At 36.6% G+C, this 121,896-nt stretch overlaps 8 protein-coding genes across 15 annotated transcripts; 5 read left to right on the top strand and 3 right to left on the bottom strand.

Moving 5' to 3' along the window:
- The first annotated feature begins 6,899 nt into the window (after positions 1–6,899).
- pkp3a (plakophilin 3a) lies at positions 6,900–22,172 on the top strand. Of its 2 annotated transcripts, XM_027173343.2 has the most exons (14): positions 6,900–7,068; positions 9,224–9,446; positions 12,212–12,309; positions 12,692–13,488; positions 14,712–14,835; positions 14,922–15,126; positions 16,319–16,493; positions 16,678–16,795; positions 16,887–17,051; positions 17,273–17,455; positions 18,521–18,674; positions 18,794–18,989; positions 19,120–19,207; positions 20,851–22,172. In XM_027173343.2, exons 1-14 carry the CDS (start codon positions 7,066–7,068, stop codon positions 20,890–20,892), a joined length of 2,571 nt encoding a protein of 856 aa, XP_027029144.1. In that variant the 5' UTR covers positions 6,900–7,065; the 3' UTR covers positions 20,893–22,172. The 2 variants fall into 2 exon arrangements, with proteins under 2 accessions (XP_027029144.1, XP_027029143.1); XM_027173342.2 differs by lacking the exon at positions 6,900–7,068 and having other exon boundaries at positions 8,948–9,446.
- A 3,180-nt stretch (positions 22,173–25,352) lies between these two features.
- Positions 25,353–32,609, bottom strand: sigirr (single immunoglobulin and toll-interleukin 1 receptor (TIR) domain). The gene is made up of 9 exons (XM_027172945.2): positions 32,371–32,609; positions 28,980–29,190; positions 28,298–28,425; positions 27,906–28,046; positions 27,642–27,785; positions 27,215–27,317; positions 26,833–26,983; positions 26,239–26,416; positions 25,353–26,026 (listed from the first exon to the last, which is right to left on the bottom strand). The coding sequence occupies exons 1-9, from the start codon at positions 32,429–32,431 to the stop codon at positions 25,860–25,862; spliced, it is 1,284 nt and encodes a 427-aa protein (XP_027028746.2). The 5' UTR covers positions 32,432–32,609; the 3' UTR covers positions 25,353–25,859.
- A 2,132-nt stretch (positions 32,610–34,741) lies between these two features.
- On the bottom strand, positions 34,742–46,799 carry LOC113660222 (anoctamin-9). 2 transcript variants are annotated; one of them, XR_003444765.2, is made up of 24 exons: positions 46,535–46,799; positions 45,292–45,369; positions 44,183–44,308; positions 43,961–44,100; positions 43,822–43,871; positions 43,123–43,190; positions 42,673–42,752; positions 41,775–41,909; positions 39,891–39,984; positions 39,627–39,687; positions 39,459–39,541; positions 39,228–39,332; positions 38,898–39,065; positions 38,729–38,765; positions 38,541–38,652; positions 38,366–38,423; positions 38,090–38,187; positions 37,417–37,604; positions 37,156–37,308; positions 36,878–37,025; positions 36,652–36,771; positions 36,399–36,492; positions 36,109–36,268; positions 34,742–35,288 (listed from the first exon to the last, which is right to left on the bottom strand). XR_003444765.2 is itself a non-coding variant. In XM_027173544.2 (24 exons), the coding sequence occupies exons 1-24, from the start codon at positions 46,562–46,564 to the stop codon at positions 35,210–35,212; spliced, it is 2,418 nt and encodes an 805-aa protein (XP_027029345.2). In that variant the 5' UTR covers positions 46,565–46,797; the 3' UTR covers positions 34,742–35,209. The 2 variants fall into 2 exon arrangements, 1 of the variants encoding a protein (XP_027029345.2); XM_027173544.2 differs by having other exon boundaries at positions 36,109–36,221; positions 46,535–46,797.
- Positions 46,800–54,609: 7,810 nt separating this feature from the next.
- Positions 54,610–82,169, top strand: ano5a (anoctamin 5a). 4 transcript variants are annotated; one of them, XM_047819538.1, is made up of 22 exons: positions 54,610–54,859; positions 64,525–64,586; positions 65,584–65,715; positions 67,593–67,634; positions 71,911–72,018; positions 73,146–73,214; positions 74,275–74,559; positions 74,698–74,817; positions 74,974–75,089; positions 75,184–75,318; positions 75,417–75,522; positions 75,636–75,696; positions 75,893–76,044; positions 76,453–76,533; positions 77,799–78,027; positions 78,123–78,301; positions 78,430–78,527; positions 78,964–79,094; positions 79,248–79,453; positions 79,673–79,875; positions 79,990–80,095; positions 80,188–82,169. In XM_047819538.1, the coding sequence occupies exons 1-22, from the start codon at positions 54,784–54,786 to the stop codon at positions 80,416–80,418; spliced, it is 2,928 nt and encodes a 975-aa protein (XP_047675494.1). In that variant the 5' UTR covers positions 54,610–54,783; the 3' UTR covers positions 80,419–82,169. The 4 variants fall into 4 exon arrangements, with proteins under 4 accessions (XP_047675494.1, XP_047675493.1, XP_027029000.1 ...); XM_047819537.1 differs by lacking the exon at positions 76,453–76,533 and adding an exon at positions 77,314–77,388; XM_027173199.2 differs by lacking the exons at positions 65,584–65,715; positions 67,593–67,634; positions 76,453–76,533 and adding an exon at positions 77,314–77,388 and having other exon boundaries at positions 54,611–54,859.
- Positions 82,170–82,517: 348 nt separating this feature from the next.
- Positions 82,518–84,351, top strand: LOC113660019 (succinate receptor 1-like). Its single transcript, XM_047819776.1, has 2 exons — positions 82,518–82,550; positions 82,645–84,351. The coding sequence occupies exons 1-2, from the start codon at positions 82,518–82,520 to the stop codon at positions 83,737–83,739; spliced, it is 1,128 nt and encodes a 375-aa protein (XP_047675732.1). The 3' UTR covers positions 83,740–84,351.
- Positions 84,352–84,529: 178 nt separating this feature from the next.
- On the top strand, positions 84,530–91,442 carry slc17a6a (solute carrier family 17 member 6a). Its single transcript, XM_027173201.2, has 12 exons — positions 84,530–85,001; positions 86,125–86,380; positions 86,803–86,921; positions 87,905–88,019; positions 88,871–88,958; positions 89,055–89,141; positions 89,262–89,404; positions 89,548–89,697; positions 90,373–90,505; positions 90,624–90,734; positions 90,850–90,977; positions 91,079–91,442. Exons 1-12 carry the CDS (start codon positions 84,916–84,918, stop codon positions 91,430–91,432), a joined length of 1,770 nt encoding a protein of 589 aa, XP_027029002.1. The 5' UTR covers positions 84,530–84,915; the 3' UTR covers positions 91,433–91,442.
- Positions 91,443–100,805: 9,363 nt separating this feature from the next.
- fancf (FA complementation group F) lies at positions 100,806–102,196 on the bottom strand. Its single transcript, XM_027173203.2, has one exon. The coding sequence runs from the start codon at positions 102,126–102,128 to the stop codon at positions 101,112–101,114; it is 1,017 nt and encodes a 338-aa protein (XP_027029004.2). The 5' UTR covers positions 102,129–102,196; the 3' UTR covers positions 100,806–101,111.
- A 719-nt stretch (positions 102,197–102,915) lies between these two features.
- LOC113660020 (growth arrest-specific protein 2) lies at positions 102,916–120,887 on the top strand. 3 transcript variants are annotated; one of them, XM_027173205.2, is made up of 8 exons: positions 102,916–103,113; positions 107,110–107,271; positions 109,591–109,715; positions 112,631–112,772; positions 115,282–115,345; positions 115,432–115,594; positions 115,752–115,859; positions 119,912–120,887. In XM_027173205.2, exons 2-8 carry the CDS (start codon positions 107,124–107,126, stop codon positions 120,119–120,121), a joined length of 960 nt encoding a protein of 319 aa, XP_027029006.1. In that variant the 5' UTR covers positions 102,916–103,113; positions 107,110–107,123; the 3' UTR covers positions 120,122–120,887. The 3 variants fall into 3 exon arrangements, with proteins under 3 accessions (XP_027029006.1, XP_047675495.1, XP_047675496.1); XM_047819539.1 differs by lacking the exon at positions 102,916–103,113 and adding an exon at positions 105,489–105,511; XM_047819540.1 differs by lacking the exons at positions 102,916–103,113; positions 107,110–107,271; positions 109,591–109,715 and adding an exon at positions 111,814–112,362.
- The last annotated feature ends 1,009 nt before the right edge of the window (positions 120,888–121,896 follow it).

Below are 121,896 nucleotides of genomic sequence, written 5' to 3' on the forward strand. Positions count from 1 at the left end.
ATCGGCAAAGTCAGGAAAAACGATCCTGAAATATCTTCTGAAGGCAGCATCCAGGACAGAGCATCCACTTCGCACAGCTGAATCTTCTGCGTAGTTGTAAGTGAATAGGAGCGGGTTTAAAAAATACTGCTCATTAGACTGAGTGATGCGCTGAGGCATGGGCCATACTCCAAATACCCACTGTAGTTTAACAGAAAGAAACAGCACAAAGATACAATGCAAACGGTTCATCTTAGTCTAGGGCTCCAGCAGTATTCATGCCACAAATCCTAGTCGAGCAGAGCGACACTACCCAAGCCAACCTGTGCAAAATATCAAAAACGCTGAAGAAGTGAAAATGCAGTCATGTGACGCTGCTGTTTAATGGCAGTCAGCAGGAGGTATTTAGCTAAAAGACAAAAAGGGGCCACTTACAGTACAGTGCCACTATAACATAAAAGGTTTTGCAGTGACTTTTGATAATGGCAAAATGAGATTTTGTATTAAACTACACCACCAGCTGTCACTTGCAACCAAAATATAAATGGGTGAAATCCAGTAAATGGGACATTGTGTAATTTGGTGGTCTTTAACTATGCAGCATTTTTTTATTCATGTTGCTAATCCCGTGCAATGGAACTGCTGTATAGAAATAATATGGGTTTATTTCAATGCCATCAGGACAGTCAGAAATCTAATCCCAAAAATATATCTACGTTTTGTCTGTTTTTCCAGATGTTTGTAAAATTGTCATGACTAATTTAATCCACACATTTGTTCCATATTTGATAAGATATAAGAAAATAAACAAAGTTATTTTAAATCACCTACAAATGTTCATAATTTTAAACATTTTCTTGATATGCAAAACCTAGAACAGCGTAATATAGATTAATTGGTACAGTCTAAAAATACTATTGAAATGGAGTTTTAATAAAATATCTAAAGATGCATGCAGGGGAATAACGAACGGTACGGCATGTGTTATTCGAATATGATTTAATTATTTTTGTTCAGCGTCTTGAGGATTTTATAACTTTTGCAAGTTTTGGGGCTTTTGTTTAATTGGAAAATGGCTTAGACAAATGGAAATTCCAAAACTCTTCCGATATATCTGGATTTTCTATTTTGCAAACCAACCCAAGCAGATCTATGAGTATTTAAATACAAGTGTAATTTTCCTAGTTTTCTGTTGTACCAAGTTTTCTGTTGTAAAAGTGGTGTGAAAAACAACCCCCTTTTTTATTATTTTTTTTTGTTTGTTTGTTTTTTGTTTGGAAAGCCAAAAAGGAATACCATCATTACAAAAATGTCACATACCTAGCATTTAAATAATTAAGTAGACTGTTCCTTAGGTCATTAGATCATTAGGTCCAGGCACTTCTCTAATCCTACAGACAGATATTTTATTTTAGACATATTTCATAAATCACCACTGAGTCTCTGCAGAATAAAGTCTGTCAATTTACTCACTGCTGCTGGCTAAACATTCATACCACTAATTCCTGTGACTTAAGGAAATTGGAAAACAAACATTTTTAGGTGACGTGACATACGGCACGATAGTATGTACGGCGGATGTGATGGTACACAGTAGGTTAGAGTATTTTCAGTTGTGCTTCTCCCGAATAGGAGTGTCAGCAAGATATAGAAACATGATGTTTTTTCTGCCCACCACATGGTGGCATTGACCAAGAATTGTAATTGTTTAGTGCATAAATAAAGGGTCATAATGACTTTCATGAGTTTTCACTTTATGTTTAATTAAAGGTCACAGATACTACCATTGCCCAATGATGACAAAACTTACACAGTTTCATTCCACACACCCTCACTTCACCTCAACTCCTCTCATCTTTTCAAAAAAGCTCATCCTTCAAATGGCTTGCCTCTGCCAAAGGGAAAATGACATCAAATGATTCCTAAATGCTGTACTTTCTAACCCACTAGGCTTGCCATCTGGTCCTGTGAAGTCTTTGCCACTGTGTAGATTTTGGCTGACATGACTCATCATTTCATTATATGCACGATGCATTCTTTGCTATTGTAACCATGTCATAGGAAGGGAGTGTTTCATTTAAATTTCGGGGAGTGTCTCAGTTTTTGATGACATGCATATTACATGTGCGTTGGCTTTGAAGCCACAATGTCCATGAAGAAATTTTTTGTCATTAGGTGACAATACTTTAAGTGACTGTAACTACCAGTGAAATGTTTGCTCATGAAGTGAAGCAAATGAATTTACATCATATCCAGGAAAATTATGTTGATATCAGCTCACAAACATGAGTTTATATTCTCTTCTGATCTTAATATTGTGAAGTCAAGAAGATTTTAATGTCATTTCAATAATATACAGCTAGTACAGTACACAGTAAAATGAAACATTCCTCCATGACCATGGTGCTAAATAAAACACAGAACTACAGGCTACAACACCGAACAGAAGAACCTGAGTGTTGTGTCAGTTTTTTCTCATGATTATGAGTTTCACTTCTCCATTCTATAATCCAAATCTATGTCATTTTGCAAACTTAACAAATCTCTTCTGCATCTCAATTCATTCAATACAGTATTTCTTATACTTAATCTTATAATCTTCTTTTTGTTTTGTATTTGGTCATTGATTTCCAGGACATGATTAAAGCTTAAAGATTCTTAAAGATTCCTTTCTGTTTATTTTACTATTCTCTTTCAAGCATTTCTTTCTGTTCCTACACATGCAAACAGGAAATGACTCACAAATCTGTCCAGTCAACTGTACCTCCTAGCTAAAAAAGCTTTAAAAAAAAAAAGCTTATAAATACCAGAAACTTAATGTTTTAACCAAATTTTGTTTTAATTCATATTGGTTGTCTCTATAAAGAACTAGTTTGGTATAAATTCTGCATACGTTTCAGAGACAAATTGTGACTCATTATTTCTGTTGATTGCCAATGGAACTTTTTCTGGGAATACTGACAGTGAGACAAGAACACTCATTGCAGGTCATCATGGACACACAGTCACATTCATTCAAATCTCATTCAAAACTCAAATTTTATTGTAATCAGTCCACTTTGCTGTATTTTTTTGTTTGTTTGTTTGTTTACAGGAGAACCAGAAGGACCCATATGGACAGAGGGATAGTATGTATAAATTCACTTAGACAGTAACCAGATCAAACTCAGGATCAAACCAGGACCTGAATATTTTTATTAAAATTTTTATTCTAGTTAATTATACCTCCTATGTCAAATGCAACAGGTTATTAGTTCTTCCATCGGTAGGGCACATTTTACAAACTTAGAAATAAGCAAGGTATAAAAATATAGACAGATTTATTGTAGGGGGGGGCATTGGTTAACAGGAGTGTCTTCACTGTCATAGTAACAAGCTTGTGTTTACTACTTTCCACTTACTTTCTCTCTCACTCTCTCTCTCTTTCTCCCTCAAGCCGTGCATGTGGTTAGAAGTGGAGAGCACTGAGCAAGCTAAAAACATGTTGTGATTTCTGTTCTCTTTAAACAAGTTTTTCTTCCTTTTTTTCACTACAGTGCCGTGACACGGACTTAAGAAAAAACTTTAGACGTTTATAAGTTCACCATGGGTTAGCTGCTTTCTTAAGTAGCATGACAGAGAAATTGTTACACATACTGTATTTTCAAATATATCTACATGATGTCTGATTACAGTCAATGACAAAAATGAATAATTATTGTATTTAATTTTTTTATTTCATCTGCAGTATCCACCTAATCCTGGTTGAGTAACGGATGATCCAGATGAGAATACACCCTGGCTGACCCAGTTCAACCTAGGTAGAATTTCGAGAAAAAAAAATAAAAAAGAAGTTGGAAAATGTATATAGTTGTAAAACCTGAGTGTGAGAAGAATAATAAGAATAAAAATACAGTGATATTAAACACTTTGTAGAGGTTTGTTAGCATGTTAGAGAATTGCCAAATTTCATTAATAAAGATAACCTTTGTCTGTAAAGAAGGTGTCACACTCTTCCAGATATCTGTCACACATAATTATTTCTTGACTTGTCAGGGCCCAGACCAGTAAGCTGAAAAACTGGCTAAACTACCTCATTGCTTTGAGATATGCCTCACAAATGTTCCCACACTGAGAGAATGTCTCTCTATTGCAGAAACAAACATACTAGCTGTGTTACAAAATACAAATTAACATTAAACATAAATACATAAACAAAGTTGTTGCTAGGAAACAAATAGATGATCAATAGGGGATCAGAAATTGAGGATTGAGACATTAATTGTCACCACTGTCTCCTGATCTGAACCATGAATGTCTGAATATTAGCTCTATTACCCTAAAAGCAAATTAATGTAAATAAAGATAAATGTTTTGATGCATTTTATCTGATAAAAAGATGCCCAAAGCCCCAAAGCTGTTGCGTACACACCAACTCCTTTACAACATTTAAATACACAACCCTAGCTTGCGGGTACTAGGTGGAGGACTTTGTCACAGTTTATCACAACATGCTAGACATTAGGCAGGTTTAATTCATTTTATGTACTTGTTCTTAGTGTGGCAATCAGTTTCATTAAAAATGTTGTAATAAAATACTGTATTCAATTGTGTAAAGTATGAGGCAGTATCTGGTACAGATTGTACTATATTAAAGTATTAGAACACTGCTATAACTTTATTGTAATATTAAATTAAAACACACAGCATTATTAACTTTGCTGTAAAATAGTCAGTAATGTGTTTATCTGAAGCAGTCTGGCTAATCGCTTCCTTGGATTAAATTGGATAAACCCCAACATAAAACTTGCCAACACTAGGTAAAGTTGCGTATATAACATACAGCTAGCCTGATATTATAAATATCTTCTTCTTCTTTTCCTTCTTCTTTTTCTTTTGTGGTAATAATGACACTGACTCACTGAGTCTGTGTCTGTTCTCTATGTTAATTTTAGCAGTTTTTCTTACTATAGAACCTTACTCCTTAGCAGATTCTTGTTTTGTGTAATTTGATATCATGTTTGTAACACAGATTAGGTGCACTAAATAATAATCTGATTAATTTATATGAATTATTATACATGAAGTTTTTTATGTATTTTTGGTGATTCTATCATTCATGTGGAGAAAGAAAATGATTCATTGCTTTTGAAAGGGTTAGTCATTATGCTACAGAGACCATTCAAATCTGTAGTTATGCTATGACTAAGTCTCTGAGTCTGATGATCGTGATGTAGTTCACTGTTTTGCCTTTCTGTGATAATATATCTTTCAAAGATACTACTGAATCTGGTCCCAAAAGCCTCTAGCCAGGGATATTTGTTTTGCACTATAATAATAACTTAATTGATAAACTTTCAAATTTACACTCACTATTTATTCAGTAGATTAGTTATGCATAATTTTTTTAAACACCAAGATACTACCCTTTACACTGCACTCCATATTCCTGTATCTCCCTAAAATAAAATGTTTTGGACCACAATGGAGATGAAAAGGATCACAGTAAATATGGAATTGTGTATTGCATATTTTATACATTGTATATCAGAGAGGATTGGCACAAATATTGATGTCATATTGTACTAGGAGCCTAAGAATAAAACCCAAGAAATGGTAAGCAGCCTCATGCTGTTGCATTTCAGATAAAAGAAATGACAGCTAAATGTATTTTCTGAACAGCTATTTAATATAATATATTTATTTCTATAACTAGAGTGTATTCTTGTAGCATTAAGTCAATTTATCAATGAGCCAAGTCTTGATGTGTATTATAGAACAACGTTAAACTATGATTTATTCTAGAGAAAATAACCTCCTGTCCACTAAGCTGATCAGTGTATAAAAGTTATCCATCATAATTTATACCACTGTCACTGTGCATAACACAAACACTGTGTTTCTAAGTAACAAATTATTTATGTGCATTTTTGAGTAACTAAGGAATAGCGAATTTATAATTATTAATGTCTTTTTACCACGGATGTATCTTTATGCTCATATTAGTACAACATTTAACATTATAAATCATGCAATTCTTTGACAGACTTTAGAACGGGTATGTGTGTGTCCTAAGAGGTGTCAAGTTCAACACTGTCAATGATCATAACAAAATGTTTAAATAGAAGCAGGGACGTAAGTATCTAAAGTATCTAAGAAAGTAAACTTTATTACCATGCTGAGAAAATCTATTTATATGCAACCAGTCGATTCCCGGTTGTGTTAGAAGTATACAAGAGGGAACTTTCTCTTTGGATCAAGAGGATCCATAAATTCTGCCTAAACATAGTATCATCCTAATCAGATAAGGAATATGTCTATACATGATGCAGAGATTTTATGATAGTCTTATCTTTTCTCAGATATAGTCTTTTATATACAATATCTCTGAATACATTAGCCTCTAAGTATTTAAGTAATTTTTAAGCATCATATACTGTAATGCACCTGTACTCATGTGAATTAAGCAGTTCAATTAATTAGATTTACTGAGTGGTACATACTGTGTAGAACAAGGTGGCAGAACATTCTTAAGATATATTAACAGCTGTCCTCTTTTCCCTGAAGGGATAATAAGTGCTGAAACAGGTGTTTAGACCAAACCAAATTCAAGTGTCTTCTTTAGTTTAACAAAATTCTATAATTCAGAAAACTTTTAGCAGGACCATTTATGTTTCTTTTTATTTTTCGCTGTTCAAGTGACTTTTAGTGATGACTAGTTTTAACATCTGTCTGATTTGTAATGTTGAATGAGTCAAATGGCACCGTTGACAAGGAGGGGTGATCTGTGAAGCCGAGGTAAAGGTGGCTCATGTTCATTCTGCCACACCCAAAACTTGACACCTACAATACATCTACATTGAGTCATCCCCTTCACCTCGCTCGTCTGTCTGCCTGTCTCTCTCCTTTCCTTTTTTTTAAAATAATTACAGTGAATGCATGTTTTCACTAGGGAGTTGCCTGTGCCTATATGTTGTGCACTCCCAATATCATAGTCAGATCAAGTAAAGTTTAGAAGAAGACGGTTGTTCTCAGAGCAGAAACAGTGAGACCGAATCTGTGTTGCCTAATTGGATTTTATCTCTTGTCTGAAAATCTTGTGTCTTAATGGTGAGTAGAACTGATCATTGAACTGTATTGTACTTGCATTGCTGTTGTGCCATTACAAACCAGTGTGACAGAATGATTTATGGATGTGTTAAGCATTTTTATTCATTCTATTGCAAATCACTTATTGGCATATTGGATTCTTTGTTCCACTGAAGACTCTATACGAAAGAAATTAAATCGAAATTAATTCTCTACATTAATATGACTTCTTAGATTAATTCTCTAAATCTGCTAGTCGGTAAATATCAATATATTTGTTAATGTAAAAATAAATAAATGTTAATATATTTGTTAATGTTAAAAATATATTATATAATATATTTCCATAGAAACAAAAAAGAGTGCTCATGCCATTTGCTCAAAAATTAGATTTTTAGTTTCCATGTAAACTGAAAGTACAAAACATATACAGAAAACAACGCTTAGTTTTAAAGATAAGCCTGATGCAAAACAAAAACTGTTACTTGGGTTGCTAGGCACAGGAGAGACCATATATGGATACAGAAATGAAACAAGCCAACCATTATGCCATGCCTGTCAATACCCAACAAAACTATTCCCTCTCTGCCATCTTGTCGCTTTATCTTTGTATGCATGTAGATTGCCAAGATTGTCAAAAATATGTAAACACTTTTTAGATATGAGTCATTCAACATTTATTTGTTTTAAACATCCATAACCTGGGCTTAATAATCATATTATTTTTATTTTTTATTTTTATTTTTATTTTATATTAGGTTATTACGCCATAGCCGTAGATGGAAAGCTACGACTTTACGAACAATAGTGTTTTTATTGGTTTTACTAAACATATCTGGGATAAAAACATGAGATAAAAAAGGTACATGTATTACAGTTGTCCTCATGTCTGGGACAGATAATAAGATAAACATTTTATGCCATTTTTTTATATTCTTATGTTCTGTAGTCATTATAGATTCCTTTTTTTAAATCACTGTACATTGTGTTTTCATCTAAATACAAAATAACCTACAGTACACTGTTAATGTCAATATACAATAATTACTTGTATTTGTAAATGTAGTTTATTCTCGTTTTGTTTAGCGCATTGTCTCTACTTAACCATGACATTAAGCATCATATTCAGTCATATTCTTCAAAGAAATATAATGAATAAGGTTTTGTGTTTAGTTGCATTAATTGTGTAATAATTGTGCTAATAACAACTGATTACACACACACACACACACACACACACACACACACACACACACACACACACACACACACACATATATATATATATATATATATATATATATATATATATATATATATATATATATATATATATATATATATATATGATTTTCGTGTAAATGTTTGTGCACTTAATTTATCACAAAGTAAAATGTTACCACTAGTAACTAGTAGTATTATATTATGACCACCGTTTGTCCAGATTTTATAAAAAGCAAACATCATGGCAGGTTATATTGTCAAGATCTAAATAATTTTAATAGGCATAAAATCATTAGAGAATAAAGTATGCTTAATGTCATGGTTAAGTAGAGACAATGCGCTAAACAAAATGAGAATAAAATACATGTGATTATTGTATATTGACATTAACAGTGTAGGTTGTTTGTATTTAGATGAAAACACACGCACGCATGCGCACTCCAGATGCTTTATTGTCTATGCATTGATTACATTAACTGCACTATTCAAACCTTATTATTTAAAGAGTCCTGGATTTGCTGTTAATTTGTATTTAGCTCTCACTTTTACTAATTTCTTTAATTCATGAGTAGCACAGGCAGAACCAGGTCCTTGTTGTGTGTCTAACCTGGATCAGGTAACCTGAGTCAGCCCTAAACTCCGCCCATTTTTCTGTTCCACCTGCGAAAAGCACACGTCTCTGTATATCTGCTAGAACAAAGTTCACCCCAGCTGTTCTGTCGTCGGTTTCGTTAGGATTAGCATACAGTAGGCACGGAAGTTTCTCTAATGCTGATTTAACGCTTTAAGACTACTTTAGGACGTTGCGTTTTGTTAGTAGGTTGTTTTTTTGGGTGTTTTTGGGTTTGTTTGTTTTTTTTTGTCTTTACGCTTCGCACTCTGTACGGTTACTGAGTTAGACGGTTTCAACATGAGCGTGGTATCTGAGGGTGTTTTTCTCTCGGCTCTGCAGCCAAACAACTCTTCCGTGAGCACGTACGCCTTGCCGGCCGGCGATGAGCTCCCGCACGGCGGCGCGTACTCTGACGATGCTACGCGAGCCAAGCGCGTCCAGCAGCAGGTGGCCCAGAGACTATCCGAGAAAACCACCCTGTCCCGACGGAACAACTCCACCTCCGCGCAGTACGCCACCGTCACTGCCAACACCTCCACCTCCGCGTACTACCCCACCTCAGGTGTGTCACCGTCTACCTGCTCCCAGCCCCGAGACGCCCTTTCTTTATACACTTTTAATTCTTCTTCAGTATTCTATCTGTCTGTATCAGTAACCTAATTCTGGTCATTTTAACTCGCGACTACATTAACTCTTTCTTGCCTGGCTCTTAGGTCTGTGGGATGTTGTTTGGCTTGTCCTTAATATATAATATATAATATATAATACAGGATATTCTACTTTATTTATTGCATTCTGTCTCGTACACATCGTGAGCCAGTGTTCAGACTACACCAGTTTCTCAGTGGAAAATAATCCCATGTTTTTGACAGCAGAAGCGAGTTAACTCGGAAATATTCCCCGGTTTACTGTCTCGGCTAAAACCGGATGTTTGAGTGACACGTAAACCCTGCAGTGTGCAATTGTGCACATAACCGTCGTTTATTATAATAACCCATTAAATATAACAGCATTTGGTGGTTCGTGAATGTCTGGCTGGTTCATTAAATGTGCCTCACTCAGTTAATCACAGGTTTACATGCTCTTATGATTTTCTGCATAGTACATCATTTTTTTAATGAAAAAAGTTTGGCTCTTGTTTATGAATATGACTTGTTCATAGTTCTGTTTACTGATTACTAAAAAATAATAAGACTAACAAATGAACAAGTAAAAAGAGTTGGTGTAAGGCTTTGAGTTACCTCATGGAAACACCAGCAGGCTCAACAAGTAGGTCTGAATTTGCTTTAGTAGCTGTAATAATACACAAACATGTCCCCAGCTTCAAGTATGTGACACAAGTATGAAAAATAACACTGTACTCAGAACAAAGGATTTACATTGATCTGAAACAACGGTCTGAACGTGGAATATAGGGATAATTTGGATGGTTTTAATGTTAAAATCTATTTGTATGGCAATAACAAATGTTTTATTGAAACTGGGTTTGAAACTCATCAAAATTTCAGCAGTTTTTGTAGTTTGTCTTTTTTAATTAGCCACTAACATGAGTGTAACCGTCCTGCCTGTCTGCCAGCTGAACATGAACATGAACATGAACACACACACACACACCCACACACACCCACACCCACACTGCATTAACACTGAACAGGTTGAAACATGCACAGTCCATCTGCAGCCTTTTTATTGGTATGTCGTTATCTTAAGGGTGAAAATGATTGGGTAAAGTGAGTTTGACCTCTTATACCTTGAGATTGGGTTACATTACTTTGTCAGCTCTGAAAGGACCCAAATCATACAAAATAAAACCTGAAACTGCTAAGTACAATAAACTCTTTTTGCTTTTCTCCCTTTGCTTTTATCTGACTTCACAGGGATATCTTTTACTTAAATTTTTTATTTTGATAATGAATTCTGTGGTGAAAATTAAAATAAAAATCAGTAATGATTTGAGTGTAAAACATTCAGTCTTTGTAGGCATGGACAGTGGCTGCTGTGGGCTAGTACAAGCTTCAGGAGCTTAGGTTGATCCTCGACAAGTCAGAACAGCTTCACATTTCTGGGCTCTTCTCCAAAATCGAGAGACACAAACTTCGAATAGGGAAATGCTGTTGTCTAAAAGGTCTCATAAGTGAAATACCAAGAGTATGCTTCAGTTGAAAGAGAAATACAAACAGATTTCCATGAAAGCACTGGGGGTTTTGTCTATTTGTGTCTTAATACTTTCTATGCTCAATTCTATGTATTTTCAAGGATATGGAAATTAGGGTGTGGCAAGGTGTGGGATGTGTAAGTGAACGTGTGTGTGTGTGTGTGTGTGTGTGTGTGTGTGTGTGTGTGTGTGTGTGTGTGTGTGTGTGTGTGTGTGTGTGTGTGTGTGTGTGTGTGTGTGTGTGTGTGTGTGTGTGTGTGTGTGTGTTGATTCTATGTGTTTTGGGCAGGGACAGAAGGAGTTGCTTACAGCTATTAGACCGGTTTTTTGCCCCTTCTCCCCTTGCCTGCGGTTTGTCAGCAGCCTGATTTTAACAGCCCCACCTTTACCTCGCCCTTCAGAAAGCATTTATTCTCATACTCACACAAACTCACACACAGTGTATAATAATGTGGTTTGATTGTTGGATATTTGATTAATGTTAATGAATATAAATGGCCTGAATTGGAGGAAACATGCCAGTATGTTAACTGTAGGACTAATAACACTGTATCACTGAGTTCTTGTATATAGACTATTTAGTGATTGCAGCTCATGTACACTATAAATTCAATCTTATCCTACCAATCTGAGTGTTTTGATGTGACAGTAAAGAACAAATAAACAGTGAGTTTTAGGCATTGCGTGGTTCTAGTAGTATAGGTTTTTAACAAAATAATGTTAGTTTAGCTAATAGTAGTAGTTCATGCAAGGTAATGCTGTTTATTCCAACAATTTCAAATATCCACTGCGACATCCTCCTGATCCCGCTGATTGTCAAGATAAACACTGGTTTTGTGTAGCATGCATATATTTAAAGGAAGCAAAACGAAGCACTTCATCTCCTCTTGCGGTCCAAGACGTGATGTTTAGTCTGTGAAAATGTACAGTGGCTTCTGTATGAATGGTTGTGCTAAGCATGTTGTCCACCTTTCATTTTGTGGGATTTGAGAGCTGACAAAGGGAAGTAAATTAGTCACAAGGTATGAGCGTTTTAACCACAGCCAATCCAGAGCCGTACGTTCACAGGAATAGACATTGCAATTAATGGTTTTTGATGTATTGCCTGCCACAGGAAACTAGTTTCTTAAAGGTATCAAAAATAATAATATATAATCTCTCTATCTTTCTAGAGTACGGTGGTTCTTCGACAATGATGAAGTACCAGACCTACAATCCTAGTTTCAGCTCAAAGTCCTATATGCAGTCCTCTACCACCAGACCAGTAATGGTGAGAATTCCATGCTCTTGTTTTCTTCATTTGAGCTTGACCCATATTTTTTTTAAAATGTGTACTGTGCTTTTGCAAAGTGGAATAAGGGACACAATATGGTGAGTGTAGATCTGCTGGATTTTACAGGAGCAGAGCAGTATTAGTGTATAGCCTAAGTGTGGTATTTTACAGGTTCTCTCTAAGCAAACTTACACACTTGCATTCCATTACATCATTCATTTAATGTGCATCTAAAAAATGTTATTCTCTAATTGTTACTGTACATTTTCATGAATCTGCCATGCTTCAATCATAGTCTATTATTTTAAATATATTTTTTGCCCATGTTAGATTTTTACTGTATATGGCTGTAATAGTTCTCTTGTTGGATCTCCACCAGGCCCACCGTCCATCTCAGCATGTTAGCGGTGGATACTCATCTCGCTCAGCCATGGACTTTGGTACAAGATCTCAGATTAGTCGAGGGGGTGCTGGAGGACTAATGTGTAACCATGATGACATGAGTGTTATGGCAGGAATGGGTACCGTGGGGGGTGGCTACCAATGTGGCCAGTCTCAGCTGTATAAGATGAGTACAACAAAGCGTTCTATGAGCCGTGGGGGTGCCGATGCAGATGCCGCATCATTACACTCTTTACGCATGCAGTCAATGCCTCAGCAGCCGGTTACCAATTGGATGACGCGAAATGGCAGTGAGGGAAGTCTGGCATCAGACCAGGATGCCGCTTTCTCACGGCAGGAATCAGGTTATAACATGAGCAATGGCTACGCAGCCACGTATCCACACCCATTTGCTACCACGGTCAATGAGTACAATTCTGGAGCCAGGCAGACTTCAGGGACTCTTCCTATTATGACAACCCTGGCCGGCAACGGACGCTATGGAGGCAACATGGAAGAGGAGGCCTTTGTACGTCAATCAAACAAAGGTCCTTCACAGCGCACCATTAGCAGGATCACTCAGAACCGTCAGAATCGCAACTCTCTGTCAGCAGCGAGTTTTCAGGGAGGTAGCAACACAGGAGGCTTTGTGATGGGTGGAGGATCCCAGGGTACTCTGACAATGAAGGGAAGGATGTCTCGTGCTCCTTCCATGAGAAGTATGATCAGTGTGGGCAGAGGCAAGGATGTGTTTGATGGCATGGATATGACAGGCAGCTTGGGCAATCTAAGCGGGTGAGTCACACGCACACAAACGCACACACAAACAAAAGAGCAAATTCTGTTTAAGTTTGCCTGTGATTGAATAATTTAAACTATAAATATTTATATAAAAAATTTTAAGGTTCTCGTTTGTATTGTTTTCATAATCTATGCATCTACACAAGGGAGTTTACCAAGTAAAATATAGAAAGTTGTGAGATGTGATTCATGACATTCATGCTAGTCAGATTTTTAAACTGTGCTTCTATGAATGGCTGATGATGAAGGTCCTTCTTCTGAGTGTGTGCAAGCATTATCAAATCTTTACCGTAACTCGAATAGCCACCACATAGACATTCAACATGGTTGGGGACATTCCACTGTCTAACCGTTCCTGTAGGAAAGCAAGGAACCAGCAATTTAGGTACCAGGAAGTGCACTGGATTTTCACAAAAAGCAACAAACCAAAAGGCAAAGCCAACCATTTACTAGAACAGATCGATATCGGGAGGAAGCTGCCAAGGAATTCTACCAATGTTCCTAGGCACATGTCTTGACTGTGAATTCACTACATTATTGTACTCTCAGTAAAACAGATGGTGCATAAAAGGCCCAACATGTATGGAATGAGAGGAAAAGAATGGAGCAAATGCAATATGACAAAAGAATTTGTAATAAATACTACATCATACTGTCACTTTGTACCTTTGTTGAAGACCTTAGCAGGCAGATGTTTCCCACTGCCCATCACAGTCCAAGCTTGTTCTTTTATATAAACTGTAAAGTTTCTAACTGTAAAGAGTGTACCTTGTACACTCCTAGATTCCTCTTATGCTTATCCAATAAAAATATTAAAATGATAAAAATCTCATTAATGTAATATTTACTGAGAAAACACTAAAATAAATAAGACTCTTTTTTTAGTAAGTATGAACAAAATTGCAGCGAGGACATATGGCTCGTGAACCTGTCAAACAGGTTGTTAAGGTCGTACTCACTCAATCGTAAAATTCACTTTCACCCGCCTAGCAGCCTCTGCGTGTGTGTGTGTGTTTGATGTCACCCTGTGCAGCCTCTGCGTGTGTGTCTGTGTGTGTGTGTAAAGAATGAGAATGCAGGGAGGCACACCCAAACCAGTCCAACGATACACTACCAATACACCCTGACAAAAACTTAAATTTAATTTAAAATTGAAGCCTGGTTATTGCTTGTTAGAAAAATGTTAGAAAAATCCTCTTTATATGTTCCTCACACAGACTGAGTTCTCTGGATATGCCAACTGCTGTGAGATACATAAACTCAACTGATAAAGAAGAGCAAATACTTGGAGCTGCTTACATCCAGCATGAATGCTACAGCAGTACAGAGGCCAAGAAACTAGTAAGAGCTGGTGAATTTTACAAATATATTTATTTTTTTTACTAGTAATATAATGCGCTGAACAAACATTTTTCTATTTCTTTCAGGTGAACCAACTGAAAGGTATTCCCCCACTGGTGGAATTATTTAACAGTGAGGCACAGAGGGTGCAACAGTATGCCACTGGAGCAGCCAGGAACCTCATCTATGAGAACATGGAAAACAAAATGGCTCTTATTGAGGCTGGAGGAATCCCTAAGCTTATGCAAGCTCTGAAAGAACCAGATGATGAACTTCAAAAGAACATCACTGGTAAACACTTTGGTGTTAACCTGCATTTTAATTAATATTAATTATATCCTCTGTTGCTCACTAAAAATATAAATAGGCTGCAGGATTAACTATTTTGTATATTATAACATATCTTGAATATGTGGCTGGACTTGGGAAATGGGAAATTGAGAGAGCTTATCTCGGGATAAGTGAAAAAAATCAATCAGCTTCTGTGTGAACCAGTGTTTAGCTGTTTGCCATTGTGCATTGCTATCACAAAGTTAAATGTGGATGGTGTTGGTAAAGGCTGGACTTTAGTATAGGTGTGGTGAGGCAGACACAGTGATAACAGTTATACAACAAAAATCATACCTAACACAATAGGGTTTTGTATTGACCTGTAATCTTCAAAGGAGTGGCACTAGGTGTCACAGGTCACTTTAGATTATGCATGAATGAAGTGGTGAAATCTAATATAAAAAATAATATTTTTACTTATAAAAAGTTTTTGAAGTTAATAACAAATCACTTGGTGCAGTTCTTTGTATGTGTGTTTCTGGGGCGTTGCCTATACTCTCCCAGTGACAGCAGTGTTGTCTTGACTTGCTTGTGTGGATGTACGTAGGCCCATGAGTGAATCACATTCAAGGCCTTTTTTTACTGCGTACATAAAATTTAGGGTTCGCAGTCGTCCTTTTACAAGTTGTTCTGTTTATTCAGATTATTTGCTTGCATGCACTATGCACATGACAGCCTCATCTCCCTTTTCTCTAAAAAGTAATTATGGTCAAAGGTCTTAGGAAACAACTCAGTAAAGTAAGGACAAAAGACGGCTATTGTGAGTTGCAGGAGTTGGCCCAATTTTTAAAGTTAAACCTCTGCGTAATCCAAAATCCCTTGTGTATTTTATAAAGTTTGTCCAGAAACATTAGACAAGCTTTGATCTCTACTATTACAGATAATTATGTGCTATAAAGTAAATGTCTCAGACTTGTGAATACAAGGTTGCATGATACAGTATTGTTATGTGGTTTTAGTTGTTTGCACTCATTTTTCTTTTGGTGATAAATTACTATCCTTAACACTTTTTACTCTCTCTCTCTGTCTGTCTGTCTGTCTGTCTCTCTCTCTCTCTCTCTCTCTCTCTCTCTCTCTCTCTCTCTCTCTCTCATTGTATCCCTCCATTCATCATATCCATTGTATCTCTCTCTCTCATTGTATCCCTCTGTAGGTATTCTATGGAATCTCTCCTCCAAAGACAATCTGAAAGTGAGGTTGGCAAAGGAGACACTTCCAAAGCTGACTGAAGAGATACTGATTCCTCTCTCAGGAACTGGAAATAAAGAAATAATTTGGCATACAGATTCAGAGGCAGACATCTTCTTCAATGCAACTGGATGCCTCAGGTGTGTCCACACTCATGCATATGCAAAACATTCCATAACCCAGTAGTTGTGTAAAATTAAAATTAGTTACACATAATTGTGATCTGTACTAAGGCATTATTCTCACCCTGTCTGATCTGTGTTTATATTTTGCATAGTTTGCAAAAGTGCCTTCTCACTAAATATCCTGCCTATGTCACTACAGGAACCTGAGTTCAATAAATGCAGTGACTCGTCAGCAGATGAGGGATACTCCTAAACTAATTGATGCCCTGGTAGGCTACCTTCAGAAATCAGTGGATGACTCCAGAATAGAACAAAAGGTCAGATCAACAGAGTAGAAGACAAGCGCTAACTTATTATGTTCTTCTTTTTTATCTAAATGCATTCTACAAAATGTTTTATGTGTGGCAGGGAGTGGAGAATGTTGTATGTGTGATGAGGAACCTGTCCTATCAGCTATATGATGAGATTCCCCCCTCAGCCTTGATGCGCTTGGAGGGCACCAGTCGAAGTCAGACTTCCTCTAAAGGAGAGCCTATTGGCTGCTTCACTCCTCAGAGCAAGAAAGCAAAAGATGTAAAGGGCATTTATTAACATATATCAATTTATCTTCATTGTACACTTTACTGGATGTTGAAGACTTTATAAAATTCTTTTTTATTAGGTTTAATTATTACTTACCATTTCTGGGTTGAGTGTGCTACTGTGAGAATGCATTTCACTGTATTATAATCAATAACACTATGACCTGCAATTTGGTGTATTTCGTGTAACCTTTTTTTTTTCCTGACACTCAGAGACAGAATCAGGACCTGTCTACATTCACTGAGGTGGCCAAGATCCCTAATGGTAGGGAATGGCTGTGGCACCCAAAAGTGATAGGGCTGTATAATGCTGTCCTTTCACGTTGTGAATCAAACACAACCACACGAGAGGCTGCAGCTGGAGCCCTGCAGAATATTACTGCTGGAGACAGAAGGGTAAGACAAAAACCTGCGTATTGTCTTTTCAGGGATTAACTGCAAAAAATGGCATTTTAGCAACTGAAAATATTTTATATAGCCTTATTTCATATAGATATATCAGGTATTTCCTATTTCAAGATTACAACAAAATAAATGAGATAATTAAAATAATTTTTAGACACATGTACCAATTCCAAGCTTGAAAAACAGTCTTGTTCTATTAGAAAATCATTTTGCTCATTTTAAGCGATTACTTCTAAAATGAAGCTAAATGATCTGCTAATAGAACAATAATATTCTAATAATCTTTCTTAATTCCAGAAGTTAATTCTTAATATAAGTTTAATAAGCTTATTTTTGCATAATTGTAATCTAATAGTAAATGCTATATAACTCTGATTACATTTAAGATATTTTCACTTACAAAGCTTGAAAACAATTACATGGTAATGAAAATGTAATTCAACATAAAGACTGCTGTATGGAATTGTGACTCAGTTGCTCAACCTAGGCTCAAATAGAAAGATACCAAGAAAACGTGTAGCCACATAATATTTTGTCTGGGTACTGTCAGTGATCTAGTTAGCAGCCTTCAGAAAGCAATCTTCAATAGTGATTATTTCATAATAAGCGTTTTATGGAAAATAAAAAATTCGGCTTGTATTTTTTTCATTGTAGTTTATAGTTTTCCTGGTCAATGACTTTTGTAAATATTTAGCTAATATGCAAAGCTATGTAATGTAGGTTTGTATAATGTTCTTACTCTGTTTTTGTCATGTAACAGTATTGTAGTGCGTATGCTGTAGCTTAGTAACCACTCATGCTAAAACTAAGCTTAGACACAGCTATTTCCTCAAGCATTTTGATTAGGTTCTATACATCCTGTCAAATCAACAGCTAACAAGAATGTCAGGACCATTAAAAAAATCATTGTCAGTCATGCAGAACCACAACAACTATTACAAATACGATTGTTCTGGAATAATATCACATGATTAATAACATGAAATATTTACTAAAATATTAGTTTATTTAAAACTTTGTGTTTTGCATTAAGTATTCTTTTTTTTATGCATATAGTGGCCATCGATCCTGAGTCGTATTGCATTGGAACATGAGCGTATGTTGCCTACTATTATGGATAAATTGAAGGCAACCAACGATCTTGAACTGCGTTCTGTCACTGGCTTCCTCAGGAACCTGTCCCGGCATTGCAGGGACAAAAGTAGTCTGGGTATGTACAGGTCTCATTCTTATCTAATGAGAAGTCAAAAAATTCTGTTGTGGAAACACTGAAGTTTAATGATTTGCTTTCATAAAGAGCCTTTTTTTTTGCTATTTGTCCTCTATTAGCTCCTAAGGTGGTGTCAAGCTTAGTGGCAATATTGCCAGATGATGGCAATCAGAAGACCCCTTCACCTGAAGTGGTTTTAAATATCTGTGGCGCACTTAACAACCTTGTAAGCTCTGTTGAGGTGGCTGCACGAGACATAGCCTATTTTGAAGGACTGCCCAAGCTGGCCGGCATCAGGAATTCTCATGATAATAGGTAAGAGGCCCTCACTAGCTTGTAACAGAGCATCTACTACTGTGTAATATGGACAACATGCTTGAAAGATGATTATATTTGAGACATTCTAGAATCATTCAATTCATGTTCCTTTTTCTTTATATTTCAGCGAATTGAAACAGAAACAAGCCAAAGCAGCAGCTACGGTCCTTGGCAACATGTTCCAATATAAAAAACTACACAAAGATTACAAAAAGGTAATTTAAGCATGGATATATTAGATTTATTCATTTTTAACCTAAAATGTGACGTGTAATTTATTGTCAAATATTTCAAATAATTAAGGAATTGTCAATAAAGTAACTAAATAAATTCAATAAATCTTGCAACATGTTAGTGAATAAAATAAAAGACAATAATTGTGGACAAGTATTATCTGGATTTAAAAACAGATCAAACATTATAATGCAATAAGAAAACTGAGCTGAGCTACAACTAATTCTCCGAATGAACATGAATCATGCCTTGTTAAAGCTAAGTGCTTGGAAAGGGTTACATTGATTCCTGAATTAAATATACAGCCAGTGACGCTGGCATAATACAAGCACAATATGATCCAACCTAGGTATTCTAGTACAAATCCAGGTTCTTCTTTCTTAATAAGCTGAAGTTTACTTAAAGAGCCTGTAGGGCTTGCAGTCAGAAATGTCTGGTAGTATTACAATAATAGTAGACGACCAAACTATGATTTAACATGTGGAATGAGATCCTCCAAACTGGATATGTTGATACCATTGTAAAATGTTGGAAAGTTTTCAAAGAGCATCATGAAGCACTCATGGAACGCTTTGCAAACAGTGCTGAAGTTTCCAGACATACTGTATATTATACTGTATACAACATATTGAGTAATTTATAGTCCAGGAAATCATATATTTCTCAAGTGTTGGTATAATGAAAAACCACAAAATAATGCAGTAGCCTTTGATTTCTGTAGCAGAGAGCATAAATATAAAAATCGGTACATTTAATGAATAAATATACAAAACATTGAGTTCGGATTTATATTTGCAGTTGTTCTTCTCTGCTGCTTTTACAGAAATATGGTATGAAATATAATGTAACTGTTAACTGGGACATAAACGTTTCCCTGAGACATTAACATGTTTGAGGAAAGACTGTGTGTCATGGTTTACAATACAACATATTTTCGATGTGTTTCCACACCCTGCCCTGTAGTCATTTTCCAGTTTTAAAAAGACTGGTTTGAACACACACACACACACACACACACACACACACACACACACACACACACACACACACACACATGCACACACACACACCAAAAGCAAAAAGGGTGTGTGCAAATGTGGTTGTGCTTTATCAAGTACAGGTGGAGCCATAACCCAGACCTGTCAGGTGATTTCCTCAGGAGCGTGTCCCAACACACCACAGAATGCCTCCATTTCACAAATCTGCCTTTTGCAGTCTCACAAAAATCTCAAAAGAGGGATAACAATGCAGGGACTAAGCAAAAATGAATGAGTAATATTATATTAAAATTTTAGTAACAACTATAAATGACTAATAAATACCATACCGTACCACGGTTTGGTAGTTTATTGGTAATCAGTAATTATCCAGTATTTTTTTATTTGGGGAAAAAATTAGGGTGAATAATTAGCATTCCATATAAGACACTTTTTTTTTTTGCTTTGACCCTGTAGAGATATTGTTGAATACAGCTGTGTTGCACAGTAAAATATAAATGAATGTGCTTTTGTGTTTTTGGGGTGACCATTTGAACACTCTTTTTGACACATCAAATAATCATTGCACTGCATTTACATTTACTTATGAGACTTTCTTTTTTTTTTTTTTTTTTTGTTCTTTACAGAAAGGATTCAAGAAAGAGGATTTTACAGAGCTGAGCTTCTAAATAAAGACTGTGTGGATGTAAATGCATGAATGTAAATGAGGAATGGAATGAAAAAAGAACAGTAACCCATATTTCAGCTGTGACATTTGGCTACTGCAACACAACCTGTCGTAGAATACAGGAAGGCCACATCTGTAAACTGAACTTGATTGATGGAGCATGCACCTTAATTAAATTCCTGTAGACCTCAGTTTTTTTCTTATCTTCAGGGATTTTTGGCCACTGATTTTTTTCGGCCACTTTCAGCAGTGTGCAGGAAGAGTTTGGACTGTTGTGTTACTGTTTTCCCAATAACATGGGCATTGCCCTATCTTATCATATGGTAGTTCATGGGGTTAATTTCTTTTCATATTTTTAGATTGTAAACTACTGTGACAGGGTTTCCCCCCTTAAACATCTGGACTGATATCTGGGGGAACTGGTTGTGGGATTTAAACAAAAAGAATACTAAATATTTCTAGATTGCACCATATACTGTTATAACTGTTGTGCTTTTCAATTGCCCTAATGTTTTGTTAACTGGTCTGTGTTGTTATAGTGAACCTATAAGTAAAATGCTATGTCTCAATACTTGCACTGTTCATAATGGCTATATCCATACACAATTTACATTACTATCTAGTACCAGGATATTTGTAGAATACCTACGGTAGTGTCAAGTGAAGCCACCGCTTGCAATAAAGATACTTACACAGGCTAAACTTAACAGAATCTGACACATACTGTAATAACATGTATTTTCATGGTGTTGTATAACAACCTGTTCTAGTTAAAATCCACATGAATGTAAATTGTTGCACACTGTTTCTATACATACACATTTTTATTTTTGTATCTAAATTTCTTTACTTAACAGATTTATAGCAAGTTTGGACAATTTGACAAACTGGAAAATTCTTAGGTTCTTATATTGTGTCATATACTAAAGTTAATAAGGCCTCATGTTAAATAACTACAAAAAGGTATAGCAATTTTCAGCAAAAGTAACTTGTCTACAAGAAAATTTGCATTTTTGTTATAAAACCGCAATTTTGGGAATATATTGGATATGGTGTGAATATATAGATCAGTGTCTATGAAATAATTGCATTTTGTAATTTAGACACTATAAGTAATATTTTTTTATCCTGGGAGAATATATTAGTTAAATGACAAGGGTTTTTTTCAATTTGCCAAATTCTGTAGATGACTAATATACAATGCCTGTTTTATACAATTCTTTGCAAACGCATTCTTAGTTGTAATATTTTGCCTTAATGAAAATAAAAAAATATATATTATCTGATGGATTTTTCATTGTACTGAACGTTTGTTCTATTGATCCTTAATGATCTGTCTTTTTCTTTCACGTTTCCTACTCTCTTCCGGTCTTCCCCCACCTTCTTATCCATGTTGGGTAGATGTGATGAGCCTCGTGTCATGGATTTATTAACCTACCTGCGCTCTCCTCCAACATGAATATTCTGCCTTCTCTAAAGCTTAGGAGGAGCTAAATGCAAGCACCCTCCTGTCGATGCTGAAATTAAGCCCTTCTTGTGAAACAGAAGAACGCATGAGTTTTAATTTGTGGGGAGTATTGTATTCTGCTGACATGAAGCATTTACTGTAGCTTACAAGGTTATAGTATTTCTCTCTATCCCTTATTATTTATAGTTGCCCTGAGGCTCCTTGGTCAGTGACGTACTCATCAATTTGTTCAGCAGTAAAAGTGATGACAGTCAAAGTGTTGCATTGACGTCAGTCAAGGTTTCATCCTAGTCAGTCTCCAACCCTATCCTAACACACAAATATGCCACATCCAAATCACATGCACAAAAAAGGCAAAGACTTTAAGCCAAAAACTATTTGGATTGGTTTTACTTGTGGTTAATGAGAAATGATGTAGAACATTTCAGATTCCACAGAAAATGAAGAAGCCCATATGTTTGCTGGACTTTTGCTGTCTTGTACGTTAGCCTGGTGAAGACACAAAGACAGATGGCACAAAGACAGACACCTAGTGGGATAACAGTATCAATATAGTAGCAACATTTTTTTTTTGTATTGCAACATCTTACATACCAGTCACACTGCTTTATCCTACCCCACCTTTGTCTGACACACCTGTTTATGTATGACAAACTTTCCAGCAGTTGAGCTAGATTTCCTCACAGTCGTGTTGTATATCTCGCTTTCGACAGCCTTGTCTACTGTGCAAGAACTTCAGTAAAGCATGATAATTTATGTTTCATGCAAATTTGCACAAAAGTATCTTGATGGTTTATAACAATTGTTAAATATGACACAGTATAATTAATCGTTGCTATATAGTGCCTGTGCTATTGTTCCTATATCGGTTGACCCTTGTAACACTAATATAACATTTTTGCTAACACATTCAATAGTAATATTATGCAGTGACTCTTTGTCTATGAAAACCTTTTTTAAAGAAAACATCATGTTAATAATTTACCTGTTACCTTTTAAGTAACCCTTCTCATTCATCTCATCCATCTCCATCTCATCCATATATATAGGAAAATCCTGAGTATGATACAGGATTGATCAATGTCCGTTATAGAGCTGAGTAACCATTGCATGACTGTGATGTTTCTTTACTGTGGGATGTGGTAGCTCAGTGGTTCAGGTGTTCGACTACTGATTGGAAGGTCATTGGTTCGAGTCCCAGGTCCACCAAGTTGCCACTACAACGCCCCTGAGCAAGGCCCTTAACCCTCAATTGCTCAGGTGTATAAACTGAAATAAATAAAAATGTAAGTCACTCTGGCTAAGAGTGTCTGGTAAATGTAAATGTACTGCACTTCTTCCCTCTCTTTCACTTCTCCTTTTCACCTCATTTACAGAGAGGGGAAATAAGTATTCAGACACTTTTGGTTTTGTCACATATATTTCCAGTCCATTTATCCATTAAAAATTTAAACATATAATATCTTTTGTACTCTATACTTACAACTATGAACAAGGCTCTCCAAGCCTAGGAGGGTCCCACTGATGAACTCATGATACTCCATAAATTCTAAGCTGTCTTTACAGCTGATCCTTCTTTATCTAGCTGCCAATAATCAGTACTTTCACTGTCACTGTCATGTCACTTGAATCACATTCTATCTTGAATGTAAAGTAAAGGCGCAAGTATTACATTTCAGTAATATTGAAATAAAGAACTAGCTAGAACTGTACTTGCAGTTGAGATGTATAAATAAGGCACCAGTTTCAGTACAGGACAATATAGTTTTCAAAACTAGAATTATTAAACTAGATTTTTTTCAACTCCTGTAGTGAAATATTTTGCCAGTGTTTCTGTGTTGGCTGAATGATACACACCTGTCAGCCATATCACAAAGGCAGGTGTGACTATATTGTGCAAGCACCCTGAGGCAGTGGTTCAGCACATGTTTTCTTCCTGCAAACAGGGCAACTGTAACAACAGATGCTGCCCAGTAAAACTATAAAAAATGTTTAAAGAAAATTTTTAAAAAAGACTTGAAGTCAGCATATTAACATCCTCCACAAGGAAAAGAGGGCTGCAATATTATAGAATCCCTAAAGATGATCACGCATACCAGAGCACATGCTGCTGGGGTTGGGGAAACAAGCTCTTGAAATGGGCAGTTAACTATCAGATTAGACATATTGTTGACATGTACAGGTCACTTGGGCAATACAGACAATAAATCTTAATATATCTGACAAATTAAATGTATTTCCCTGGAAGCCACCCTACCATACTGGCATGTGGGTATTTCTATTTCGGCAGAAACTATGTCTCTGACCATTACACAAGCGGTCCCACAGTGTGATCTCATGACCATCACTAAAGCCAGACATATCAGTAAATTGTATCTCCAGCGAAACACAATATATGTGTTTGAAGCCAGTATTAAAATATGTCATGTTGTGGCTAAACCAAATATTAAAGCCAAAGATATTGGTGATAATGTGCCCCGACCATTCCTGTGTCCAGTGAAGCGCTATGCGTACATGAATTCCAGATTATGGGTCACTTACAAATTGAATGGTATTGAAATAACAATTGTTATAACAATTGGTAATATTCATGCTTTCCAGTGCTGCCATCTTCAGGTTGAAATGGGCAACAATTGCATATGAAAATGTTGAAAATGACTGTTCATTATTTGCCTCATCATTTGAGGCAGAAAACGTGTTTACATTTGCAAGAATTGAAGTGATCCAGTAGTCAGTATCCATTTAAAAGATTTTGTTGTTCATGCACTGCACATAACTAAACACAGGTACACACTGGCTTCCAGTGTCTAAAATGTAAAATAGAATTCAAATGAAGACCCCCACACACTTCTACAATTGGTTCTTAAAAGTGAAAATGTAAATCATTGCGGCAGCAGTTGACCTTTTAGGATTTGGTGTCTTGCTATAGTGTGCCATTCAGGCTAGCACAAGTAACCTGTAACGCTTTCACAACAAATAGCCCACACAATGAATATATTTGGAAATGTATTTAATTCAAGTATATACAAATATAAAATTTATACACATTAGCTAATATGAAATGTTAGCAACATGGTACACTTCAATGTTTTGCAGTATTTTCAATGTTTTTTGCAGATTTTGTGTGAAAGACAAGATATAAAAAGGCAAACAAATAAATGTACACAATATTAATTTTTCTTGAACTAATGGCATAATCTACCAGAACTAACAGGTTAACCAGCTAGTAAATGTAATTTAAATTTAAATACATTTTATATAGAGATATTCAAAATGGCACAGATTCAGATTAAAGGATAATGTATTGGATGTTGTGAGCTAGGTTTACATAAACTCAGGCCTTTGCAAATGACTTGTGCTCATCTAATCTAGTCAAATCTAGCTTCCATAAACAAATAAATCTTTTTGAAACAAACAAAAACCAATAAAAGAGGCTAGAGCTTCTGTTCTGCTCTGTACTCATTGGAGTGAAAGAGAAACAAGTCATGGATGCTCCAGATTCAAACATCATCAGTAACCAGACAATAAAAATCTGTTCGAGCCTCGTAGCTCCGTGAGCCGAGGTCAGACACGTCAATCTCAGTGATTCTGGCTTCAGTTCTTGGATCAGAAGCTGGTGGGAGAGCTTGGTCCTTGGACATTGCTTTATAGATAGGGAATCGTAAGCCTATGGATCAGAGTAGTGGATTGATTATGATATATGATCCCAAATCTGAAATAATTCAAAATTCTTTGTAAGCCTACTTATATGTAAGGAAAGTATAAGCTGCTGTTAAATAAAATGTAGCATATCTGGAAGCTATACAGTAGGACACACAAGACACACTGGAAAATTGTGAGCAAGCAACAGACAAAACAGCACTTTCAACATTTTCTTACCCAGATCTCCTGCAGGGTCTGGATCAGGTCTGCAGTCCAGGTAGTCTGGCTGCAATGTAAGCATGGGGTCCCTATCCCCCTGGAGTAGAGTCTGAGGGTCTCCAGACAACTGAGTGTGGAACACCACTTTACGGGGCATGGCCAAGGCTAGTGCTTTCCAAAATCCAGATGATGGCACCTGAGAGTGAGAAATAGTGAAGGTATATATTGAGTATTTGTAGGCATGATAGATCAGGAGCACACTGAACAACTTAATAATTTACATCAGAGGGCCTTTTGCAGATGGTGTCAGCTATTGCTGACTGTAATTACAAGACATATGCTGCTGATCTGATCATGGTAATATTAAAGGCACATGATGGCCATGAACTGTGGTTGACTGGTACATATTCATAACAATAAGATCCAATATTTTAGACATATACAAACATGTACAATAGAAAATGTACAGACACAATTTCTTAGATATTTATGAGAACCACTGTTTTAAGAAAATTATTACATAAGTGAACAGGAATAAACAGCAAAACATTTTAAAATGGCATATAAATTTGTTTGTATAAACACTAAATTGTATATTGTGTGAGGGCTCACCACAGAATGTGCTCCCCAGATGAGAGTTGTGATTTGGGCCTGGTGATCTCGTAGTTGCTGTATGATGTCCACATTCACATGCTTCTGCTGAGACTGAAAGATGATGAAGATGGGCTTGTGAGACAGCTCCAGCAGGTGAAACATGCCCTGTCTAAAAGCAGACCAAAACCCCTTAGAAGTGAATAGATACTGTAATACTGAGACAAAGCAGCAAGATTTCTCTTCCCCATTTAAAATAATACAAACAAGTCAAATTCTCTGATTCTTTGTTGACACTAACTGGAAACTTCTATTAAAAAAATTATTTTATTTTTGTTTACTAGCCATTATGAACTATTTTTTAATTATGAGACATTACGTCCCAAAAGGCATTAATTAGTACCTGAAGTTGGTGGTGCACCACTCCTGCTGTACATAGGCCTGTGACAACACAACAATGAGCCGCCGACAGCGACTAATATTCATAAGCAACTCTGCAGATGGCTCTGAGGACACAACCCACACAAACTAATTTTCAGGAGCTGAGCAGAATAAAAAAGTATAAGAAAATATACTGCATAGTCATTGTACTATTTAAAAAGCCAGAAATTCCTTGAAAAACAAAAACTATAACTACATTCTAAGAAAGTAATATTGACATTATTAAGTACTGCATAACTTCTAGTTATATGCACAATGTAAGTTATATCAAATTCCTGTCATAATTCAAAATCCAAAAATGCAAATGCAACTTATTTTAAATTTAAATAAATCTGCCTGACTGACATTGAAAGCAAGCCGTTCTGTTATTACATGCCTGAGAGACATACCTGCTCCAGGAAGGATGTTTGTGTTGTTAAGGAGTAACTTATGCCCATACTTAGTCTCCAGATGAGGTTTCAGGATAAAATTTACAAACTTCTGGTCATTCTCATCGTTTATGTAAGAAATGTAGGCATCATAAATTTTGCCATCTGAGTTAAAAAAAAATCATCAGGATCATGATCACTGACATACTGACGATTATGCAAGAAACATAGACTTATATATACAGTATATATTTAGAAACATATAATAACTAAGTGCAGTCTTACCATTGATTTCATAATCTCCATATGAGTTTTTATACCAGAGTTTGAAGTTGAGGTGGCATTTAGAATACACTACAGCAGCCAAGACTAACATTATGAACAAAACCAGGGATGCTAGCACTGCCCCTGTGTGATTGGGGAAGACTGAGTGAAAGAAAAAAATGTAATCAATATTACTGCATGTTTGCATAGAGTCCAGTCACCTGGAAATGGAATAAATGCTGATTATACGATGATAAGATGAATAACAAAGATCAATGCTGAAATAAATACAGTTCTTTAATTTGTATGCAGACTTTTGAAACCCATTGTGTGTATCCTTAAGAAACATGAAAGGTCATTATCAGCATCTGTCCTGGTCTATCACAATTCACATAATGTAGAAAAGATCTTACTGGTTCTTTGAAGCCTGAAGGTGGTTGTACTGTTCCATATTTCACATGTATAGAGACCAAAATCTGACTTTTCCGTCAAGTTCACAGTCACGACACTGCTCACCATCAACTGGTCTTCATCTGTGAACCTGTAAAGGTCATAAGGGTTATTTTCACCTTGCACCTGTTCCATTCAGGAGTGCATTCCATAACAGCATATGTTAAACATGTGTGGTGAATGATTAAAAAAGTACTTTCTGTTCATTAATCGTACAAGAATTGTCAGTTTGAGTGCTGGTTCAGAGCCAGAGCCTAATTAAAAACCAGTTCTTTCTTTATCGACACCCAAAGCTCTGAACCAGGAAAAGTGGTTTTAAGTAGCACCAAAACATTGCTGGTCTAGATTTAAGAACTGCTCACGTCAGGGGCTGGGGGTGGGGTTACTGTGACCAGCAAGACAAAAGTGAAGGCCATTTTTATATCATTTTAAATCAGGATTCCCCATATTTGGATGCCAAACATAAAAAACGTAAAGCAACATACGTGACGTAATACTTGGCTCTGTGATGGCTCTCTAGCCCATGCTAAGGCAAACCGGTTCTTAGAAGGCTAGCCAGTGGAACCAACTTTGAACGAGCACAAGCACTAGCTCTGAACCAGCACCCGGATCTTTCTGGTGGAAAGGGGGCAATGGTGCACTCACCACTCTGAGGTGTTCTGAGTGAAGGAACCAGGGCTGAGAAAAGGTTCTCCATCTTTGCTCCAACGCAGATGGGCAGATGGACATTCAGCCTCACTGTTGTTGTAGTGCATCAAAACTGTACAGTTTAATTCAACACTGGAGCCTAGGCCTCCCCACACATCTGTATCAGTGCTGCTGGGCAAAAATCGCAACGTTCTGCTGCAAAGATGTTCTGTATGGGAAGAATAGTACATTCCTTGCATAAGCAATATGAAATATGTGCTGACAGAAATGTACCACTACTGTCAAGTAAAAATCTTTGTATTTAGAGTTCCCACATGGTAAAACAGAAATCATTCATCATATCATTGATGGCTGGCAAGTTTGGATCCCAATGATGCCATACTAGAGACACTAGTAAATTGTGGATGTCCATGAGCTCATGTGTCCAGATGAGAGAAGTTAGTGACTTCCTCTGTTCCCACCACTTTGAAAGACGTGTTGTTGGCTGGCTTCATTTGTCTCAGATGAATTATGTGTTATCCATAATGCTTTTGAGTTGGTAATTCATACTGTAGGTAGGAGAGAGCTGGCTGGAGGAGAGAGTGTAAATTGGCAGACGACCAAACTTGGGGTAGGGGCAGAGGATCTTGTATGCTTGGATTTATATATTACAGAGAACATATCTATCAAGTACTATTAAATAGTTATGTCTAGTCATGAATTGTAAAAATTAGCTTTTTGTGCAAATAATTATTCATTTAATTTATTATTAAATCTTCCACTCTATGGTAGGTGTATATGGTAGAGGAAAACATACAAATTTCCAGGTCCATATACAGAAAATGCAACAATGAGGTCTTTATAAGAGAACAGCAGAACAAAGCGAAACATTATTCTCCTTAACAGCTGAGGATGATAATCATCGCCTCTCTCCAGACCTTTTAATTTCAGTACTGTGCCCCTATTCAGACACTGTGAACTAAACTATACTATCATTACTAATAGTATAACTAATTAGTAATAGCACTAATCAGTAAAGCAGCAACAGTAAAGTAAGAATCAATACAGTATATTTTTGTTGGGCTTTGTATACATTCAGCTACACACTTTATCACAGCCTGAAAATAAGTAACACTTTAAAAATAAACAAATAAAGGTATAAATCTCTAGTGTTAGCTTCATGCTGGGACTTTTTGGTGCCTTTTTGCAGAATAGGCCAAATTTCTTTTTATATGACTGACTGTATGGCTAGATATCTTTCCCTTGCATATAAATCTGTCTGGCTAATTTTCAATAGATCATAACAACCTGACCACCAAATTATTAAAATTTTCAATGAAAATGAATTATGTTAGATATGTATTAACATTCTTTTTGAATGAATTACCAATATTCTGGATCTTGATGTGGTGTCATTACTTTAAGTCACTGAGAGTAACACCACTGGCACATTTCCAATATGATGTATTGTATTTTCTTAAATTCCCTCCAATATTATTTCTCAGCAAGATTGATAGCTGTAGGTCTAATCTAATTTTATCCACAAGAAAAAAAAGTTAATTAATAACTTAAAGAAAAACAGTGTATTTTTGTGTTTTTCCTTATTTTTACACACTAGTTTTGGTTATACTGGATGAAACTTTAGAGTACATTAATCTCAATCTTTTACCTAGTGCTGGGTAATTCACTACTGCACAATAAAGTTTTTATTTTTATAACTGTAATTTGGTGGAATTTACAATAATAACAGCAGATAAATTCATTCTGATAGTCCCATCCCAAATCACATGCAACTTGGCATAACATTGTATGACAGATTTGTAAGACAGAGCCCACTCTTCGTGAAAGCATATTAAATCTCTACTCTCTTGAAGTATGATTATTTCCCTTAATGCAAAATTAATCCTGTGATTAAAGTAGTATAATCTAGACTGAATACAGGTATATTGGGATTAGCTTTCTTGCCATTTATAAATCAATGCAGCAACCACATGATACTTAATACATGATATTTAAGAAAAGCTGTTTACATGTTAATTAAAATGTTTAGATCTTAACTTAAAAGAAATGACTAGAAAAACAAAATGCTTGGATGACTAGATGTGTTGGAGAACTAGGACTCTTATATATGGGATATTATAACAAGCACATTAAGTGCATTGAGGGCACATTTGTCTTTGTTTTTTTAAATAACAATATTTTCAGTATTTACCCCTTTACGTTTGATCCCTTACATTTTGTTGAAGCAGATTTAAAAAACTAACTAAATTACATACAACTTCTGACATTTTTCTGTGTCCCCCTTGGTGTCCCAAAGATTGAGAGCCTGTGCTGTATCATATGAGTACAAAGTACAGTACAGATCAGTGGAACAAGAATACGGAAGTGTGTTTGCACAGCAAACATGAACTGAGCAGGCTTTAACTTTCTAATAGATTTCCTTTCCCTGTTTCTGACCAGGGATCAGGTCACAATCCAAACAGTGTTGAGTTTTAAAGCTGGCTAAATGGATGTCATGACAGGTGTATGTGCTCATCTTCTATTTTGATGACAATACAAGAAGACAGTAGTCAGCTATTAAAGATATGCCATTTACATGTTATAGGTAGCTGGTAGTCTCTTCCACATTTATAGATTTAAATATGAAATAAGCATTGAAAAGATGAGAAGCATGCACACAGAACTAAGCCTGTGTTCATTTGAATGTATTCAAAAAAGGGCTGAGAGCAGGGTGGATGGGAATAAAGAGGATAAACAGGAAAAATTCAATTGATCAGTAAATGCATAAGCATTTTTCAAATTTTAAATAACACAGAAACATCAATAGTAAACTGACTAAAAGTTTTTCAAACCAGCCTGTTGACTTTTTAAGCTACCTCACCACTTGGGTGTATAATTGATTTGCTAACAACAATGACAACAGGTTTGACCAAACAAGCAAGTTATTCATGTACACATGAGTAGGAAGCATGTCAGTAAACTGTAGCTAATAAATAAGCAGTATTACAGTCTAATGTCATTAAAATAGATAGATAGATAGATAGATAGATAGATAGATAGATAGATAGATAGATAGATAGATAGATAGATAGATAGATAGATAATATTAATAAGGTCATGATATCATTTAAACATATTGTGTGTGATTTTACATGTCCACCACTCATTAATTATTTACAGCAGAGTTGACTAACATTCACCAGATACCAAGGTGCAAAGTTCATGTTGACACTTTTTTCTATTTAAACAAACACATTAACTGACAAAATAACAAGAAAGTAATGCACTTCTTCATCTCCCTCACGTACTAGGTTTATTTTTGCACTTCAGGGAAATCTGACTTCGGGAGGGGGGGGGGGGGTCCAAAACATTCATATAAAATAGTACATAAGAAAATCCTCAGTCTCACCTGCGATCACGACTGCAAACTGGATCCGTATTAAACACGTGAAAAGACTCATGTGTCCCATCGCGCTTCATAAGTCCTTCATTAAACGTCCAAAGTGAACTTTTCCGTCGTACTTGAGTCAAATCCGTAAAACAGTGTATGCATATAGATGTGAAACAAGCCTAAAGTTGATTAAAAGCATAGCTGAGATGCGCACAGTTTGCGCAGTGAAAGCGCAAAACGAAAAGTGGAACCGCGTGTCACGTGACACTCCACAGTACGTGTGGTGAACTAGAAATACTCTTAATATAAAGATTTCTACTATAGTACAGTATAGTATAGTATAGTATAGTATAGTACAGTATAATATAGTATAGTATAGTATAGTATATATCAGTACATACTATATTTATACATACATACATACATACATACATAAAAAATAAAAATATTTGATTTTGAAAGTGTGGGGCACGGTGGCTTAGTGGCTTATTGGTTAGCACGTTCGCCTCACACCTCCAGGGTTGTGTTTGTGGAGTTTGCATGTTCTCCCCATGTCTCAGGGGTTTCCTGCCCTGGTCCAAAGACATGCATGCCTGGAAAATTGTGCCCTGTGATGGGTTGGCACTCCGTCCAGGGTGTATCCTGCCTCGATGTCCGATGATGCCTCAGATAGGCACAGGCTCCCCGTGACCCGAGAAGTTCGGATAAGTGGTAGAGAGTGAGTGAGAGTGAGTGATTTTGAAAGTCCTTTTTATATATTTCGAGAATAAGGTTGAAATATTGTGGAATAACTTAACAATAGTAAAGTGATTAATAATTATGAAGAGGACAGTTCAAAAAATAATAATTACAACAATACATATACAAATACAAACACATCTGCAGATCATAATTGCATTAAACTAACTGCTATCTTGAATCGTGTGCCTATCACTTTATATTTCCTTGTCATTGAACAAATAGACTTTTACTTTCACCACTGACTTTGCCATAGAGTTTAACTCCAAAATAATACACAAGTGTTTAGCACAGTGTAGCAGCATTACTGTTATAAAAGCTTTAATTGCTTTACATTTCCTTGTAATTTACCAATTTCTCTTACTTTTAGCTTGACAGCTGGTTTTGCCAAAGTGTTAACCAATGAAGTAGCGCCTTGAACTTGTAAAGGTAGACAAGACAGGTGCACCATAATTAACGTAAAAAAGAGAGGTGAGACAAGACAAAAGATGACATAGAAAAACATGACAACATTTTTGTAAAGCTCAAATACCTATATTTTAGATATCCTTTTTCTTTTCTTTTTTTGACCAACATTTCATTTTTCTGCTGGATTTGCTATAATGTTTAGAACTGATGTAGTGTCTGAAACTTGTTAAAGTGGTTTCTTTGCATCATGAAAGTACCCTGCAAAGGAAGATAGCAAAAGAGGTAAGAAAAAATTTTTTTGCATAATGGAGTGGAATGGCTTTTGTAAAATGAATAATAAAAAAATATATAAATGTTTAAATCCATTTTCGCTATATTGTTATTTAACAGTCTAACCTTTTGCAGCTGGTTTTGGGTTAGTGTTTGTAGCTATTGTCATGTACTGAACTTGCACATGAACTTTTTAGCCGATTCAGGGTTTCCATAATGGAAACAGCAATAGACATACAAATATCATAGTAGAGCTGCAAAATGTTTGTAAAAGATTCAGGTTATCAGACTTTATAATTATTTTGGCTGTTGCTTATAAGTTTGCCTTTGTGTCTAGACTTTAGTTTTTTGTTTGCTTTTCTGTTTTCTATGTAGATTTTACCTCAGATGGAGAGTCCTGATTGGTGACCTGAACTTGTACAGGATCTCAACAGGATTGAGGGAGTATGGGAGAATGAATAGAATTTCTTAACATTTGACAGTGTGACTAACATTAGTTTTGCATTAGTGTTTATACAGTAGCTGAGGCAGAGTCCTGAACTTGTACACAAGCATTTATGCCTCAAGACAAGCACATAGTGATTAAGGCATCAAGAAAGCTTTGACAAGACAAAACTGTTTAGCATATTAGTAGAATAATTACATAATTAGTAGAATTTAATTACATTTAAAAATAACATTTCCTTGCCATTGAACAAATTGACTCTTTATTCCGAGGTGCTGAACTTATATAATATAAAGCCCTCAACTTGTACAAGAATTTGCTCAATTCAGCTACCCCATAAAACAGATAGCAAAAGATGTAAGTTCAAAGACTTTTTTTTATAGCCTTTACTATAATGTTTACCTCAGTGGTAGCCTTCTGATTGCCAAAGGAGCCTGTAGGCCACAGCAGGACAAAACAAGGACTTCTCCTCAGGATGGGTATAGAGTGATTAATGTGGCAAGAGAAGTAAGACGAAATACAAAGGTATAGCATAGCAAGCAATGTGACTTTTAATAAAATAAAATAAATAAAATAATAGGTGGTGTTTTGAAATTGTACAGTACCCTGTGTTCCTCACATTAGTTCCCCCATAAAGAAGACAGCAAAACATGTATGAGCAGACACACTTTTATCATGGTAAAGCATCATGACTTAAAGTTAAAGTTTCACATCCCTAGAATTGAGACTTTATATATATACATATATATATTAATCTTGAAAAATACAAAAAAGTATATGTAAATATTGTAAATACAGTACAAAAAATCCAGTGGACAAAAAATTAAAGCGACTGTCATAAACAGTAAAGAATGACAATAGAGTAGTGAATTAATAATGCATCAAATAGAAACAAGTAATTAAACAGCTGCGCATAGATTCATCTTCAATCCATCTTCTGGAAATGGGATCATGAATGGACAGGGTTCATAATAAGATTAGACATTGTAGTCCAGTTTATTCTGCTGCTGATTGTTCTTTTTCTGTCTTCTGAACATTTATTGAACAAGTTTGTCGTTCATTTGTTCTTGCTCGGCTGTAGGATAAACGGAAATTAGGATGTACATGATTCTTGCATGCAGTACAGTCAGGCCTGATCTATAAATGCATTCTAGAGGTACAATACAATTTTTTATTACATGTGCATAAATGCAATTTATTTATAAAATCTTAAAAAACAAAACAATACATAAAAATATTGTATTACATTTTTGTAATACCAATTATATTCTCAAGCTAATAGATGCTTCACTTAAGTGTGTATTCAAATCATTTTAATTCAAACAGACTTCCAATAATATTTTCTTTCTAGTGTAATCTAGTGATTTAGTGAGTTTTATGCTACTCTAAATGATACAGTTGTCTAAAATTTTATGCAGTGAAGTATTCCTAATGACAATTAGGAATAACAATAAAAGGAAGTGTGTCTAAAGCTTTGCACATGGCAAATTATTCATACATTATTCTGACTGTACAGGAGAAAGAAATACATTACATTATTATTTATTATTCTTTAAGTTAATCAAATATAAATGTGCATTAATATTTGCAGATATGATTTTAATAAATTTGATACTCAGGTTACATTTACCTCTTATGATCTCAAAAATCTGAAATAAGGTGATCAATATTTGACCTAAGCGTGTTTGCATACAACTGTAATTGGTAACTCATATCAATAATAACTTAAACCTATTGACAAAATATTAACCACAAGAAAATGTATTTTTGAAATAGAAAAAAATAGAAAATTTTGACAAGGAAATTAGATAATAAATATAACTAGTTGGATAAAGCAGATAAATCATTGTAGTGCTACATAATGAGACAATTAAATTGTCATTTTGGTCACTTACGCTAGTTCTTCTTTTAGTCTTTCGAGTTTGTCTTGCAGCCTTGTATTTTTCACCTCTAAGGGAGAACTTGGGACAAACCACCCTGCGATGGACTTACACAGCACCACAACATGCTGCCTCGACAATTGTCCAGTACATTTTGGTTAGGAGAAGAAATAAACTAAATAAGTATTCAAAGTATAAAAAAATAAAAATGACCAAAATATAAATGCACGTGTTAATCACAATATCAATATCTTCATGAATATTTCTTATTTAAGCCAAAGTTATCATTTTGTGAGCTGTAATACCTCAAAAATGACAACGAAGGCAAAGCGGACTGCCTGAATGACCCAAAACCGATTGGTTAAAGTGTAATCATCATTACTCCTATAGTCTCTATAGCTAAAAGAAAAAACAACAGCAACAAACATGTCACATCCAACTTAATCTGCATGCTTATGACACCATCAGGTAAATATATACAGCAAATATATCTCAACAGAAATAAAGAACTGCCAGTAAATGTTTCATTAATAAGATTTTTAACAATATTAACAATACCTGCAGTGTGTCACATTCATGCCATTGTGAATGAGTTGATTGGGGAAAAAGTCTTTTCTTATGTTTTCATCATTTGTATCAGCCATAGACAGAGTGTTATTAATATAACCTGACATACATCTGTGTAAGAGAAACAGAGAATGACAGTATGATAAGTACTTTTTAGTGCTTGCTTAGTAATTACAGCATTCTGTGTAGTATAGTGTCAGATATATTTTCCACATACTCAACACCGCTAGCATTGAAATTAGCGCAGGGTCCATAGCGGTAACGATACACCAACCGAGGGATAAAATCAGAGGATATGCCAATGACTAGCCCATTAGCAATGACAGCTAGCACACCAATTGTTTCCAGAACATCTGTCCAAACACCTACAAAGTTCAAAAGTTGAATTATTATATATATTGAATGATTATTTATATATATATATATATATATATATATATATATATATATATATATATATATATATATATATATATATATATCTTCTGTTCTCACCGATATCTTTAGTCTTCCTGGGAACCAGTCTTCTCTCCAGACTGACCATTTTAATAGCGTCCATTCTGATCTCAATGATGTTGTTAAGCAGAGCGAGCAGAGGAGCCAGAGGAAATGCAGCCACAAAGATGGTGGTGAAACTGAACTGGAGTACTAAACATAGGGGTAAATTTACAAAGCACAAAAAGAAGTTTTGAGAAACAAATACTGAAAACCAGAAAGATGTGAACCCATGCTGCTCCTTTAAAAACATGTCAGTACCCATTTCTAGGAATTCATTGAAGAGGCTGAATGAGTCCACGTTATTTAGGTCAAAGTTCCAGAGCAAGTCCTTAAGTTGACAGTTTTCACACAGCCTAGAATCTCCTGTACCATCTAAACAGCCCTCTGAACACTGTCTAACCCTTATCTTCCGACTCCGTCGCCTTTTCAGCCACCGCTTGAACCAGCTGTGGAGAGAGTAAATACTTTTTACATGACATTACTCTTAAATGTCTCTTAACAGCTTTTAGACATACAGGTATGCTGATAATTCATATTTCAATATAGCATTACAGTATTTTCAGCATACACTACACTACTCTCTTGGATAACACATTTTTACAAAATTTTAAAACTTCATTTAGAGCTTCATTTAGTCATTTAGTCTCTTTACTGAGCAGCTACTGTATGCTTTGGAGCAATTTGTCAGGTGGAAAGTCACTCCAAATGCTTATAGATAATATTTCTTTACTTATTTGTTTATTTATATTAAATCATACCCGTCTTAAACTGTTATATAGTAACTGATAGGTACTGTGTATAAATTTCATTTTAGTTATTTAGCTTAACAAAACAAATAAATATGGATCTACATATTTTAGAATATAGACAATTCAGTGCTCTTTTCCCTTACCAGAAGCACACATTAGACAGTTTAAGAATCCTGACTTACGGGCCTGAAAACTCAAACATGTTGCTGATGAACTGTTTGAGCAACATGATGATGGCCATCTGAATGAACAGGTCTGTCAGACATCCACTAGGGTGACACTAAACAAAAGAAACGGTCATACTTGGTGATTTCCACTATGGGGAGGCAGACTCAATATTAGTTTATTCAGCTTTCTTTTAAATACATGTATAAGAGTTTTTAATGTAAATATTCATGACCTGAAAGAGATACCATTTTGAGTTCTAATCTCAAAAAATAAGAATTTATTTAAATCACCTCCTCTAATCTCCAGATTCCTGCTATCCTCACATATCCACCTGGATGTCCGTTTATCCTACAATAAATAAACAAAATATTTATTTGCTTAATACCTTGATACCCACATTGATAGTCCGCAAATTATTGGAAAGAAGTTTCCAAATAGTTAGTGAACTCTATTGTGGTTCCTTACCTGCCAAGAAAGAATGCTGTGTATATGAGTGAGGAGAAAAGAGTGAAGAACTGGAAGGTAAACATCTTCACTGTAAAGCTTCGTTCAACAGCAGCATGTGAACGCACATTTTCTAAAAATATAAGAAATAAATGAACTAATTTGCCAACTTTTAGTTAATATTGTACCAGAGATTATACTTCACCTACCTAATTCACATAACTTAATGGCCACTTTGCGATTGACCTACACAAGATGAAAAGAGTGAGACTTTGCTGGACTGTGGATGATCAAATTCTTCCTCAAATCAATGCCATTTAGGAAAACATCAAGTTTTATTGTCATTCTAAAACAGAATTTAAAAAGTGTATTTTTTACCCTGGTCATGATGGTTATTGTGAGGAAGTGCAGCACTGCTCCCAGCATGAAAGCCACAGTATTGCTATTGTCACTAAGAAAAGGCCATTTGGTGTGCTTAGCAAACTCTACACTGGCTATTACCCTGAACACCACAATGGCCTGTGCCAATCCAATGATCAGAAGCAACTGTGAACATGCACACACAAATACAAAAACTTTAAGCTCTGAAATGTACACTTTGACTTTGTATGTAATGTTACAGTCACTTCAGAAAAGACCTTTTAGATATAATTCCTTTACAACTTTCTGTATTACAGCTAGAATTTCAAGTTCATAGGATGTCCTCACCATGAGCGTCATTAGCACCATTATTAGTGTACTGCGCAGGTATGAGTGACTGTACTTTTTAGACTTGCAATTACGGTTATTCACTATCTCCAGGATCAGCTCCTCCTGCGTAGAAATAAATATGCATAAAAAGACTCGAGTAATACCTATTCAATACAGCATAAACTTCTCCTACTGCTGCATCTATTGTATAATGGATGAAAAAGGATACCAGTTATATTGCATTCCTACCTCTTCTTCACACCAATCAAAAACTTTCCACTCACAGACGTATGAGGCAGTGTGGAGTTTCCAGAACTCTAGAAACACAGTAGCTGAAGAAAATGGCAGGATTATCTCAGTGACCAAACAAAAATGCTATAGAAGATTTGAAGACTATGCACAGAAATGAGATCTTACCCCAAACAGCCATGAACATAGCAAATGCAACTGTTCCTTCATTGTCAAACAATGTGCTCACCTGCGCCAAATGAAAAGACAAAAAATGGTATCTAAGCCCTTCATTGAGTCTCTTGGTGATTACAAGATTGAATTGTGCATTCAAAGACAAATACAAAGCTTTGGTAAATAACTGAATGACCTACAAACAAAGGTAATACAGTAACCTTGCATTGGTATTTGTTGTGCATATAATATGTGTTTAATGCATTCAAGTGGGAATACCTTTGCGTACATGCATGTATCTGAGAGCCGCCAGACCTTACATCTCTTATCACACAGTGGGCACATTATAATCTTTGATTCACACACCTCCTGTCTATAGCACAAGCAAACATACAAACAAACACAAACATCATGAAATAACATAACAAATTAGAATCCTAAAGAAAGATTCTACAAATAATATGATGTAGATCAATGTTGCGATGTCTGAGTAAGAGCTCAGTGTTAGAACTGTTAGATAAGGATTCACTTCAGAATCAAAGTTTGGTCTCAAACAGGTTTGTAACTGCATATTTTTATATCGTTGTAAAAACCAGTTGGATTTGCTTATACATAACATTTTTGAGTCACAGAGTATGTCTATGTAAAGGCAAATAATCTTTTCCCCAGATCATTGATAGGCCAATGAAAGATCAGGGGATGATCTTTATAGAATGATGATCTAATAGAAAGTTAGCAAAGAAAGTGCCTGTCTCAAAAAGTGTAGAGAATTCATTGAATGAGGTCATTGAATATTTTTTATCCCTCCTAAACTAAGATATGCAAAATTGAACCAAGCCACCTGGTCCAAGACAAATAAAGTTGGTTAATTTAAACAAAAGCCATATGCAAAATACAAATGACTTTGTGCCTCTTTGTCTTTGTATCTCATGACATGTGCTACAAAATATGTGACTAAGGTGTTACAGTTTGGTGTGTAGTCCTTGTCATGATTAAAATTGCCATCACCTTTACCCCGGGAAGTTATTTAGGCCATACGTAGTAGAGAAATGTGCATAGAATCTCAGTTTTAAAAAAAAGGTAACCAAATAGTTTCATATAGTTTTTCATTTCTCTTAACGTTGTTTCGTTTGGTTGTTCATTTCTTTCCAGTGTTGTTAGATTATCTATTTCATTATAATTGAATGCTTGGGGTTTAGTCTAACTTTGTTAGCACTTCAGAGTGCTTTTGACTTGTGGCTTTTGTTACTGCTTTATTGTGTTACTAGAATAAAGACTTTAAGTTCAAATAAAATAAAAAAATCACTCACATGTGCATGTAAAATATGGAGCCAGGTTAAAAATAAATAAATTCCTGCAGATGATTTAATGTATATATCTGATATCTCTGTACAGTGCTGCAGTTTTTTCCAGCATCTATGAGGAAAATAAAATACATAAACCTTGCCATTTCCAACAAGGTTTTGACAATGTAGGCATTTATGTTGGGCAAGGAGTAGGTGTGTGAATATTTCAGGATGTGGTTTCCTAATACTCGCTCTATAAATGTCTGTTTCGAAGGCTTTCTTAACACAATTTCATTACTGAATATATAGCTGTACTATAGAGCTGTGGTTATTACACAATGTGTAGCAAAAGCTGTTTTTAGACCAAAAGCAGCAACGGAATACATACCTACATAGAAGCTGTATATAATACCAAATATAATTTATGCTGTACTTCCTATGTGTATTTGCATGTTGTGAATATACAGCTGTGAGTGACTGAAGTGTATATCTTATGTGCAGGCTCTTGTGACTGTTCTCTGACCAACTTAGAACAAAATAGTAGATGAAGATAGTTTCACAGTGCCTTTGGCTATGAGTACATGTTACAAAATGGCTTGCAAAAAAGCAGTGGAATGTTTCAAGGACAAAAACTGTACATAATCTCAATCATTATAGCTGTCCTGCATCACGTCTGGATTAGTTTTAATGGTATGTTCGTTTAATATGCCACAGATCCTATTATATTTTGTGACATTCATCTGAAAATGCCTGCAAAGTTTGAGTTTAGCAAGCACTCAAAATGCAGTTCTATTAATCAAATACAAGTACATACAAGTCATCCCAATAGATATAAATTATATAACTGAGAATATTAACATAAAATAAAATAACTTACATTAGAGGGTTGGGGTTGAAGAAAAATAGGCCATAAAGGAAGACTATGACCCCCAGCAGTGCAGCAGGGATGAGCAGAAATGTGTACCAGCCCAGCCAAAGGAAATACAGAGCCACTTTTTCTCCAAAGTAGTGTCTAAGTGTGCACAAATACAGTGGTGTGAAAAAGTGTTGGCCCCCTTCCTGATTTTTAATTTTTTTGAATGTTTGTCACACTTTAATGTTTCAGATCATCAAAAAATTTAAATATTAGTTAAAGATAACACAAGTAAACATAACATGCGGTTTTTAAATGAAGATTATTATTAATAAGGGAAAACAAAATAAAATTTATAAAAAACAGCGAACTTGGGTTCTGCAGCAGGACAATGATCCAAAACACACCAGCAAGTCCACCTCTGAAGCTGAAGAAAAACAAAATGAAGACTTTGGAGTGGCCTAGTCAAAGTCCTGACCTGAATCCTATTGAGATACTGTGGCATGACCTTAAAAAGGTGGTTCATGCTCGAAAATCCTCCAATGTGGCTGAAGTACAACAATTCTGCAAAGATGAGTGGACCAAAATTCCTCCACAGCGCAGAAACAGACTCTGCAAACGCATGTTATTAGGTTTAGGGGGCAAACACTTTTTCACACAGGGTCCTGTAGGTTTGGATTTTGTTTTCCCTTAATAATAAAATCCTTCATTTAAAAACTGCATGTTGTGTTCATTTGTGTTATCTTTGACTAATATTTAAATTTGTTTTATGACCTGAAACATTAAAGTGTGAAAAAAAAAAAACCAGGAAGGGGCAAACACTTTTTCTTACCACTGTACACAGGGAATTATCAGCCCTCATGTCAGATTCCAATACATATTAAAGTTATTGATTTGTGTTGATTAGGTCAATGCACAGTACCTTACATCAGCTATTGGCTGCCCATTAAAACAGGCAGTCCATCTAGCCCAGTTCTTTCTCAGTTCTTTCTGTTCCTCTTTCTTAAATAGAAAAATAAAGAGGGAGCATGCATATTAACTGTGTTTAATAGTTGATATTATTGTGATGCCTATACCTTTTCCTTTCATTGGCCTCTATGTACATGCCTAAAAATAACACATGATCAGCCACTAACTGGGTAATTTGTTCTGGAAATCCTTTAATAAATTTTAACAAGAACCTCCTCTCCAAGGCATGACACCAACAATATAAGGAACAAATTCGTATAATGTGAAGAATGCAACAAGGGAAATCCTAAACTTACTTACTCAAAACTAAAACTTTCTTTATATTATAGTATACTTTGTTGGGACATAAGAACTAACAAAACATGTTTGAATAGCGAGAATAGAAAAACAAACTAATTCATACCTCATGGAGACAAAACTGTGCCCGAAATACATCCTGTTTAATGAGATCTGACAAATACTCTGGAACACCTGAGAGCCATGAAAACAAATACAGTATACTGTATATACTGTACATAGTTCACCCTCCCTCAACTCTATGTTTTATTACCTAGGGCCTAAATAACCATTGTGGGGTCTTCATCAACTTCTATAACAGCAAATAACCTCAGGTGAAACAACAAAAAAATGTGCACTGAAATTTGAGAGCCTTTGTTTCTGCACAGCTCTCTTAAGATCCATCCACAACATCTCAGTGGGGTTGAGGTCTGAACGTTGACTTGGCCATTTCAACACTTTGACCAGCTTAAGCTCCTAGAATGAAAGCCTCACATTTGTCTCAAGAACATTCTTGTATAAAGTGTTCATTATTGTCTCAATAGCTGCAGGGTTCAGAATCTGTTGCTGTAGAAGTAGGACCGGTGTACTCAGTTTTTTCCCACCTGCTCTTGAAAGTCGGTTTACATTTTTTGGAAACAGTGATTACTAATTGAAATCTGGTGTGTTTTTGTTTTCATCTGAGGTTATTCGGTTGTTTATAGACAATGCAATAAATATCTTTAATTGTATAATGTCCAAATTTTGACGGATTGTATTAAGCAATGCGAATTACTAAACTACTGAAAGGAAAGGCAATTCAGATGTTAATGGTGCAATTACTTACCATTACTTTCTATACAGGTGTGGTGCAGGATGTATTCAACTATTCGTATCCTGCAAGAGACATTAGACTCTTAATGAATGGGCCTCATAATGTAGCAGGCCATGATCCTAAGGCTGCATGTTTGTGCCTGTGTTATTACCTTGTTGACTGTGGTATACTCCCCTGCTGCACAGAGCTCCAGTTACATGCATCTGATACTTTAAGCAGATATCGGTATGTCTCAAAGATATCTTTTGGGGCTGTGATTCCATAAAAAACTTTGTCATCATCTGTAATTTTCTGCCACACAAACATACTTAGTTTATAATATAATTCAACTTTTGTGTAAGTTAACATAAAACCATAAAAACACCTTAAATACCGTTATCTGCAAGTTCTTGTCCTTCAAAGCATTGATGAAATTCAATTTCTTCATGAAGCTTTCTTTTTTGGTATCTTTATCCATTTCCTGGGCCACCAGAACATAGTCGAAGGACTTTGGGGAGTGCTACCAAGATTTGAGGTATGTTAAATCCATGTCTTATACAGAGAGTTAAAAACAAGCTATGAATATAAATATTATTAGTTTTTGTAATACTTTTAAAACAGCATGGAATGCAAAACCACCAGGCATTTGAAACTTGCTACAATAAATCAATTCAATTCAATTCAATTCAAGTTAATGTGTATAGCGCTTTTTACAATAGACATTGTCTCAAAGCAGCTTTACAGAACATAAACACAGAGCAGAAGGTAAACATAATTAATGATAAAGGAATTAACGAATAATAAAAGAAAAGAATTAACAGAATAAAAATTCTATATTATTATTAGATGTATATAGTTCACAGTGTGTATGTATTTATTCCCCTATGAGCAAGTCTGAGATGACTCAGGCAGCAGTGGCAAGGAAAAACTCCCTTAAATTGGTAAAGGAAGAAACCTTGAGAGGAACCGGACTCAAGGGGGAACCCATCCTCATATGGGTGACACTGGGGGTGTGATTGTAATATACAGTCAGTTAAATGTTGTATTGGTGTGAGGTTCAAGGACTTCTGATCTCCTGAGTACCACAGAGTCTAACTGGAGATGTCTCAGGATTCTTAGAGTCGGCCTCGGCTCAGTGGACGTCCAAAGGCTTCGTCCCACAGAGGACGTTGGGAGCTGGTACAGTGTCTGGATGCCTCGGGATGTAAATCAGGCATTTATTTACTTACTACAATAAATTATCAAATGAACAATATGGCATATTTAGGGTTATATATTCAGCATTTGGCAGACACACTTATCCAGCGCGACTTACTGTACATTATCTCATTTTTTTTTTATACAACTGAGCAATTGAGTGTTAAGGGCCTTACTCAGGATCCCAACAGCCGCAGCTTGGTGGACCTGGGATCAAACTCACAACTTTCCCATTGGTAGCCCAACACCTTAACCACTAGGCTATCACAAGTCTTGTAGTATGATATGTAGTGTGATGCTTCTTACCATAAGAAGCATAGAAAGGCTCCCAGCGCCATTTTCTTTTTTCACCACCCCGATAGCTTCCAATAGTTCAATGCTTCCCTGCAACAGCATAAATGCATACAGAATTGCAGTATCATATTTCCAAACATACACTTTGTCAATAGAGTACATGTCAGAAAAAAATAAAAACTGACTACAGTCTGAAGTGGATTTAAAAGTGCATTTTTAAAAGTTCATTTGTGGTAATGACATGGTATTAATTAAATGAAAATGTATTTCTTAAAAATGAATGGAATGCATAGTGTTTGTTTGATGTCATGGGAGAGGCTTGAATGAATGCCAAGTTCATTCAATGAATTCTGAAGCACTCCTAAACACTGATAATTCTAATAACCCTTTAGAGAACTTTTTTGTTGTGCAGCAGTGTTTTAGAACTGACCGCATTAGAATAATATCCAAAACTTCACTGATTCATCACTTTGCTCTCAGTTCCTCAGAATCACCAAGAATGACATGTGATGAGGGAGGTTTCTAAACTGACAATATTTTAGACAACAGAGTTTACATACTTTGCTAAGATATGACATCTGATTAGAAAAAGCTCATTCTGGACTATAAGAAACCTTACACTGTTTTCCCCTAGACTGGACCTAACAACCAAACAACAGTGTGTGTATTACTAGTAATAGTAATGGTGACAGTAGTAGTTAAAAAGTATCCCTAGTTTGAATAAAACAATGAATATTCTTTGTTGGTATATGGCCAGCAGTCATTCACACAAGTGTATAAGGAAGTACATTTTTAAAGCAAGTACATATAGCAATTGTGAAAGTCACCATGTGTCTGTCCAATGGTAATGTAAAAGGTAATATTAATCCTAAACGTCGACTAATTCATTTTGTGTGTCTTAAAAACCAACGACAGATTCTTAAAAAACAAAAAATTGCATATAATTAGTATGGTTGATGGCTGGCAAATATTGTTATTGTTAATAATCAAATTAAGCAGCTACAGCAATAGGTTAGGCTATTGTGGCACAGTCTATTGTGTAAACATAGCTTTCAGAAACTAAGATTATATAAGATAAAACAAGATAAGATAAAATAAGATAAGATAAATTTTATTGATCCCACAGTGGGAAATTCACCCCCATTGGAAACTAGACTGCAAATTATCTGCCAATGTGGTGTGTATTTTCCCTTAGTTATGTTCAATATAGTATAATAAGACCAAAGCGATGTGAAGTGTGTAGTTTCCCCCTCACCTGCCTCCTGTGACTAATTTTTCGAGCCATCACTGAGGTTGAGTCCAGATCCAGTGGGAAAAAATTAAGCTACATGGAGTCGCGCTATTCGGTATTCGGCATGAGCTTTAAGTCTTATTCAACACTTATCATAAATACTGCTTACTTCCGCAATTCTTACTGAGTTTATGAGTGTGTGAGAGAGTTAGTGTGTGAGAGAGTGAGTGTATGTGAGTGTGTGAGAGAGTGAGTGTGTGAGCGAGTGAGTGAGAGAGTGGGGGAGAGAGTGAGTTAGTGAGTGAGTGTGTGTGTGTGTGTGTGTGTGTGTGTGTGTGTGTGTGTGTGTGTGTGTGTGAGACAGAGAGAGAGAGAGAGAGAGAGAGAGAGAGAGAGAGAGAGAGAGAGAGAGAGAGAGAGAGGGAGTGGGGGAGAGAGTGAGTGTGTGAGAGCGTGAGTGAGTGTGTGAGACAGTGAGTGAGTGAAGGAGTGTGTGAGTGTGTGAGCATAACAAATATCTTTCTATGATTGGAATGTCACCTGTCAGCTTTCTGGGATGTGTCATATGTCAGGTAGCAGGTAAATGTTAGTAGGTTTGTTTACTAAACAAATAGCGTCTTATTAAATGACTAATAAACAAATGCGCCATTCGGAAACTCAGTCGGTTTGGCAATGTTTATAAATGAACAGGGACATATGTATAAAAATCAAGGACAAACAAAATTGATCATTTTTATAGGTCAGGACAAATTTCTGACACTGGGTGGCAGCAGAGGCTAATCTACAGAAACTGGATTCATCCAACGTGTTCGTCATGAGACAGCCATTATATATATAAAATCCTGGCCAAATTTTTTAGAATGAAATAAATATACGTTTTCACAAAGTCTGCTGCTTCAGTGTTTTTAGATCTTTTTGTCAGATATCACTATGGCATACTGAATTATCATTACAAGCATTTAATAAGTGTCAAAGGCTTTTATTGGCAATTCGCCCTGTCATGGCGGTTTGGTAATGTTTATAAACGAACAGGGACATATGTATAAAAATCAAGGACCAACAAAATCATTTTTAATGGTCAGGACAAATTTCTGACACTGGGTGGCAGCAGAGGCTAATGTACATTATATATCTATATATATGTATATATACACACACACAGATAGATAGATAGATAGATAGATAGATAGATAGATAGATAGATAGATAGATAGATAGATAGATAGATAGATAGATAGATAGATAGATAAATTTTCACAAAGTCTGCTGCTTCAGTGTTTTACGGTCTTTTTGTCAGATATTACTGAAGTATCTTTACAAGTATCTTTATAAAAATCCAGGACCAACAAAATTGATCATTTTTATAGGTCAGGACAAATTTCTGACACTGGGTGGCAGCAGAGGCTAATCTACAGAAACTGGATTCATCCAACGTGTTCGTCATGAAGACAGCCATTATATATATAAAATCCTGGCCAAATTTTTAAGAATGAAATAAATATACGTTTTCACAAAGTCTGCTGCTTCAGTGTTTTTAGATATTTTTGTCAGATATCACTATGGCATACTGAAGTATCTTTACAAGTATCTTTATAAGTGTCAAAGGCTTTTATTGGCAATTTGCCCTGGCATGCTGTCAATCACCTTCTGGGCCTGACTGATAGCAGCCCATAACCAATGCTTGGAGTTTGTCAGAATTTGTGGGGTTTTTTTGTCCAATCACCTCTTGAGTATTGACAACAAGTTCTTAATGGGATTAATGTGTGGGGAGTTTCCTGTCCATGGACCCAAAATGTTGATATTTGATATTGAAAGGTTCAGTAGACTTTTTGCTTTAAATGAATGGTTACAGTCATGGTGTCAGGCTCAGAAACTACTCTTTATCGATAATTGGAATGTTTTCTGGGAGCGTCCTAGGCTATTCCGTGCTGACGGCCTGCACCCCAGCAGAGTTGGAGCGGAGATCCTCTCGGACCACATCTCCAGGGCGCTGAACACCTTCTGACTGTTAAACTACTCTTTAAATTTAAATCTCAATAGCCATCCTTCACCTCAGCACATTGACACAGAAAATGCACACATAGCTCACCCTATAGAAACTGTGTCTGTTCCCCGAGCAGTGAGATCAAAAAGTAAATACACGAGAAGTTCTCGAAATAATCTTACTGTGATTAGACCAGAAAAATGCCAAAGAAACAAACAAAAACAGTTCTTAAGGTTTGGACTTTAGATCTCTTGCACCCAAAGCACTTTTTGTAAATGAAATGATCTTAGATAATAGCCTTTCTGCACTCTGCCTCACCGAAACTTGGATTAAACCAAATGAATACATCAGTCTAAATGAGTCTACACCATCAGGATATATCTATAAGCACGAGCCTCGTCTGACTGGTCGTGGAGGTGGTGTCGTCACTATCCTTAGTGATTACCTCACTGTTATCCAGAGAACACAGCATAGATTTAGTTCTTTTGAAGTGCTCGTCTTTAATGTTACACTATTGCACATGCACACGAAGAAATCCCTGATGTCTCGTGCTCTAGCGACCGTGTACAGACCCCCAGGGCCCTACACAGTTTTTCTTAGAGAATTCACAGATTTTCTCTCAGACCTATTGGTTAACTTTGACAAAGCATTAATTGTAGGAGACTTTAACATTCATGTTGATGACACAAACGACGCTTTAGGACTCAAATTTATGGACTTAATAAACTCACTTGGGCTCAAACAAAACATCACTAGTGCAACTCATCGACGTAACCACACATTAGATTTAATAATATCACACAGAATAGAAGTCACTGATATAGATATCATACCTCAAAGTGATGACATCACAGACCATTACCTCATAATGTACACACTACCTATAGAACAGACTAACTGTGTCTCACCACGTTATCGGCTCGGTAGAACCATTATTGCGACCACCAAAGACAGATTCACAAATAACCTGCCTGATCTGTCTGGACTTCTTACTGTACCCTCAAACTCAAACGAACTAGATGCAATGACTAACAGCATAGACGCTATATTCACTAGCACATTAGACACTGTTGCCCCAGTCAGATTACAGAAGGTTAGAGATAAAACACTTGCACCATGGTATAATAGTCATACTCACACCCTCAAGAGGGAGACCCGTAACCTCGAACGGAAATGGAGAAAAACTAAATTAGAGGTGTTTAGAATTGCGTATAAGGACAGTATGTCCAGCTACAGACAGGCTCTAAAAGCTGCATAGAAAATAACCAGAACAATCCCAGGTTTTTATTTAGCACAGTGGCTAGTTTAACAAAAAATCAGAAATCTGAACACACTATTCCATCACATTTCAGTAGTGAGGACTTTATGAGATTCTTCACTGATAAAATCGAAAGTATCAGGAATAAAATAGGTGATGCTCAACATATGAGAGCAACCAGTGACACAATCTCACCTAAGGCTTTACACAGCTTTACAAGTACAGGACAGGAAGAGTTAGATAAACTTATTACTACAGCTAAATCAACAACATGTTCACTAGACCCCATCCCAACTAAACTACTGAAAGAAGTGTTACATAAAGCTGGTGAGCCTCTTCTTAATATCATTAACTCCTCGTTATCTTTAGGTTACGTCCCGAAGTCTTTTAAGTTGGCAGTTATTAGGCCACTCATCAAAAAACCTAACTTAGATCCTAATGAACTATCAAATTACAGACCTATCTCACACCTTCCGTTTATGTCTAAAATACTTGAAAAGGTTGTGTCTGTTCAACTGAGCTCCTTCTTACAGGAGAGCGATATCCTTGAAGAGTTTCAGTCAGGTTTCAGGCCCCATCATAGCACAGAAACTGCACTTGTTAAAGTTACAAACGACTTGTTCTTAGCTTCGGACCAAGACTGTATGTCACTATTAGTTCTACTTGACCTTAGTGCTGCATTCGACACTATAGACCACAACATTCTTCTAGATCGCTTACAATATTACACAGGTATTCATGGTCAGGCTTTAAGCTGGTTTAGATCCTACCTGTCTGACAGATACCATTTTGTAGAATTAAATGGTGAATCCTCCAGTTTACTACCAGTTAATTATGGGGTCCCTCAAGGATCAGTTCTAGGACCTCTGCTTTTCTCTATATACATGCTTCCATTAGGGAACATTATTAGAAGACATGGGATTAGTTTCCATTGTTATGCTAATGACACACAGTTATATATCTCATCAAAACCAGATGAAATAGCCACAGTGTCCAAATTAACTCAGTGCCTTAGAGAGATAAAAGACTGGATGAGCTGCAACTTTCTATTGTTAAACTCAGATAAGACAGAAATACTACTCATAGGTCCAAAAACCAATGCACAGAAACTCTCACAACTTAACTCCCATTTAGAGGGATGTACTGTTACTTGTAGCTCGACAGTGAAAGACCTCAGTGTTATATTAGACAGTAACTTGTCTTTTAAAAATCATATCGCTCATACTACCAAAACAGCCTTCTTCCACCTTAGAAACATTGCCAAGCTGAGAAACATCCTGTCTGTATCTGATGCTGAGAAGCTAGTTCATGCGTTCATGACCTCTAGACTGGACTATTGTAATGCATTACTAGGTGGTTGTCCTGCATCTTTAATAAATAGGTTACAGTTAGTCCAAAATGCAGCTGCCAGAGTTCTCACTAGGACAAGAAAGTATGACCATATAACCCCAATTTTATCATCTCTACACTGGCTACCTGTTAAGTTTAGAATTGACTACAAACTGCTGCTACTTACGTACAAGGCTCTTAATGGTTTAGCTCCCATGTATCTAACTAGTCTTCTAACACGTTACAATCCTTCACGCTCTCTGAGATCACAAAACTCAGGACTTCTGGTAGTTCCCAGAATATCTAAGTCTACTAAAGGTGGTAGAGCGTTTTCTTTTCTTATTTAGCTCCCAAACTTTGGAATAGTCTTCCTGATAGTGTTCGGGGCACAGACACACTTTCCCAGTTTAAACGTAGATTAAAAACTCATCTCTTTAGTCAGGCGTACACATAATACATCCCATAATATCATGCACCAGTACATCAGACCAGCACATTTTTATGAACAGCAGATATGTTAATCCCTTTCCACTGCTTCTCTCTTTGTACCTATCCCGAGGCATCCAGACACTCTACCAGCTCCCAACGTCCTCTGTGGGACGAAGCCTTTGGACGTCCACTGAGCCGAGGCCGACTCTAAGAATCCTGAGACATCTCCAGTTAGACTCTGTGGTACTCAGGAGATCAGAAGTCCTTGAACCTTACACCAATACAACATTTAACTGACTGTATATTACAATCACACCCCCAGTGTCACCCATATGAGGATGGGTTCCCCCTTGAGTCCGGTTCCTCTCAAGGTTTCTTCCTTTACCAATTTAAGGAAGTTTTTCCTTGCCACTGCTGCCTGAGTCACCTCAGACTTGCTCATAGGGGAATAAATACATACACACTGTGAACTATATACAACTAATAATAATCTAGAATTTTTATTCTGTTAATTCTTATTTCTTTTATTATTCGTTAATTCCTTTATCATTAATTATGTTTACCTTCTGCTCTGTGTTTATGTTCTGTAAAGCTGCTTTGAGACAATGTCTATTGTAAAAAGCGCTATACACATTAACTTGAATTGAATTGATATTTTGATATTGATATTGATATTTTGTTCCCGAGCCACTTAGTTACCACTTTTGCCTTATGTCAAGGTGCTCCATAAGGCATTGTTCATCACTAAACTGTTCTTGGATGGCTGGGAGAAATTGCTCTCTGATGAGGTTTTTGTACCATTCTTTATTCATGACTGTGTTCTTGGGCAAAATTGTGTGTGAGCCCACTCCCTTGGCTGAGAAGCAACCCCAAACATGAATGATCTCAGGATGCTTTATTGATGGCATGATGGTAGTGCTCATGGTAGTACTTTATTGATCTCATGATGGTAGTGCTCATTGTTTTGGGGATTCCCCAAACAATCATAAAGGGACTTTAACCCAGTCCCCAGCAGTCCAATCCCTGTATCTTTTTCAGAATATCAGTTTTCACCTCACTGTGTGTGAAGATGCACTCACACCTGCCGGCTACCATTTCTGAGCAAGCTTTGCATTGGTGGTGCCCAAATCCCACAGCTGAATCTGGCACTGGAGATGGTCCTGGTACTTGCAGTTGGAGATTCTTGGGTGCCTTGAAGCCTTCCTCACAAAAATTGAACTTCTCCTCTTAAAGTTTTTGATGATTCGATAAATTGTTGATTTAGGTGCAATCTTAATATCAGCAATATCCTTTCCTAAGAATCCCTTATTGTGCAAAGCAACAATGACTGCATGTGTTTGTACCTTGTGCATGTGTTTCATGTTTGCATGGTTAACAGAGGAAGAATAATGATTTCAAGCTCCACCCTCCTTTTAAAGCTTCCGGTCTGTTATACTATATACTGTATATACTGTATATACAATCTTAATCAGCATGACAGAGTGATCTTCAGCCTTGTCCTCATTATCAATCTTACCTGTGTTAAAGAGAGAATCACTGTGGCCCTTTTTGTGGCTTTATCAAATATATATATATAATAATATATATATATATATATGGAATGCTGTTAAAAAGTGTTATATATTATACTATACTAAGTATATAATATACTTGTATATTTGTAGTATACTACATTGCGACCATAAAATTCAGGAATTGGATTCAATTATTGAATAATAGTACAAACCAACGTGATTACATGTTTTAAATAATATTTTATGTGTGCGTTTGACTTTCATCGAAAGCAGCAAATACAGTAGCCATCATTTATCCTGCATTTCAGCACTGAGACATGAGCCCATGCCTGATTCCTTTATGCTTCGTGCACACACCATTGTACAGCACACGACACTCCAGTGGAAATAACACTTTATAAATGTATTTTAAATTAGGCCAAGTTGTGTGATTTATTTTTCAAAGTTTTAAACATTAACTGTTTTCTGTAAAAGCTAGCGAAATTGTATTACATGCATTTGACATAATTTACCACTGACTGGAAAAGGGCTTAAACTTACAGTTAGTAAAACCCCAATAGTGTTCCGTTTGAGACGATACTACACTTCTAATTTCATGGGACAGAGCTTAGCAAAGCTTTCTTTGTTTTGCCCAATTATTATTCCTGCATCAAACATATGCACCAGTTATCAAATCTCAACTATTAAATATCTAATGAAAAGACCAAACTCTTGCCTGCGATTTACATACAAGCCGAGCACTATGTGAAATATATACTCTAATGACAACATCTTTACCCCATATAATCATAACGTATATTAAACCCAGAACACTCCATTATGTTATTGCTGACCTATACATGGCTTTCCTCACATCTGTCTTGTCTTTAGTCTCAATCAAGATTGGAGGGGCTGAGGTTTAGGAAATAAGCACCTATAGCACTATTTCTGACAATTTTGCCACACCCTTGGAAAAACCATGATATAATTGCTAGGTCAAAGTGGTGTTCTAACCACTTAAAGTACAGATTTTGCCAGTGTCTATATACAGTAAAAGACCAGGAAACTGAATTAGACCTGCTTTGAACTCAAGAGTTTAAGGATATATTTATATATATTATTGCACCATAAATTGTGCATTACAAGTTTATTTTTTAGTATAATTTTTAACTGGGCTTTACAAATAAAATACATCATATATCATTTGTAGTTTATTTATTTATTTATTTATTTATTTATTTGTTTGTTTGTTTGTTTGTGCACCATAAATTGTGCATTACAAGTTTAAGGACCACTATAATGTTACTTGAGATGCCAAGTTTTCTGCTTTCGTATAGGCACACACACACACACACACACACACACACACACACACACACACACACACACACACACACACACACACACACACACACACACACACACACACACTTTTAACTGTGCTTTACAAATAAAAAAAACATCATATAACATTTGTAGATATAATTTTTTTTTATAAATAATATTTGCTGAAATTTAATAAACGAATGCCCTCGTGAAGGCTTCATCTGTTTCCTTTACGCCGATGTCTTTATGCTACTCCCCTTTAAAAGCCAGCTCTAGTGAGTAAGGTGTGTGTGGTTTGTGGGATGTGCTGAAATACCCATGTAAGATGACTCTGACGCTGAATGAGCAAGCAGGCCGCTGCTGTACAGAGCAGACGTCTGGGGCGTAGGCTACAGGAAAGAGCCCCACTCTGGTGAACGAGCATTTTCTTTATGAACTTTTAAAACATTATAAAATGATGAGTCGAGTAACGGGGACGTCCACCCAGGACACGCTCATTGAAATGAGCGAGACCGCGTCACAAGGTGGTGGTAAGTGTTTTTTTTACACGTTTTTATTTTTCGAGACGAGGAGTTGATCTGACAGTAAAGTTCAGTCTAGATTATTATTTAGCTCTTTAGACTTGATTAACTGCTACACAGACACATTTTGCGCGACTGTTATCTACTTTTATGAAAGTTTTTGATGTGTTTGTGCGCCATTTCTGGACCTACGTTTACTCACAGATATAATGTTACCTTGTGGGGTTTTATGGTTAGCACCGCAGACATGAAGCTGGAAAATAAAAACAATGTGAATTTTTGAAATTCAGATTGTTCTGATAGGCTGGGTTTTGTTTTTTATTTTTAGATATGTTTGAAACTTAGGCCTAGGCGTGTATGTCGGTAAACAAGGATACTGTGGATAACGGGATTGTGTTAGAACCCGGAGAATGACCGACATTTACAGACATGCGCAACAGGTCACTTATGCTTATGCTTCAAAATATGTTTGTATGCTTGCGTTACGTTTCCTGTCTGGTTTAAGATCTGAGTCTTTTTAAGACTCTCTCTGTCTCTCTTTCTCTTTCTCTCTCTCACTCACTATTTTTCTCTCACTCTATTTCTCTCTCTCTCTATTTCTCTTTCTCTCCCTCTCTTTCTCTCTCTTTCTCTTTCTCTCCCCTCTCTCACTTTATTTCTCTCTCTCTCTTTCTCTCTCTCTCTCTCTCTTACTCTACCCCCCCTTCTCTGACTAAGTGGAAATATTCTGTAACTCACTTAGCAATAGCAGTTGCTATTTTCCTCAGTCAGCCCCTTTTGAATAAACACAGAAAGCACAAAGCTAACAATCAACATTTCCCCATTTAAAAAAAAAATGACAAAATAGTTACAGATTATGATATTTCATCATCAGTATTTCCTGTGTAGAGCAACAATAAGTGCTATATCCTCTTCTTCATGAATTGTTAAGCAGAAAAACACTGCTTACACCTTGTCACTTTACCCCATTGCCCCACCATGTACCTTCAGACATACTTTGCACTCTGTTATCACACAGTGATCATGTGTGCAGATAGAGCTTCTAGGAACTTTGTTTTCAGTTCTTTAAGAGCGGTTGCTTTGGTGATAGAAGAGGAGTAGAGGAAAATCGTGTACTTATTTCACATAGCCAGACTTCTGCAGACAACGCAAACAGAATCTAGCTCATTTCTTTGTTCATTTTCACAACCCATGTAATATATGTTCCAGACAGTGTGATGGACTGTAGGCTCTGCCATTCTCTGCCATTTTTGTCCTACAAGTGAGCTTTTTGTGTGTAGAGTGCATCACACAGCCTGATAAGGAGGTGCTAGTGGTTGTAAAATTGACAATCTATAGGGACAAAGGCTTGTTATCTTCTAGTTTAGTTTTATGGTCAACCAAGGTTTTTGGGCTAGTCAGAAATTATGCTACAGTATCTATGTAGATTAAGCTTAATTGTTATACTTGTTTATTAAAAACAGATTGGGGACTTTTCACTGTCTACATATTTACTTTGCAGCTGCAATGGGTATATAACGGGGAAAAAGTTACATATTGTTGTGGAAGTTCTGAGGGAAAGTATATCACACTGGTAGACATGGGCAAGAGTAAAAAAGGTTTCACAATTTATTGTGTTCAGCTGTGCAGCAGGACCCAACACTCTGCATATAGCATGACGGGCCACGATCATTGATTACATTAAGGTGTTATAGACAGAACCCAAGTAAAGAAGATATGTAAAAGCAAAACATCACTAATCATTGGCTCAAAATCACCGCATGCTCATCTCCTGATCAAGCTACTCTGGACCAGCCACGGTCTGCTGGAAGGCCTACTAGAAGGTTTACTGGTTTATGCCTAATTCCCGACAACTTGTCTCCAGTCCCTTCTTCCCTTGTCATAATCTTAAGAAAACAACGGATGACAATATCAGTCTTTGGTCACTACAGATACAAGGTAAAAGCATAGAAGGACAAGGCCTTATAAAATCTTTAGATTAGAAATTTACACCACAATATGTATCCTCACAGTATTGTTTATTTTAAGCTGCCTATAAGCAAAGGCCAACTAGCAAGAAAAGTGAATTTAATACTGCAAGTAAAAGCAGGGACAGATGTTCTATCTTATGATAAGAGACATAGAAATTTTTTTGTTAGAATGGAAAAAGTCTACATCAGGGGTATTCAATTAAAATTCAAAGAGGTCCAGTTACTAAAATTTCCTCCCAGCAAAGGTCCGAATCTTATATTGTCACTTAAAATAGTATACCCTCATGTTAATAAAATCAATAACGCACATACATTTCTATATAATTTATTGTTAAATTTCAAGTGTTTTCAAAGACTGAACTTGTATGGCACTTGAATGGAAAACAATCCTGTAGTTGTCTTTACTACATGTCAAGTAACAGACAACAGACACTGAATTTCTTCTGAATAAAATAAATAAAAAGTGCAAACACAGCTTTGTGCAGCCTGAACTTAGGGCCTATATTTCAAGTAATGTAAAACATTCAGAATCTTTTGAATAAAATAAAAGTGACTTTAATCTTTAAGAAAAAAATTTAACAAAAGACTTTTGAGCTGCCCGTTTTTTTAAACATTAACTACATTAATAACACAGGAACCTTGGGCAAAAGAACATTTCAAGTAAAATAGAACAGGGCAGAATTTACTGAATAAAAGAAAAGTGCAGAGCTTTGAGCAGCTCCCTTTTTCCTCTCTCCTTTCCACCTCTCCTTACTCCCTTACTTTCCATCTTCCGTTCCTAGTGAGAGAAATGGGCATGTAACTGTCCTGCCAGTAGTTTGAATCTTAATTGTCCTGCCAGCGTAATTAAGTGCATTAATGCCACCTTCTGGGGCAAGCCGTGGCCTAATGTTCAGAGAGTCTGACTTGTAATCCTAAGGTTTTGGGTTCGAGTCTCGGGCCGGCCACGACTGAGGTGCTATTGAGCAAGGCACCGAACCCCCCAATTGCTCCCAGGGCGCCGCAGCATAAATGGCTGCCCACTGCTCCGGCTGTGTGTTCACGGTGTGTGTGTTCACTGCTGTGTGTGTGCACTTTGGATGGGTCAAATGCAGAGAACGAATTCTGAGTATGGTTCACCATACTTGGCAGTATGTCATGTCACTTTCACTTCTGCTCTGGAGTATGGAACAGAAACAATCTGTTTTTGGCTTGGCTTTTGATGACGCTCTTGTCGTAATAACTAGGTTAACTGCTCATGAACGAAAGATTTATCTTTTTATTAATATCAAAGAGCTTATAAAATCTCATAATATTAGATTATAATAAGGATGCTTAATATGATAATATTAGAATTTTAATGGATCCGGGCAAACCCGTCACTCGGTCCGGATCCGGACCGCGGTCCGCCATTTGGTGATGCCCGGTCTACATGCTTGATTTGCCTGATTATATAGAGACTTGTACTACAGTTTATATTTTTGCACTGTGATAAGTGAATATGTAAGATTAATAATGATACAGATGCTAATACATGCAAAAATGCAAGAATACAAACATTTATGTAGGTTTTGCAGTTTTTCACATTTTGCTGTTAAGTAGTTCCTGTTAAAGTTTACCCTGCATGTGTTTTTGAATCTGACATGTTACAGTACTGAGTCTCAAATCTGCAGGTGTGTGTGTGTGTGTGTGTGTGTGTGTATACATGCTTGTTGCCTCTCCTGATTCATGATAAAGAGGAAGTTACTTTTTCAGAAGAGGGAGTGTGGGCATGATAAAATATAAATGTTTATTACACTTGACATCATAAACTGAATTTTATTATAAACAGCATATTTTATTACACATGTGCGAATGTTGAATCTGATGTTTAATGTTTCTATCAATTCAAGAGCCTCAAATTAAAACAATATGATATGCCATAGATACACCCTTGGCTGTTATATTGTTTTGAGAGACTTTGCCATGAGAGACATACAGTATTTAGTCATTGTGACGTTTACTGAAAAGGTGTGTTTTTTTAAATACAGTATATATTTGCTTAAGTACTATCTTCTTTACACTGGCTGTAAGTATGTTTATTGAAGTCTTTGGGAGCTGATGATAGATGTTGGGAACATCACAAAGGAATAATGGATTTTTTTAAACCCATCCCTCCCTCAGGGCAATGTAGTTTGTGTGAACTGTACTATCCCAAACAGGCTTCGTGATATTAACATAAGGTGATATTGTATTAAAGTATTCTTTTTGAAAGCATTTTTTTTTACTGACAACAAAATAACTACTGTAATGTCAATACATTGCTTTGTAAGAAAGTACAAGTAAATGTCCTCATCCCTCCAAAATATGTTGCTATTATGCCAGCATACCACATGACCTGGGGTGGTGTACAGAAAATACCCTTTGGATGATTACTTACTGTATGTGCCATGAATTCTGGACATGAAAATGTCAAGCAGTAGCGTACTGTACTGCACGATGTTTCACAGTTTTCTTTTCCAAGTTCCTCAGGCCCAGTAAACAAGGCCTTGTGTATAATACATGTCCAAAACAACTTCCTTCTGATTAACTTCGTCTGTTTGCACTGTAAACATGCTTTAAGGCAGTTTGGTTTCCACTCACAAGCGTCATGCACTGTTTGCTACTTTTGTGGATTTTTCCCACGATTTGGTCATCTGAGACAAATTTTGAATATCCTAAAAGATTTCTAGAATCCTAGGGTAAAATATGTAGTATTTGATCGCTAGTTTGACATGATCACCGACAGCCGTTTAATGGCGGTTGAGATCAGTTTTTTCCTTCGATGAAGTACTGGTTGTGCCAGGTTTCAGACACTTACCTGCAGTGTGACACCTGCGACGAGATGCCAAACCAAGAACCAATAGGAGCGCCTAACTCGATGACGCACTTTGTGCGACAACTTCAAACCACCTCAGGGAAGATGTCGAAATGAGTCAAGGTGAAAAGTACATTAAAATGAACTCTACAGATTGTTTTTGTTTGCTGCCACCTGCCATTTTAGAGAGAGAATGCAGGTCTGAACGTGTCATGGATTGATGACTTATAACCCCATTCGAGTCTTCTGGTGTGTCCGATTGTGACATGTCTTGAATGTCGTACAGTCTGAAACGATGACAACTGAGATCCTACACTGTGACATGGGGATCATGTTCTTACAGTCTGACAAGCAACAATCGTAAAGGATTATAAAAAAATTGCACAATGTGTGTCTGGCTTAAGAAGAGGTAGATCACATTATGAAAATTAACCAGAAATATTCAATTGACCTCAGAGAAGCAAAATCCGTCTAGCAAGTCTGTTGTATTGCAGTAGTCAAGGCAACACAATTATTTCTCATCCCTGTTGCTTTAGGACCCTTCTGCATAGTGGGTAACATACAAAAATAGGCAAAAATAGACAGGTAATGCTGTATTTTTCCTTTACCGTTCAGCACAGTTGTTCACTCAGCATAGCACAGCACTATTGAAACTGGAGTGTGCATATATTTACATACATACAGGATTTACCAGTAACCACCAGACAAACCCAATATAAATACATGTATACTACAGAATCTAACAAATGTTTCGTAAAAGGACTATATTGAATACAGTATTTCTTACATAGGGATTAAGCATAAGGTGTTGGTCTGTTTAATATGTTTTGCTTCCACTCAGTACAAATACAAATCATGTAAAACATTAGACAATACTATTAATAATGTTATCAGTCAGCCGACTTGTAACCCGAAGGTTGTGGGTTCGAGTCTCAGGCCGGCCACGACTGAGGTGCCCTTGAGCAAGGCACCGAACCCCCCAACTGCTCCCCGGGCGCCGCAGCATAAATGGCTGCCCACTGCTCCGGGTGTGTGTTCACGGTGTGTGTGTGTTCACTGCTGTGTGTGTGCACTTTGGATGGGTTAAATGCAGAGAACGAATTCTGAGTATGGGTCACCGTACTAGGCTGTATGTCACTTCACTTCACTTCAAACAGATTAGGCACAAAGTATCGTTTGGACAAACCTGTTGGGAAACAAACCCATGAGACCCCAGTAACTAAACGGCCATCGAAAACATTGTTACCGGAATCGTTAGACTGACTAGTCATTAGGCAAAATCATACACAAATCCATGATCCATGGGAACATTTAATCCTACACTTTAAATTTATTTTGTATTGTTATTAATGTGTGATGTGTACAGGTATAAATTACACCTCCAGTAATGTGCTGACAAATGGCTGCACCGGTGTGGAAATCTCTACAGCTGCTACTTTGTACTGCTGCTTCATCTACTTCTTATACTTTCTTGTGTCTGTAGAGGACTCTGCTAACTCTGAAACTGCACACAGCTACTATTTATTTTACTACAGTTTGGATCTGCACCTCTCTTGCATACTACCTGGGCATTTGTGTGTATATGTGTATGTGTACATTTATTTAATCGTTCAAACCCTGGTTTTGGTCACTGAGTCTTACTACAGCCATAGAAAGTTCTATAATTATATTAGGGTCGAACGGGTAAGGCTCTAAATGGGATAGTTATTTCTTAGTAAATAGGCCAAAAAACAAATATACTAGACATCATGCCATGCCTATTATAAATATAGACTAGGTGGATAAATAATTAGGTAGATAACCCCCAAAAATCTAACACCAGTGTTTTCAATGGCAGCAAGAATTAAAACCTCGTTCCAAAAAACAGCTATAAAAGACTATGAAAGATATAAAAGCACTAACGATAACCATCAAACATCGAAACAATAATTTAGACTGGGTGACTTAAAGGTGACAGCTGATAACTGACAGACTAAAGGTCATTGATCTTCAGTTGTTTCCAAGACTATTTTGTAATGAAATTCTTCTTTGATGGCCACATTGGTCTATATTTTACTTTGGTTCATGGTTACCCACAACAATATTCCTCTATCAGCTGATAGTGGTGCCAGTGACATTTGGTTCTTGCTTCATCTCTGAAATCCATTTACTGTCTCTTGCTTTCTTACATTATATCTATACATTCTCTGTAAACCATTACAGTTTCAAAGCTTCAGCTTTCATGCTAACACCATCCTTCAAAATTCCTGCTCCTTATCTCATAGATTGCTAACTAACTGAGAATTTTGTTGTAGCTTAGTGCAGCTATGTGTACTACGGTTTAGCATTTGCTGTCTCCGTGACTTCTGCATTAGATTTCTCATTCACTCCCCTAGATTTCAAACTTTTCTTTGTGATTGTTGCAGCGAAAAATGCTTGCAGTGTTTTTTTTTGTTTGTTTGTTTGTTGTTTTTTAAAATGTGTGTTGCAGGTTTTTTTTTCCAGTTAACTGCTTGAAAGTCTACTGTGCATTTTATGGGGTTTGCTTGGTTTTTGCATTCATTATTGTGATCACAAAAACATGAAATCTTGAAGGGACTCAAGATTTTTTATATTTGGAAAATGGAGTGCAATGTATAAATACACACACAATCTCTACCATATTCACACTGTTGTTGAATTGTCATATTATTATTCGCTTGATTTATTTTTTAGATTTTGTGATTTTTTTTTTCCATTAAGGTAACAAATCAGGATCATGTTGTGCAGCTGCCTAGTTTTTGTTCTGTTTAATGGATTTGAGGCCTTTGTGGAAATATATATGTGTCATTTTCCCCTTTCCACAAAGTGCTGCTCTACTGGGTAACCTTGCACATTTTAGTTTCAGGTTCCTGTTTTACTTTTTTCTTTCATAAAACTTGCAGCTTCTTATATAGCTTGCTTTGCATGTTCTTAGTAATTGGAATGGATTTGCCAAATCACTGCTGATATTACACTAATCATTATCAGATTATTCCTGTCAGATTGCTTCATTGACAAATTCCACTTGAGGATAATTGACCAACAGATCTTATAAAATCGTGCAAGATCTGGTTTACAAAGTTTTGAAATTTTGACATAACTAGCCAGTTCCAAAGCATGTATAAGAGCAATAGAGATAGTAGAGATATAGCAGAGAGATGACATTTATTATGGGGTCAGAATTGTTTCGTTATTCTGAATAAATACACTATGATCCACAAATAAATATAAAGAGTTTCACAAATATTTTTACAAATTTCACAAAAAGAAATGAAATTCACAAATAAATAAAATGGGATTTGCAAATAAATTTTTTTTTTATAAATTGTATTTATTTGCGAATTGCTTCCTGCTCATTTCTGAATCGCGTTCTGTGCATTTGTGAATCACTGCACGCATTTGTGGATTGCGTTCTGTGCATTTGTGGATTTGAAACATTTCTAACGTCAAGACGTGCACAAGAATCCACAAATAGGTGGACTCCGCCCACCGTCTACTCCAGCCAATCACGTTCTGATTTACTCGCTCTTCACACTACCCCTGGACCCATTGATGATGCTGAAATCGTTTCCAAAGAAAGCAGAATTGAACTAACCCTTAGTGCTGGCTACAATCCATACAGGGTTACCAGATTGGGCTCGAATCTGCGACAAATGTTTTTTATTTGTTTTTTTTTAATCGTATTTTGCAGTACATATTACATTTTGATAGTGCGAGTAAATCAGAACGTGATTGGTTTGAGGTAGACCGTGCCACGATTGGTCAACGCCACGAGACCGTTGTCCGATTGGCTGGAGTAGACGGTGGGCGGAGTCCACCTATTTGTGGATTCTTGTGCACTTCTTGACGTTAGAAATGTTTCAAATCCACAAATGCACAGAACGCGATTCACAAATGCATGCAGAGATTCACAAATGCACAGAACGTGATTCACAAATGAGCAGGAAGCAATTCGCAAATAAATACAATTTATAAATTTTTTTTTTAATTTGCAAATCCCATTTTATTTATTTGTGAATTTCATTTCTTTTTGTGAAATTTGTCAAAATATTTGTGAAACTCTTTATATTTATTTGTGGATCATAGTGTATTTATTCAGAATAACGAAACAATTCTGACCCCATATTTATGACATATTTGGTCATGTCATGTTTCAAGACATGTTTCATTTTGTAATTGTGTATAAAGTCTTGCATAGGCTGCAGAGGACTTCATCGGTCTTTCACTGACCTGCACGTTCAGATTATATGGTGCTAGCTGTTTTCAGGAGAAACATTTGTGTCCTGTGATCATTTACTGTAGCGTAGCTTGTCAGCAGCCCCTCATAAACGATGTAAAGTGAATTTACAGTTGCAAAAGAGAGACCTCCCATAATCTGAATTGTAGTTGGATATGAGAACTTTTAAACCTTTATTTTTAGAGAGTTAAACACTACTTTTCTGGGTTAAACACTACTTTTCCACATTCTGCTTGCTGGAGATCTGTTAGATCATTTATGGACAGGGTGGATAGGGTTGCTTTGTCTTGGTCTTTGTTTGCTTTGAGCAGCTGCTCTTTATGATCATGTTTTTATGTTTCAATTTGATTATCTGCTTTCCTAAAGAGATTTAGTTTTATTTACAGCAGCAAGGCAGTCTATGCACACATTTCCACCATTCAGAGTAACACAGGATAATAGTTTATATGCAGTAAATATTGATAAGTCAGAATTTGAATTCATGTCCAGTGTTATTTTTCACAGTAGGTAGAAATAGCAATTTGCTATTTAATTTTCTGTAATAGAATTGCAACATGCATCGTAGATGAGTAAAACACAGGAAATGATGTCATGGAGAGAACATTTCTATTCAGTTTATTTTAAACTTCCTTTCTTTTCTTGTCTTTTATAGAGGAAAACAACGGTTACTTTCCCAATTCAGAGAGCGTGTCACTTCAGCCAACCAACACTAAGGTAATTCATAAACACACTCACACATTCTCTACTTTCAACATGATGTCACTTTATGTATATTTTATTTAATAAGCCATAGTACCAGCCTGCACCAACAGGGGGACCCTAAGCACATTTCGCTGCTTCTCTGCAGGAAGTGCCACTTAGTTTCAGTTGCCTAACAGATAATAAACAAAGATATAAACAATAGAGAGCTTCATCACACAAAAGACTGCTTCAGTACTGTTGCTAGGCATACAAGATAATGGTGTGCTAAATCTGCAGTGCTCTACGCTTATGTGCTATTTTGGCAGGCTAGAGGTGGTAATGATGGTACACTAAAGTATGTTAGTAAAATGCCTTATTTTTCATACTAGGCATATTTCTAAGTATCTTCATAACTGCATTATCTGAAACCTTGACGAAATTAAATGAGGTCTGAGCTTTAAATGTTGCATGTATTTTGACCAACAAGTTCTGACATGCAAATTAACACACAACCACCCCCACCACTCCCCGAACTTGCACATTATTTGAATATGAAAATGAGCTTGGCTACAATTTCCATTCTTTTCCCAGTATACTTTAGTAGCATAGGTAATCTTTTCAGCACAGTACATGACAGAATATATATAATGTGTATGTGTAAAAAAAAAAAAAAAAAGGCATAGACTCATTGCTTGCAGTAATTGTGGAAGACTGTGTGTGTGTGTGTGTTGGAGATACAATATGTAGAGGAAGTTCTTCTTTTGCTGTGATGCACAATTAGCTATTCCCTGCCAAATCCCAGATTACAAAAACAGCAGTCGGGAAAAACATAGTGATAATTTGCTTGTTGTTATTCGTGCAGTTGCTGTTGATATCACTTAAAGACTGTTATTCGTTATACTTGGTTCTTTTTTCCATTTCGATTTCTTTACAGAAGTTTCATATTTCATTCTTGGCTTTACCCCTTCACTCATACTTTACGTGATTTCAGCTCATTCCCGAATTGTATTACATCTGTTCCTTTCTGCAGTCCTTAGAAAGTCTTTGTTCAGAGTGCTGTGGCTCTGTGTCTAAAAGCTCCAGTCACTCCTCAGTGTTTTTGTGTGATAAGTGTGAACAAGAACACACTGAACCTGTCCAACATCATTCAAGCCTTGCAGGGGTAAGAGGTGTGTGTTTTTGTCTGTTATATGATGCTTTGTTTGGGAATGCTTTGCCAAACTTCTATTCCTCTTATTACTCTTGTACTAACACTGTGAGGTGTCCCAGAGCAGAGTGTATAGTGTTGTGAAAGTCAAGAAAGCTATAAACCTGGCTAGTTAAATTAATTTAGAATACTACAGTAGACTCTATTCTCCGCTGTTTTTATTGCATTAGTGGTTTATTGTACAGTAGGTTCAACACCTATTTTTAGTCTGTAGCACAGAGTGACATTTAGACTTTTATCCTTTGCCACAAGATTTCCTTGTGATGGTGACAAGCCTGTGTGAGACATACAAGAACCAAATCATTTGCTTTCAAGGAAATGGAAATTTATAATGTATTTATGAGCTGTAGAATAGGCCTCATTGCGGGATCCTGTGCTCTCATTGACGTGGCCAGGGTTCAATTCCCGAACAAGGAATTAACCTAGCCACTGAAGAGCTAACTCCGTGAATGCCCCAAGCCTGATAAAATGGGAGGGTGGCACCAGGAAGGGCTTTCTGCATAAAACCAGCACCATATATGCAGACTGAATAATCTGCTGTGCCAACCCTGAACATGGATCAGCTAAAAGAACAAACAACAACATTTATGAGCTGTAGAGTCATGTTGTTAGTGTTATTTACTCTGTAATAAAAATTAGTCATAAGAAAGCATTTTATCCAAAATGCTGTTACAATTTTATAGCAGAATGTGCTTTGCAGGTTAGAATGCAGTTTACCTTACGTGCTTACACTTCATGAACAGTGTGATGTCCATTACAGAGCTGATATTACCAGACATCCAAATGGTCACTCCTCATTTTAACAGAAAACATGCTGGATAAATATACCTGGAACTATCGAGTGAACCATTCAGCACCAAAAAAATTATTCTGTTCTCATAAAATTGGGCCTTATTCAGGTTGAAAATGCACACATTTAATTGCAAATCATTCGTAGAATTCATAGCATTTACCCAAGAGATTTGGTATTCTTGATAATCCTGTTCAGAAAAGAAATGATATTCTATCAAAAGCGTATGTTTGTATAGAGAGCTCTACATGTAAGAAGACTCCATGTTGTGAACTTTGAATGCAATCATGCAATTGGCATGTCTTATGGCTAAATGGCTTACTCATTTCAAGCAACAAAATGACTGTGCCGTTCTTGTGCATGCCCAAGTTTTGTCAGCACTTGCAAGATTTGATACTGGCATGTTTCAGATAAGTGACAGAGCTGTTATGTCTTAACTTTAAAACTTCATCATTCCACTTATGTTTACTCATCTTAAATATATCAGATTTCCTAAGAGCACATACCCTTTTGTTTGTCTTCACACTTTCTGGAGAGTTCACTGGTGCATGAGATGCTGAAGTGTGCATCTGTGTGAGAGACAAAACAAAACCGTGTCCCAGTGTGAAATGCTTGGTGCCTGTAATCCCCTGGTTATAATGTAGCTCTCCCTCCATTTTCATATCAAACTGTTGCTTTTTTCCACTTAATTCAAACGATTCACCTTTTCTGTAGTTTGTGTCCACAGTTTGGCTTTTCAGGTGCTATTACTTCGCTATTTTTATTGCTATAGATGGGAGTCAAGGTGACTTCCACTTTTTACTCTGAGAAATTTCCCTCACCACTTTCTCATTTCGCACTTCCACCTCTTTGTGAACTTTTCCTGTTATGTAGTATCATAAACAGGAATGATGAAATGAAAATGAGTTGAGTTGTGAAAACACTTCATTTGACTTTTTTTTTAAGATGCCTTATTTTAAGTGCCATACCTTGGTGCATGTGTAAAAAATGGTCTTTCTGTGTGTGTATGTTGTTTCTTAATCTTCAGCTGTTTTCCCCTCAGATCTGGAGGAAGAGAAGTCTGTTTCTGAAGTATCGCTCCAGGGTACGCCATGGTAAAGGGGGTTGGACTGAGTTTGGCTAGTGATTGACTAGAATGCTTAATTTGGCTTGTTTGTGTGCTTTACTTGGTTTGTTTGCCTGGTTGAAAAGGTTAATAACTGCCTTGATTTGCCTGATTTACTGCAATACAGGTGATACCAAGAGAGTCAAGATGTCGAATCAGTTTCAGCTTCAAATGACGTTTGGATATTTGGAGATTAAATAGGAATTAGCAAATAGATATGATATATAATGCTGTATGCCCTATAAAACAATTATATGAACAAACAAGTTTGACTCCATTTAAGTAAATTAAATATTGGAAATATGAGACTATAAAGAGGGTCAGTTTAACCCTGGTCATTTATAGTTTTTAAAATGTACTGTGTTTTGTATTTCAACTTTCATCAGATGACAAGATAAAGACTATTATATCATAGTATTAATTAAAAGTTCAATAATATGAGGTAAATGCCTTATGTATTGTTCCTATGGTTTATTTATTTAAAAGCAGGCTATTAAATTAGCCTTTAAAAGCATCTGCCTTATCTGAATTGTCATTAGACTGTGCTGCCGTCCTATGTAATATGTATAGATTCTGGATTTGGGTGATATTGTGCAATTCAAGGATGGTGACTGGTATTCATGTCTATTCAGTTTAAATGCACATTACAGTATAGCGTATGCCTATGCAGTTGCAATGACCATTCTGTATGCAACTTGAATAGCTTAAAAAGTATAGGAGAATTTGATCTGTTTATTTTCCAGTTTGTAATGTCCTTCATTATGGCTCAGTGAATGTTTAACAATATCTAAACAATATCTAATAACTCACCAAAGATAAAGAACTAGAAATAAATGAACTCTTCTCCAGACACCACAAACCTTTCAAGCAAGACTGTGATGAAATACACAAACAGGGATTTGTCACTGCTTTAATACCACTTTAAAGCTTTGTATTTCATATTACAACACACTGTATTAGCCTGCATTTCTAAAAGGGTGCATCAGAACACCACTGCAGACTTTTGACCGCCTGTAAATACAAAACAGAACCAAAATCAAAGTAGAAATTCTTAAATTAAATGAAAACTTCACTGTATTGGAAAATGTGAATCACTGTGTTGGAAAATATGGGAACTTCACTGGCAAACAATTTCCCTTAATTATGGCATAGTCATTCCTTGTTATTTTTTTCACACATTTACGGTAGGTAGAGGAACTAAGGTGATATAATGAGCAGCAGACATACACGTGCACATGCACACACACACACACACACACACACACACACACACAGATTATAAATATGAATTGCATAAACTGCATTAGGCATTTAATTTGACATTTCAGGGGAAACCACACCTCAGTCCTCTCATTTGAAATATGCCGTTCCTCCCTTCTCCTGATGATAAGCTCTCTGCGAAACATGAAACAAAATCATTAAGCTTTTTTAAGTCTCTCATCATGCCTTACTCCACAATTATTATGTGTCTGTTATTTGAAGGAGTTCTGTGTGGCATAGGGTGGAGCATTTTGACTGCAGTTCTGTAAAGTCCATATGGTACCACAAACTTACATGTAGCATAATACAGTAGCAAAGCTTATGGCAGACTGTGATTTTAAAAAAGAACTATCCAAATAATTCAAAGGCTGTAGTTGCTCAGCTTTGGCCTGTGATTTATTTGAGTGGTTTTTCAAATATAGATCTTTTCTGTGGAGGTATAGAATTAGGGGTGGCTGTGTTTAAAGAGTCCTTGTGACATGAAGCGAACTATAGTGACGTGTGTAATCTACAGTGTATAATTAAGTGACACGTGAGTGCTGGGTATACTGGGGGAAGGGAAGCACCCTTGTTGCTCACTCTTCTAATAAGGGTGGAGGGCTAATGTACATAAGCATCTGTTACACAAGTGGTATGTGTTTGTGTTGTTGAGAGAGAAGATAGAGAGATGTTTAAGAGGTCTTAGGCTGCTTTAGTACTTCTGACTAAACACAAAAACAAAACTTCTAATGAACCATTTTGTGGAGAACAAATGGCCAAAGTGAAGCATTATATATTCATTCTTGTGTAACCTGTGGATTCAGATGGCTGTATATCTAATTCTATGTTGATTCAAATGCAAAACATATAGTAAATTAAATTTAGATTGTAATGAAAAACATTAAAGATATTGCAAAACATACAGTACTTTGCTTTTGATTTGTATAGATGACGGATGAATAGTCAGAGACATTACGCATTTCATAATCGTTTTGGACAGAACATGGACGGAGGTTGTTTTATGTTGAAAATAAACATACAAATTAAATTATTTATAGTTGCATTTTTAGTTGTGCCCCCTGTTGGTATTCTGTTAAATCTCAGATCACATAATCGGGCTGTGGCCACTTTGCCTGCATGCTGACGTCATGACCAGCCCCCACTCTGACTCTGCCGTGCATGACTGGGCAAGTGTGCGCTTGCTCTCCTCACACATGTTAAACAAGACGAATGGAATGCAGCAGACGTTTGAGTGTGTGAGAGTAGTGTGCGGGGCGTCTGGTGTTGGTATTTTTACTAGAAGTCAATCTGGAAGCACTCAATTAATGCAGCGTCTTGAGGAGGAGAACGTCATGGAGGAGGTAAACTGCTCTACTGTCTTCCGTCCCTCCTCCATCCCCTAGTATCTTGTCTTCTTAAAGATGCTTGGACTGTTCATAGTAAATAAGATCAAGGCAGAGATGGAGCTAACTAACGGAAAGAATGTGTCTTGGAGAGGTGGTGGTGGATGTGTGTCTTGTTTGTTTGTATAACTGTATCCTTGGAAGCAATGTGACTTCCTGCTAAAGATTGCAGGATCTCGATGGATGATTAAAGAGATATGATGTGAACAGCAGTACTCTGCTTTGCAGTTAGTTTGATTAGTTAGATATATTCAGCAAGCATGAAGAGAAACTGCCTGGTGTTGTGCTTTCATTGCACTGGAGTGGATGCCTTAATGGTCATGTAACATATTTGTTATTTATAGCCTATGACAAACAGCTGCAGGATGATCCATCCCTTCTTTTGCATTGTGTGCTTAGATCAATTTGAGCATGGGGCAGTTTAGACAGAAGGTCCAGTGTGTTTTTTTTTTCTTTTTCAGGAGGTTGTATTGACTGTACAGAAGCTTGCAATGTTTGTCTGTGTGCATGTTCCTGCATCCAAGATAATATAATAAGTTCCAACCATATAGGTTAAATCGGTCTCAAGCTGTGGTGTCATGGGATGTAAAGAAATGTGATTATGTATTGATTTTACTCGTGATGCATTTTGATACTGTTTGCCTATTGCTGGTCGCATTACAATATGTTTACATTATAATGTATGTTCCTTTGCAGATAAAAAATATGACAGTCTTTATTATAAGCCATCCTTGTCTAAATTAATACTTGCTTTGCAATGGTAAAATCATGTTGACGCTGAAGAGAGAAAAGCCGCCTCTCCTCTGCAGTGACCGACAGGAACAGAGGCCACGCCCCCACTCCTAGTATGGAAAAGCACAGACTCATCAAGGGAGAGAAAGATAGAATATCAGAAAGAAACTACTATGTTTTTAGAAATGAATTTGATTAATTACTAACAACATAAATAAGAAAGTTCTTGTATTGAATTTACTGATAATATTTGTGATCAAAATAATATAATTTGTGCTTCTATCTCTGTGGCAACAGTTTGGGAAAGACCTACATTCTGTATGTATTTGATGGTCAGTTGTCTCCAAACTTATGACCATATAATGTATTTTCCGTCTCAGAAAAGCAAACTGTATGGTCAGTCTTATAATTTTGCGATACAAGTGAATATGTCCCTAAGCTGATAAATCTATAGCAAACCCTAACATGTACCGAATGTATGTAATATATATTTAAATTTTTGAATTTGAATGTAACTCATCTGAAAGTAAAAAGCACTACTTTGTTTGGGAGGATTTAGGAGACTTTCAGGTCAGAAAACCTGTAAATTTTACCAAGTTGGGTTTTTTTTTTTTGCCTTAATATGATGTATCTTTATGTTAATCATATGAAGGCCCATTTGTTCCCAACTTGCAGTTGATGTATTGGGGTGGATTTTGTGGGTTTAGTATAAAGTGTTGAAAGCTTGTTGTGTATTAACCTGCTTGGTGTGCCAAAATGATAGTGCTCATTGATATTAATGTGTTGGTACTGAGAACATAACATTTATCAAAGCACCTGAAATCTCATGTAATCAAATGTAAAAAAAATGTGTCTCACATACAGTTTGTTTTTGTATGCAGGTGGATAAACATAATCAGAGTAAAGACTCTATATACTTCCGAGATGGCGTCCGGCAGATAGATTTTGTTCTCTCTTATATCGATGAGAAAGACGGAGAAAGAAAACAGGTGAGCCATTTTATTTTTATTTTTTAAAACAATTCGATCAGCCATAACCTTTAAACCACTGAGGGGTGAAGTCAATAACTGAAATGTCAAGAAATGGGAAATTATCGATATTAGGCATTAAGTGAACAGTTGTGAAGGCTAGATGACTGGGTCAGAACACCTCTAAAACAGCAGGTCTTTTTTTTTTTTTCCGAAAGACTTAACAAAAGTTGTCCAAGGAAGGACAACCAGTGAACCAGCAACAGAGTCATGGGCAATCAATGCTCAATAATGAGCCTACTGCAACAGAATCTGCTGAAAAAGTTCATGCTGGCTATGAAAGCTAAAAGCTTCTACTATTACAAGTGAGCATCTAAACCATGGCACAATAGAAGAAGGTGGCCTGGTCTGATGAATCACATTTTCTTTATCATATGGAGAGCTAGGTGTCTGTCATGTACCTGGGGGAAAAGATAGTACCAGAATGCAATATGTCAATAGAGGCAGTGTGATTCTCTAGGCAATGTTCTTCTTGGAATCCTCAGATCCTGGCATTCAGGTTGATAATACTTTGACACAAACATTGTTCCAGACCACCCCTTCATGATCGCAGTATTCTCTAATGGCAGTTGTCTCTATCAGCAGGATCATGTTACCTGCCACATTCCATAAATTGTTCCTCCAAATTTTTCAATAAAGTATCTGTGGGATGTTTTGAACAAGAAGATTTGCGAGCCCCCATCTCACAACTAAGAGGATTTAAAGGATCTGCTGCCCACCTTCAGAGGTCTTGTGGAGTCCATGGCTTGACAAGTCAGAGGTGTTTTGTAAGCACAAGGGGAACCTACATAATATTAGACAGGTGGTTTTAATGTTATGGCTGTATTGTAATGTGTTTATGTAATTTTATATAGTACTACATGAAAAGGACAATAATGTCAAATACACAAATATTTAAAATTTTCACACCAGGCTACAAATGAATTATATATTTGTATAAATATTAGGATACAAAAAAAAAATAAAAACAACAAGCAATTTGGGTTTATATGCTATTCTAATTCTTCTTAGTCTTTTACTGTGTGTGTGTGATTCTAGTTCAATCCCTAAGTTAAACCTCAACATCTTTTCCATACTTAATTACACAGGAAAGAAGGAAACAGTATGAAGCTAACCTGCAGAAGGCGGGGCTAGAGCTGGAGCTTGAAGACAAATCGGTGAGTAGGAAGAATCTAAAATGCTAAGGCAACTGTTTCAGGGCATAAATTGGTTTGCCTTTAAGTTAAAAGAAAAAAGATGTGTATTATAAATTAATGTATCAGTAATGTACAGTAGAAAGGTACTAAACAGTAAATAACAAAATGTTGATACACTATATGGCCAGAAGAATGGAAATACTTAAGGTTAACACCCATATTTGCTATTTGAACATCCCATTACAAAAGTATGGGCATTAACATGGAGTTCGCCCCTTTGACAGAAGGCCTGTAATTGTTCCAGTTCAAGATGTTGAGGTGAAGTTGAGGTCAGGTCTTTGTGCAGACTAGTTCCTCCACCTCTATATTTGGCAAACCAAGTGTTTTTGGATGTTGTTTTATGCACAGGACGTTTGTCCTCCTAGAAAAAGGAAGGACCTTCCTCAAACTGTTGCAAAGTTGCAATTGTCTATACTTTGTATAATTTACTGTATAATTTCCTTTCAGTTGAGCTAAGGGGTGTAGCCCAAACACTGAAAAACTGCCCCAGATCGTACTCTGTTAAGCTAATGTCTACCACCACACTCTACTAGAGCTAATGATTGACATAACACTACATAACGTATCAGAAATCAGGTCTGCTTATTTTAAATGATTGTTCTTCTGTTGTATTATATTCTTAATAATGACCTTGCATCACACTTACATAGGCTGTCGCTTAACATTGTAGATTTTTGTGTGCTGTCACCCCCTGGTGACAAAAGAGAGAATTGTTTGAGGAAAAACAAGGTCAAAAACAGATGTTAAAACTAAATGGTTTATTACAAAATAATTAATGTATCTCCACTTAGCCATACGTTATTCAATGCATTGATAATAAGGGTGCTTCTCAGTGCAATTTATTCTTCTGCCAATTTTTAAAAGTGGTGTGCACAAAAAGTGTCTATACGCTTTTGACATGTCCATGTCATGTTTGGTGTATTGATTTTGAATGATTGATGTTTGTTGTTGTTGTATTACATTTTTAACACTAACCTGCATCACTGCTTTAGCTAACTCTTCTAAATCTAATTGTTTATAGGAATCTGAAGATGGGAAGACTTATTTCCTAAAGATTCATGTCCCATGGGAGGTGTTGGCAACCTACGCTGATGTTTTAAAGATAAAAGTGCCTTTCAAAGTCAATGACATCCCTGAAAGTCGTGAGATTCCTGTGTCCTGGCTGTTCACACCATTCCGCCTGCCTGATTCAGTCATGAACCCTGAACCAGACTACTTCACCGCCCCCTTTGACAAGAGCAAGATCGATTTCTTCCTCATTGAAAATAAAAATACCCTCTTCCCAAACTCCACACGCAACAGGATAGTAAGGGACTTTACGTTTAATGAGTGTTTACTTGATAATGTATTTTGTACATTTAGATTCACCATAATTGCAATTTTTATCACAAAAAGACCAGATAAATGAACAAAAAACATTTAACTGACATTACTGTCTCTGCAGGTATATTACATCCTCTCCCGTTGCCCTTACAATAAAGAAGACAAACTTAACAAGGACAAGAGAGGCATCAAGCGGCTGCTTAACAACGGAACGTACACATCAGCCTTCCCTGTGCATGATGTAAGTCTCTTCCAAAGGCTTCAGTGTACCTAGGAACAGGAATTTATTGAATTCCCACACTCTGGGCCACACATGGCTAGTCTCTATAATTTTAACATTGATCACTTATATACATAATTCATTTTCTGAAATATAATGTCTGTGCATGTTATGCAGTGCAGATACTGGAAAAGGTCTGGAGACCCTAACTGTGAGAATGAGCGATATAACCTGTACCAATACTGGGCTCGTTTCTGTCGCTTCTACAAGGAGCAGCCACTCAATCTTATCCGGTGAGGTCAAAAATGGAAAAGCATGCCCATGTGCTACAGTATATTCCCTTACGTATCTATCTCTTTTGAAACGACAATATTCTCTGTTCTGTAGGAGATACTACGGGGAGAAGATTGGGATCTATTTTGCTTGGCTGGGCTTCTACACTGAAATGCTGTTCTATGCTGCACTGGTTGGACTTATCTGCTTTATTTATGGACTGGCAACCTATGATAAAGAAGTCTGGACGTGAGTGAGAAACTGAATGAAAGAGGGAGTAGGAGACAGAGAATAATGAAGGTACAGCAGTTAAAACAAAAGTACTGATATATGACATATTTTTGCAGTAAAGAAATCTGTGATGACAAAATTGGTGGAGAGATAATCATGTGCCCTCTCTGTGATAAGAAATGTGGCTATTGGAAACTTAACAGCACCTGCAACTCCACGTGGGCAAGTGCCACAATTATTTATATAATCATTATTATTTATTTTTTAAAATTATGCTGTTTCTATGTTATTATGTTAACAGAGAATAAACTCACCTTTTCCCACTTTTTTGACAGCAATCACATCTCTTTGACAATACAGCTACAGTGTTTTTCGCTATATTTATGGGTATCTGGGGTAAGACATGGTTATAACTATTTCTCTTGACATTGTTTGAATTGTTCTGTGTGCTGTTACCCCTGGAGAATTAGAAATTGTGTACCAAAAGCAAAATCACAAAAAACGTAATCAACTCTGTTATTAATAAATAATTTATGCATGTGTAAACAGCCATAAATATCTGCCATCAATGAGAGTTTGATTGATTGTGCAGTGACTCTGTTCCTGGAGTTTTGGAAGCGGAGACAAGCCAGGCTGGAGTATGAGTGGGACCTGGTGGACTTTGAGGAGGAGCAGCAACGGCTGCAACTTAGGCCTGAGTATGAGACCAAATGCACCGGTCAGCGTGTTAATCGTGTCACACAGGTACAGTACTGCTACAGCAGGTAGAATTTTACTCCAGGGTCACGATTTCAGGCCTGTGTTCAGTCAAAAAAATTTCTCGCTTCTCTACATGGATTTCCTCTGTTTTCTGGTTTCCTGCCACTGTCCAGAAAAACATGCCAGTAGGTAAACTGGCTAAGATAAATTGGCCTTAGGTGTGAATGAATGTGTGCAAAGTGTATTCCAACCTCATACTCAGTGTTCCTGAAATTACACAGATCCACCATGACAGTGACTAGGATTAACCGGTTTCTGCTAGTGAGTCAGTGAACATTTTAACTGTCTCATACTGTATGGTTTGAAATCTCAGGGCTTCCTTTTTTATGCCCATCCTGAATTGTCTCTGTGGACAGTAGGTGCTTCAGTCAGTTGTGCTCGTGTTCTTTTTAGGAGTTGGAGTGGGTTCTAGACCAGACAGTAGGTGATTTTTTAGGCAAGGTCATCTTTTGCTGGGCCACTGTGGTCCTATGGGTAAGATTTTAATTGGATGAACTTTTATGGGTGTTTGATTGCTTTGCAGTGCGTACACACTGACATTGCAGTTTAAAGGGGTAAATCAACCTTGCAGCTGTACTCACTAGCTTTCTTTTATCAGGTGCACTTGCCATATAGTGTAGGTGAACTTTGTATGTCATAACTGACTGTAAAACATATGTTGTGCAAAACCGATAGCCACCTTTTATCACAGCAGTCAAGACCATTACAGATATTTACTTTTTGGTTGTTAAATGTTACACATAAAACACGATAAATACTAGCGTATTTAAATATATATAAGTATATTTATATAGATCAAATTAAAATTTGAATAGAAATACAGCAGCTTTTAAATAATTTATTTTACTTTACTTTTACTTTAGTTGTTTCCCATCAACATTTCTTATGTAGGTTATGTTTAATACTCTTTAACACTGCAGTGTAAGGCATTACACTATAAACTTACTTGCCATTTCGTCCTGCAACCTGTTAAACTGACTAGTAAAGGTAGACACAAGTTTGGTATAGTTAAAAAACAGACAATATCTGTGTTAAGTATGTTTACATAATGCAGGTTTCATTGCAAGTGCTTTTTGTGATTCAAAACCATCTTAAAACATGTTTTCTAATGTTTGTGAGTAAGCTACAGGGGAGAAGACCCCTCTAGCTACGGTCTGCTAGGGACAACCTACTGTATGCCTGCCTAGATATGTGCTCATAATAGTTGCTATTTGCTAACTGCTTTGTTCCCTGCTGTGCTTGCATGGTGTGTAGGAGATGGAACCTTACTTTCCCGTAACAAGCAAATGTGCTCGCACCTGCCTGTCCGGGGCCACCGTCTTGTTCTGGGTGAGCATCACAAGAACAGTTAACATCAATAATTTTTGACACATAATTGTTAACATCGTTCCTTCTAAAAAACACATAATTACTACTTTTTGAAATTCATAAATTTAGCAACTCACCTAATGTTAAGAGTAAATAAATAATTTGATATAGTCAACACTGTGGAATATCTTGTTTGCCTGCTTGGACACTGAACAGACAAGATGAATGTAAGTTAAAGAGTGGAAGCATGGTTTGAGTAGCATGTAGTGGTGTGACTCATGGCCCATCTGTTGGCTACAGTATGTTTTTTTTCTCTGTGATAGCAGTTGTATTACTATATTTAATCAGCTTTGTAGCTAAATAGACAATATCTGAGAATATTGGTTGTGACGTGTCTGTTTTCTGCTTTCACATGATATCTGTACATCAAGATCTCACTAATCATAGCAAGTATAATCGGGGTGATAGCATATCGGCTGGCTGTGTTTGCTGCTCTGGCTAGCATTATGAAAGACAGCCCGACCAATAAGCTGGAAGTGGTGGGCTCACTAATCACCCCACAGCTGGCCACATCTGTCACAGCTTCTTGCATCAACTTCGTGATTATCATGATACTTAACTTCCTGTATGAGCGTGTGGCCATATGGATTACAGACATGGGTGAGTTATAAAACTTATTATTCTCTTTTGGGAACCTAATAGGCATCATGATGAAGGTTCTCCTGATTAACCTGTCCTGTGCTTGCTCTTTGCAGAAGTCCCAAAAACACATCTCGAATATGAAAACAAACTGACCATCAAGATGTTCCTCTTCCAGTTTGTTAACTACTATTCCTCCTGCTTCTACGTGGCCTTCTTTAAAGGAAAGTTTGTGGGCTACCCTGGCAAATACGCATACATGTTCAATGAGTGGAGCGGGTTGAGGAATGAGGAGGTACACTTCTGTTTTTCTGTTTGTTTTAATGTGTCTTTTTTTTATGCAAGCTTAGTCTGCTTTGTCTAATAGCAATGCATTTGTGAATAAGAAACATCTATTTAATGTTAGTAATCTTGGCCCTGTAGTGTGACCCTGGTGGTTGCTTGATTGAGCTGACGACTCAGCTTGTGATAGTGATGGCTGGTAAACAAGTGTGGGGAAATATCCAGGAGGCTTTACTTCCGTAAGTATTAGAAAAATCATTATCTAAATTTTGGATTTGCCAGAATGTTTGTGTGTTGGTTTAGGTAGCAGTTTTATACAAGTGTTGACTTGTGTCTTTTTTTTTTTTTTTTACCTGTGGCTGTCGAATGTTTTACTGTTCAAATACTATATAAAATTATATTTACAGAATCAAAGACAAAATGTGTTTTCATTATTTCAGAGGCACACATTATTTTCACACATTTTTAATTACATCAACTTTTTCTGATTAAATATATTTCAAAAACATTTAGTATACTAAAATGAAATTACATAGTAAGGATCTCAGAGCATTTCTTTGGACATGGCAACAATTCGGGACTCTCTCTGGAAAAAGAAACTAAACAATAATTATTTTATAGCCATAAATTGATGCTAAATGGGTGTGAACTTTAATAATCTGTTTTTGTGTGTAGCTGGTTGCAGAACTGGTGGAGCAGCAGGAGTGCTCGCAGCCATCCGGAGAGTCTGTACAGCCGTTGGGAGCAGGATTATGATCTGCAGAACTTCAGTCAGTTTGGGCTATTCTATGAGTACCTGGAAATGGGTGAGTTACATGTGTTCATTCACAGGTATACATACATGCAACTCTCTCTTGTAACCAAGTATTTTACAGGCAGAGGGTGCTGCAGTGCTGGTAGCATTTATTATTACTATATCTGTATAAATCACATCTCTCTCTTTCTCTCTCGCTCCCCAGTGATCCAGTTTGGTTTTATTACATTGTTTGTGGCCTCCTTTCCATTGGCTCCTCTCTTGGCTCTGATCAATAATATTCTTGAGGTGCGTGTGGATTCATGGAAGTTAACCACACAGTTCCGCAGACCTGTAGCAGCTAAAGCTCACAGCATCGGTGCCTGGGAAGAGATCCTGAATATGATTGCCGTCTTCTCCGTAGTAACTAATGTGAGAACATATTTCTTAACACTTCTCACTCTTCTGATTTAGTTCCAATGCAGAAGCATATAGAAGGAGCCTAACTTTTTGCATTTACTCACACTTTTATCCTTGTGATGTGGTTTCTCGATCATATATTACAGCTACCAGTGCAATCTATGCTACAGCAAGCTGTTGAACTGTCATTTTCATTTTCACTCACTCTCTTTATTTGTTTTTCCTGATCAGGCATTCATTGTGGCCTTTACTTCTGATATGATTCCTCGGCTGGTGTATCTATACGCATATCAAACAGGCACTGAACAGAGTATGCATGGCTACATCAGCAATAGTCTATCCGTCTTCAACATCTCGCAGATCCCACCTAAAAACAGACCTGACGATAATGAGAATCCTGCCTGGTTCAACAGCTCTGTGATTTTCACTTGCAGGTTTGTGTCTCTCTTGTGGATATATTAAGTTTAAACATAAACACAATATGAATTTGAGTATAAAGCCAGGATTTGAGTCTCGTGATTTATAGTAAATACAAACCATGTGTATAGGTACCGAGATTACCGTTACCCCCCAGGGCATGAGTACGAGTACTCCCACACCATGCAGTTCTGGCATATCCTGGCAGCCAAAATGGCTTTTATTATTATAATGGAGGTAGGACTATTTCCCTTGTACTGTCATTATATATACAATAGCCTTTGTTTGATGTTAAGCTCATCATTAAGCTACATCTTTGTCTTTCTCAGCATGTTGTGTATGTGGTGAAGTTCTTTGTGGCATGGCTGATTCCGGATGTGCCGTCTGATGTAAAGGCTCGTATAAAGCGGGAACGTTACCTAGTCCAGGAGTACCTGCACAACTATGAGGTGGAGAAGCTTAAAGTGCAGCTGGCTCAGAATGGAAATGGAGGCCAGTGCATCTGCCCTGAAATAACTGCAACTGCGAAACATGAGGTGCTGTCTGAATGCCTAACCTAGCCTGAGGCACATCCCAGTTTCCCTCACAGCAAACTCATTAAAAAGTTATTAGCCACTTACCTCACTCTTGGCAACAAACTCTTCCAGCTCTTAATTAGGATCAGCTCCATTCTGCTTATATTCATTTGGACATCAAGATCCTGTACCAGGTTCTAAATTAGCTCTCTTACTCTAAGAAGGTTGATACACAAAATGTGGCAATTTTATTCTGTGAACCATGGAGCTGGCCATGTTTTTCTTACATTGCATGCTGTTGCCTCTTTCCTCACTCGGTTTAAATTAATTTTTAATTTCATTTAGAAATGACATTTTTAATTTCGTATGAGATTTGTTTCTGTTTAAATTCAGATACAGGACTAAAAATTTTATGCATCCAAATACAAAATGCCTTATTAACACTCCTGTCCTAGTGTGCATTACTCTTCCTTCTTTCTTCTGCCTTCTGATAAGATGTGTCTAAGGAACTCAACGGTCTATGAAGATAGAAATTTAAAATGGAAAAAAAAATCTATTGTATAAAATTGTTTTTATTTATTCCAAATTTTAGTCTTGACTTACTCTCACCATCTGTATGTTTTATATTTTGCTATTTTACAAAAAGCTCGTTTCAAATTAGATGTCAAAGCACTAATCACCTAGTATTTTCACCATTCAACCACCATGCAGTTATCACACTTCTATGCAAATCAAATTAGATGCAACTTCTCAAGACTGTTAGAAAAACTTTAAGTGCTTATATGCCAATATGCACCATATGTTCTGTTATGTTTCTGCAGTCAGCTGATGTCACCAAAGCAGTCAAAGATAGCTGAAGGCAATCAGTGTGTCTTATAAGCCAAATTCTGTCAGTCAGTGCCTGCTATTTAAAACTGAAGTGTTAGGATAATGAAGAGTAAGCGACTTTTAATGCATGACTGAAAGAGCAGACTTGGCCATGCTAATGGCTTTTAATGTGCCTTTATTTATCTATATGTTTATTCCTGTGAAAAAATGTCCAGCTGTAGCTGTGGGGACACTGTCATTTTGTTTGTTCCATTTTTTGTTCATTTTATCGGTGAGGAAATGTTTTGAGTTTTTGCACAGAGCACTTATGTACTGAAGGAATCCGTACGAGATTATCGTATTTACACTACAGTATCAATGTTGTTCTAATTAAAATGGTGTCTGATAGATTAGATCATGTGAATCAATGTAAATGCTTTGACAACTTCACCTTGCATTGTAGCACAATAAATACATTTTTGCTAAGAGTAAAGATTTTCTTTTTATTAACAAAAGCAGATGATGATTGCCAGTACACTTCCTTTTGCAATATACATATACAGAGACAAATAATCATGTATCCTGTTCTAGTTTTACTATTTTGAATTCATGACATGATTTCTGAAGATGTAACTATTTTGTTTATTTGTTATTGAATTATGACTGTCAGGACCTTTTAATGCAGGAAGCACCTAAACTATGGCACCAAAGCTATGCTTTTCTATCACTATGCAGGCTTTAACTTTAAATTGTCTAATTTCAATAAATATTCTGTATCACAAAAAAGTCACATTCTAATCCATTTTGTTATTTGATCATAGCTTATCTTTTTTGACTGACAGCTTGAGATTATTTTAGGGCATCACATGTATCATGTACTGCATAGATTATATAATGCTGGTTCTGAAGCAGTTATCAAAATGTTATTGGTTCTGCATAAATGAATGAATATTGTTTTAAATAAAACACAAATTACATTTTTAATACTTTTTCTTGTGTCAAAATGTGTTTTATTTTGAATATTACTTTCTGGTAAATCAAATAAAGTTAAATGTTGGCCTAAATCACATCATGTCTACATACATGTATAATGATTTCCCAGTGATTAAATCAGTACATTATGAGTGTGAGGTTTTCCTATTCATGCTATTTTTGATGGCACACTTTTCAACACAACACTATCATTTGAAGCAGATGGCATAGCTGGGTTGATATTTGCCTTGGTTTATGTCCTTGCTACCAAAGAATGCAGGAGTGGGAGGGAAGGTGGAAACGTTTCCATTTGTTTTTTTTTCCCCTTTCATCACTGTGAGGCTGTGTCACACAACAGAAGGAGCATGTTTTCTGAAATGGACAGCAACCACACTGTTGTAAGTAAATACAGCAGTTCCTTCTGTCTTTTCTTTACAGCATGTATTATACGGACTAACAGTATTCAGTGTAGACCTACAGTTATAATGTTAGAGCCTTGAAAGACAAATTAAAATAAGCTCTAATTATTTTTATGCTTTTTGTTTCTCTGTTCCTTTTCCTGTACAGGCATATTATGAAACTCTGTCTTGTAATTTAACAGCCCCTGGTAAAGGTGCAATGCGGATAGTCCAGCTCTTTTTGATGCCAGGCATCTTTTTGGCAGTTTTGGTGCTTGGTGTGCCCCTTAATATCATCTCCCTGTGGGTGTTGTCCCGCCGAGTGGCAGGTAGTAACCGGAGTACCCTATTTCTCCATAACCTAGCACTGGCTGACATTTCCTGGCTGATGGCCTTGCCGTTCCTCATCCAATTTCACTTGTCTGGTATGGAGTGGTCACTTGGCATACATTTTTGCAAACTTATCCGTATGCTCTACCATAACTACTTCTACCTGAGCATATTCTTTGTGACCTGTGTAAGTGTGGACCGCTACCTGGCAATCGTTCACCCTGTAAATTCACCTGTTCTCCTTACTCGGCAACGTGCCATTATGTTATGCATCACCGTTTGGGTGATTGCCATAGTGATGAGCATCCCAGTGGCCCAGCTGACTTACATCTCAGACTGTCAGAGTGACAAGAAGACTGTATGCTCTATGTACATCTTTATGAGTACTACTGCAAATCAGAGCCTATCATATTCTCTCTGCTGTACCTGTGTTGGATTCCTGCTTCCCTTTTGTGTTCTGAGCTACTGTTACATACGCAGTGTGTGCCAGCTGCGCAGGAGGATTGACCCACATCTCAGACGAGTGGCCTGTGAGCTTGGTGCAGTCATGGTCTTGTTTGGACTCTTTTACTTACCATATCATGTAAGTCGGAATATGGCTATCGTCATGCCATCGCTAGCACCAGATAATCCATCAGCATGGGAGGTGGCTGACTTAGTGTTTTGTCTAGAGATGTGCGTGTGCAGTTTTACTTCCTGTACTAACCCCCTATTCAGCTGCTTTTTGGGGAGGACACACCGGAGGGAGCTATGGTCAACTCTCACTAAGCTGTGGAAGAAGCACAGAGTGGAGCCAGAGCACAATGAGGACAGAAAAACTGAGGAGTCCCAGATTAGTATCAATAAGGCAACAAGTTAGATTCTGTGCCACCAGACTCTATTACCACTGTGAACTTGTTTTGCACTTAGCAAGTGTCCTCTTATCATTTTATTTATTATAAAGAAAGAGTGCATCAGTTAATATAAAAAAACTTAATTGAAATATGAGCTACAAACTGGTGCTGCAGTGCCCACTTGTGTTCATTTTATAATACTAGTAATTTTGACTGGAATAATAGTGTCCTATTGTTCTTTCTTTCTGTCCTTTTTTTTTAGCTTTCCTTTTATATATTTTAACTATCATGCATAAAAAATATTTCTTATATCGTATTGCTATGAAGCTCAAATTGGACACACAAAAACCTGAAGCCTTTTTCTAATTTCCTTGCATTTATTCCTTGCAAGGTGCATTAACACCATGCGACTTTTGATTATTATCCTGGTTTACCTGGAGGTACTGTACTTTCAGGTACATCATTATACATAAGGTACATAGTATCAGGTATATCAGGTTCATCTGTTTATTTCCATATGCCTGTTTCCTCTCAGGGAATCTTATAGACCTTTACTGATGGTGAAATATTGTTTTTATGGTTCTGCTTCCCTTACAGAGCTTTAAAATGACTTTTGGCACACCACAAATACATCACTAAAATGATCATTATCATCATTATTATTACTAATATTGATGTTATCGTTATTATTAAGCGATTACAAGCCATTAGCTGTTTTTCTGCAACCGTGCGTCTTAAAAAGGGACACGAGTTCCGTGTGCGCGCAAACACACAGCAGACAGAAACCGCGCGCGCTCCCGCGCTCCTCCGCTCCGAAAGCGCGCGTGTTGGTTCGAGCGAAAGGGCAGCGCTGTGCTCTGTCTGTCTCCAGCGCACTAAACTGCCCATCTAAAATATGTCACGTCTCTGCTTTTAGCATTTAAATGTTTTGCAATGAAAAGGTTTACGAGCAGAGAACATGGAGAAGCGACAAGGATGCACTGAACTCAAGGGAATGGAAAACTTAAACGTTGATCTGGCCGTAAAAGAAGACTGTAAGTGAGTGCATGTAGGTGTAGGCGTTTTGTACAGCTCATCCTCACCTACAGTGGGATTACAAAGCGAAATCCAATTGCACTTCATCAGACAAATCTATACATCCAGTCACCTCATTCCAGGATTATGGAATTTCATTGAGTCTGATATTAACTGCATGTTTGGATATGGAAGCGGTGAAAGAGCGCGTTTTAGCCCCCGGTAAGGCGGGACTGAAGAATCTGGCTGGAAAGACCCTGGCACATATGCAAAGGTACAACTTCTCCCTTTACAAAATGTTTTTATTTCTGTAATTCACCTGAATTTACTACTTTGAAATCATGTAAATGCTATTAGTCTGTGGACTAGTGAAAATGTGTTTGTTTGTTTGTTTATTTATTTATTTATTTATTTATTGGTTTGCGTTTCTTTTTAAAATAATGCACAATCATTACCATGTATTCTATTTTTTAAGGATTATTATTTATGAAATATGAACACAAAATCGTGCACGTCATGTTGAATAATGATTCGGTCCTGACTACAACATCTGTCACTGGAGATACATTTAATCTCTCGAGGATCCTCTGGTCGTGTCATCTGTAAATAGTTAATGAAAGCAAGGGACGAGCTAAGTGCTTATGACACGATTTAGAATAAAATGAAAAGTGCTGCTTCTCTTTACAATGCTTATTTTGTTAAAGTCAGTAGTAGTTGGAATTTCGATGCAAGCAGATTTTGATACAGAAGACAATGCAAGCTCTCCTGCACATTTTGCTGGTGATACACAACATATATCTGGCCCATAAATCCTTTCAAATAAGCCTATTTTTTCGTTGTAGACACCTTGACATACTGCTGCTTTTTTTTCTCGTTATATAATCTTCTCTTTTATCCTCTCACTTACCAACAATTTACACTAAAATTGCACTCGATATTAATACCAAATTTATTAAAGATTTATTCACACACGAGCCCGCGCGCCAGCAAATAAGTGATGAACTTAATAATAAAGACTGAAAAACATAAACATGGTTTAAAGTAAAATTTAGGAATTCAAAAAAGCACATTTGAAGTGCTGCAATGCGGCCCAAATATTTGATAGATAGATAGATAGATAGATAGATAGATAGATAGATAGATAGATAGATAGATAGATAGATAGATAGATACGCATTTCGCATTTGTTAAACACTGTTTTGCATAAAACATATTATTATTATTATTATTATTATTATTATTATTATTATTATTATTATTATTATTATTATACATTGCAAGCATGAAAATGCTTGTAAATACAGGGATAATACAAAATAATATGAGGTCTAGTATCCCACGGGGTCTGTAGGATTTGTGAAAGGTTATATGTAAGTTTTTGAATGTCTCGTTTCTAGAGTTATTGAGAAGAAGCAGAAAACGGGCGAAGTGATCGAGCTGACTGAAGATGGCCGCCCCAAACAGATCAGAGAGAGGAAAGCGCCGCTGCTTGACTGTGCGTGCTTTGGGCTTCCGCGCCGCTACATCATCGCCATCATGAGCGGCCTGGGCTTCTGTATTTCTTTCGGAATCCGCTGCAACCTCGGGGTTGCGATAGTGGGCATGGTCAACAACAGTACCGTACACCAGGGCGACAAGATCATCATCAAAGAGGTGTGCGCCGGGATGGGGCTCGCGACCCCGCCCACATTTTTATGCCCAACCCCTTTATTTGCTCCACTGACATTCATCACGCTCTTATCGATCTGATTGGTGGATAAGCGCTGGCGCGTGACTAGAATGGTTTTATGCACGAATAAACGTATATAAGCATAAATTAATTGATTTGATTAATTAAAATAATGTCTAAGGATGAGACGTGGTAATTTCAATGTTCAATGTCACCTCACGTTTGTCTAAAAATTCTTCTTCTTCTTCTTCTTCTTCTTCTTCTTCTTCTTATTATTATTATTATTATTATTATTATTATTATTATTATTATTATGAATAATAATAGAATGTATAAGAGTATGTATAATAACCAAACTATGCGTTTATTATGAATAGCTTTTATATTCTTTTGCCTCTTCTGTAAGAAAGCGAAGTTTAATTGGGATCCGGAGACGGTGGGGATGATCCACGGCTCGTTCTTCTGGGGTTATATAGTGACACAGATCCCTGGAGGATACATCTCCTCAAGACTGGCAGCCAACAGGTGACTGAAGACATTTAACTACACTACTTTAAACAGGACGGACAAAATAAAGCTTGCGCCATATAAAGCTATACTTTATAACTTAAAATAATTCCTTAAATCATTTTTAAGGTCATTTAAGGTATAAAGACCATGAGGTCTATTGGGTGTGATTGTATTTTACTCACTTTATTATATGATCCAGATATCATTTCCATGATTTTAAAGACTATAGGAAAGGTCTACATTCTAAACTAATTAAATTCCATAGATTATTTTTTTTATTCTACTATTAGATGTTAATACTTAGTACTGTAGATAAAAAAAGCAGACATGCAGACCGGTGTAGAGACAGATGGGGTTTGGGGATGCGCCTGCTGCCACGTGTTAATGAGGTCTCCCGGGAGATTAAATAAACCTTTTTTTTTCTTTTTAAATATATATATATATATATATATATATATATATATATATATATATATATATATATATATATATATATATATTTAAATAACTGTACAAATAAATGTATAGATGTAAATGTATTCGGTGCAAATAGGCTAGAATAATTCTGTAAGAATTGCCTGTATTTGGATGTTGCAAATTCACTTATATATGTAAAAATGTAAAAATATGCAGATGTAAATGTGTAGTCTTTTTAGACAGCAGAAAGATGCAGAGCTATCTGAATCGTTGAACTGAGGGAGGAGAATAATCGTAAGAATCTCAACCTATACTAATAAAAAATAAATAAATAAAGTACGCAAAATAAGCAAAAAACATTTGCTTCCCATAACTCTCTTCGTTTTTCTTGTGTTTAAAACTGGATCTAGATTTCATTTAAGAAATTATATGTATATTCTTACTGAATGTGTTGTGATTTACAACACAGCTGTGCGATGCGCTTGATGCAGGACAAACTGACGAATGCAATTACGATTGCAAGATTTTGCATTCTGTGCATTCTTGAATTAGTGATTTCACTAATTGTCTCAAATTTCCAGGGTGTTCGGTGCCGCCATCCTGCTGACGTCAACACTCAATATGTTTATTCCCTCGGCGGCTCGCGTGCACTACGGCTGCGTTATATTTGTGAGGATATTACAGGGCTTGGTGGAGGTAAGCAGTGCACACAATGGTTTGTTAAGCACGTCCAAATCGCCCTCACTTTACACTAGATAATGCATCAGGCACAACTGCATATTTTAGTCTTGATGTCTGTTAAAGCCTATTTTGTAAAAGCCTATCAAGAGCTTTTTATTCTATTTGTATCTGCGGTCTCAACCTCTACCCCCTAAAAGAGCAAACAGAGACACCATAAGCAGACAGCACAGGGAGAGAATGAATGACAGAACATAAGAAACCAAACAAAGCACCAGGGGAAAGAGAGGGAGAGCTGTAACATCTGTCGGTCTTTCACCAACTACGAGAAGGTCATCTACATTACATCTTTTGTCATGTTCAGAGTAAATCATGCTTTGTGAATGAAAGCACACTAGAGGTTTAGTGTAACCTCAGCAGCTTGTGTTTCTTTGTGTATCGACCGACTAAAGCAAATTAAACATTAGCCTACTAGATCTCCTTGATAGCCCAAGTAATTTATATCTATTAGTGACTGAGTGGGTGCAAATTAGGAGGTAATGAAAATATAATGAAAGTATTAGTGTTTTTGTGGACAAACAGGCTTGAAGTTGCACTGACTGCAAACAAAACCTTGTGATCAGTAGTTCTATTTGTTTCTCTACTTCTTTTGCTTTTTTTTTTTTAAACAAATGCTTGGGGTCTAAATGTATCTTGTGCGAAGTTTGCAACCGTTTGTAATATTAAGGACTAATTCTATAAATAAAATAAAACATATAATGTTAGATGGATTGAATATCATATCATACATCAGACTTTGAATATTCATTATGAAAATGTAATATTTTAATATTGATGTACATATTAAACCAATGTTCATGTGAATTCAGGGTGTGACCTATCCAGCCTGCCATGGTATATGGAGCAAGTGGGCGCCGCCTTTAGAGAGAAGTCGATTGGCAACTACATCCTTCTGTGGTAAATATAATATCACTTATTTCACGTGCACTATCACATGACTTCACTATTATCTTATGCAGGGTGTTAAGTCATTCTCTGTAAACCACCCTTTAGGTTCCTATGCTGGTGCTGTGGTAGCTATGCCTCTGGCTGGGATCCTGGTTCAGTATTCAGGCTGGTCATCTGTTTTCTATATTTATGGTACATTCATTAATAACACACGTAGTTTAAGCTTCAAATAAAATTGTTTTCTAAGCTCTACTAATTTAAGAATGTTCTAGTTTGCACCTGAAACCCATAAGTTGCTACCTTAACCTGTAGGTAGTTTTGGAATTGTCTGGTATGTTTTCTGGATCCTGGTGGCTTATGAGAGTCCAGCCGAACACCCAACTATTACAGATGAAGAGCGGCTTTACATAGAAGAAAGTATTGGAGAAGGGACAAAACTGCTTGGGGCAACTGAAGTGAGTATACTATTCCACAAGAAACCACCACTGCCTCTTTCAGAAAGTCAGACATAGTGAGGAATTCTGTAGTTACATAGCATACTGTTTAGGCACTGCAGCAATAACTGTCCAGCCGTTAATCTTTCAATGTGTTACTGCAGAAATTTAAGACACCCTGGAGGAAGTTCTTCACTTCAATGCCTGTCTATGCAATTATTGTGGCCAACTTCTGCAGGAGCTGGACCTTCTACCTTCTGCTAATTAGCCAGCCAGCGTACTTTGAGGAGGTGTTTGGCTTTGAGATAAGTAAAGTGAGTTTAGCTCAAATTGACTTTTTAATATTTGATCGCGCAATACTGTGTTCATCATTAAGAATGAATGTCAGCTGCATTAATTAAGTGTTCAACAGTAGGTACACAGGGTCATACTTGTTGGCTTTTGGAGGACAAACTGATTTTAAATTTGTAGATTTAGAATCAGTCTTAAACTGCTTGTATAATTGCCAGCTATTAACACAATCACAATCAAGAACATTAGCTGCCATTATTTAATTGTATTTCCTATGTTACACATTTAGTTACCTAATCTCAGAATGTCAGCATTAATGAAAAAAGAACATGAGCTGATTTCTACTGCTGGGAGAATATGCTATGAATCTGCTTACTGAAAAAAATTGAAAAACTGCATTTATTATGCATGTCATAATTGGCTAAAAAGGTATTGTTTAGATCAGTGACTGGAGTTCTGGTCATTTGTATTCAATGCTTTCTTTCAGTTAGACAGAATCTAGATTGTGATATCTGTCATATGATCATATAACTACTACTGAATGTAAAATTGTTAGGATGGAGAAAAAAGAACTAATCGTTTACCAAGAAAACAATTTTTATTTTCAGATTTAGTCTACTGAAGTATCAGTGCAACTAATTAGCTTGAATAAGTGGTTTGTAATTATTTCCTATATTTCTTCATTTTGATGCGCTTAGGTTGGCATGTTGTCCGCCCTGCCTCACTTGGTCATGACCATCATAGTGCCCATAGGAGGCCAACTTGCTGACTTCCTACGCAGCAATAAAATCATGTCCACCACCAATGTCCGGAAGATAATGAATTGTGGAGGTAAGATTGTCAAATACCTGAAACAATCATCATCCTCAGACAATCATCTGTTGGTGTGTGTAGTTTTGAAATACGTCTGGTCATCTCTCAGTTTAACATATACTTTGCACTTCCATAGGATTTGGGATGGAGGCAACATTGTTGTTGGTAGTAGGTTTCTCCCACAGCAAAGGTGTAGCTATCTCATTTTTGGTATTAGCAGTGGGATTCAGTGGCTTTGCCATATCAGGTATGAGACTCTGCAAAACTCTTTCTATGTAACACAAAGTTCTCACCTTAGTCGGATTCATTCATGCTCATTCAGTGCTTTGATATTTCTGTGCTCATTTATTGTCCCCTTTAAGGTTTTAATGTGAACCACCTGGACATTGCACCCAGGTATGCCAGTATACTGATGGGCATCTCCAATGGAGTTGGCACACTTTCTGGAATGGTCTGCCCTCTTATAGTGGGTGCCATGACCAAAAACAAGGTAGCTAGATAAAAAAAACAGCTTCTATTATCCCATTGCTTACCTTAAAGATGAGTTCACTTAAAGCTGTAAATGCTCTTATTTCATAATTCCTTTCATAGAGTCGGGAAGAATGGCAAAATGTGTTCCTTATTGCTTCCTTGGTCCATTATGGTGGTGTGGTGTTCTACGGGATCTTTGCATCAGGCGAACAACAGCCATGGGCAGATCCAGAGGAAACCAGCGAGGAAAAGTGTGGCTTCATCGATGAAGATGAGCTTGCTGAAGAAACCGGCGACATTACACTTAGTCATGCTCCGTTTGGAGCCCAGGGAGCTTTTGGGGCTCCCCAGAAATCATATGGGGCCACAACTCAGCTCAATGGGGGATGGGCAGGAAACTGGGATAAGAGAGAGGAGTTCATCCAGGATGGAGCTGTGCAGGTCTATCCTCAGGATGGAGATGGATACTCATAGGACACAGGGGCTGGTTACATGTAGGAAGGTCACTACAGGTGTAAAATCCTAAAATATTTAAAAGACAGTGGTGATTAAACTAAAATGTACCAGCATACTATAAATGTATCTGCAGGGATTCCTCAGATAAAAAAGCATGGTTTGCTTAGACCAATTCAGAAATTATTACACTGAAGGTAGGGAAGATTAATCCAAGATTATATATAGAAATTCTTTAGAAATACAGTTAGAAAAGTATTTATGTAATAACTCAATCCTTTTAAATGCCATCTAAAATTACAACACTATTTCTTCAGTAACATCATAGATTGAAAATGAAAGTCATAAATATTTAGAAATATTTATAAGATGAACCTATTTAAGTTTCACTTTTATAAGTTGAACTAAATATATATGATGTACTATAAACTATGAAACATTCATTCAAGATATAAAAATTTATATTTTAGTAGCTACACCTGTCCTATCGGTCACTGTCGATGCACAATTACTATATATATATATATATCTATTGCATCCTTTGCAGTGTGTCAGTCTTCATCTTGAGCTAGTGGAAAAGGACTGTACCACTGTAGGCGGTGTAGGACAATTGTCAGTACTGCAGTGACACTGACATGGCAGTGACATCTTAGTGTGCCCTTTTACTGAATGTTCCTAAATAATTAGAAATAAATATTAAGCAGTCGTCAACAGGATATCTATATAGAACCATAAATGTTTTGCAGCAAAAGATGGGTTTAGTCTATTCAGTACCTATAAACCTAAATAGCACAAACTACTTACTGTAGTTTATGTTGACCTGATGAGCATTATTTCCATCTGAGGACTTTCAGTCTCAGGTTTACTTAGCACGTGCGATCTGAAACAATTACATGATACACTGCTTGTTTAACTCCAAAATTTAAGGCTGAATTTAAAAGATTATGTCTGAAATTTATCTTAAATTAAAAGGAATGATGGACATTCATAACAGATTAAAGTAGTATAGTATATAGTATATAATTTGCAAAAAATGCTGATGTACCTTAATATATTGTGAATCAAATGTGTAATTTTTTCATGGAGCTTTTCTTGTGAAGAGTTTGTTGACAGTTCTGTTGTTTACATAATTGACGTGCAATCTCGTATCCATTGTGGCACAAAATACATTCTATAGCACTTCTTTACTTTACGTGTATTTAAATGGCAATGTGTTGTAACAGTCCTGTATTGCCTCACCATTTCACTTTGTACTTTACCTAATATTGAGCCAGTCTTTAAGACACATATTGTACCAATATGCCAATTTCACCAGAACCTTGAATGCACTGACGGGTATTTCCTAAAAAGTGGTTTTATTCCTTGTCTGTGTGTTAATATACCATAGATCTGCTGTGTCTGTGAAGTTGGGTTGGTGATCTGTATGCTAATTGTTATACAAAGGCCATATTTTTATAGACAGCACCATATCAAGGAGCTGTTCATTTAAGTGTATTGAGATTTCAAATGGCGCATGCTATACATGTTGTCCACCATGAATGTGTGGAAAGCTTCACCTTCAGTTGAAACTTTCAACAAAATACATTTGTAGTTGTAGTGTTTTCAACTTCCATCCAAAGTTGGTGTGATTTGTTTTGATAGGCTTTATAACAAAGATAGGCTTCTTGTCTATGTTAACTTGATATGCTACCAAGCACAGGCTCAAGATTTACACGTCAATACCTGAAATGGTTGATGAGAAAAACTGAAAAAGATGCATTGCAATAACTTTTTAAATACAGTAGCTGTCATAATACAGTTTAATGTGATTCCTACAGTACTCCTGTCATATTAGTTGTTATCAAAGTGATACAAGTTAAGCGTCATGTGGATTTGTAAAGGAATGGCTTAAATCTAGCTTGCTACCTTCAGGGGACACATGCTATTATAATATTCAGCATTTTTTGCAGTTGGAACATGAGCCATGACTTCATATTTCTCTAAAATGGACTGTCTAACTGGTCCATTGGGTGGCACTATGAAATAATTAACCAAAGCCCTATATACATATACTGAAAAGATGATATATAAAAACATATGTAAAGTATTTATTCTGAGATATTCAGACTATGCTACACTATATCACAGATAGATAATACAGAGCTATACTCAGTTCCTTACTTACAAATTACATGTTAATGTTCTTATGTTCTGTTGTGTCAAAGAGTAATTTATTAATGGCAAAAAGTGTTATACAGTACTGTATAATTGCTCTATATCATTTTACATAAAATGTGCCAACAGTTCTCTACTGTTATTTTCAAGGACCAAATACTTATTCATCTTTTTTAGCTATATGTTAAAATAATAATAAATTGTAATGTCTTGGATGACCTAGTCATTAAAACCTGATGATTGTGATTTAAATCCTGTGACTTCTCTCATTTTCAGCCAACAAATTGTCTCTAAACCTCTGGAGTACTATTGGTTCTTACATTCCTTGTTTACCACTGACTCCTTATTTGTCTTCTTACCTCTCGTCTAAATGCCTCATTCATTATAACACTTTCTAGACAAGGCAGAGTCAATGATTCCATTTAACCGCCACACTGGGGCTATTGTCCCCTTGTTCCGTACAAAAATAAATAAATAAATAAATAAATAAATAAATAAATAAATAAATAAATAAATAAATAAACGACAAATTACCACTAGGAAATTAGATTTAAACTATTTGTAAATCAATATCCTTTAAGCACTTTAAATGAAAGTGCTGAGTGGCCTTCTCATTTGTAAAAGACACTGTGGGCTTCTGGCTTTGGGTATATACTGTATAAGAGGTTTTCTAAAAATAGTCATATGACAAATCAAATGTTTTATTTCACATTTTTAAACAATGGTTATTACAGTCTTTTAGTGTCATATAAACATATCCTGACATAACGTCATATAAAAATATCCTGTGCTAGTTTGACTGCAAATTAAGGCAGCTGGCCCACTCTAATGACCTGGACTGCACATGTGGTGATGTGACAGACAAACAATCCTATAACCGGCCAAGCTGAACATGTTTTCCCACAGCTAACCAACCATACCAGTCACGGCACTTTCCCTTCTGACATTTCCACCCAACTGATTAGACCAGTGGGTGATCTTTCACTAAATAGGCTAGATCATGATCTGCATCTTTTCTTCTTACTTTTTCCTTTTCTTTTTATTTTTACAACAATATGGCCTTGCTTTTGCATGACAGTGTTACGGTAATGACAGGAAGTGCTATTATTTTAATTACATGTGTATTGTGTAACAGACGAACTGGAGCTAGGCTCTGAGGACAGGTGTTATTGGGGTATCTACGGCTCTCTAGGGGACAGCACATTCTAATCAAGCTCCAGAATGACTATTTAATGACAAGAGCTCAGCAGGGGCTCAATATTGCCTAAACATGATTATCCTTCTGTACAAACCACCCTTCCAATAAATGCACCCGGTCTTACATCCAGCCATTCACTCACTAATATTCACATAGCCTAAAGACTCAGAGCAAAAACAGAGGACGAAGAAATAAGAGACTCAGCTCTGTCTGACCTTAAAGCCTCAACCAGGCAATCAACAAACACATGAAAGTTAGCCAATTTTCACAGTCATTTTCAGAAAATATACCCTTACTTCAATAATGTTTTAACTAAAAGCTCAATTTATGATTTTAAGAGCACATTCTTGTGGACGAGTATTTTTTCCCTAACGCACAATAACCAAAAAATCATAAAGTAGCATAAAGTTTGTGTTACGCAGTTGGGGCATAGATAGAACTAATTCAAAATCATTGTCTCAGGATACCGTCTTTCAAGAATTTGTGTGTTACTATTTCATTATCACTCCAATGCAACACAATACATTTTGTGTGAACTCGCATGTCCTTGTGCTGCATGTTTCTCCACTTGGTGATATTGCATTTATATCTGCAACAGACTCATCATTGCAATGACTCCCATATAACCCACTTCATTAATAGAGGCTTTGCTATTAGTTAAAGCTATTAATCCCTGGATTCAAGTAAAACAGTGCTAATGCTTAGTAATATTGAGAAATACATTAGGAGTGTCTCTTTGTGTTTAATTAACTGCAGCCATTTTTGTTCTCATCAGTTAGAACCAAAATGAATATTTCATCACTTATTAACACGTCTCCTGCATGTGGGAACTACTTTCCCCTTCCTCATCTCATTTACACCATCCCAAAATAGTTCCTGTTGGAACAGCAAGCTCCTGGGTTCTGACACTGCAGTTTTCGCACTCTTTTTCTCTAACGATCTAAGCAGTCTGATAGTATCTGAATAGGCTGAGTAGAAAATACTGCAAGAGCAACTTTAACTTTTGCATTGCTTAAGAGACTGACATGTTAAAGCCACTGTTAGAGGTATGACATCACAATATTTAGATGAACCTGAAATCCTAGAGCAGTGCCATGTGTCTAATAAGAGTTTTGGTTAATGTTTTCTTTGAGTAATGGCTCATGGATTCGATTAGAGTCATTTGAAGTCATCTGGTGCTGCTGGGACTCAGGTGTAGCTGGAGGCCTTCTGCCCCTATGTCTGACAGTGATCAAGAAAGGAGAGAGAGAGAGAGAGAGAGAGAGAGAGAGAGAGAGAGAGAGAGAGAGAGAGAGAGAGAGAGAGAGAGAGAGAGAGAAAGAGAAGAGAGAGAGAGAGAGAGAGAGAGAGAGAGAGAGAGAGAGAGAGAGAGAGAGAGAGAGAGAGAGAGAGAGAGAGAGAGAGAGAGAGATCAGCTTAGACACATGTTGAGAAGAGGGTACATGTCCCTGGAGAGAGGCTCTCCTATTCAGCCCAGGACTATACCAGATGGGATCTGCTTTATGTATGTGTGTGTGAATGAGAGAGAGAGAGACTGAGAGACAGAGAGAGAGAGTGCAGGGGGGCTTACATTTAATGAATGCTACACCTCACACTCCACTCCCTTTGATTAAAAAGTGATGTGAAAGAGACTGCTGGCGGATGTCTAGAATGGAGGGAAGTAAAAATTAAATAAGATCACAATAAAAATATCTGCTTTTAGAAGTATATACCCATTTAGGCTTTACATTATTTATTCAATAATTAGATCATTTTGGTTCCTTTTTTTCTTTCTTTTTTTAAAGTAAATGATGAAAAATAAGAATTTTGGTCTGCCAACAGAACAAGACTACTGTATGTCAGGCTTTAAATTAATAATAAAAAAATAAATTTCTTATAGTATAATACTTTGAAATGCTAAATAATTTGGCTATTTTCAAGAAATTTTCACATGCTAAGATTACATTTTTACAGTAATGCTAGTGCATTCAGTAAGAATGGATGACGTGCTAACAGCAAGTATTAACAATAATAAATTCACTTGAGTCTACATAGAAATGCAGGATTGTGTATATTATATTGGTTAATAAAACATATGAATTGATATTGAGTTTTCCGACCGGCAGGAACAGAAACATATAGGTAAATACAGTTTGCAGTACTTCAATGAGAAATATTCTCTCTCTCTCTCTCTCTCTCTCTCTCTCTCTCTCTCTCTCTCTCTCTCTCACACACACACACACACACACACACACACACACACACACACACACACACACACACACACACACACACACACACACACACACACAGACAAGTAAGTGCATACATCACTGGTGTGCACATGAAGGCAAGAGACAAAGAAAGAGGAGGAGCCTTTGTGTACAGTAATACTGAATCAAATGAGTTGGGGATAAAATAGATGAAGAGATAAAGAAAATTCTAAATGACTTATGATAAATATAATCATTATTTTATGAATTATATGACAGAAATATGGTTACCCTTAGCAAAAGCTCCTTCTTTCTTAAAATAATCTTCCTTAAATCAGGTTACTTTTTGGGATTTACAATCTCTGTTCACCGTTAAACTTGAATGCAATTTTCCCCCCATATGATCCTTTTCAGTAATGCCATAAAATATTTGTTGTGTTATATGCATTGGACGAGGTATAAATTAAATTATAGACTGTCTAGAATTTTAATGAATAATTAAATGTGAGTATTATAAAAGGCCGCTTGACTAGAGACATCATGTAACTGAGAATAAGGAAACCTGCAATCTAAGCTTTATAAGGGGATGTAATGCAAATTTAGGATTAATATATCATTACATACACTACAGTTTATTTTTGATATTTTAGAAAGACTGTATTGTATTTATCCTGAGAGTTTACACATTCACCTGCTCCTAACTATACAGACTGATCATATGCAATCAATTAATACTTCAGGCATAAATGGGAAAATTACATTTGATAAAATTTCATTCTGTAGTCATATTTCTTTACTCGGTTTAATTTAAAATGTAGACAGTCCTTTAGTCCAAAATGTTGGTTCCAGTGATGAATCTTTCTGCTCTAAAACTGTCACCAAATTAGTATTTTCACATGTGATTTCTGAAAATATATACAGTTTGTTTTGTAGGCCCTACTAATGTGTACAATTTAGCTGGTAGTACACAATGTATACAATGTCCTTAACAAGCATACATAATAATCTCTCTATTTCAAGATACACGGGCTAAACCTGAGATCCAAATGATCATGGCTCCTTCTGCTCTCTGGACCATCCTGGTGGTTAGAGTCTTATCATGTTTTAAACCACTTGCTATTGCCGAGTCGATCCCCCACATGGACGGCCTAAAGATACATGGAAAAACTGCGTATGGTACCACTTAGAAACCATTAAGATGGCTTTGGACTGAAATTTGCACTCCAGAATCCATATGAATGAATTTCCTGATTACAAAATTGTATGTTCTGAATATATAGCATACAGTTACAGAGAGCAAATTCATAAAGAAGGCAAATAAATAAAATTGAATTGAACTGGGGATTACATTTTTTTTTCTAACCCCTCTCTATGGTAGAGCTCAGGCTTCGTGTTTTTGTTGTACCTTTTTAAGTTTTCTGGATTGAATTGCTCTGGGTTCATGATCTTGAAAGTACAATGACAATTCATCACCAACACCTTTACAGTCAGCTCATTCTCCTTTACTGCTGTTGTGGTGGAGAAATTGGCTGTGTCTGTGATGACACAATAAGTCTCTTCATCTCTACAAGCTACCCAGTGCCATGTGAAGAAAATGCAAGAAAACTGCAAAACAAAAAGCATGCAAATTACACTGATAGACCAAAAGCAGAGCATAGGAATAAGCTGAGAAGAGAAGGCAAGCACTAGCTGAGGTCCTATATTAATCACAAAAGCAGTGAGTTAATATGTTATCAAAATAACATATTATTATATAGTACAATACTTGTAAATTCCCATTATTTCCAGCTCAGAAGAAACTCAAACTAACTTGATCTGAGTGACATTGAGAGATATCTCACTCAGATGTGAAAATTATCCTTCCCTTCCTTTTTTCACCAATTCCCTGACATTTTTTAGTTGCTGTTTCACCTCTTTCTGTCTGACACTCTATCTAGTGATGTGTGAAGCTGGGTAAATATATATATATATATATATATATATATATATATATATATATATATATATATATATAGATGTATGTATAGAAGAGAGTTGAAGAGTGATAAGTCAGTACTAGATATGCAGTGCAGCTGCTAATTACAGTGAAGCTAAACAGACGTGAGTCACAGGTGTCACTGGTCTCACGTTTTGCAAGTAAAATCCATCACTACCTCAAACCTTTAAATAAGAACTGCTCCAATGTCAAAAATTAACATTTCCCACTTCTAGTTTTCAAATCCTATAAATAGACTTATCTCCATAAACTCATAACTTATCATCATTGCCTATAGTAGTGACAAATGTAGTGGTGTGATAGGATAGTCATCTGTCATTAAATATGTTTAGAGATTCGTGATAGTGACAATGAGATGAGTGGAGAAATTGCCCGGAATGTTTTTTTTTTTTTTTTTAAAGAAAAGAAAGAAAGAAAAAAAAGAAAACAATTGAATGTTTTTAAAATTTTGCAAAAATTGCTTTCTGTTGTGTGAGTTTCTTTCATGGTTTTATGATGACATTTTGCCACAAACTGTATACCATTATTCAGGATACAAACTTAACTCCTTGTACAGAGGAAACTAATGAAAATGCTCCTCTTAGTTATATGAGGAGGAGATGACAGCTGCACATGGGAGCATGTTTGTCCGTGGTTTAGTTGTTTTATTCTATCATGGATAGATTGATGTATCCCACTCTCCCTGCTGTAATAAAACTACTGACCCTCGATTAGGCACTGCCACTAGTGTTTCATCACAGGCTTAACAAGCCATGGCCTTGTTGGTGTTTCCCCTCCTCTTTCCTACTGAGCATTGTGATTCAATGAAAGGCCTTGAATTATAATGAGGCATGTAGTGGGAGGGAATTTCATTACTGAAAATAATTATTTTCATCAGTTCTCATGGTGTCAGATAATTTTGACATAAACATAAAAATGAGAATGAAATTGTCTAGGCCCATTGACATGAAAGCTTCAAAAAAAGGCTGGCTCGATGAATGCAAAATAAATGTAAAAAAAGTCCCTCATGCATTCCTTCTGAATTTCATCAGCATGTTCCTAGTTTAAAGCATGCTAAATCTGTGTTTGCACTGGCCTTCTGCTGCTGTCTCTCTGCATACCGGTGCTGAGAATACAGGTTTCCATGGTTTCCAGGACGAGAAAGGCAAGAAAGGGGGAAAAAAAAATTCCATTTCATCTGCAAGAGTCAGAGATACAACAGCAACTAAAAACCAGGCATTCTATCTGTTATAGAAAAAACTCACAATTATTTAAGCTACACAGCATTCAACTATCCTGTCATTTCCCTTGGTCTTTCTGAAATTTTACAGTGAATGCATGGTTCATCGTATGCCGTCACATGTGTAGCTTTATCAGCATAAGTGCCACTCACCTGTCTGAGTTCCTCTCTAATGAAGTGTATTTATTTAATCAGTCACAGACCTGGACTCTTGTATAAAAAAATCAGGAAAGCTAATAAGTGAAGAAATCATTTGGCTTAATGATTTAATATTGAAATATATAAAGGCTGGCTTCCCCGTGAACTTCTTTGATCATGTTAACAGCAACCTGATCTGATTGTGTATATCTTGACAAGATTAAGTGACCACATTAATCATTAATTACCAAATGCAAAATGCTCACTCTCTTTCTCTCCTGTCCTAATCTGTGAAAGTGAGGAAATCTAACTAGATCACGAGTCAGTGTGTCCTCAAGGGACCAATTTGGGGAAACTGAACATTCAGGCTTTAGTTTCCATTTAAGATGGACTCAGATGCCTAATGCCAACCGTTGCCTTGGCAACCAGTGATGCCACCATCTGTCAGTACACTTCATCTTAATTAAGAAATGTGGAATGAGACACATACTCTGATCTAAGAGAAATAAGATGTATTTTAAATTTGATTGTCTATATCTAGTTTGAGGTTATTATTCAGCACATACATACATACATATAAATTATATTTAGCATAGCTGCTGGTAACAAACAATTATATAAATAAAATTGATCTTTTATTACATTTTAATACGCATTGGAGATTACAGTATGTGCTGTTGTGGCAGCTAATTTGTAATACTGCAGCTGTGTACATCTGTTAAAGAGCACTGTCTCCCCCTGTCTGCGATCTATCCACAACACCGACTACATTTTTGTATGCAGCAAGAGAGAAAAAGACATTTTTAGTTGAGCTGTACAAGCAGGTCTGTCCACACACTCAGTCCCTTGACCTCAAAGTCCCCATCAGCCTGTTTAAGGGCAAGCAACTGTTCTTCAGTTTCATCTTTTAAAGGTGAACCAGAGCTCCATAAGGATTTAAACCGGTTTGTGAGTGTCAGAAATGATGCTTCAGTGTCACAAGGTTGTCTCCATAATCCATTGGTCACGTCATACTCCAAGAAGGACGCTGACTTTTTTAAACTGTCCCAATAAGCAAGCCTAAATTTTGGCCATTGTTGAGAAAGACTGGTGCACAATTCAGGAGGTAAAGACTGACACATCCTGTGCCGCAAGACATCGTGTCCTTCTAACCAGTCAAGAAGAAAGTCTTGGGCTGCACTTGTGGTGTCTGTTGACAAGAGGGCAGCTGCTATAAGTGTCAAGAAGCCATCCTGTCCTTCTCTACTGTCCTCTAGCAAACAATCCAGTAATTTATTAGCATATTCCAGGTTGCATGGGTGGCTCAGTATGACCTGAATGCGCTGTAGGAGCATCATACCATGAACTTGGGTACCAGTAGAGAGGCCAAAACCACTCTTCCGGTTCAGTGTAAAGTCGCCCAGGAGTTTACACGCTGACTTGCACGTGTTGAGACCACGTGTATCGGCACGCTGATCACCTACAGCATCTTCAGCCAGTCCAAACTTGTCCAAAAGTGATTTAATAACAGGGTGAGGAGTCGCAGGGTTTTTCAGCAGGCCAATAAGCAGCCTGTTGCTACACTGCGCGAGATCAGATAGAGTCACACACCGGTAACCGGTGAAAGTGAGCGCGAGCAGCTGGTTAGTCACGTGTAGACGGCTCTCTAAAGCGGCACGGACTGAGGGGTTTGTGTGGAAACGTGTGTGAAGATGTTCACAGTATTGTGCCCACTGAAATGCCCTGTCCACTGTCTCACCGTCCCACTCAGTCACCGTTTCAGTCTGAGTAACAGCCAGCAGCTCCACGGTGCTTTCCAGGTTGTTCAGAACAGCCTCCATGGTAAAAAGAGACTAAAGAGTACAAACAGCACAGACCGTGAAGTATGTGCCGTGTGACGTAAAAACACGCTGGTTTGTTTTTCAAAATAAGAGTTAGAAACATTCATTCAAACAAACAAACAAACAAATAAATAAATACTATATATATATATAAATATATATATATATATATATATATATATATATATATATATATATATATATATATATATATATATATATATATATAATAAAAATATAATCTCACTTTGAAAAAAATTTCAGTTCGTTTTGTGCTCTGATTCAGATTACTGGTTTGTATATATGACACCATTCAGTATCTATTATCACTGGGTCAATGTACAACTAAGGTCAAATACCTATTTAAATAATTATTACACCTTACTCATTTGTACGACAGGTACAACCACTGTATGTGCCTGCTTACATCGCAAAATTCGTTTCCTTTCTATATACATATGAATTTGCATAGATATGACCTAACATGATACATAAAGATGAAGACTATATCTTCATAAATTTAACTAATGGTACATTCAATAGGTTGATATTCACCTAATTTATAAAAATATTTCCAACAAATATAATATTTAATAATAATAATAATAAGAAGAAGAAGAAGAAGAAGAAGAAGAAGAGGAAGAAGAACAATAATAAGGAAACATGGACAGTTTTATTTATATTAATAGCTGATTTACTGAACAAATGATTCAAATGATTCAAATAGAAATATTTACATTCCATTCTTCACGCTGGAGAGTCGATTCTACTGAATCAAAGAGTCGGTTAAAAAGATCGATTCGTGTCTACTTGGTGTCCCGGTTGCAGCGCGCGGCGCAGGGAGTAGTGCGATGGCACAGCGAAGCTCAACCAAGATTGGAAACGGGAAAACACAGACACCGTTCAGAGCTGAGGAAGCATGAACATTGCTACACAGATAGAAACGATCAGGCCACAGCTTTCCCAGAGCATTACGTTTCCAAAGGTGAGTCAAAATGTAAACATTGTTGGACTAAATGGTGAGATACACATGCGACCTTTTCCATGCAGTTAAGTGGCTTTTGCACAACACTGATGTAACTTTATTTATTTGTTTGTTTGTTTGTTTGTTTATTATATATTTATTTATTTTATTATTTTATTATTTTTTTATGATTCCTCTTAAGCTTAAAATAAAAAAAAGGTGACATAACAATGTGCTATATTCCATGCACAACTGATTGATGGTTTAAAATGAAATCAACTATTTTCACTTGATAATGTGAACCTCAGAAGTGAAAACATCATCAGAAGCCATCTGCACTGACATTTAATTTTTTCTTTACATTTCATAGTTGAGAGCAATAAAAGACGGCTCTATAACCCATGGAAAGGATGCTTTTAAAGTGCCATTGTGTTGAATAGAAAGAAAGCAATAGGGAAATGTATCACTGTGTATATAAAGAACTATGTGTCACACGTGTGGTTTCTTTATAAGAGCCTAAAACAGACTTTGGAGAGAGGACGAACCCAGCAGCTTTAAAATATTAAGTCTGTTGTAAAAACTGAGGAGACACAATGTCATGCACACATGCTGTACTGAGAACAAAATATAATACTTTTACTTGACTTGATTCTAAAGCCAGGAGACAGTTTAACACAGTTTTACTTTCCTCTGAGCGATTAAGCAGTTCTTGTACATTTGGCCAGCACAATAAACACAGAAACCTCAGTCAAAGTAGTTAAAGTCAATCTATTAAACTCTGCTTTATGGCAAGTAGTCAAATAATACTGACTCACTGTCAACATATCAGTACATAGATCTGTGATCTGTAAAGCGTTTAAAATAGGACTCTCTCTCTCTCTCTCTCTCTCTCTCTCTCTCTCTCTCTCTCTCTCTCTCTGTGTCTCTGTGTCTCTGTCTCTCTCTGTGTCTCTGTCTCTCTCTGTGTCTCTGTCTCTCTCTGTGTCTCTCTCTCTCCCCCCTCCCCCTTTCTTAAAGTCATTAAGAAACAAAAAATTTGTAGTGGCAAATGCTCACAGTTTATGTTAACCTGGTATGGTTACAAAAAGGCCAATAGATATTTGGTCAAATAGATTATTAGGTATTTATACATATAAACAAATTGCTGTTTGTTCCTTATTGGTTTTAGGCAGATTGTAAAGGGCAGTGAGAAAAGCTGAAGGAAAAAGTCATCAGGTTTTGTTCCTTTGGGAATGACACAGTTCTCTGAAACAGTTCAGCTCTTGAATGGGAGCCTTTGTTAGTCAAGTTCAGCATCACAGGGTAAATGTTATAGGCTGAAGGTGTACAGTATAGTTTGATCTTTGAACAATCATTATGGTAAAATTGTTATGCATATTGTTATGTGTACAAAAAATATTGTTTATTTTATAAAAATATACTGTTTATTTTTTAAAAATTTTCAAGCTTAGTGTTGTATAGTGGCATAGATTATTTGTTTTATATTGACTTTTCTTATCATGGAGCCCACCACACACACTGACCTTTACCCTCAGCTTCTTTTAACTCTGCCTCTGTGAGTAGTGTGTAAAGTCTTTTCCTGTGGCTGGCTTCATTCATGTATGCTCTGATGAGTTACACCACTTCACTAGGATTAAAGCAGACATAGAATTAATTTAAATGTCTGGACATAGTAATAGGTAGTGCAGGATTATGTGTTTTAAGAATATCACTGCAGAGTACGATTCACTGATGGGTCTGTCTGGTAACTGACAAGTTGACAGTTTTTGTTTGTGTAAGGTGGTTACATATCTCTTTCAGAAAAATCTTCCTGTGGTACTGTTTATCAGTTTAAACAAAGATGCACCGGATGTAGCCATAATAATATCTGTCATAATCATTCATTCTATCGATGTTTGCCTTTGGTTATTGTAAATTATATAATTCAACTAGGACGCACACAAAACTGTCGGTACTATCACTTACTAAGGCAGTGTAATTTGGACTTGGCAAGGTATCATCAGGTACAAAAAGAAATGATAGTTTTCATTTCAATTGTGAAATGTCATTTTAATCTTGTAGCTGAAACTTTATAGAACAACAGTTTTTAACGAAGTTACGTATGTCTTATGATGGGAAAAACCTGCTCTGACTGGCACAGCTTTGTGATGGTGTTAAATGGCTTGCTGCAGACAGTAATACAAAAGCCAGGAGATTTATGTGTTGGGGAGTCACACCTGAGTGCCAGAACTGAACTGAACCTGGCATTGCACACAGTGTACAGCCTTTTAGTTCCAGAGGTCAGTTGTCCTTTGAGAGACATTTTGGATCTCTTTCTGTGTGTTTTTTTTCTCTCATCCTCTCCCTCTTTTCTCTATGATTTACCTGCATGAAAGCTCTACTGTGTAACAGAACATTGTGGGACCGTCAAGAGAGGGTGGTGAGTAAGAATGCCCTATACCTAATGTCAGAGATTTAACTGTAGCTCATACTGTACCAGTGATGAAGAATAGCAAAGCACAAAATGTTCTTTATACACAGAAGCAAATAGTGATTTAGGTCATTTCAGTTTTCTCCTTTCTGCTTTGTTTCATTGTTGGTGCACAAAGAGAAACACAAGATGTCACACTTATATTCACATTTGTCCTTACACTTTGGTAAAAGCCTTTAAGCATACCATCTGGCTATTTAAAGACTCAAAAGCAGCAAAAGTATTGCAGAACTTTCCATGTACCAAATGACTGGTATTAAATTTAAGATAGCTAATGAAGTAAAACAAAGGAACAGAACATATATACAATAGCAGAACTAAAGGCACTAATTCATGTGTTTTATGTTGGGAGCGCTGTGAATTTGCTCATTTGTGGCAGCGGTAGATCTGTGTTTAAGGCTTTGAAAAATTTACCCGAAGATTGTAAGTTCAAATCCGAGAACTATATGATATATTATTTATACTTAAATTTGCTTTATGCATAAACATCTGCCAAATAAAGAAGTATAAAATGTTAAAAGAAGCATTGAGATGGGAATATATGTTTTCAGTAAACACACACACAGACTTTTTGATCCTGTAGAATCTTCCCAGGACGGAGCAATAAACCTGAATGGGCTGAGTATGTCACAGCTTACTTTGAAATTTTGTGTCAAAGGGTATGTTCATGTTAGAGTTCTCACACAAATGTGCTACTGTCTGAGGGGCTTTAAATTTGCAGAGAATTTTACTTTCCTCCAAAGTAAGCATTGTTGTGTCCTGACCACAAAATGACCCATTTGTAAAAAGAGATTGAGACTAAATTTGGAAAGTGATGAGAGAATTGTGAAAAGAGGCTGGACCAATGATGAAAGAGGAATGAGGGGATGATCAGAAGAAAGAAAGCCTTAGTGAATGCCACGAGAAAGTGAACTGATTAACTGAAGCGCTTCATCTTTGTAAAATCTGTGAAATCTAAACTCTGTCTTCGACATCTGAATCTCCATGAACAGACTGTGTTTGGAAAGGTCTGAGTAGCCTAAAGACTCTAAATTAAATATATGTATTTCATCAGGCAAATTATTTTGATTCAATAGTTTTGTTTAATAACATTTGAATTTCATTGAGACAAGAATATAGAATATTGGCTTCAACAGAATAGCATTTGCACTGTTGCCAGAAGATGGCAAGTTTGAATCCTGATGATGCCACTATCATGGCTGATGGCCAGGGGAGCAAAATTGGCTGATCTCTCAGGGTGGGAGGGATGGCATTACTCTCTCTGCCCTGTCAATCAGAGTGGCTCAAGCCAATTGCAGGCATCTGTGAGCTGATGCACAGATGGCTCCTCCATATACCCTGTGATGTAGCATGTGCAGCAGTTCAAAAGATATTTTTGGCTGACTTCATGTCTCAGAGAAAGCATGTGTTAGCCGTCATTCTTCCTGGTTGATTGGATAAAACAAGAATATAGAATGAGACATCTTTATTCTTTGTTAAAGCTAGTATAATACCAATTGTATACTATAGTGAATATCTCTCAAAGCCTTCATTCTGATCTCTTTTAGGCCAGTGAAGAAGCATGTGCAGCTCTGTGAGTCCAAAGCAGCACCCGTTTGGCCCGGGCCTCACTGACCTGCAGCAATACAGCCTGTGGTTGGCCAGCAGACATGAAGCCAGCCTGCTGCCTATGAAGGAGGACCTGGCCCTCTGGCTCACCAGCATGCTGGGTATGTAGGGAATAGTATTGGCTGTGTTTCTTCATTTTAGTTTGTGTTTTAATAATTTGCAGAAAACCATGACAAGACTAATAAAATGCATAGAAGTCAGAAGTCCTTGGTTATCCTGATTTCTTTATAGAATTTGCATTACTATTGTAGCCAGGGAGGCTACTCCCATAGGAAGTAACATGATTCTCATTGCTTACAGCATGTCCTGTTGTACTGTTTACCTTAGTCATAGTCACATGACCGTTTTAGTACTTAAGTGTGAGCCATTGTGTGTTTTTACAGGTAACATGAATGAAAATATTTATTCCTTTTTGACACTTTGTATGGAGCGCTTCTAGACTTTTACCTAACCACGTGTGACTGGCTGTTAGGCAGAAGATTTAAAATCACATTGGACCTGTTCAACTTATAACTTTTCTTATACTATTATAACATATTCTGGGAAGCATTGTGTAACGCCGTGTGCCTCACGACTAAAGTTTTCCTGGCTTGATCCTGAGCTTGGGTAACTGTCTGTGTGGAATGTTCACATGTTCTCCTTGTATCAACGGTTTTGTCTGCGTTCTTTGATTTCCTCCCACCTTTTAAACACATGGTGGTAGGTGGATTGACTACCTTGTGATTGTGTTACTGGTGTTTTCTTGATGTATTCTCACTTCAGATTCTGTTCCAGCTCAGTTTATGAAGAAGAATGACTGAATTACATATTGTACTATAGGTTGCTTTTATTTATTTTGACTGAACTCGAGACAGGTAGTGATTCAGAAGAATTGCACAGATATTACGAGAAGAATGGGGGTGTGCATGTGTGTGGTGTGGGATGTCAGTGGAACGTCTGGCAATAGGCAAGTTGTGAACAGCCAGCAGAGGCAGAAGCAGTGCTGCTGGTCTGCCTGGAGCTGATGAAGAAGAGCAGTTACAGTGGACCACACAACCTCCACAGTAAACCACACTCTTCTCACTGCACTCATCTTGAACTTTTGCATTCATTAGTGGTGTGTGGCTACTTCTAATGTGAGCTAAAAGCAGATATCCGTCTAAAAATTGTGTAAGTAGCATGATGTATGAGCACAGCTGAAGTGGTCATGACTGCTCAGTAGGAGCTGCTGTCCAGAATAGGCAGATTTCCTGTCTGTGTCTCAGCTCTAGTGGCATTTATTTACATGGTCACAGTGCTGCTATTTCACAGAATTAGGTGTGATTTGCTGTAAAATTTAATTAGAGTTAAATTGGATTCATAAAGTGCTTAAACATGTCAGGTTCATGTTTGGAATAGAAACTCTAGCTGGAGGCTGGCATTCAGAGCTTATTTTAAATCTTAGTAAAGAGTTTATTTTGCTTTACTGTATGGAGAAAACATAAAGGGGGCTCACGAAAACTGAGGGGATTTTATAAACGCTCAATTTTTCTTTCTGCTCCCCATACTTCACTTACCACATTTGGAACTCATTAAAGCATCAAACCCCCCTTCTACCACTACTGCACCCCTCTGTTTTAGAAACAAAAAAAGGATGAAAAAAATATATACTCTTTCCACAGAACCCCCTGCCACCACCTCCTATTTCAGAGTGATCTAACTGAGATGGAATGGTCAGCTGGAAGCCAGTCAAAACCAGCAGCCACATGTTGATCAGTATAGTATCTGTTAGTGTGTGTGTATGTGTGTGTGTGTGTGTGTGTGTGTGTGTGTGTGTGTGTGTGTGTGTGTGTGTGTGTGTGTGTGTGTGTGTGTGTGTGTGTGTGTCTGTCTGTGTGTGTGTCTGTCTGTGTGTGTGTCTGTCTGTGTGTGTGTGTGTATATGTGTGTGTGTATATGTGTGTGTGTGTGTGTGTGTGTGTGTGTGTGTGTGTGTGTGTGTGTGTGTGTGTGTGTGTGTGTGTGTGTGTGTGTGTGTGTGTGTGTGTGTGTGTTAGTTATCTGGGCTACTATGCAATAAGCACCCAGCTGTTTTCTGTTGAGGGATTACCATTGCTGTATGTGCTCTTTGCTCCAGGCTGGAACAAGTGTTTATCAGTTAACTTTAGCTATTGAGTCAATATTCAACTGCATTTCACATTTAAATAAGTCCTGACCTGCAGGATTAATAAGCCTCATCAATATGTCAAGTCCTGTTTGATAGCATTATTTAAATGCTTTAAAATTCTTCTATGACACAGACAGTTGGAAAAAGCATATCACAGCATGTGTTACTGTGCATGATTATGTATGTAACCAATAAAAATGGAATAAACTATGCAAAAAAAATAAAAACGGGATTTTTAAGGTGTTGTTTTTTGATTGCTTATATTCCCAGCCTTCTTCTGTCTCCTTCTCTTCCAGGTGTTGAAATCACAGCAGAGAGTTTCATGAACAGGTTAGATAATGGCTTCCTGTTGTGTCAGCTGGCTGAGACGCTGCAGGAGAAATTTAGGCAGAACAGTGGTGAACTGTCACCACCTGGCAAGGTACTTTCTCTCTTATGCTGTTTATTTAAGTACAAAACAGCAAACATTACATTCAGTGCTCATATAATAGACTCAGATATGAAATTATTTTTTAATTCTGATCAGATTTTATTCTGATCTGCTATAAATGAAATAAATTAATAAAGAATGCACACTGAAAAAATGGAAAATTTTAGTGACAACTGATGTCTCCACAATTCCTGGCCTTCAAATTCCAGATCAGAAAATCACATGCCTTTCTGATTAGCATTCATATCCTCTATCTTCAACTCCAGGGGAACCTGAAACAGAGACAAAACACTGACTTATTATCCAAATGACATCAGCATTTTATCGTTACCGTTAAATCATGTAAAATTTCTTTTGCAGATATCTAGAGAATCAAATAACTTTTGTGTGTTAATGGAACAGTTCACAGCAGTATGCATTTCTGATTTAACGTTGGAATGAATAGAAGAATCTTTTTTTCAATGGAGGTGATTTTTGCATTTTATAAATAGATTAATTTCACAAACTACAGTACTGTGATACTGCATATTCCTGCTTCAATTCCTGGCAATTGATTACTATAGTTTTTGACGTCTTACAGAATTTCCACTGATCGCATGTCAGGAGAAAGCCTAGCAATGTGTTCTGTGAATCATAGAGTACGGAATATTGTTGGACTTACGGCATGTCTTGGATGATTTTAAGTGTTGACAGGACAGGGTTGATTCCAATGTATCACTTTCAGGTGGCTGATGTGTGTCAGCAAAATCTAGACATAGCTGGACGTTACTCTCTCACACAAAGACTTTTGTCTGGAATTGTGGATATTTGCCATCTCCTCCACAAAACTCGCCATGGTGGGACGGTGAACTCGGAAAAATGCTGAGCGTGCTGATTTATACAGAGCCGGCTAACGATATTAAGGAGTCGTTAACTTTTTCCCCAAAATTCCCCCAGATGGGAAAAGCATTAAGGGCTGTAGATTTTTGGTGGTAAATTAAAGAAATATTTCTGCTTTTGTTGGCTGAAGCCCATTTTCTTCAGAGGCTTCACAATGGTCCTTTTTTGCTGGTTATGACTCCCTACAGTTTAGCTAATAGAGCCTCTTAAGAATAGCAGAACAGAGAAACTACACTGTTCAGGGTCATTACACTACACTACTATATCATTTGCACTATATCATTTGCAAATCCAATCAGGTTAATCATTTTCTTATCTGAACCACCAATGTATTTTAGGCCATGAACACATTAAATTTACTGAGCCATTACAGATAGAAAATCAGACACCAACTGTCTTGTACCATTGTGTCTCTGAGGTCTATACACAATAGAAGCTTGCAGAATCAGTTCACTTATTAACAGCAATGCCAGGATCAGATCACTATCATATGTCAAGCTCAGATTTTTGTATTGAAACAAAATGGGAAGGGAACATCTCTAGACGCGAATTCTCTGTTCTCCCCGTCTATGACAACAAAGCATCAGAAGTCTTTTCACTTTATCAGGACAATACACTACTCCTCTAGCCCTCCTTGGCTCTTTGCTTGTTTATTTTGTAATCAACCAGTTCTTAAATGCTGCAGGTAATACAGCATATAAAAGTAATCTGTAAAATTAAATAAAGTCATCTCCAAGTAATTTGTGACTTGAAATAGGAATATTAAAAGACACATTTATAAGCATATTTGATTTTGGTTACTCTTAGGGTGGGTGTCTTGTGTAACCATTCAAAATTGTGCAATTCTGTATAGGTGGTTTGTGGACTTTTATTTTAACGAACATCCTTACTGTGCAGAGCCGCAGTCTGTTTACGCACTTAATTCATAATCATTGTTCCAGACTTTTAAAACATGTTTTTAATTATAATGTTATACTGTATATATAATAATTATAATGTTATATATATATATATATATCTTTTTGTGGACACTGAGATCGATTAAAAAAATTAATGGTGTAAGTCATTTTGCCTTTTTCTTTGTGGAAGAAAAGCGTATGATATTTTGCTAGAGGAAAAGAAAGTAGCTTCTTTAGTTGCTTCTTGACAGATGCCAATAATTTCCATAATAAAATAAATAAGAGAAAATTTGAGATGGTGAACATTTATTTCCCAGAGGAGTATTATTGGATGGGGTTGTAGGAGTCTGTGGGGGAGCAAAAGAGATTTCTGGAAAAGCCAAAGAAAAATCTGATCCACTGAAGACTGCATTCTTTCAACATGACCTCATCGTACCTATCTCAGCGCCAGAAGCACATATCCTGTAGGCAGGCATATGCTACATAAATCTCATTGTGGGTGAATGTGTGTGTTAAGTGGCATTATACTCCCAGTTCCTGGCAATCCACCTTCTTGTCAAGCCCCCTGTTTCTCTTTCTCTATCTGTCAGGTTTAGTATTGATCACTGAGGGTTGTCATGATCTCTGGCTGTGTAACCTGAGCTGTGGATGTTGGGAAGAAGAGATCAGTCACTGGACAGTGATTAGACCATGATAAAGCATGTCCAAGCAGCAGGGATTGAGTGAGTCAAAAGAAGGAAAAGATGGAGGAGCACAGAGAGAAGGAAAACAGGTCCAATGGTCTAACATGTGCGAATTGGGAAAAGGGGAATTCTGATGATTCAAGTGGTCAGCAATTTCAGACTGAAGCCTCTTTAAAAGTAATTGCACACAGTTAAAGAACTAAAGACATTTAAGGGGGAAGATTTTATGTAATTATTTGTGTAATGTAAAAGTACTCATGAACATTGAGGGAAATGTTTGAAGGTATGGACAGGTTTAATACAGTAAACAAACTATTCTGCATTGATGTTGTTGGTTTGTGAATGGTTTAGTAGCCACTAAGTCGTTTACAACCATTAACTATTTTTACAACAATTAAGTCTTTTTGAGGCATTAAACTCATGACTGAAAGTTTATCTCATTCAGCCGATCCCTAATCGGAGGATCCCCTGTAGAGAAAGTGCCCCATCTGGCTCTTTTTTTGCCCGAGACAACACAGCCAATTTCCTTTCATGGTGTCGAGAGGTTGGCGTTGGGGAGACCTGCTTGTTTGAGTCTGATGGACTGGGTGAGTAACATTTCCATAGGAGAAATCTTATACATTTTTGATTTAAGCACTATAGCTCAAAATCTGTCTTTACTGTATTTACTGGCCCTCTGGAGTTTTGTTCTTTCTTTCTTTCTTTCTTTCTTTCTTTCTTTCTTTCTTTCTTTCTTACTTTCTTTCTTTCTTTCTTTCTTTCTTTCTTTCTTTCTTTCTTTCTTTTTCTTGCATTTGATGCAACAGTGGATATCGTAGGCTGGAGCTTGGAGGCATCCTACAATCTTCTTTTATAATGTTACTGGCACAGTGCTAACTTTAATAATAGCCAGACTGTTTTTATGTCTAATGTTGTGGGATGATGATGTATGATGTAGTCATTATGACATTTGATGTGTGAGATGAAAAATTTGTGCTAAATCGAATCCAGCAGTTGTGTTTTTGTATTAATAATTAAGCTTTTCCACTGCAGCAACTGCTGAAACAACACTACCGAGTAAGTGATGCTCACAAAACAAAAACATGTGTAGCCAGAAATGAACTGTATCCTAATTGTGAACCACTGTGCCATATTTGAGTTATACCATATTTTGCTGTAAAGATTCATTTTTTGGTTATATAAAATATTATCCTTGTATTTCTGATATTATTATAACTTGTCCTAGGAAAATAAGCCCTAAACTTTTTTGACAGTATTCCAATAAATATTAATATAAAACTCCTCAGAATTGATTTTTTGAACCAAAATCGTCAGATACTATTTGACATACAGTTTCTACTACTGAACATAGCAGTGGATTCTGATTGAAAGGTTACACAGAGCAAAGGGGAGACAAGTCAGTCCCAGCAGAGTAGAGGAACACAGAGGAAGTCCTTGTGCTTCTCAGAGTCCTCACCTCAGGGCTTTTCTGGGCAGCACACTGTAGCTGGCAGTGGATATAACAGAAAAAGGGAAAGAAGTGTGTTCTCTTTTACAACCTTTTCTCCTTTCTGTCTGGGATGGTTGAATGGACCTAATTGTATCATGCTATACTCCCTGGGCTTCTATCTCTCTCCCTCTCCCTCTCTCTCTCACGCATTCAAACTGCTGTAAACTCTGGATACCTTAGAAGACAGTAAAAATTAAACCAGATTTTGTCTTTATTCTGGTTCTTTACACACACACACACACACACACACACACACACACACACACACACACACACACACACACACACACACACACACACACACACACACACACACACACAACGGAAGTGCATAACAGTAAAAAAAGAAAGAAAGGAAAGAATGGCAGTATGAGGTGAGGTAAGGAAAGTGGGGCAGGAAATGAAACTGATTCCTCTGAATACACACAGCCCCCCCCCCTCCACATTACATTTGCACAGTGACACAAGTGAATACTTTGTTTTGTTGGCCTCTGTAAGACCATATATTTTTTTGAACTGCACTTTGTATTTTTACGACTCATTCCTTCTTCAGTAGTAAATGATCTAATTGACTGAATCATTCTGATCAGTGAAGGTGATTCCACATACATGAAATGAGCTTTACATGCTAGGTTTTTGTATTTTCTGTTCTGGTCTTGAGCCATTGTTCGAGTTCAGGATCTCTGAGGGTTTCATTTCAGCCAACTGGCTTAATATTACAAAATATAAATACTGTGTAATTTTAGACATTTAATCTTATTCATTTGTGCTTCTTTCCTCCTGCTTTATTTTCTGCTGAGTTAGATGATTGCATGAATGGAGCTGGAATTGAAATCAGGTGGGATGCACTATGGTTTGGAGATGACACAAAGCTCATCATGTGTTAACTGCATGTTGTGCTGTATCACCTTGATCATTACGCCATCATGCGAGTGAATCATGACTAATAAGACATGAAGCATTTAACAATGAACAGATGTGGACTCTACGAGCAGATGTTTGTCTAGGGTTAGAAGTGTCAAATTTTCATTCAATTTCTGAGACAATTTTGGCACATAACAGATCAGCTTTTCTATTAGCATACACAGAAAAATTAGCATTGAGAGCTACCTGAAAAATGTATAGTTTTGCACAACAGTTTCTGAATACTTTCTTCTGAGAACTTTTCCTAAGATAAACAGTCTCTCAAGTTTTCTGCATGCTCTTTCTGAATGTAAACTCTCATGTACGTAAACATTTTTGTTGTAGGGAACTTTAGAAGAAGGTTTGACAATGTTCATTTATTGAAGTGGGAAGGTTATGAATCAAACAGTAATTACATCACATAAACCTAACCTGCTCAGAACCTAATGAATACATTTACAAACCTTCTGATAATTCTCTGTTAACATTCTCTGTTAGCAGTGAGTAAAATGTTGACATGCTTCATTAAATCTGTCCCACAGTGCCATAGTGTACATACTGTACTGTACTTATTTTTCATTCATCAGCTTCTTACCATCACATTTCTGTGTTGTTGTGTTGTTATTACGTGATGCATAATGTTTGAGAAACTTAAAAATAAATGGACACATGTTTATTGTTGGTTTTTATTGTCTGGTCTCCAGTCTTGCACAAACAGCCACGTGAGGTCTGCCTGTGTCTGCTAGAACTGGGGAGGATAGCAGCTAAGTAAGTGGAGTATACACTATAACACCTTTCACAAACTGCTTGCTTTACCCCATATTTCATTTGATGGATGTATTTTTCTATGTCAGGTATAAGGTCGAACCGCCTGGGTTAATTAAGCTGGAGAACGAGATTGAACAGGAAGAGAAAGCTCCTGAGCCGCCTTCCTCCCCTGTCTCTCCAGTTCAGGGCTCTTCCTTTAACAAAAGCTCCTCCTGCAGGAAAAGCACCGGCAAGCTCCTTGATGATGCCGTAAGTATGACACAAAGCTGCTGGTGTTAGCTCAGTAGAAACCGATTTCATTGGAATATGCAGTATGAAAAATTAATATCTTATTTTACACAAGATTTTTGGCTTTACAAATTGGATAAATAATTTAGAGCTATAACTGAAATCGATGTTTGCTCAGGTAAGGCACATTTCTGAGGAACCTCCCTGTAAGTGCCCCAATAAATTCTGTGTCGAGCGTCAGTCACAGGGCCGCTATCGTGTTGGAGAGAAGATACTCTTCATTCGGGTGGGTACTACGCTTTATATATTGCATGTGTAATCTATATTGAGTTACTTCTACTACATTGATGTACCTTGGAATATCTAGGAATCATAAGGTTCTGCCTTACTATCAGTTTGAAGATATAAAGTTGGAATGATTTGTCTGTCAATAATTTATATTTTATTTTTCTAGACTTTTAAGATACTTGGTATGAAACATCTGGCACGCACTATTTATGTATATAGTGTGTGTAGAAGTATACATGTAATTCGTCTCTCTCTTCTGCCTACACTAGGGGCGTTATGCAGTACCACTATCAGTTTGTCTATCTGTGATCCAGATATCCATATCTGTATTTGGACTAAACCTGAAGTGAGCATGGCCTAAACCAGGACAATAAAATGACATGAAGAGTGTCATTGTGTAACTGGAATCACTGGGAAACAGTTGAAAAATGCCAGATATAAAAATGGCAGCATTCAACATATTTGTTTTTTTTCTCTGTCCCATAATATAAACAAACTAGTAAGCGAATTTAAACCACCAACACTCTGATCAGGCATTTGCTTAATTTGAATCTAGGAATGCTGTATTTTCATGTCAGGAAACATAGCGACATAGTGCATCTAACCCCCTCACACAAAAGATAACCTCCCATTAGTCTGGATCCCAGTACTAAATGCATAAATTTAGTTTCAACCAGCTAACCTGTAGAAAACTGAAATGAGAAATCAAGTACTGTGTTAGCAATTTGGAACTAATTATGAATCATCGTGATCAATATCAGGATAATGAAATCATTTCAAGTTCATAAACCTCAGTTTGAGAAGCACTGATCATAGGCATTTATACAAGGAGTGTCCCACAACAACACACATTCTGCCTCCAGACTAATTGAGATTAGTGATGTATGGCCTGGTACCCATGGGAACTCTGTTACTTGGCAACACAAAACCAGCCCTCACACCCTGGAGAGAGTGGATGATTTAGTACAGAATATCCTCTGCATGTGAGTGTCTGCTTTCTCCTGTTATTCTCCTCACTCCCAGTTTAACAGTATTAGACAGAGTGATAATTGCCCAGTGGAGAAAAGATGAGAGGGAAGAATATTGGCCAGGCTTCAGAGGAGGCAAATAAGCTCTGTAAATCTTTAATGAAGTGGATGCGAAATAGCGACAAGTCCGTCAGTACTGACTGCTCTGGAGTCAAGTATGTGCTATATTTGTACTTTGGACTTGACAGGGTTGAGGTGCTGTGTTAAGATGCAGAGATATTTAAGAAACATCATTTAACGTTTCTGATGGGAGTCGATTTTAGACTCTTCCTAGCTTACTTGGTGTATTTACAATGATTGTATCTTACAACCTGTGACATACAAGGCACCACGTATTAACAACTGCTCACGTATCTACTCAATTATCTACTCAGGTCTCCTTAGATCAGTGTGTTCGATGTGTAAATATGCTGGGAAAGGAACCACTTAGTTTAATTCTGCTGTCTGAGACTTTTTATATTAGTTGTGTAACAATTAAATTTTACACTTGACATTTATTTGTTAATTAGACACTTTTATTCAAATAAATTATTTGCAGAAGATGCACTATTATTCAGTTTTAGTCATTTTAATTAGTTTGAGAGGTGTGTATGATCACTGTGAACCTTTAAGTTTGATTTGTGTAAAAAAAAATATTCCTAAACCACAAACTCTCTTACTGCCAATTTTTAAATACAAATCTATTTTTTATTTTATTTGTCTACCTTTGGAGGAAATGATTTGTTTTCTTTTCAGTTCAAGTATTTTAAAAGGACCATAACCATAGTGAATACCATGCCTCATTTCTGTTTAGAAATCTCCTTCATAAAATTGAATTGAATACATCACCTTTTCTAAATGAGAGATTCTTTCTTCCAGTCAGCTTTGTGTGCTGCTTAGAAACCAAGGTCACATCATTTTTGTGATAAGAAAATAACCTTGAGTGGCTCATGTCTGCTACCGAATGACAGCCATGATGTTTTGTGCAATGATACACTCCCTGTTGCATCCAATAGCTTAAAACAAGGTCATCACCTATTCATACAGACCATTTTCCATGCTACATTTAATGTTGCAGACAGCAATTAAAATATGAACCTTTGTAGAAAAATGGGCATGAGAAGTGTGTCTTAGGGACGAATGAAATAGTGTACACTGATAAAAAAACAACAACTGAATTTACAGTTAGGTTGAAAGAACCGATGTAAAATCTGGTGCTTATTTTTCTAAAAATCGAAAAAAAAAATCTGCATAGTTTTATTTTTGCTTAAATGTCTAGAAAAAGATTAAACATATATTGGACAATACAATAACGAGCGAATTGACCTTCGCTGATAACCTACTCTGAACATTCTATTCTGCCGCCTGTGCGCGTGTGTGTGCGCGTGTGTGTGTGCCTGTGTGCGTGTGTGTGTGTGTTTGAGAATCAGAGATCTTCTATACTGGGGCCTTCTCTCTGCTTGTTTGCTTTAAAATGTGAAAGAGACTCCACCCAATGCCTATTAAGTCAGTGATCGCAGAGCCTTAGGGCTTTTCCTCATTGGAGCCTTCATGGCTACCTCTCTCCCTCACCGCGTTAAGCACCTTATGAATGTTTTATGTTATTATTCCACCTCAGGGCAACATAAACACATTTTGGTGTATTGAAAAATAGGCTCTATGTTGCTTTGCTCTTTCATTTCTCATATCATGCCAGTCTTGTTGTTGTTTTTTCTTATTTCCCTCTAGCTTTCACTTTTAATAAGTTAGAACTGGTACGATGCTTGTGTTTCACTGGGTCAGCTCTTTCAAATGGACAGCTACACCAGAGGGGAAGAGTGATTGCTTGTCATTTTTTGCCCTTTATAAAAGTTTAATCGGTTCGATCAGTAGCTGTTTGCACTTGTATCATAGAATAGAGGAATATATTGCTAGTGTTTTTGACCTAATACAGTGTTATTGTGATTCTTATGTTAACTGCGTATCACCAGATTTATGAAGTTTGAGTGAATTTTAAATTGTGCCTTTGATGTTATGATTTATTAAGCTATTGAAAGCCTGACATTTAGAACAGAAAGAGTGTTTGAATGTGTTTGATGGATTAGCGTTCCCAGGATAAACTATACTCTGGATCTGCAGCTTCCTTGATAAATTGGTTACTGAAGATAAATTCATTCATTAAGTGCATCTTCAAATTTTCAGTCTACAGCATTCTTCCTCATATCGTCTCAGTGGGTTTATTTTCACCTCTTTCTTGTAATTCTAAATCCTGATTTATATATTTTTTATTTTTTGAATTGAATTTGTAGATTTCGTACAAATGTGTCCTTCTCCTAACGTGTGTTACTTTTTCAAATCATTTGCTATATATATATATATAAATATATATATATATATATATATATACTAGCAGTTTATGAGAGGTGAGGAAATAAGTTGCTTAGGACCCCTTGGGATTAGAAACAATAAGTGAGAAACCTTCCTCTTATTCACCTTCTGCCTTATTGGATTCAGGATGAGATTGCCATGGCACCCAGTCTTGTGAATGTGCCTTAAGGTGCATCAGGTGTCAAGACAAACTCGAGGTGTGAACAAGTGAGTGGAGGTGTTGAGAGAAGAAAAGTGATTTCAGTGACTGACTGTGTGCACAGTCAGAAGTCTTAGCGTTTGGATGTGTTTTGTTTACTAGCCCCAGTATCATGATGCTTCATGGATTAATAGTTATAGGTAAATGTGGACTATAGTGGATTGGAAATTGGAAAACGTTTCTAATGTACAACATTTACATAGTTCAGTAAGAGACCTGTTCTGTGGCCCAGGCCAATGGAAATCTAGCTATGAAAAATATGATTTACTTCAAAAAAGTCTTGTGAGAAGACACAAAAGCAGATGACTTGCATGATGTAATGGGTATAATGTTTCGTAAAAAGTGATGTGTGTTGTAATGTGTAGTGAGGCACTAAGCGGAAGCGTATATAGCCTACAATAAATGTGTAATGCATAAAACAGTATATACAAGATTTAAGCATTAAGCATTTTCTCACTAATCTTTCCTTTACATTAGATGCTGCACAATAAACATGTGATGGTGCGAGTAGGTGGCGGCTGGGAGACTTTCGAGAGTTACCTGCTGAAGCATGACCCCTGCCGTATGCTGCAGATTTCCAGAGTGGAAGGCAAAGTGTCGCCCATCTCCATTAAGTCCCCTAGCATTAAAGACCTGACCCCTGACAGTTACCTGGTGGTGGCAGCACATTACAGAAGCAAGAAGTAACAGAGCCCATTGATAGATGAAGAATATGAGGAATGCAAAATAGGCTTTTGGGTGAAAATGGCAAACTACCGTGTACATTGGGATCCAGTCAGTTATATATCTGATGAAAAAACGCAGGTTTAAATATACTCTTGACTAAGCAATGGCAATCTCAAACTATTTCTGAGCTTTATTTTCCTTGCAAATGATCAGTACATGGAGTGCTTAAATGAATACAGCTAATTTAGCTAATTTGACACACTATGTGTTTAAAGAGTACAGCAGGGCTGAAACATAGTCTGGTCTTAAGGGGAAAGGGACTGGAAAAAAAATCTCAGAATGCAATCTGTTGAGTCAAAGATGACTAATAAACACATATATCCTGGAATTGCAACTGATATACATAGTGCGGATTAATGTAATTTTTTTGTTCTACTTTTTTTTTATAACTTTATAACTTTTGCTTAAAACAGACTGATGTATATACATTTACATTGCCATAATTTCTTAATGTATATATTTGTGGTACTATATCATATCTCAATATTAACCATTGTTGTTTTTTATTCTAGAATTTATCCACTTTATAGACAATGATATTCGTAAATGATTTTAGATGATTTCTTATTTTAAGAACAGATATAATGTAAATGTAATCATATTTTCTCTTCAAGACCAATCCAACTTGTGAGCTGTTAATAGAATCTGATGTCTGTCTGGAGTAAAATAAATCATCAAGCATTGCAGTGTTTTATCAATTAAATTAAAGTAATTGCTATTTCTTGAACTTCTGTGTGTTCCATAAATTTATTCTTGTCATTTTCACATTTCTTCCCACTTAAGTTAGATTGCTTGAAACCCATGTTTTCCAGGCTACAGTGTTCAGTTCTCAGTGTTTAATTCCCACCTGCGTGCTTCTGGGGATTTCTTTGTGTCTCCAGTCCAGAGAAATTGAGTTGAAGGCTGATTGGCAACTCTCAGTTGTCTGCAGTGTGAATGTGTGTGAGTGTGTGTGTGTGTGTGTGTGTGTGTGTGTGTGTCCTGTGAAGCACTGGCTTCCTATAAAGGGTGTCCTCAGTCTTATGCCCTGGGACATGCTCCATGATCCCCATAACACTGTGTAGGATACAGAAAATGGATGGATGGATGAAACTTGTCCAAAGAGTAGGCTCTGGTTGCAGAACTGGCCTACAGCGACCTCTTCTGGCAGAAACCAAAACAACAAATAAATACGTTTTAAAGTCTAAAAAAAGAACGACCCCAGTATTTCAATATTAAGACAGTTATCTAGCATAAAACCAGATCCATGATTTGATTTAATTTTGTACTGATGTCAAGAGGGAAGCTGAGGTTAACTTAAAGGTTTGCAATAGTAACTCGCATTAAAATGCAATGGTTTCAAGCTTCAAACTTTGTGGCAACAGTTTGGGGAGAGCCACATATGGGTGTGATAATCAGGGTTATACATACTGTACCTTACCCATATAGTATAGACTGTTAAAAAATCTACCTTCAACCTACAAAAACATGTGCAAGTTAAGCCACTGTAGATAAGTGAGCTGTGTTAGAGTGAAATACCTGCATGAAATGTTATTAGAGGTTAAATATCTGATGAAATCTACTGAAATTGCAGTTAACTTATAAGATTGTTGCTAAGATTGTAATACATTAGAGATATTTATGTATAGATATAAAACATTTTAGTGTGTGTCAATTGTAGGCATCTAAAAAGTAATTATTCTTCAGGTGACTCTTGTGTGTGTCATTTTCTACTGTGTTTCTAGTCTCTGTATATG

The sequence above is a fragment of the Tachysurus fulvidraco genome, chromosome 10, assembly GCF_022655615.1.
Source record: "Tachysurus fulvidraco isolate hzauxx_2018 chromosome 10, HZAU_PFXX_2.0, whole genome shotgun sequence".
NCBI lineage: Eukaryota > Metazoa > Chordata > Actinopteri > Siluriformes > Bagridae > Tachysurus > Tachysurus fulvidraco.

Excerpts from the sequence above, each read along its gene's own strand:
- LOC113660020 (XM_027173205.2), top strand. The coding sequence starts at position 107,124 with ATGTGCAGCTCTGTGAGTCCAAAGCAGCACCCGTTTGGCCCGGGCCTC. Across the intron at positions 109,716-112,630 it reads AACTGTCACCACCTGGCAAG|CCGATCCCTAATCGGAGGAT; the intron begins GTACTTTCTCTC and ends TATCTCATTCAG. Across the intron at positions 112,773-115,281 it reads GTTTGAGTCTGATGGACTGG|TCTTGCACAAACAGCCACGT; the intron begins GTGAGTAACATT and ends TCTGGTCTCCAG.
- slc17a6a (XM_027173201.2), top strand. The coding sequence starts at position 84,916 with ATGGAAGCGGTGAAAGAGCGCGTTTTAGCCCCCGGTAAGGCGGGACTG. Across the intron at positions 85,002-86,124 it reads ACCCTGGCACATATGCAAAG|AGTTATTGAGAAGAAGCAGA; the intron begins GTACAACTTCTC and ends TCTCGTTTCTAG. Across the intron at positions 89,142-89,261 it reads ATCTGTTTTCTATATTTATG|GTAGTTTTGGAATTGTCTGG; the intron begins GTACATTCATTA and ends CTTAACCTGTAG.
- pkp3a (XM_027173342.2), top strand. The coding sequence starts at position 9,182 with ATGAGCGTGGTATCTGAGGGTGTTTTTCTCTCGGCTCTGCAGCCAAAC. Across the intron at positions 16,796-16,886 it reads ACTCCAGAATAGAACAAAAG|GGAGTGGAGAATGTTGTATG; the intron begins GTCAGATCAACA and ends TATGTGTGGCAG. Across the intron at positions 17,456-18,520 it reads TTACTGCTGGAGACAGAAGG|TGGCCATCGATCCTGAGTCG; the intron begins GTAAGACAAAAA and ends TTATGCATATAG.
- ano5a (XM_047819538.1), top strand. The coding sequence starts at position 54,784 with ATGATGAGTCGAGTAACGGGGACGTCCACCCAGGACACGCTCATTGAA. Across the intron at positions 75,523-75,635 it reads GCACCTGCAACTCCACGTGG|CAATCACATCTCTTTGACAA; the intron begins GCAAGTGCCACA and ends CTTTTTTGACAG. Across the intron at positions 80,096-80,187 it reads CTTTTATTATTATAATGGAG|CATGTTGTGTATGTGGTGAA; the intron begins GTAGGACTATTT and ends TGTCTTTCTCAG.
- fancf (XM_027173203.2), bottom strand. The coding sequence starts at position 102,128 with ATGGAGGCTGTTCTGAACAACCTGGAAAGCACCGTGGAGCTGCTGGCT.
- LOC113660222 (XM_027173544.2), bottom strand. The coding sequence starts at position 46,564 with ATGGCTCGAAAAATTAGTCACAGGAGGCAG. Across the intron at positions 45,370-46,534 it reads AAATTAGTCACAGGAGGCAG|GGAAGCATTGAACTATTGGA; the intron begins GTGAGGGGGAAA and ends ATGCTGTTGCAG. Across the intron at positions 39,985-41,774 it reads TTCAACCCCAACCCTCTAAT|ACAGGAGGTGTGTGAATCAA; the intron begins GTAAGTTATTTT and ends CTTGTGCTATAG.
- LOC113660019 (XM_047819776.1), top strand. The coding sequence starts at position 82,518 with ATGTTTTCTGAAATGGACAGCAACCACACTGTT. Across the intron at positions 82,551-82,644 it reads TGGACAGCAACCACACTGTT|AGCCTTGAAAGACAAATTAA; the intron begins GTAAGTAAATAC and ends TTATAATGTTAG.
- sigirr (XM_027172945.2), bottom strand. The coding sequence starts at position 32,431 with ATGGGACACATGAGTCTTTTCACGTGTTTAATACGGATCCAGTTTGCA. Across the intron at positions 28,047-28,297 it reads CTTCAGGCTTCAAAGAACCA|TCTTCCCCAATCACACAGGG; the intron begins GTAAGATCTTTT and ends TCTTTCACTCAG. Across the intron at positions 27,318-27,641 it reads AAACATCCTTCCTGGAGCAG|AGCCATCTGCAGAGTTGCTT; the intron begins GTATGTCTCTCA and ends TTGTGTCCTCAG.